The 144,179-nt window shown below is 43.0% G+C and overlaps 1 protein-coding gene and 1 long non-coding RNA gene across 7 annotated transcripts in view; both read left to right on the top strand.

The window, feature by feature from the left end:
• Nucleotides 1–7,112, top strand: part of znf503 (zinc finger protein 503) — a 10,485-nt gene extending 3,373 nt beyond the window's left edge. For 5 of the 6 annotated variants that reach the window (XM_078530807.1, XM_078530806.1, XM_078530805.1 and 2 more), the window contains exons 2-3: nucleotides 2,536–2,743; nucleotides 3,154–7,112. In XM_078530807.1, the coding sequence (XP_078386933.1) occupies nucleotides 2,663–2,743; nucleotides 3,154–4,617 (1,545 nt within the window). In that variant the 5' untranslated portion in view covers nucleotides 2,536–2,662 and the 3' untranslated portion in view covers nucleotides 4,618–7,112. The remainder of the gene's footprint in view (nucleotides 1–2,535; nucleotides 2,744–3,153) is intronic. The other variant, XM_078530804.1, reaches the window with a different exon arrangement.
• Nucleotides 7,113–42,385: 35,273 nt separating this feature from the next.
• On the top strand, nucleotides 42,386–120,814 carry LOC144668708 (uncharacterized). Its single transcript, XR_013573540.1, has 3 exons — nucleotides 42,386–42,449; nucleotides 115,937–116,053; nucleotides 120,522–120,814. It is a non-coding gene; the product is annotated as an uncharacterized LOC144668708 (long non-coding RNA).
• The last annotated feature ends 23,365 nt before the right edge of the window (nucleotides 120,815–144,179 follow it).

Genomic DNA, 144,179 nt, shown 5'->3' with positions numbered 1-144,179 from the left:
CTGCTTTTATACAGTATGATTTCTAATCGCGTCGTGAGGGTAAATTTTGCTCTTTAAATTACGTGAGGAGTACATCGTGTTGATTATGAAAAGAAAATTGTGATTGTTTTTATTTTAAAAATGATATAACTTCGACACAAAGATGGTGTCGCTCTGAAAAGAAATTTGAGATCCAAGCAAGGCTGTTCAGGCCACTTCCACTCCAAATTTACTTTTTGGGTTTTAGAAATGATAAGGTAGAACTGATACTTCATGGTATTTCATTATGTTATGTTAAATTTCAAGCATGGTGTTAATGGAACGTGTCTACCGTTGTATTTCTTATGTACAAATGATATGTTTTTGTTAGGTTTCAATTCGGTTCGTTTTCCCCTCGTCTTGTGTTTAAGCACGCACTAAAACACTATTTAAACTACGTAACTTCTTCAGTCTTCCTTCGCACTGTAGTGAACAAATCTCCAAGAAGTCTTCCCACAGTCGACTCCACCTAAAGCAATTAATCTTTTAGTATTTCTCACCGGGAGGCAGGACAAATACAACAAGAACAGATAGTCGTCTCTATGGTATAGTAAGGAAAACAGCTGTTCCAAGCAGTTAATGCAAATGAACACAAATGAAGGTACAGCGTTTCAATGTTTACTGCACTTCATCCATCAACCTGACGAGCCATTAAAAGGAAAGAACTGTTCTGCGCAGATCGAGTTTACTCCCACCACTTGGGAATCGTCAGTTCTCTCCCAACACCATTACACACCTGGACAAATTTGTGCTTCCTTTGCCACATAAGTAAAGCACTTAACAAGAACCTTCTTTGTACATAGAAGTGGTGTATTTTCCACTTCGATTAAAAAATCATGCAGTCTTCTTAATCTAGTTCACAAATGCGTTAATATGTTTAAAAATATTATAATTACTTAAAAGGAAATTACACTAATTACCATAATAAATTTGTAAAAGTTACTCTATCATTCGGGTAAGACCGTAGCCAAGTTTTTGTTGCATCGTCTATATGTAAAAGGGTTTCAAACCACAATGCTTTGATTATGCTTATATATGTTTCCGTTTTATTTGCTAAAATTGGACTTCTGCTTCGAATTCTCGGTTTGGAAATGTGCGGATCGTTTTTGTGTATCTTCGATATTGTTAAAGGGATATTATTTATTGAAAAGACGATCTGAGTGAAGTTCAGTCCGAATAGATAATCCACCTCATAAATTGCTAACGACCCCGCAGCACTTTCCGTGTTCTTCACTTGTCAAACGTGTTTTTATCTCCAAGTGACCTTTTGTTAATGTTGTAGATTGTGTGGGCCACCATGTCGAGGCCGGAAACAAAAGCAAAGATTGATTAGCACATACATTTGCCTGTGAAAAGAAGCTAACATCAAACAGAAGTCAAAATCTTAAAACTGTTTATCGCTTTTTAAATTAAAAACTTGCAAAATGTGCAAAAAGTTCCACATTTCGAAAGTCCCATAGTTTTATGGTAGATATTTTTGCTAACGTTGACTTGTTTTGCAAAAAGCAGTTTGTGTGAAAAACCACAATAGTTTATGCGTGTATTATGAACCTTTTTATTGTAGTGACTTTGATCAGACCGATCATTTGTTCTAGCTGTCAGGTTTAACATGTCAAGACTTTCAACATGTCAATCTTAATCGTTTTCAAACACCCCTACGTGTGACCATCTGATTGACTGATCGGTGATACGATCTCAATAACGTCGTTTTGTATGTAGCGCGCCTCTGCGGCCCGAAGTAAGATTTCTCAGTTTAAGATTTTTGAAAATGTTTTTTTTATAAGGAAGAAATATTCAACAGGAAAGTAAGCCATTAATGACAAGAAGTGAAGGTGTATAATTCGTTCAAGCGAATTGAAGTGCGGTCTAGTGCGTCCGCCTTTTGTTCGCATACAAATTGAGTTTACTCTGAGAACGATTTATTTCCCTAAATTGAATGCCTCTTTTCAAAAGCCGTTCTTTTTCAAGTCACACCAGGCTTGTAATCAGCAACAAAAGCTGACATAAATCAACCCAGATTGACAGGACTGACAAATAACTGATTGATTGCGGTTGGGAAAATTGACAGTTGGGGGTGGGGGTGTTGAATTGAAAGCATGTGACATTGAGATCCCTCTCCGGATTGGCCTAATATCGTCACATGCTGGAGTCTAAAATTTCGCCTTCACACAATAACCAACAGACACACACACAAAAAAAGTTAACATCACATCCCCTTGACCCTCCAATCACCTCGGGGTTCAGTGTTCATTGTGCGATTTGATTGGAAGGCGGCAAAGGCTTTAATCTTAAAGTAATTCGGTGTTTGAAGTGTTGACGGCCAGATTGTGTGTTGCATGTTGTGTTGTGTGTAGCTAAGCGGTCGTGCTGCCTGTCTGATGAGCGCCGTGCAGGATTTGGGCAGGGTCTCCAGTACCGTGAGTGAAAGCAACCACAGCGTCCTCGAACGGCACAGTCCCTCTTGGAGTGTTGGTTCAGTTAGGTCATGATTACATCGCCTTCCGTCTCTACCCACAGAATTACAGCGACTGAAATCAGCAATAACAGCAGCAGAGGAAATAGTAGTAGCAAACCTTTCTACCACACCGTACCTCCCTCAGACCCTTCAAGACAAGCTAATCGTCTTCCTATCAAGGTTTTGAAAATGCTTACGGCTCGCACCGGACACATTTTGCATCCTGAGTACCTACAGCCTTTACCATCTACGCCCGTAAGTCCCATCGAGGTACGTTACTTACGTTTCTGTAATTGTGTTTATACAGTACTGTAGTTTTATTATATAATGTGCATTATATAACGTACGCATGGAAACACGAAAGTTAACGATTTCCCACGTACGGTACCTTTCTTATCCGTCGATCCTTTTGTAAGAGACGATCGCTAGTAATACTCAATTTGGACACATCTGGGAAATATGTTAACCCACCAAGTTACTGACTACAATGATAGTTATTTTTCGAAGATTGTTTAGTGTACATAACTATAGCATTGTTTTTCGCATAATATGATCAACATTTGACAATTAAACTATGAATTTCCTATTACCGGAAGATGGATGGTTACGAAATAATACCTTATGTTAATGAGAAACGGAAACATTTAAAAAAAATTTTTTTTAATTTAATTTTCTTGAAGCTCGATGCGAAGAAGAGTCCTTTGGCACTTTTGGCTCAAACATGTTCTCAGATTGGGAAGCCGGATCCCCCTCCATCCTCAAAGCTAACATCTGTTACATCAAATGGTACAAGTGATAAAGACTCCGGAAAACCTGCTCCATTGAAACTTAGTGACATTGGTGTAGAAGACAAGTCGAGTTTTAAACCTTATTCCAAACACACAGAGAAGAAGGATTCCAGTTCCTCGGGCTCTTCCAGCGTTTCTGGGGAAAAGTCTGGTTTCCGTGTGCCTAGCGCCACCTGCCAACCATTCACACCAAGGACAGGCAGTCCAAATTCCAGCACTTCTTCACCGATGCCATCCGAGGGCAAAGGCAGCGACAGTCAGGAAAAGAAAGACATTGACACCGTAAAAAACAGCTCCACCGACAATTCCACGACCACCAGCGTCAGCCACAACCGGATTAGTGTCAGTTGTGCTGGGATAAACGTGGAGGTGAACCAGCACCAGGAGACTTCCGTTTCAAAACCCATTATTTCGGAAACTTCAGCTCTGAGTTCTGGACTTGTTGCCCCTGTTTCGCCGTATAAACCTGGACAGACTGTCTTTCCTTTGCCTCCAGCTAGCATGACCTATCCAGGAACTCTCGGGGCCTACGCCGGCTATCCACATCAGTTTGTACCACATGGCGTCAGCTTGGATCATGCCAAATCCAGTCTGGTCGGAGCGGCTCAGCTGGCTAGTTCTTTAGGTTGTGGCCTCTCCAGTAAATCTACTGGTTCCAGCCCATTAGCCGGTGCCTCTCCACCCTCAATGATGACGGCCAGTCTTTGCAGAGATCCATACTGTCTGAGTTATCACTGCGCTGCTCACCTTGCCGGGGCAGCCAACAATTCTTGCACCCATGATCCTACAGCTTTGAAGTCTGGATACCCTCTGGTTTATCCCTCGCACCCTCTACATGCCGTTCACACGTCCATGTCCAGCAATGCTGGAACGCCAACCCTGGCAGGACATCATTTGTACCCTTATGGCTTCATGCTACCTAACGATCCCCAGCCTCACGTCTGTAATTGGGTCTCGGCTAATGGACCATGCGACAAGCGATTTTGCACCTCAGAGGAACTGCTCAACCACTTGCGGACGCACACTGCTTTCTCCGGGACTGATAAGCTCATGGCCGGCTACCAAAATTCGTCTCTGGGCAGTGCGGCGGCGGCGGCAGCTGCAGCAGCCGTGGCGTGTCACATGCACCTCCCACCGACAGGGGCGCCTGGGAGCCCTGGTGGTCTTACACTAAGGAGCCCCCACGCTTTAGGACTCAGCAGCAGGTACCACCCGTACACCAAGAGCCCCCTGCCGACCCATGGAGCTCCAGGGCCGGTCACCACTCTACCAGTGCCGGCAACAGGACACTATTATTCTCCATACGCACTCTATGGCCAGAGGTTAACCACAGCTTCAGCACTGGGTTATCAGTGAGCACAGACATTCAAAGCTGCAATATGCATTGCGAATGAAGGCTTATGTGGGTCCAATTCAAAACCGTCAGGAAAAAGTTTTTTTTTAATGTTGACCTAATTTCCTTATGTTAAAATAATCTGATTTTTTAACGTCGTGAAACCAGGTATCTCAAAGGTGAACCGATTAATGTACACGTAAAGATTTCATCCCATTGAATTCTTTTGAAAGTTAAGAAATGTAAATAGGTTTTTTTCTTTGAAAGTTTTGAAATGCAATCCAGGTAGCCCTACACAAAGCAGATTGCAGTTTAATGGACCTTTGATGGTGTTCATCAATGGACGGGTTCCGTGAACGCTGTATTTATTTATGTTAGCTTCAAGCGGGGGAAAACATAACAAAGTGCATTACTTAACAAAAAAAAACTGATAGGTAACGTGGAACACAGTGTAGAAAAAATAGGGATTTTTCCGAAGTTTCTTTTAAATTGCTATGATTGTATTGTACGTTCTTATTTAATGTCTCTTGGAAAAGAATTTACATGCATGTTTGTTACTAAATTCCAACTTGTCATTATAATTTCAAATTGCAATTATTTTTAAGGTGTACCATGGAAAGAGAATTGGTATTTTTTGTATGTATTCTGGAAATAAGAAGCAGTGCTATTCAAAAATATGACCGTCTTATTTTGTTATTAAATGAATACTTGATTACAAATTGTAACTTCCGTTCGCATTATATAGGTTTTCATATGCGGTTTTGCTACTTGACGAGTTGTTTCCCATTTCTACGATTTTGCAGGGTTTTTTTTTAAAGGTTGCTGACCAAGGACACTTTTGAGGAGACAAATATAAGTTTCGAAGATTTCTTAAGTATTTTAAATTTTATCTTGTCATTTCTTTTATACAACTGTTAACCACATCGAATGCATGTTCCACATTTAGAATCTTAAAATTCAATTAACAATTTTTAATTGAAATATTTCTTTCTGGGAAATTGTGAACTCATCACATGCACACCCGAGGCAACAAAAGGCCGCACAAATTATTCGCCTACTCTATCCAAACTGATTATTGCTTAAGCCAGTGAAAAACAAATTGGTCTGTTTTTACAATTCCGTGTTTTTAAAAAGTTTATTGTAAATCTCTTCGGCATGATTTTTTAAAATATACCACCATATATTATCATTGTCTCTAAAATGTACCCTATATTTGGATGCAAACTAATACCGGGCAGTTGTCAACCAACGCAGTACTGCGAAAACCTATCACTTCACAATAGCAGTAAACATTTTTCCCTTTGTTGGTCACTTGATATCGAATCTGACTTCAGGTTTTAATAAATCTGGCGCAGGAGAGAGAAGATGCAAGTTATATACTTAGAATCACGTTAGACAGGAATTAACGGTTTCAAAATTGAGGAGTCGGCCCAGGTGACGGCAAAAAGCTCCCCTTAAGTCTTACTTATCTCTTTGAACGCACAGCTATTTCAGAAAGGTAGATATCCTGCTCTAAATGAGATTTCCTTTCTTCGAACTTATGGAATCCATAGCTGGGCAAACAGCGGAAAACTGAGTTTGCTAATGCTAAGAGTATTCCGCTTTTGCCAATTGACTAACGCTAAACGAACTTGCATTACACATTAAACTTGCACGTTAAATTAACTAAAATGTTAAATGATAATTTGTTACGACTTAATAAGGTCTGAAATGGATGCTTTGAAAAGATAGATGAAGCAGTTTTTCTAAGGAATGTACACAAAAGGTACAAATGACTTAACACACACTGCAAATCGAGGTATTAAACATTCTTACCGGATTAACAAAGGCCCAAACCTACTATGTTAAATCTTTCTAAAGAAGCGTCTGATTGGTGTTTAACGCTGTATGTACTTGGTAGCCTAGTAGGACTGCTTTCTTTTTTAAATTTTCTCAAAACAAGCACATGACACAAATAGCAGCTATTTACACCTGGGGTATTGGGCGTGTGTCCAAACATCCTATTCTGGGAACTGACATGAATCAAAGGAGCATTATTATGATGGATACACTGTAGCTCTATCCATTAAACGATACTAAACTTATTTTCATCACTTCAAACTGTTGCTATTTTTTCGCATAGCGCAGAAAGCAGGTGATACGGTATCATATAGATAAGGACATCTTTGATTTTTCAATATGTTATTTCGTCAAGGCTGGTAGGTTTTTCTTCCCTCCGGCTTTGTTTCCCGGTAAAATAGATGGTACAAACACTTCCGTTTATAAAAGCATCGTTAAATATAATCGTTGTTCAAAGTTGTTTTCCTGTGGGGGAAAATATGTTAATTGTGCAGAACTTGTGCAGTCTAATTAAACAAATTAACAGAAAAAGATGGTAATTTTTCTGACGAATGCCTATGCTCATTACTCAGCACGCTTAGATATCGCAAAGTCAGCAGCTTTCAGTCTCAATAACAATTTTTTGAAATGTGGTTATGTTTGTTTTTAATCCATTTGATTATTAAATGTGTCCGACATTCGCTTTGGCCTTCTCATTGAAATTGCCATTGGTGTTGGTTAGTCTGGTAGATTATTTATTTATGATTCTCAGATAACCTTTTTAAATTGTTTAACTTGATGCTGCGATCATCCACGTCTTGTTTGAAGAATCATTCGGTGCTTTGATCACGTTGTTCATTCAGCCCATAAAGTATTCCTGTGGTAGGGCCTTGCATACGCATCGGTTCATACAGAGATGGTGAGGTTATTCGGCATTGGCAAGTCTATATATTTTTGCCTTATTTTGGAGGTTGATGGTTATAGATAGCAAAAGGGAAGTGTTAATGGAGTGAGTGCGCGAGTTTTTCTGCGCTTCTTCCTCGATATGGTGCCGTCAGTGAGGATGCTTTCGCAAGCTGACAGCAGCCGCTGGTCGCCGTCAGCCGCACGGAATCGATCAGAGAGCAGATCCGCTTCAGAAAGACAACCAGCAGAAGGGCAAATCACATCAAAAGACAGGCTGCAAATTCACATCAGCATAGCCCAAAGATTCAACTCGGCAACCTCGAAATATTCACTTCAGCACATCCAACAGAATCAGTGCAACATGTACCAGAGACTACACTCGGCTAACGCCGCTGCAGGTCGGTGTAATATCGCCGAGAACTCACTCAATTCCTCAATACAAAGGTCGATAAGCGATACAAGCCAGCGCCTTCCATTTTTAATTGGCGAGCAGAAGGCATTTTACCCGGGGTTTTTTTTAATGCCCCACAAAATCCAAATTCGAAATTCCGCTTGTTAAAAATCAGTGTCTGCACATATACAAAACTAAAACTATTAAAATGAGGCGGTGCAATAAACAAGAATGTATCTGAAAATCTCAATTCTCACAGCTTCTGACAATTTCCTACTGAGTGCCTTCATGCTCAGTCCCTTTGGGGAGGAGGGTGAACAGACCCTGCGCACTGACCGCAGTCACGGGCAGCCGTTGGGACGTGGCCGCTCTGACCGGCCCGATAACAAACACCGTCTGATATCGCGCTCCCTGGGTCAGACCGGGGGGTGGGGGGAGGTTTCACAGGGAGAAACCTGCTCATCGCAATTAATCTACATTCTGTCCCCCCCCCCCCCCCCAATAACTCAAACATCTCATGTCATATACGGCGCGTCTGTTTCGACAAAGTGTTAATGAATTTACAAGGCAGCTTCACCAAGTCGTCCTTAAAACTTCCGGGCAACTCAGCAGCTTCGCAACACCTCACATCTTCCAGTGGGAAAGGTAAACAGTAATTAATCTCTACATTTTGGACGTTAACCTGGGCACAAGCAAACAAGGGTGCTGCAAAAAAAATCAGAGAATGGGTCGAAATCGGATAGACTGTTTTTCAACTTTAGCCGTAATCTGGAAACTAAAATCTGTCAAACTGTAGACTTTTTTTTATATAAAAAAAATAAAGGTTTGGTAAATATTATAAAAATCGGTTTTCAGTGAATACAACGCTGATTTTAACAAACGCATCCCCGCAATATCATCGAGGTTTTAGCATTTCCAGCAACACAACCAAAACGGTTTTGCACAATACGAGAATTTGAATCGAAACGTGTAAATTGGGTTCAGTAAATGAAGCCGCTTTCCCTTGCAAACCTGTTGTCAAGGATAAATTATATTTCGTAGGAAAGATTGCTTCTGATTGCTTTGGAGAACAGACAAGGCGGCAAATTATTTTTTTTCTCTCTTAGACACTATGCGCATTAGGTTTTTTTCAAATCTCTAATCTTTGACAGAGTCTTCCTCACCCCGGCCTCCTGCAACAGCATCAAGATGAAAAGAGACGCAAATCTAAGCCGTTAATTATATGAAACAACATTTCCACGAGACAGTTTCTTTTTTCTGGAACCATTAACCATCGCGTTTCAATATATCAACCCGACCACATATTGACACCAAAGACATTCCCCACATCAGGTAAAGTGCAGCAAACGCATCCTCTCAATTTGTTCCCAACGGCGAATACCCTGTGTTTATATTGGGAGGACCCTCTTATTTTTTTTAAACCGCAGTAAGACTTTGTACCTGGTTTTAGTCTCAACAATCGCAATGTTCCTCCATAGATGCCATTGCTGAATCAGTGTTCTGGGACACGACTTTTGTTAAAATTCAAGGACTTTCTTCAATTTGCCATTTTCAATAGCTCCGAAACACATCCATGTCAAACCCCAGGTGCAACTGTCTGACGCCTTATTTTAATTTACAGCGCCATATTCTTCGATGATCACGGGGCCACTTCTTCGCCCAATTTTGGCTTTCACTTGCTAATATATTTTTAGAATCTCTGCTGTACTATCCATTCCCAACTCCACAGGAATGGCAATGATCAACTGGCACAGCCGATAGTTAAACCCGTGACAACAGATAACCATTGCTAGAGACAGAATCTTCTCCAAACTACTGACGCGCGAGATCCGTTGGGCGCGGTTGAAAAAAAATGACGGTTAATGGCTCGAGGAGCCCGCACCAGGTGTAAAACCGGCGCATGAAGGGTCGTTAGGAGCACGTGGCCCTCGCTACACGTGTTAAACCAGCGCGCGGTTGGCAGTTAGGAGCACGTGGTGCTCGCTTCAGGTGTTAAACCGGCGCGCGGTTGGCGGTTAAGAGCACGTGGTGCTCACTTCAGGCGTTAAACCAGCGCGCGGTGAGCGTTAGGAGCACGTGGTGTCCGCTTCAGGCGTTAAACCAGCGCTCGATTGGCGGTTAGGAGCACGTGGCGCACACTTCAGGTGTTAAACCAGCGCGCGGTTAACGGTTAGGAGCACGGGGTGCACGCTTCAGGTGCGCAATGGACATTGCGTGAAAGCTAGCCCTGCTTCATCTACTGAAAATCACAAGTGCTCAATCTTTAAAAGTGGGTTTTAAAAAAACTAGGAGTTGGATGCACGGTTTACTTGCTCTGCTTTATTAAAACAAGTGATTACGAGCACATAGCATCTCCTCAGTAAAGCATGCATGGAACACAGCTTTGACAAAATTGTACTTGCTCCGAATGGTACTTTATTCCACAACGTGTGGCTATTTGTCTACAATAGAACAACATCAAAAACATGTATTTATACACTACTTTGAATATAGTAAGACGCCCCAAGGCACTGTAGATGAGATTATCAAAAGATTTGACACAAAGCCACATGAAAAGATATTAGGGAAGATGACCAAAGGTTTGGTTAAAGAGATAGATTTTAAGAAAAGTCTTAAAGGATGAAAGCAAAGTAGAGAGGCAGAGAGGTCTAGGGAGGTAATTCTGGAGCTTGGGGCCTAGGCAGCTGCAGTCATGGCTGCCAATAGTGGAGTGATGAACATGAGTACACCATTCAGCCCGTCGAGCCTGTTCTGCCATTCAATAAGGTCATGTGTTTCTTTTTGTGTTTCGATTTCCACGTTCCCATCTAATCCCGATAACCTTTGATTTCTTTGCCAACAAGAATCTATCTGCTTCTGCCTTAAAAAATATTCAATGACCCCATCTCCATCACCTGAGGCAGAGAATTCCAAAGTTGCACAACTCTCTGAGAGAAAAAAATTCTCCTCATCTCTGTCCTAAAAGGGTGTCCCCTGATTTTAAAACAGTGCCCCCTAGTTCTGGACTCACCCACAAGAGGATACATCCTTTCGACGTCCACCTTGTCAAGGCCATTCAGGATCTTGTATACTTCAACCAAATCACCCCTCACTCTTCTAAACTCCAGTGGAAACAAGCCCAGTCCGTCCAACCTTTCCTCATAAGACAACCCATTCATTCCAGGTATCAATCTAATAAACCTCCTTTGAGCCGCCTCCAATGCATTTACATCCTTCCTTAAATAAGGAGACCAAAACTGCACACAATATTCGAGGTGCAGTCTCACCAATGCCCTGTATAACTGAAGCATAACGTCCTTACTTTTATGTTCAATCTCTCATAATAAATGATTCCATTCATTAGCCTTCTTAATTACTTGCTGTACCTGCATACTAACATTTTGTGACTCATGTACTGGAACACCTAGATCCCGCTGCACCTCAGAATTATGCAGCTGTTCTCCATTTAAGTTATACTCTGCTTTTTTGTTCTTCTTGCCAAAGTAAACAACTTCACATTTTCCCACATTAAAGTCATTTGCCAGATCTTTGCCCACTCACTCAACCCATCTATATCCATCTGTAGCCTCCTCATGTCCTCTTCACAACATACTTTCCTACCTATCTTTGTGTCATCTGCAAATTTAGCTACCATGTCTTCACTCCCCACATCTAAATCATTGATGTAAATCATAAGAAGTTGAGGCCCCAGTACAGACCCGTGTGGGACTCCACTCGTTACATCCTGCCAATCAGAAAAAGACCCATTTATGCATACTCTCTGCTTTCTGCCAGCCAGCCAATCTTATACCCATGCTAATATTTACCCACTACACCATGCGCTTTTATTTTCCATAATAATCTTTGATGTGGCACCTTATCAAATGCCTTCTGGAAATCCAAGTACATTATGTCTACAGGCTCCCCTTTATCCACTGCGTATGTTACTCCTTTAAAAAACTCCAATAAATTAGTTAAACATGATTTTCCTTTCACAAAACCATGCTGAATCTTTCTGTTGTCTTAAGTTTTTCTAAGTTCCCAGCTATAACTTCCTTAATGATTGATTCTAATACCTTCCCCACAACAGACATCAAGCTAACTGGTCTATAGTTTCCTGTTTTCTGCCCCCCTCCCTTCTTGAATAGAGGGGTTATATTTTCTACTTTCCAATCTGATGGAACCTTTCCAGAATCTAGTGAAATTTGGAGAATTGACACCAGCGCATCAACTACCTCATTAGCCACCTCTTTTAAGACCTTAGGATGTAGCCCATCGGGACCCGGGGACTTGCCAACCTGCAGCTCCATTAATTTGCTCAGTACCGTTTCCCTAGTGATTTCGATTTCACCAAGTTCCTTTCTCCCGGTCACCTTTTTTGCAGCTATTACTGGAAGGTTTTTTGTATCCTCTGCAGTGAATACAGAAGCAAAATATTTGTTCATTTCTTCCACTATTTCCTTTTCATCTATTATTAACTCCACACTGTCACTCACCAGAGGACCAACACTCACTTTACTTACTCTTTTGCTTTTTGAATACCTGTAGAAACACTTGCTAACCGTTTTTACCTTTCTAGCTAGCTTCCTCTCATACTCTAATTTCTTTCTCCTGATTAACCTTTTAGTTATTTTCTGCTGTTCTTTATATTCTATCCAATCATTTGTCCTGCCACTCATCTTTGCGGAGTCCACTCATCTTTGCGGAGTTGTATGCTTTTTCCTTAAGTTTGATGCTTTCCTCAACATCTTTAGTTAACCACAGACGGTGGGTCCTCCCCTTAGAATTTTTCTTTATAGTAGGAATGTACTTATTCTGAATACTCTGAAATATCCCCTTAAATGTCTACCACTGCTTCTCTATTGATCTATCCTCTAGCCTAGTTTCTCAGCTCACTTCAGCTAGCTCAGCTTTCATCCCCACATAGTTGCCCTTATTTAAGTTTAAAATACTAGTCTTAGATCCACTCTTCTCCCTTTCAAACTGGATATAAAATTCAATCATATAGTGGTCACTCCTACCTAGAGGTGCCTTTACTCTGAGGTCATTAATTAATCGGGGTTGTTCAAGAGACCTGAATTAGAGGAGCGCAGAGATCTCACAGGTAGTGGGGCTGGAGGAGATTATTGAGATAGAGAGGGGTGAGACCATAGAGAGATTTGAAAATGAAGATGAGAATTTTAAAATCAAGGCGGTGCTTGGCCATGAGCCAATGTAGGTCAGCGAGCACAGGAGTGAAAGGGGAATGGGACTTGGTAAGAGTTAAGACACTGATAGCATAATTTTGAATGACTTTTAAGTTTGTGGAGGGTGGAAGTTGGGAGGCCAGCCAGGAGTGCATTGGAATAGTCAAGTCTATAGATAACAAAGGCATGAATGAGGGTTTAAGCGGCAGATGAATTGATAGGTGCGGAGTTTGGTAATGTTTCTGAGGTGGAAATAGGCGGTCTTAGTGATGGTGCAGATCTGTGTTCAGAAGCTCATCTTGGGGTTAAATACAACACCAAGTTGTGAACAGTCTGATTTAACCTCAAACAGTAATCACACAAGCATGTCACCCTAAGCACACAATTTTCAGTGTACCATAATGTATAGTGTAAATATACATCTGTGCCCTATTCACAATTCCCACAGCTGAGCACATATCAATCTCAAACCACAATATCCTCACTTCATTATATTGTGAGTAAAAAATTAAACAACCTAATTGTTGAAATGGAAACATAGGGCAGGATCTTCCCTTCGTCTGGTGGGCGCGGCAGCGTTAGGTCTGGACAAACACTATACCATGCAACAAATTGACCGATGCTGAATCAGTCACTACACCTGATTAAATCAGTGTAAATTAATATTGGTACCTAGGTAATGTGGATTGGTTTACAACATTTTGTTTGAATCTAATCCTCATTTTATTCATCAAGTAAACAGTCAAGAACAAGGGATGAGATGTTTTTCTCTGCCGGTCATACAGGATAACCATAAACTGAAAAAAAGAAAATATGTACCATACACTCAGAATTTAGGGTTGGTAGAGTAAGCTTTTTTTTAAATTGTATTGTTGTGTGAAACTATATTTACATAGACCAGGCCAATTCTTTTTCCCATTCAAGAATAAGTTGGAAACCATAAGGGAGTGGAACACAAAAGTAATCCCTTCTAATATTAGTGGAGGAAAAATACTTTTGTTCACTTTCTGCAGATTTGTTTTTACTAGAAAATCTCTACATCATTGATACCAAATTTCCACAGGTGTAAGGTTAGCAACTGAGGTTCCCAAAAGTAAGCACTGTCTTCATACGTCGGGATAAAATAACTTCGTTTTTATACAATGTATAGAATAACTTCACAGTTTTACTGTATTTAAATTACAAATTACTGTGATTTGTAAAGCAAGTAAAAGCAAATGAATGAACATGTCCCATATTCAGACTTCCCTTTGAGGAGTAGGTAATTTTTTTTATCTTGGACATATCATCTGAACGATTGAAGAGATCCATTGTTATACAGTTTACATGTGACATCCAATGTGTAAGTCAGTGATGCCATTTTTGGGCTGCACCAACCAGTTCTCCACTTCAAGGTCTTTTATAGGTGGGATTCAGAAAGAAAATATTAAGGAGGAAAGATTCCCAAAAAGGAACGTACTTGTTGATGGTGCCCCTATCCTATTGATATAAGTTAATGAAACATCATTAAGTTAATTTCTAGTAACAATATTTCCCTCAACTAAGATGTAAATTCATTAACATTTTAAATGTAATTTATTAGTTCATACATTTATAGAATATTTTTGAATGTTTGTTAAAACTACATGAAGAGTTTAATGAGTATTTGTATGATAGAATAGTACAACTTTAAACTTACATGAATATTAGCTTCAACTGCTGAAGGGGCTTCATGTCATTAATGATAGTGCTGCCAGATGTACCTATAATGGTCTCACCTTAAATGAGACAGTTAGGAAGATATATGCATTCCAGCTGGCCAATGACATAACACAATGTCATAAGAAACATCGGACCTTTGCTAAGTTATCAGAGAGAAGAACTAAAGACTAAGGAGGATCAACAGAGGCTACATATTGGAAGACGGCTAGATAATGGATAGATAAAGGTATGCCAAGGTCACCAGTCCAGGATATGATAAACAGCATGGCAGGACATAAAACAAGGCAGCAAAAGAAACAAAAAAAACAAATTGACTGCCTGTGTAACTCCTCCAAAACAAACAATGAGTTAGCATGCTAAAACATTTGACCGTTTTATTGTGGCACTCTTGAAAGATGTTGCGATTGCCCGGATTCCAATATCCCTCAACAATGTTTGGAAATTATTGCAGCTGAGTGACTGTGATTCCCACAACCATACTGAATGGAGGAGCAACTGTGGCAGTTCCAGATAAATTTCATACCCAGGCAACTGCAATACATAATGAATACTATGAACACCGATTCCAGGTGTTGAGTGTCTTGACAGCTGACCAACCATTTTCTTAATAAATAATTTGTAGGAGCCAAATGGCCTGTTTCTGTGCTGCATACTATAATACTATGTATGTACAGAATTCTATGAATGTTATTTGAGTTATTAAGTTATAATATCAAGGACTTGCCAAACAAAGATTATTGAACAATGATAATGGTTCTACTCAATTTATTTTAGAATTAATTATGTTACTGGCCAGACATATTTCTGATTGGGCTCATGAGAGAATTCAAATACTCCCTATTTCCGGCACAGCACCATGATTCATGATTAACCTATGCCCAGTCCCGCTGAGAAAGACAGCATGCAAACTTTGTGCTACCACTCATTTGAATGGTTTCAGTGTGCAGCCAAGTATGACCCATGGTGCTGACAGGCATCTTGCTGAAAAGGGGGCACAGCAGCATGTGTTTCAGCTAGCCTGCACGCCTTAAAAGGTGTCTGCCCCTTTTATTAAAGCAGCTGCACTCATTACAGAAGCTGTTACTAACTGTCTGTGGAAGAATTGGTTACAAGGAGAAGCATACAAAGGGCAGGATTTTCCAGCCCTGCCCACCACCAGGATGGTCCAGTCCCACCAAAAGTCAGTGGACTTTTGGCTGGGCTGCTGTATCCCCTGCCGCAGGTCCCACCGTAGTGGGGCTGGAAAATCCTGGCCTAGATGGAGCACTTGGAAATAGAGTGGGCTGCCATGTTTTCTGTCATTGTGCTGGAGGCATTAGTATAGGAGTTGCAAAGGAGTAAAGCTGCAATGTTTTCTGCAGGGGACCAGCAGGCCCTCACTGGTTACTCCAAGAAGGCAACGTGAGTGGCTGGCCAGGGAGGTCAATTACCAGGGTCTGGCTCTGAGGATCTGGTAGCAGCACCACAAGAAGTTCATTAACCTTACATGGGCAGTCAAGATCATGCATTTCTGTTACAATCAGGTGAGGAGGGTCGAATGGATCCCCTCTTTTCCCTCTCCTCATTTGACTGCAGCAGGTTTTTTTGAAAAGGACATACTTGCCAATTCAGTGAGTGTTTAACTGTTTACCCAATGTGATCATAAAAAGAACCAATTGGACAGGTTTTCTCAAGTTTAACAAAGGATGAAGTTTGCTTTATTACACTTAAACCAATCTTAGTAAAATAATAAAGTACATTCGATTTTCACCTGCACATATGCACACATCAATAGATTAGAGTGGGAAGGATAGATTAATCAAATTGGAGTCTAGAGAAATAAAAGGGATATATACAGTCTGTAGTTTGATGATTTGGCTGACTTCACACTGAATTCAGTGGTCCCGATGCTTCTGATTTAAAGATGTACACAGCTGATTTGGCAGGGACGTTCCTGGATGGTCACAGTTAGCAAACATCAAAGCTTGCAGGAAGAGAGAGGTAGGAAAGAGGGATCCCACTCGGGTATTTTCTTGTCAGTGTCTCAGCTACTTGTCCTGCTTATTGTAGAGAAAGCAGAAGTCTTTACACACAAAGGATGGGCCTGTCACATGACTGTCACCCAGTAATTCAAACATGGTCATGACTAATGTATTTCTCCTTGTAACTTAATAGGTCCATGTCTGGAAACCCTCTGTTGAATATCCCAGGTGATTGCCTTGATGCTTTACTAATGGAAGCAGGATATGTGGCTCACTTATATTCTCCCGAGGCCATTGTTCTTGATGGGTCTTTGCAGATGCGGTGTCTCCATCTCACTGGGCTCAAGTCACACTTTTAGTCTGTGTTTAAAAAGTCCTTGTTTTTAAAAGTTTAGTTTGGTTTTCCAGCCAGTGGATTAAAAATCATTATTTGGCATAAAGCATGCTTTTGTGACAATGTTCACAGGACATCTTCTACCCACCGCTCCATCAACCTCTCATGCTAGCCAATGCACCACACCGATATAATTCATGGAGCTAGAACAGCTTTCCAACAGATTACTAGAATTGCTAAGGCACCACCTCAAGGGAGTGACAAATCCTCTCTCAGGATGACATTTGTTCTCCCACCATTGCCATTCCACCCATGCCCTTGCTTGCCTCTCAGCCAGCCAACCTAGACTGTTGCCACCCATGCCAAAGTGCTGCAGTACAAAGCCAAACCCTCAAGGCCCAGAGATGCTCGAGGATAGCCCAAGAGGCAATCTGCAGTCTCCACCAGTGAAAGTCAGCAGCCTTCCACCAGCCATGCTACAGCCACTGGAGTAGCATTGTGTGGGAGCATTAGAATAGGCAAAGGCAACTACTGGTTAGCACCAAGGGGATACACAAAGATGAGTGTGAAAGTTGACCCAGCGTATAAGCTAACCCTATTTTTTCAGCCACAAAGTTATGTTTTTTCATTTAAGTTATGTACTTAGCATTTAAGTTGTCCCCCCATTTAAGCCATGACATGCTATACTCGCATTAGTAGTCAGCCTCAATTTTTCATCCAAAAAATAGATGTTTTACTTACTAGCAACTTATAATTGGGTGCAAGGCATAATGGGCTGTGTTGCAAAGATGCACAGGAGTTTAAGGCAGGCCCACACAGAGCAGACCCTGCATGGTAAACAACAAAAAGAGCAACCACCCACACCCATGCCAGCAGTTCACTTTTATATTTGGCATATAAATCAACCCCTGTTTTTGAAGGGATTTTTTGAGGTTTCAGAGGTCGACTTATACTCCAGTATCTATAGTAGTTCAGTTTTGTATGTATTATGTAATGTGTTGTTGGATAATGTTGTCATGGAAAGGTTTGATATTGGTAGCTTTTATTTCAAGATGCAGACCAAGAGGATGCTATGATGATTGAAAACGAGGAAATGTGGAGGAATGGTGATGCTGGAATGACATCTAAAGGGAACTTGAGTCTTAGTAGCTGCTCACAGAGAATATGTCCAGATGCTTCCTTCGTTTCTCCTCCTCGGCCTGACAAGGTAGCCTCCAAATGCCTGGTGGCAAGGGCTGCGTCCTCATGATAGTGAGTTTGTGAAGGATGCAACAAGCCACCATGAACCTGGACACCGATCTGGTGAGCTTCCCCCAAAGAATCCAAGCAGAGGAACCCTTGCTTCAGGACCACCTGCCCCTGTAACTACATGATTCTTGTAGGTGTGCTGTCCTCACGTAGCTAAATGCAGAGGCGAGCCATGCTCCTGGTTTATCCCTTTGTCACCAAGCAGCCAGCCTTTGGTTCACCCTTGTAGCCCAAAGATTGCAAGAGTGGATGACTGTTGCCAGGACAAATATAATGTTCTGTTCATGGTCCAACACCAACTGCAGGTTGATGGAGAGGTAGCCCTGGCAGGTCTAGGACATCTCCCCTTTCCCACATGTGTATTAGATGGCTCCCTGTATCATTGGAAATCCCACTATCGTGGCCCAGCCACATTCCCAGTCTCATCCAGCAACTACCACAAAGTCCCTTTAATTCTGCAAGAGCAAAAGTAAGCCAATAGGACCTCACCTGCAAGTTGGATGGCTGGCCCTTTAAATAACACTAATGAGAGGTCCTTCATGCAGTTGAATGCGTATTCAGCTGTGAGTAAATAAGAGAGAGCGTTAACTGGACCTGCAGAGTCCAAGTTGGCAGAATGTGTGTCAAATCAGCACGGTCATGCTTTCAGGAAAGGTGCGCACGCAGGTCAGGTTGGAGTTAGTTGAAAGCATTACGGATGCCATTATTTGTCTTCAGGGCTTCCATAGCACCAGCAGCAGTGCTGCTACAGATCCTAGTTTTGTAGTCTTTATGTCTAGGAATCTCCCATTTTCAGAAGGAGATATGCTCAAAAAGAATGCAGGGTGCAATGACAGTGTCGTGCCAATTCTCCCATCCATACTCTTTCAAAAAGCAGTTACATGCTGGGATTGTGGGATTGGTGAATTTACTCTCACATTGTTACGGACAGAGGAGAGATGTGGGATAATTCCCCCTTTTTCCCACTTCTCTACTGACTGCAACAAGATGTTTTTCAGAGAAAGTGTTTTAAGCCTCCCACTTTCAGTGCTGTGACTTTTAAGAACAGACACACACAGGTTTTCTTGTAAATTTAAAAACCAAAAGAAAGGATAAACATTTATTTATCAGAAAACCGGAAATGCGAAACAAAACAAACACTCACTCCCCAAACACGCATACATAAGAAAATATGATTTCTAGAAAATTAACATGCATGTTGATTACTAGAAGGTTAGAATAGAAACAAGTCACTTCTTTACAGTCCTTAAGGTGGTGGTTGAAACCATTGCAGGCCTGAAGGGTGGTTTCTTGAAGTTAAATGGAGGTTAGAAGTTTCTGGCTTTTTGTCTAAATTGTGGTTGAGCCCCTGTAGTGAAGAGATATTATAGCAGGTAAATTAGCCCCTTTTACTTCCTGAGGTGACTTCTAAACTAGGTTCTTTCTTTTTGCTGGACTGGGATCTCTTCCCTCGGGGTCTTCTTATTTTTTTCGATCAACTGACTTTTGGCTGTTCAAAACAAAAATGTCAGTTATAGAATGTTTCAAAAATGTCAGTTATAGAGTGTCAGTTATAAAGGATGGAATTTTGCATAAATGAGACTAAGTATGGTGGCGGGTGATTTTGGTAGCGCCCACCCCACTGTCCAGAATGGTGGGAACTCACGTCCGATTCTGCACTTGAAGCCTCATTAATTATGCAAAAGTGCATATCGGTCTGAATCACCTGGTGGGTTGAGAGTTGATTTGTGCAGCCATCGTCAGCTGGTGGGTTCGAAGGTCCGGGCACCATATTTAAAGGCCAGCCCAACACACAATCTCACTCTCCCCACCCCACCAGATGCCTGGCAGCCAGAAAAGGAAGACCGAGAGCCTGAAGAAGAAGGCAGCACCCCGCTTCATGCACCAGGCCTTTATCTGTGGGGGGGGTACAGGCACACAGGGAAGTGGCCTATCCCAGGGATGGCTGCAGGAAGTGCAGCAACCTCACCTCTCCAGCCTGGGAGGCCGTCGCGGAGCAGGTCATCGCAGCTGGCAACTGTGCCCGAAATGACACCCAGTGCAGGAAGAGGATAAATGATCTCATCCGCTCTGCCAGTGTAAGTCATCCTTCAACTCCCCCCAATATCAAACTCTCATCATGGCATCATGCACTCAAATGGCTACTCTCTTCAGGGATCTGACACAACCATTAGCCGAGGACACATATCAACATTCATTCTCTCACCGAGACTTTCATGTCACCACCAACCCATCTATCATGTTGCTCACACTCCATCCTAGGCCCTTCTGGGGAGGGCTCATCACACACAGGGGATATGCATCTCACCCAACCTCTGCTTCATCCCTTCTCATCACATGCCTTTCTTTCTTCTTCTTCATACAGGCCAAGCTGACATACAACAAGTGCGAGACATGGCAGACTGGGGGAGGGATAGCTGACATCATTGCCTTCATTAGGTTTGAGGAAGCTGCAGCTGAGCTGTCTTGGGAGGACAGGGATTGTTCCTGTGGGGAAGGGGAGATTGGCTTCTCCCACCACCTAGTACAGCTCACAGCTCCATCACTTCATCAAATCCTGACATTCACAGTAAGTCACGTGCAGTCTTATCTAGCTCATGCTAGATAAGAGTGTCACGGAGAGCAGATCTACCTGAGAAGGGCAGTGGCAGTGGGAGATAAAACCAGCAGCAGAGAGCGCTTTCAACCTGTTTCTATCTGTCAGGGCCAAAATGTGACATCACAGGAAAACAGGTTGGTGGGTATCTCTTCCATGTCTCTTTTTATTGGCCAAGTGGTTTAACTCGGGAGATGTTATTTACAGCTGAAGAATACAATTAAGAAATTCACTTTTAAAATATTTAACATCCAAATTAATTAATAAGTAGAATAGAGATGGCTGGGCAGGTGATGTGTTGCCGCTGTAATATGTGGGAGCTGGTGGACGCCGGTACGATCCACTGTGACCACATCTGCAGCAAGTGTTGGCTGCTCGAGGAACCTCGGCTCAGAGTTAATGAGCTGGAGTCCGAGCTGTGGACACTACAATACATCAGGGAGGGGGAGAGTTACCTGGACACTGTGTTCCAGGAGGCAGTCACACCCCTTAGATTAATTACATCAAATCTGGTCCATGGTCAGGGACAGGAGGGTGTGACTGCTAGTAAGGCAGGTATGGGGATCCTGAATTTAGCTTTGGAGGAGTCTCAGCCGGTGCCCTTGTCTAATAGGTACAAGGTTCTTGCTACTGGTGTGGATGAGGGCACAGACTGCAGGGGGGATGAGTGAACTGACCACAGCGCCATTCAAGTGGAGGGGAGAAAAGAGAAATGTAGTAGTAATAGGGGATAGCATAGTTAGGGGAATAGATACTCTTCTCTGCAGCAAAGACAGAGAGTCCCGAAGGCTGTGTTGCCTGCCTGGTGCCAAGGACACCTCTTATGCCCTGGAGAGGAACTTGGAGTGGGAGGGGAAGGATCCAGTTGTCATGGTCCAGGTAGGTACCAATGACATAGGTAGGACTAGGAAAGAGGTTTTGCTGAAGGACTACGAGCAGCTTGGGGCTAAATTAATAAGCAGAACCACAAAGGTAATAATCTCTGAATTACTACCTGAGCCACGTGCAAATTGGTGAAGGGTAAATAAGGGCAGAGAGATAAATGCATGGCTCAAAGATTGATGTGGGAGAATTGGGTTCCAATTCATGGGGCACTGGCACCAGTATTGGGGGAAGGAGAGAACTGTTCCATTGGGACGGGCTTCATTTGAACCATGCTGGGACCAGTGTCCTGGTGAATCATATAACTAGGGTTGTAGGTAAGACTTTAAACTAATTAGTTGGGGGGGGGGGGGGGGGTGGGATGCGGGGGGAGTTCAGTTGAAGGGAAGTTTAAAAAATCAAAAAGAACTGGGAGAGCAGAGGTGCAGGATAGTGAAAAGGCAAACGATAATCAAAGTCTGACAGGAAGGTACAGAAAATATAAGCAGGAGAGTGCAGCAGAAATTAGAACCAGAATGAGTAATAATGGTAAAAAGTCTAAGCTTAAGGCTCTTTATTTGAATGCACTGTGACCACATCTGCAGCAAGTGTTGGCTGCTCGAGGAACTTCGGCCCAGAGTTAATGAGCAGCATTTATAAAAAGATAGATGAGTTGACGGCACAAATTGAAATAAATGGATATGACTTGGTAGTTATTACAGAGACATGGTTACAGGGTGACCAAGACTGGGAACTCAATATTAAAGGGTATTTGATGTTCCGGAAAAATAGGCAAAAAGGAAAATTGGTGGGGTAGCTTTGTTAATAAAGGAAGACATCAGTGTTGTGGTGAATAATAATTTAAGTACAATAGATCATGATGTGGAATTATTTTGGGTGGAAATAAGGAATAGCAAGGAGAAGAAGCCAGGGGTGGGAGTCGTCTATAGACCCTGAAGAGTTGCCTCACTGTAGGACAAAGTATAAATCGCGAAATAGTGGAGGCATGTAAGAAGGGTGCTACAATTGTCATGGGTAATTTTAATCTGTTTATTGACTGGACAAATCAGATTGGCAGAGGTAACATGGAAGATGAATTTGTAGAGTGCATCAGAGATTGTTTCTTTGAGCAATATGTTGCAGAACCTATATGGGAACAGGCTATTTTAGATCTAGTAATGAGGTAGGACTAATAAGAGATCTCGTAGTTAAGGATCGTCTGGGAGGGTAACGATCACAACATGGTAGAATTTCAAATTCAGTTTGAGGGCGAGTAACTCGGGTCTCAAACCAGTGTCCTCAACTTAAATAAGGGCAATTACAGAAGTATGAAGACAGAGTTGTCTAAAGCAGGCTGGGAAAATAGACTAAAGGGAAAGTCAAGTGGATATGCAGTGGCGGACATTTAAGCATATATTTTATAACACTCAGCAAAAATTTATCCCGGTCAAAAAGAAGGACTTGATGAGAAGGATGAACCACCCATGGTTAACAAAGGTGGTCAAGGAGAGTATCCAATCAAAAACTAAGGCATACAAAGCAGAAAAAACAAGTGGTAGGCCAGAGGATTGGGAATATTTTAGGAACCAGCATCGGATGACTAAAAAGCTAATAAAGAGGGAGAAAATTGATTAGGAAAGTAAACTGGCAAGAAAAATAAAAGCAAACAGCAAGAGCTTCTACAGGTATATAAAAAGAAAGAGAGTAGCCAAAGTGAGCGTGGAACACTTGGCGGATGCAACTGGAGAATTGATAACGGGGAATAGGGAAACGACAGATAATTTAAACTAACATTTTGCATCGGTCTTCATGGTGGAGGACACTATAAATATTCAAAAAATATCAGATAAGCAAGGAGCTAATGGGAGGAAAGATCTTGTAACAGTCTCTATCATGAGGGACAAAGTATTTGACAAACTGATGGGACTAAAGGCAGACAAGTCGCCAGGACATGATGGCCTATATCTAAAGGTTTTAAAGGAAGTGGCTGCAGAGATAGTGGAGGCATTGTCGAAATATTCCAGAACTCACTGGATTCCAGGAGGGTCCCAGCAGATTGGAAAACCGCTAATGTGACGCCCCTGTTCGAGAAGGGAGGGAGACAAAAAGCAGGAAACTATAGGCCAGTCAGCGTAACATCTGTCATTGGGAAACTGCTAGAATCCATTATTAAGGAAGAAGTAGCAGGACATTTAGAAAAGTTTAATGCAATCAAACAGAGTCAACATGGTTTTGTGAAAGGGAGGTCATGTTTGACAAATTTGCTAGAGTTCTTTGAGGGTATAACCGGCAGAATTGATAAAGGGAAACCGGTAGATGTAGTGTATTTGGATTACCAGAAGGCATTCTATAAGGTACCACATAAAAGGTTATTGCACAAGGTAGGAGCTCACGGTATTGGGGTAATGTATTTGCATGGATTGAGGATTGGTTAACACACAGAAGACAGTGGGTCGGGATTAATGGGTCTTTTTCAGGTTGGAAAGACGTAACTAGTGGAGTGCCACAAGGATCAGTCCTAGGGCCTCAATTATTTACTATCTAAATTAATGACTTGGAGGAGGGGGCAGAGTGTAATGTATCCAAATTTGCTGATGATTCAAAAATAGATGGGAGGGCATGTTGTGATGAGGCCATAAAGAATCTGTAAGGGAATATAGACAAGTTGAGTGAGTGGGCAAAAACCTGGCAGATGGGAATGAATAGGACGGGAATAGAGAGATACGGACCCCAGAAGTGCAAAATGTTTTAGTTTGACAGGCAATATGATCGGCACAGGCTTGGAGAGTCGAAGGGCCTGTTCCTGTGCTGTACTTTGTTCTTTGTTCTCTGAGGTTAATGTAGGAAAGTGAGGTCATATGCTTTGGTAGGAAAAATCAAAAGGCAGACTGTTATTTAAATGGAGAGAGACACCAAAAAAGTGCAGCACAGAGGGATATTCTTGTGCATGAAACACAATAAGTTAACATGCAGGTGCAGCAAGTAATTAAGAAGGCAAATGGAATTTTGGCCTGTATTGCTAGGGGGTTGGAGTTTAAAAATAGAGAAACTCTTCTACGATAAACCCTAGGTCTGGTGAGTTACCCCGATTGGGTCTCTCCTCCTGACCCTCCTGTTCATGCTCTGGCTCCACTTGACCATGTCCCTCTTGCTGGAGCTGCGCACAGAGTTGGCTCTCCCTCCTTTGCCTCCTCCATTGCACTGGGACCCTGACAAAGGCAGCATTGAGCCCGGGATCCATATGTGCTTTTGCCTTCTCTCTGAAAGGAAATATTAAAGATATTAATGATTCAAGGAGCAAGAAAGTGAAGCTCAGAAGATGACACGTGTGGAAATTGTAAGGGTTCAGAGTGCTTCCTGCCCTACTTGCATTGTGGCTGATTCCGCCTTGACCCTGAGACACTTGCAAGCACATTGAGGTGACCAAGATGGCATCACAGATATGTAACATTTTGAGCCCTGCGTGGGCTGCTAAAGTTTCAGTGACATGTGTGGCCCACCCTAGCTCTGAGCTCCAATCTCTGATGTGGCATATTAATAACCAATCAGTTGCTCATGGTCAATGAGTGAATGCCCTTTGAGCCATTAGGAGTGTCAATTCTGGTGAACACGTGAAAGGCCTTCATTGATGGAATGCCATATATGATACAGCTGTGCCTCCTTCGCTATTGCCTGCATTCCCAAATTCTACATTCCTATGTGTTATTCTTGAGATGCAGCAACTGTGATGTGAAGCCACTGAGTTCTGAGTAGCTCATTAACAGTGCTAATGAAGCCAATGGCTTTCAGTGGCTTTCATCGCAAGGAGATCTTCCTCCTTTCTTTCTAAGCAGGCTCCTGTTCACTCCTGCAGCAACAGGAGATTAGAGGGTAGCCCCAGAAAGGCGCCCCTCATGTTCACCCTTCCCGCTCATTGAGATTCCACAGCCTTCCCTCCCCATTGCCCCCTTCATGTTCATCAACCCCACCCTCACCTCACAGCCCACCCCCTGTTGAAATGCTAGTTTCTGAAAGTGGAGGCCTGCATGAGTACAACAGCATAGTGGTGTTCCTTGGGACAATGTAGGCAAAGAGCAGGAGCAAACCAACCCTACAGCCCAGCAGAGTGGTGTTCATCGCAACAAGCCTGGTGCAGCTATAGCCGGTAGGTTCTGCATGTTCTATTCACCTCGAACTTACAAGTGAACTGAGGTCCGTCTTGTGCACGCCAACCCTTTTCAAATGGATTTGAGGCCGACGTAAATTCCCACTGGAAGGCCTGGCAAGATCCTGGCAAGCAGCTGTTTTAATGAGCATTCATGACATGTTAATGAATGGAAATGGTGTTAGGAATGAAACCAGATAAACCACCTGGCATCGACCTAGGCACTGGAAACGACAATGCCGATCGCAGTCCTGTCGACCCTGCAAAGTCCTCCTTACTAATATCTGGGAGCTAGTGCCAAAATTGGGAGAGCTATCTCACAGACTAGTCAAGCAACAGCCTGATATGGTCATCCTCACAGAATCGTACCTTACAGTTAATGTCCCAGACTCCACCATCACCATCCCTGGGTAGGTCCTGAACCACCGGCAGGACAGACCCAGCAGAGGTGGCGGCACAGTATTATACAGTCGAGAGGGAGTTGCCCTGAGGGTCCTCAACATTGACTCCGGTCCCCATAAAGTCTCATGGTATCAGGTCAAACATGGGCAAGGAAACCTCCTGCTGATTACCTTGTACCACCCTTCCTCAGCTGCTGACTCAGTACTCCTCCATGTTGAACATCACTTGGAGGAAGCACTGAGAGTGGTAAGGGACTTTACTGTCCACCACCAAAAGTGGCTTGGTAGCACCACAACTGACCAAGATGGCCGAGTCCTAAATTACATAGCTGCTAGACTGGGTCTGTAGCAGGTGGTGAGGGAACCAACAAGAGGGAAAAACATACTTGACCTCATCCTCACAAACCTGCCTGCCACAGATGCATCTATCCATGACAGTATCAGTAGGAGTGACCACCACTCATTGTGGAGACGAAGTCCCGCCTTCACATTGAGGATACCCTCCAACATGTTGTGTGGCACTACCACTGCGCTAAATGGGATAGATTTCGAACAGATCTAGCAATTCAAGACTGAGCATCCATGGGGGGTTGTGGGCCATCAGCAGCAGCAGAATTGTACTCGAACACAATCTGTAACTTCATGGCCCAGCATATCCCCCACTCTACCATTGCCATCAAACTAGGGGATCAACCCTGGTTCAATGAAGAGTGCAGGAGGGCATGCCAGCAGCAGCACCAGGCATACCTAAAAATGAGGTGTCAACCTGGTTAAGCTATAACACATGACTACTTGCATGCCAAACAGCATAAGCAGCAAGTGATAGACAGAGCTAAGCGATCCCACAACCAACGGATCAGCTCTAAGCTCTGCAGACCTACCATATCCAGTCATGAATGGTGGTGGACAATTAAACAACTTACCGGAGGAGGAGGCTCCATAAGTATCCCCAACCTCAATGATAGAAGAGCCCAGCACAGTAGTGCAAAAGATAAGGCTGAAGCATTCACAACAATCTTCAGTCAGAAGTGCCGAGTGGATGATCTTTCTGGGCCTCCTCCAGAGGTCCCCAGCATCACAGATGCCAGTCTTCAGCCAATTCGATTCACTCCACGTGATATCAAGGAACGGCTGAAGGCACTGGATACTGCAAAGGCTATGGGCCCTGACAATATTCCAGCAATAATATTGAAGACTTGTGCTTCAGAATTTGCCACACCCATAGCCAAGCTGTTCCAGTACGGCTACAACACTGGCATCTACCCGGCTATGTGGAAAATTGCCCAGGTATGTCCTGTACACAAAAAGCAAGAACAAACCAACCCGGCCAATTACCACCCCATCAGTCTACTCTCCAACATCAGTAAAGTGATGGAAGGGTTTATCAACAGTGCTATCAAGCGGCACGTGCTTAGCAATGCTCACTAATGCCCAGTTTGGGTTCTGCCAGCCCAATCAGCTCCTGACCTCATTACAGCTTTGGTTCAAACATGGACAAAAGAGCTGAATTCCCGAGGTGAACTGAGTGTGACTGCCCATGACATCAAGGCAGCATTTGAGCAAGTGTGGCATCAAGGAGCCCTAGCAAAACTGGAGTCAATGGAAATCAGGGGGAAAACTCTCTGCTGGTTGGAGTCATATCAAGGACGATGGTTGTGATTGTTGGAGGTCAGTCATCTCAGCTCCAAGACATCACTGCAGGAGTTCCTCAGGGTAGTGTCCTAGTCCCTAGGCCCAAGCATCTCCAGCTGCTTCATCAATGACCTTCCTTCCATCATAAGGTCAGAAGTGGGGATGTTCGCTGATGATTGCACAATGTTCAGCACCATTCACAACTCCTCAGATACTGAAGCAGTCCATGTCCAAATGCAGCAAGACCTGGACAATATCCAGGCTTGGGGTGATAAGTGGCAAGTAACATTCGCGCCACAGAAGTGTCAGGCAATGACCATCTCCAACAAGAGAAAATCCAACCATCGCCCTTGATGTTCAATGGCATTATCATCACTGAGTCCCCCACTACGCACACCCTGGGGGTTACCATTGACCAGAAACTGAACTGGACTAGCCATATAAATACTGTGGCTACAAGAGCAGGTCAGAGGCTAGGAATTGTGCGACAAGTAACTTACCTCCTGACTCCCCAAAGCCTGTCCACCATCTACAAGGCACAAGTCAGGAGTGTGATGGAATACTCCCCACTTGCCTGGATGAGTGCAGCTCCAACAACACCCAAGAAGCTGGACAGCCTGTCCAGGACAAAGCAGCCCTCTTGATTGGCACCACATCCACAAACATTCACTCCTTCCACCACTGATGCACAGTAGCAACAGTGTATACCATCTGCAAGATGCACTGCAGGAATTCACCAATGCTCCTTAGGCAGCACCTTCCAAACCCATGACCACTACCACCTAGAAGGACAAGGGCAGCAGATAGATGGGAACACCACCAACTGGAGGTTCCCCTCCAAGTAACTCACCATCCTGACTTGGAAATATATCACTGTTCCTTCACAGTTGCTGGGTCAAAATCCTGAAACTCCCCTTCCTAACAGCACTGTGGGTGTGCCTACACCACATGGACTGCAGTGTTCCAAGAAGGCAGCTCACCACCACCTTCTCAAGGACAACTAGGGATGGGCAATAAATGCTGGCCCAACCAGCGAAGCTCACATCCCATGAATGAATTTTTTAAAATGCCACTAGTTGGTGGGATAACTGACCCGCCATAAACACGCCATGGGGAGAATTGCAACCTATTTTTACGATGGCAGATTTGCGGCTTATTGCCTTCCGCTGGATTCTCTGCTCCCACCCGCCATGAAACCCATTGGAGATTGGAGAATTCGGCCCAATGTGTCTTTCATCATAATCTGTTTTCCAGCCATGTGACCATGGTGTCAGCTTTCCATTGTCCACACATCAACATTCCAGCCACGAGTAGCATATGATGCAATCGTAAGAGCATGACATAACAATAGCATTGTCTTGCATGGCATTTTCACATTGCCCTTTTTTATGCTCAAAACTACATTATGACAAAATAAGCCCCACCTGTTTATATCTATGTGTGATATAATAAAAATGTTGTGCATAGGGCTTGCTTTTTTATAAATGTAACATTTCCTGTGATATTTTCCAGACACTTTTTTATCACTTTTTCCATCACATCTTTCTATCTGTCACTTACCCGCCCTGCTTTCTACCCTTAATGTCACCATTAGCACACTCCTTAGCTAATATCACCACCGTCAACACCCCTTTGTCCTTTTTGCTATGACATCTTTGGCAATCTCTTCTTTGCCTCCACCTATCACTGGCCCTCTGTCCAGCTCTACCTGTCTCACCCCCCTCAACCAGTTTATATTTCACCTCTTTTCTATTTTTCCTTAGTTCTGAGGAAGAGTCATACGGACTCGAATTGTTAACCGTATTCCTCTCCACAGATGCTGTCAGACCTGCTGAGATGTTCCAGCTATTTTTGTTTTTGTTTCAGATTTCCAGCATCAGCAATATTTTGCTTTTATCTTTCTATCAGACTTGTGTGCAACAATTTGTCTTTTGTATCGAAGTGAAACACAGCGAATCAGAATTCATGGCAGGGAATGTATAAATTAAAAGTGAGGAAAGCAAAAAGACAACCACTAATGAGGAATTATGCAATCAATCAATCCTTAAAGACCAATCAGGAGAACCAACAAATAATTGAAGAAATGAAATTTATCCTTCATCCTTTAACATTTATAACCAGGCTGACTTCCTCCCTGAGTATGCAATCATACGTGTTGACCACCATCTGTATGTAGAAGTTATACCTGAGTGGTATATTCACCTTTTGTCTTCTAAAGATCATAAGACCAGAAGAGCAGAGGTAGGCCATTCAGCCCACCAAATCTGCTCCGCCATTCAATGAGACTATGGCTGATCAGATAATCCTCAACTCCACTTTCCAGCCTTTTCCCCATAACCTTTGATTCCCTTACTGATTAAAAATCTGTCTATCTCAGCCTTGAATATACTTAACAATCCAATTTCTAGAGCCCTCTGCACTAAAGAATTTCACAGATTCACTACCCTCTGAGAGAAGAAATTCCTCCTCATCTCGGTTTTAAATGAGTGCCCCTTACTCTCAGATTATGCCCTCTGGTCCTAGACCCTCCCACAAGGGGAAGCAACCTCTCAGCATCTACCCTGTCAAGCCCCCTAAGAATCTTATATGTTTCAATAAGGTCGCTCCTCATTCTTCTAAATTCCAATGAGTACAGGGCCAACCTACTCAACCTCTCCTCATAAGAAAATCGCTCCATGCCCGGGATTAACCTAGTGAACCTTCTCCAATGCCAACATATCTTTCCTTAGGTAAGGGGACCAAAATTGTTTACCGTATTCTAGGTGTGGTCTAACTAGTGCCTTATATAGTTTTAGCAAGACTTCCCTATTTTTATACTCCATTCCCTTTGAAATAAAGGCCAACATTCCATTTGCCTTCCCTATTACCTGTTGAACTTGAATGTTAGCTTTTTGGGATTCATGCCAAAAGTTTGATTCCAAGCCCCCTTGTCCTAGAACTTATGTTAATATTGAATTTCATGATCTTAATTAGCTCAATACAGTTTGTTTCAAGCTCTCTTTTTTACAATATAAATGTTACTTGTATCCATCACCTTCTCTGATTGCCCAGATGTCCTGTCCCATTTATCTGTTTAGTTGCTCTTCTTTGTGCCCACTCTAACGCCAGAATGGCCCCTCATGTGCAATACCCAGAACTGTACACAATGGCCTGTGTTTTGTGATGGTTTTTGATGGTTCACTGCCATTACCTCTCTGAAACTGACCACAAATTTCAGGGTTTAGCACATGGACAGATTAACACAGAAATCCTGAAATTGTGATCTGTCACTTACTTCTCTGCCGCAGGCTGTATGTAGACCCCCACAAAGTCAGCAGTCACTGAAAGTTTTTCACTCTTACATCACATTAGAAACCCCATGAAAAGCTATTCTTTGTTCAATCAGTTATAACTGGGTTTTTAATAGCAATCTGAGTGATTACTATTGCCGAACAACAGATCTGACCCTGAAAAAATATATATTTCTGGAGTGTTGCTAAATGTCTCCAAATTGATTAATTATTAGATTTTATAAAATTCATTTTAAAGAAATTGTAGTTTTTTCTTGATATTTCAGCTTTTATCTTTGCTCCATATATATATATATGTCCCAATCTTTATTTTGCTCTAAATAAAATTTTTAAAAAGTGATTTTATTTTAGTGATTTCCAATTCCTGGGCCAAAATTTTCCGTCTGGTGGGTGGGTGGAGCAGAAGTGGATGCGGGCGGGCGCAGACCTGATCGACACCCGCGATCAGGGCCACACTGCCATTTTGCGCAGGCGGGCCAATTAAGACCTGCCCAGCGCATTTCCAACTCCCATGGATAGCGGGAATGTGCAGGCTGCAGCAGGCATGCACAGACCGCCGGGTCCAATGGCGACCCGGCAGTCTGTTTAAAAGAAGGCCTGGCAGCCTCCTGTAGGCTGCTCGTAATGGTCACCTGGAGATCCAACCGCAGGGGGTCTGCTCAGCACAGCACTCTGGAGGGAAGGGCAGAGGAGCAGGGCAGGCTGCAGGGTCTGCCACAGGAGCAGGGCAGGCTGCAGGGTAGGCCAGTGGGGGGCCAATGCCCCTCACTTTTATGATGACTGCCTTGCTGCCCTCCTCGAGGAAGTGGCAGCACAGCGGGAAGTGCTGGTTCCCCAGGATAGGAGGAGGAGGCCCCCCCACATGACAAAACGTGCCTGGGAGGAGGTGGCGGAGGTGGTGAACTCCCAGGATGTGGTGCGGCGCACCTGGATTCAGTGCCGTAAACGCTTCAATGATTTGTTGCGCTCTGGAAGGGTGAGTGCCATGTTGGCGTTGGGTATTTAACCCAGCAGATAGCCTTAACCTTTGAGGGCTCCCCCCTCCAAGTTTTACTGTCGTCACTGCATTGAATCATGTTGGCCATTTATTGTACGCTGGGTGGGCAAGCAGATAGTGCCCATGCTTACATCAGCCTCAGTGGTTCATGAGGAGATGGGTTCTCCCCCACACCATGTGTTTCTCTTAGTTGCACATGACTAGTCTGGGGGCAACCTGCAGGAGATGCAGCTAGGCGCATACTCAGAACTCCAACATGTGTCCTATTCATGGTGATGAGATTGTGGAAGGGGAGCCTCAAGGTCTCATGGCCAAGAGCCATCTGTTGCCTTCGACCCCGCACCTAGTTGCGCCTCCTTGCTATGGGAGCTAAGACCATGTGTTTCCTAAAGTGATGGACGCAGAATGTGTCCAAGGTGGCCGTTGGGGGGTGGGGGTTGAGAGCAGATGTACTATCTTTTTGTGACTGATCAGCAGTAGCGTGGAGAGGAGGCACTGGAGGCCTGATATAGGCCACTGTGGTTGGGGTGCGGCATGCGCGTGTAGAGTCCATGTGCGATTAGTCGCAATGAATGGTCTTCTCTGTTTTTCAGGAGAAAAATGCTCACAATGCCTGTAAGCGTTTGCGGACTGGAGGCGGCAAGGCCCATCTGATGATTTTGAGCCGATTCGAGCAGGAGGCCCTGGAGCTTGAAAGGCACCATGCGCCCCGGTCCACAGGTGTCGGTGAGGCTTGGGTGGAACAGCCAGGTGTTTGAGGTCCACAGTGACATCCGCTCTGTCTTCTCACCATCCATAGCACTGATGATTGTTTGAATCATTATTGTTGCAACATTGCTCATTCACAGACTGATAGAGTCAGAGGTGTGGGTCATAGACAAAGGTCCCTTGGCCCTTCGAAGATGCGTGTGTCAACCATCTTCCAAAGTCACCTTATCCCATTTCCGAGCACTATCCCCATGGTCTTGTATGCCATGGCATTGCAACTGCACATCCAAATACTTATTACATGTTAGGAGGGTTTCTGCGTCCACCACCCTTTTAGGCAGTGTGTCCCACATTACTGTGTGCAAAAGTTCCTCATCACCTCACCTGTCAACCTCATGCCCTTTACCTTAAATCAATGCCACCAGGTTACTCATCCCTCCGCCAAGGGGAAAAGTTCCTTTCTGTCAACCCTATCTATGCCCCTCATAATGTTATAAAGCTCAATAATGTCACCCCTCAATCTCCTCTGCTCCAGGGGAAATATCCCCAGTCTATGCTATGTCTCCTCATAACTCCAACTCTCCAGCCCAGCATGCATCCTGGTCAGCGACCTCTGCACTCTCTCCACTCCAATCACATCCCTCCCGTGAAGCGCATATCACAGCTGCATGCAGAACTATAGCTGTGGCCTACACAGCATTTTCTGCACTTGCAACATGACCTCCCTGTTCCTATATTCTATTCCTCGGTTAATAAAGGGAAGTGTGACATTTACCTTCTTAAATGCCTTATGTACCTGTCCCGCTACCTTAACGGGCCCTTTGACATGCCCTCTGATCCTCCTTACTTTCCATAGTCCTACCATTCCTCGTGTATTCCCATACCTTGTTTCTCCTGTCCAAGTGCATCACCTCACACTTATCCACATAACATTCCATTTGGCATTCCTTAGGCCATCTGACCAGCCCGTCTGTATCCACCTGTAATGTTTGGATCTCCTCCTGACTAATTGCCACCCCACCAATATTCGTCTCCATAGGTTCTGGAAGGTTGAGCGCATAATGAGCCTGGGGGAAAGGGATGAAGTGTGTCACTGTGTGCATGCTAACTGATCCACTGTCCTTGTTGTTATTTTCAGCATCATCAGAACCTGTCGATCAGGAGCAATTGCAGATGCCCCCTCTCACACCTGAGGGCCCTCAAGTCACCTGCCTCACACCATTTCTGCAAGGCAGGCACTAGCGCAGATACTAGCACATGGGTGGGAATTGCAACATCGGCTAGTGTCCTGGGGCACAGTGGAGAGGGCACTTCACAATCGCTGGAGGAGCTGGCGGAGACAGAGGGTGCTGATGGCACCAGCAGCCAGAGGACTGCAGGGGACCAGGCACATGCTGAATCAGGGCATGATGATGTGCCTCTGGAGTTGTCCGCAATGCAGCAGCTGCAGGAAATGCAGTTGGGTGTGCGGGAGCATCTGGGAGTGTTGCATGAGATGATGCTTCGCTTGGTGTCCGTGGTGGAAGAGTCCACGGGGAGCATCAGTGATACAATGAGCCTCATGGCAGAGCATCATGCTTCCTCCATGGAGAGAGTGGTGACCCTCATGGAGAGGGGCTTCGAGGAGAACAAGCAGCTTCTCCTGGGGTTACGCTCGGACCTGCAAGCCCTCACAGTGCCAGTGGCAACAGCTGGTCATTGCCAACGTGGGAGATGGTGTGGGCTTCAAGCTTCCCAGCTCGTTGCCGATTCATCGATGGTGAGCAGGGAGGTCCGGGACGACGTCGGCAGAGCAGCTGTCTGTTGTATCTGCGGGCTCCTCTCATGGCACTCCGGACAAGGCCAACAGCTGCTCCACCCCTCTCCCAGTGACTGCTTCATCGGGTGAGGCTGTGACAACTGGGGATATGCCAGCTGTGGACCTGGCAGATCCCTCACAGGCGGGGCCAGCACAGGCTCCATGGGCCAGAGGATGGCTGCCAAGGTCATCGAGGCCAACAGGACAGCAGAGTCAGCAGGCTGTATCAGAAGCCACTCCAAGCAATGGGGCGGCACCAAGACGTAGCGCCTGTAAACATAAACATAAGGCACCTTAGGCACACCATGGGTTTCTCACTGGTTCTTTTGTGTTGGCCCTAGATTAGGGAATTATTATTTGTTTATGGTTGAAAAACGTTTTGCTTTCATTGTTTGTGAACTTATGATTGAGAAAATTAAAGCCAGATGTGTTACCATGGCTGAGGGTGGCTCTTTTGTGCTGCATTTGTATGTTTTACATACATGTCATGAGTGTTTGAGTGGACATTGAGGTTTATATCCAAAGCCCTTAGTTGCACTTAGGTGCCGACTATGGAAGCGCCAGGCAAGGCTGGCCCTCCTGATCCATCTGTGTGGAGCTAGCTGAAGGTTCATTGCATTAAAGTGTCCCGGGTGTCCCTGTCTCCTTGGTGTAGTCCCGGGTCAGTGTTTAGTCCCTCATCATTCCCCTGTGCCTCCTCATCCTCAGAATCATTGCTGGACTCATTGTGTGCAGCCGCATTCCACTGTGTCAACGTCTTCATCGTCCACTGCATCCCCCCTTTCCAGCGCAAGATTGTGGAGAGCACACATGCAACCACTATCACCGAGACACAATCTGGGGGGTACTGGAGTGCGCCCCCTGAGCGGTCCAGGCGTCGGAAGCACATCTTGAGAAGACCAATGGTTCTCTCCACCACATCCCTTGTGGAGGCTCCTATTGTCGCACTGCTCAACTTCTGTTCTTGGATGGCGGAGAGGCGCCATGAGCCACCTTCTGAGGGGATAGTCCTTGTCACCCAGCAGCCATCTATCAAGCCAAGCCGGAGCACTGAAGAGCCCCGGCACCTGGGATTGTCTAAGGATGTAGGCGTCGTTGGAGTTGCCTGGGTACCTTGGGCTTGTAAAATCAGCATCCTGCGATCACACACTATCTGCACATTCATGGAGTGGAAGCCCTTCCTGTTGACGAAGGCACCGGGCTCACCTGCTGGTGCCTTGATGGCCACATGGGTACAGTCTATTGCACCCTGGATGCAGGGGAAGCCAGCAATGGCTGCAAAGTCTCTGGCTCGCTGTGTCTGGCTTGCCTGGTCCCAGCGGAAGTGGATGAAGATCAATGCAGCCTGAACAGAGCGTCTGTGACCTGCTTGACACAAGTATGCACAGCTGATTGGGAGACACCACAATGATCACCAGAGGCATAGAAGTTGAGGGCAACTGTGACCTTCAGAGCTGCTGGCATGGGGTGTCCGTCCACACAGTTAGGAGAGATCTCGGGGCCAATCATCTGACAAATGTAGTTGACTGTCTCCCTTGACAGTCGGAGCCTCCTTCGGCACTGCACCTCAGTCATATTGAGGTAGCTGCTTCTCCACCTGTATACCCTGGCAGTAGGATAGTAGCATCTTCTGCGGCCCCTTCCACCTTGGACTCCCTCTTGGCCCTGTGCTTCTTGTGCTTGTGCCTGTACTCCCAAAGGTGGCTCCCCTGGTGGATGATTGTGCACTCCTGGCCTCCTCCTTATTCTAACCCTCCCTTCCTCCTCAGAAGAGTTGTCTCCAGTGGAGATGTCAGAAGCCATACCCAAGCTAAAGGGAGGCCTACGGAAAGCTGCAGGTCCAATAAAGATTCCTGAATGAATTGAAAGCTGCTGGAATTCATTCTGAACTACTACAGATTACACAGGCAAGTTTTAAAAACTTTCTGCAATAAATACTCACAGACCAGATTGATAACACCACTGAGCCCTCTTATCCCACCCATGGACGAGTTTTATTAAAAAGTCGCTTACCCGCCTGCCCGTTGCCCTGTGCGCCGAGCCAAAGATCGAATGGGCACCTGAAAATCAGCATCAATTGCCGATTTAAGGGCCTTAACTAGCTTGTTAATTAATGGCGGGCATGCGTCAAACTTCATTACTCGCCCGCCCAGCGAAATATCGTGATGGCGCGTGGTGACACTGGGACGCTCGCCAGACATCATCGTGTGTCATTTTACGCGCTGATGTGCAGGGCCCGCCCCCCGCATGTCAAGCAGAAAATTCTGGCCCTGGTTGTTGCCTGTGAGAATTCTTTGTTGTGATTGGTTGCTTGGACAGTTTGATGACATTACTGCAGCTCCATGCTGGGAATTCCCATGAAAGAATGCTGCGGTCCACTGCAAGGCAAAAGGAGATAAAGCTCTCGCCACAGGGAAGGCTAGATCTCTCAAGCGAGGTTTTCTTCCACATCAGCAGCAAGCACCCTTGTTTTACCGCCGACAGCAAAATTCAGGCTTGTATTCAGAGTGAAGGTGGATGATTCTTTGAACAAGCTAACTTCACTTTCTAGAACATACTCTGTCCCATAAGCCACAAATCCGAATACTTGCCTTTTTCAGCATGCCTGAAGATTGTGCCGACAACTTAAGGGTGTTTGCCTGTGGGACTACCTTCTTAGGATCTGGGTCAGCAATAAGGTAGATGCAACCTGTATTGAACATTGACTGCAATAATCAGTTTGGGACTGAAACTTGCTTGCACCTCCTTACAAGCATGCTACATTGCCATCGGGATGACACTATGGAGTGCACAAGGAGTGACTGTCCTTGCAAGTTATGCAGTACCACCTTGACTTCAATTGGCATCAAAAGGAGATTAGCTGCTGTCTGTTCTGTTGTCTTATGTCTGTGCTTAATGTTCCCTTTCACTTTATTTTGTTTGTAATCCCTTGCCCCTTCATGTTTTGCAAAAACTGCTAATGGATTCAGATGACTTTTGAAGGCATTTTTGCTTCATTATCATAATACGCCCCTTTAATTGACTACCATCCTTTAAATTTGACCTGAATACAATTTCCCTCTCTCACCACCTGTGGCCTTTCTAAACCCTTAGAATTTGTACCTGGTACTGCAAATAATTGAACTATTGAGCTTATACTGGAGAATTGAGTGCTATTTACACTTGAACTTTCAGGTGGGATTTCCACCAGTTCCTCACTACAAAGAACTGATTTAAACTTGAAGGGGAAACTATCGTTAATGTTCTTGATTTCATCCATCCTATCAAGAAGATGTGCAGACTGGATCCAATTAGTTCTCCCCAGCGAAGGAGAAGGAAATTAGGATGCGGGTCACCATAGTTTAATATCGACAGAGTATTGGTTATCGATGCCCAGCCAGAACTATCTTCTTGATCATGGGATGGTGTATTAACTGCAGTGGCAACAACATTGACTATCAGACAAAGGAGTTCTGGAATATCTTGCATACTGCCACAGGTTATGACTAATTGAGTTAGATGTTTAAAATTAAAATTGCAATTAGCAATAACCATGTAAATTAAGTATTGTTTGAAGGACCTAACATTCAACTTTAACTTAGTAGAGTATTAGCACTTTAGATGTTTTCACTATTATATGACATGAAATATGTTATTTTGAATCCTGGCAAAAAAAAACACAACTGAAAGGGATTGTTTATTCCCCCTAATACAGTTTAGCTTCTCAGTTTATTATATGTGAAGTCAAAGTGTCACATGTATGGGTTTAAAAACTACGTATGTTTCTTTTTTGTCATAAAGTTTACTGTACTGTAGTTTAAATAAATCACTGTGATAAATTAAGATGACATTTGCACTACAGAAAGCAGCTGCCATGTTTTTACAGGTCAGTATAAGTTACAATCAAATAGAGATTTCAAATAAATTTCCGAGATCTCTTGGCAAAGGATTGTGGTATTAAAAAGACATTTGATTTTTTTTGAATTACAGTCTTGGTAGGCCACAGAGAAGAAAACTCTCCAATTCATTGAAGGAGTTTATTGCTTCATTGTACAGTAGCTCTGATTTATTTATCTGAGTGTGTGTATCAAAATGTGAAAGAACAGCTTACACCACTGTACATTCTTTAATCCTGAGAAAAAAAAGTTGCTTGAAACATATATTCCATCAACACTAAACAAACAAATATTGTGACATATATTGCTCTTCATTTTGAGCAAAACTGTTCTGCTCAAATTAAGCTATAAAACTGCCAACTGTTAATTTAAGTCAAATTAGTAAATCTGGGACCAAAATGCCTGTTTCCCGTGGGTACACATCCTTTCTCAATGTGAAAATATTTGTGTTCTTGGCTCTTTTTGCAGAAGCATGCTTGATTGAGAATTTTTTAAAAATCCTTTTCATGGAATCATGTATTAAGTGCAGAGATAACAACATTAACTATCAGACAAAGCAATTTTTTTTAAAGGAGTAGAAATTCAATAAAGTCAATGGGCAGGTTGCACCAATGCAGTACCACCCAAGACAAATTTCTACCTTTACAAGTTTAAGATGATGTGATGAATTAATATTGAATAATTTTGATGCATTGTATGAATTGACACTAAAGTAACCAAACTGACTGATAATTGACAAAAGGTTTCAAATAATTATTGCTTAATTTTGGAGGCAAATTTCAGAACAATCATATTTACAGATGTTTATCTAAATTGCTTACCATATAGCATGGACATCAGCATGCCTTCACTTTCCTTTGAGACATCTAGGAATTCTAACCAAGGTGTCAAGTCCAAAAATCACTATAAGAGGCACCTGTTTAAAAGCACATTGGTCCAAATCTTCCAAAGAGTGGCAATCACCATCAGATTGCCGTTCCACTTCTACCTTTCTGCGCCAAGACTCTGTCCCTGATTTCTGGCCACATCTCCCAATCCCGGCTTCTTCAAAAAAACGGAGCGGTCTTCCATTGAACTGCTTCCTCACAGCGCTGGATTGTCAGGAGGAAGACAAGCCATGCCCTCTTTTTACGGTACTTGCTGCTGTATTCTGGTAAGTGCTCACTAACACACTGAAAACTTTTGGGACATTTAAACAGCTTTTCAGTGTCTTAGTGCATGAATGTACAAGTGAATGGGTGAGTGAGTGGGTGAATGTATAGGTATGTAAGTGTGTAGCATGAGTGAGGTAAGTGAGTAGGGTGGCAACTGGGTAGAATGGCAGGTAGGTAGGGTGGAAGCTGTGTAGGGTGGCAGCTGGGTAGGTTGGCAGCTGGGTAGGGTGGTAGGTGGGTACAGTGGCAGCTGGGTTGGGTGGCAGTTGAGTAAGGTGGCAGCTGGATAGGGTGGCAGGTGGGTAGGGTGGCAACTTGGTAGGTGGGCTGGGGGGTAGTTGGGTCAGGTCGGGAGGGAATCGAGGGCCCAGGGAGTTGGGTGGTGGAGGCTAGTCAGGTTGGTCAGGGGGTCAGGCATGGTGGGAGTCGGGTGGTGGGGGCTGGTCAGGTCGGGTGGAGGGGTGTTGGGTGGTCACAGGGGAGGAGCCAGGTGGCGGGGACTAGTCAGGTTGGGTCAGGGAGGAGTCTTGGGGGAGTCGGGAGTGGGGAGCTGGGTGGTGGAGGCTAGTCAGATCAGGTTGGGAGAGAATCTGGGATCGTGGGGGAAGAGTTGGGTGGTGGGGGCTAGTCAAGTCAGGGGAGTTGGGGGGTGGTTGGAGAGGAAGTCCGGCAGTGAGGGCTAGTCAGGTCAGGTCAGGGTGGGGTTTGGTCAGTGCTGTCAGTTGTATAGTTACCCAGGGTTAGACTAGGATTTTTCTGACTAACATTTCCTGGCTAACTACTCAGGTAAGTAAGTCTGAAGTTTCTGATTCTAACTGAGAGTCTGAGACTTTTTTGGAAACAGAAGAATTACCCATCGGAAGTTCAAACTTGCTAGGCAATTCCCACGGAGTCATAGCATTGGGTCTTCCGCAGGATTCCAAAGTTTACCTTGGGGGTACGTCCGGTCTCCAACAATCTGGAGACAGAAGATCTGGGCCAAAATGTCTATCTGATCAGTTTTATTATCTTACAAATGACTGGCACCATATTTTTTACTAATTCAGCAATTAAATTTGCAATTTCATGATCCATTACATACATAATTCTCTCAACATTTGGGACAAGCTTCTTTAGTCTTACAGTCTACCATCATGGGGTCACTTCTGATTACAAAAAATAAGTAGCAGACTCATTAAAGCTAGAATCAGAGCCAACTGGTAGGCATGAGGGGGAGTTAGAAAAAGTAGAAAGGAAGGAAATTAAAGGCTGCGGTGACTTTTACAGTTACTGGCAAAGCATGACCCTCTGGCCCAGCAGACAGCAGTTAATTTTTTATTCATACACATGACGTGGGTATTGCTGGCAAGGTCAGCATTTATTGCTCATCTCTAATTGTTCCCGAGAAGATGGTGGTAAGCCACCTTCTCAAATTGTTACGGTCGATCTAGTGAAGGTACTCCCACAGTGCTGTTATATATGGAATTCCAGGATTTTGACTCGACGATGATGATGGAATAATAGTATATTTCCAAGTCAGAATGATATGTGACTTGAAGGGGAACTTGCAGATGGTGCTGTTCCCATGCATCTACTATCTTAGGTGGCAGCAGTCAAGGGTATCGGAGGTGCTGTTGAACAAGCCTTGGTGAGATGCTGCAGTGCAACTTGTAAGTGGCACATACTGTTGCCACTGCACTGGATGGGGTGCCAATCATGCTGACTGCTTTGTTCTGGATGGTGTTGTGTTTTTTGAGTGTTGTGGGGCTGCACTCATCCAGACAAGTGTATTCCATTAGTATTCCGGACTTGTGCCTTGTAGACGGTGGGAAGACTTTGAGGAGTGAGGAAGTAAGCCATTCACAATAGAATATCCTGTTTCTGACCTGCTCTTGTAGCCACAGTATTTATGTAGCAGGTCTAATTAAGTTTCTGGTCAATGGTGGACCATAAATGTTGGTGGTGGGGGAATTTGATGGTGCTCACGATGTTGAATGTCAAGGATCTCTCTTGTTGGAGATAGTCATTTCTTTGCACTTGCATGGTGTGAATATTGTTGGGTCTGATATTTTTCAGGTCCATTCAGACACAGACTGCATCATTATCTGGGGAGTTGCGAATGGGAATGAGCACCATGTAATCATCAACAAAAAAATCCCACTTCTGTCCTTATTACAGACTGAAGGTCCTTGAGGAAACAGCTGATGATGATTTGGTCTAGGATGCTGCCTGTGATGCCCTGGGCTGATTTGATTGGCCTTCAACAACCACAACAATCTTCCTTTGTGTTAGATATAACTTCCCATGATTCCCATTGACTTCAATTTTTACTAGGGTTCCTTGATGCCACACTCAGTCAAATATTGCCTTGTTGTCAAGGGCAGGTACTCTCACCTCCCATTCGGCCCATCGAGTCTGCTCCGCCATTCAATCATGGCTGATAAGTTTCTCAACCCCATTCTCCCGCCTTCTCCCCGTAACCTTTGATCCCCTTACCAATCAAGAACCTATCTATCTCGGTCTTAAATACACTCAATGACCTGGCCTCCACAGCCTTCTGTGGCAATGAATTCCATAGATTCACCACTCTCTGGCTAAAGAAGTTTCTCCTCACCTCTGTTCTAAAAGGTCTTCCCTTTACTCTGAGGCTGTGCCCTCGGGTCCTAGTCTCTCCTACTAATGGAAACATCTTCCCCACATCCACTCTGTCCAGGCCTTTCAGTATACTGTAAGTTTCAATCAGATCCCCCCTCATCCTTCTAAACTCCATCGAGTATAGACCCAGAGTCCTCAAATGTTCACTGGAATTTAACTCTTTTGTCCAGATTTGACCATGAGGTGTGGAGCTGAGCAGCCCTGGCAGAACCCAAACTGAGCATTGGTGAGCAGGTTATTGGTGAGTACACTGTCACTAACCCCCATCTATCACTTTGCTGATGATCAAAAGTAGGCTAATGTGGCAATAATTGACCTAATTTGATTGTTCTGCTTTTTGTGCACAGAACATAGCTGGAACATTTTCCACTTTCTTGGCTTGGTGCCAGTGCTATAGCTGTATGGGAATAGCTTGGCTAAAGGCATGGCTAGTTCTGGAGCACAAGTCTTTAGCATTGCAGCAGGGGTGTTGTTGAGGCCCCAACACTTGTAACCAATGGGCTCAGCTATTTCTTGCTATCACGTGGAGTGAATTGAATTGGCTGAAGATTGGCGTCTGTGATGGTGAGGCCCTCAAGAGTAGGCCAAAATTGATTATCCACTCGGCACTCCCGGCTGAAGATGGTTGCAAACTCAATTGCTGAGCTCTACCATCATTGAGGATGGCAATGTTCATGGAATCTCCTCCATTAGTTGTTTAATTGTCCACCACCATTCACGACTATGTGTGGCAGGACTACAGAGTTTTGATCTGATATAGCTCTGTCTATAGAAAGCTGGTTCTGCTACTTAGCATGTATGTGGCTCTGTGTTATAGCTTCACTGGCTTGGCACCTCAGTTTTAGGTATACCTGGTGCTGCATCGTGCATGCTCTTCTACACCATACATTGAACTAGGGATGGTCCTTTTGCTTGATAGTAATTGTAGAGTGAATGATATGCTGGGTCATAAGATTACAGGTTGTGGTTGGAATACAAGTTTCCTGCTGCTAATGATCCATGGCACCTCATGGATGCCTAGTTTCAAGCTGCTAGGTCTGTTCTAAATTTACCACATTTAGCACAGTGGTAGTACCACAAAACATGGTGGAGGGTGGCCTCAGTGTGAAGGTGTAAACACAACGAAAATACTCACCCTCAAATACGTAGACACATACACACAAGAAAAGATGGGATTTAGAGACAAAGCATGCATTTAGGTTATTAACAGAATAACAAGGAGCAATATCACATGTTTAAATTAGTCCTTCACGATGCAAACATTGTGGGCCTGATGGGTTTTCTCTTCTGGTTTTTTGAAGGTAAAAATGGAGATTGGAAGTTTCTAGATTCCATGCAGAGTTGTGGCTGAGTTTCTGTCGAGACAAACTTTTGCAGGTGAAGACAAATTAGTCCTATTCTCACAGCCTGGGTTGGCTGGTTGTATTTGGCAGGGTCCCTTTCTTCTTGCTAAAGGATGATCCATCTTGTGCCCTGTTGGTCTCTGGACTAACCTGCCCCTGGCTGGTCCTTGGATTGATAAAATGTATTATCTGAAGTCAGTTTTGATCATGTGACCATATGATCAATATATCTATTGTCCACAGAAATGATTCAAAGTTAGAAGCCATTGCTACACAATGGTGGCCATTCACATCTGATTGTGATAAAATGGTTCCTTCATACCTCTCTTTGTTAAGTTTTGAGCTCGCAGGCACTGAGTCTGGGGGCCATTGTATTTGAGTTTCTGTACATACACAGACAATGGCTGGGGTTTTCTGTTCGGTGGCACGAGTGGACAATATGGCAAGAAGGCCCATTGTCCGCTCAGCCCGTTGATGGCGGGCCGTGTTCCCCACTATTGGACATCGAGAACCTCATTGTAATACGTCAGTATATCATTATAAGGCCAGCCTGCCGGACTCATCCCACTGCCACTGGATTTTCCACCCATGTCGGTGGGAAAACACGCTGACATGTTTCACAGCAGCATGTATGCACAAGAGCGTGATTGGCTGCACTTCACTCGGGACTTTAAGGTTTGTTTGACTACCTTGCTTCAGTCAGCACTCACAGTCATCAGCGTCCGTCTTCACAGACAGCACCACATCACTAAGAGGCAGGTGTCTACCTACCAGATCAGCCATATGTGGGTGGCTTTTCAACAGCTGCGGGGCTAGAGCTTGCTTGGGGAGGGGGGAGAAGTGGCCTCAGGCAAGGGAAGAGGCTGCAAGACGAGAACTGTACTGGGGAAGGAGGTTATCCCAGGGTGTGTGTGGGGGCACACGTTGATCTGTGCAAGTGGCCTCAAGATTGTGAGGGCTGAGGAGGCAGTCTCCAGAGGAGATGAGGCCAGATGGAATTGTGAGTCTGTGTGTGAGAATGGGTGGTGATGTCCCTTGAGCTGGCAGTGAGTGAGATGCCAGTGACTGTGTGATGGGCTTGAGTGTGTGAGTTTAGAGTGATGAGATGGTTGCCTTACCTTGGCTGCACAGATTAGATCATTCATCCTCTATCTGCATTGGATGGTCAACCTCTTCTGTGCAGCATTGGCACTGATCACCACTGCCATTGCCTACCAAGCTGGAGTGGTAATGTTGCTGCCCCTCCTGCAGCCAGAGCAGGGCTAGAGGGCATCACAGCGGGCCTCTACAGCATCCAAAAGGCGCTCGAGGGCTGCAGTCTTCTTGCCTTTTGGGGCCATGTCTTCTTTGCTGCAATCCTGGGCTGGAAGCACTGAGTGGGGCTGTACATTAAATGTGGTGCCTGGCGTGATGAAGCTGAGAGGTAACGGTGTGGCAGGCAAATTGGAGCCCGCCTGCCATTGAAATGGCATGTATCCCGGGAATGCATAATTAATGTGGCGGATTTGGGGCGATACTGCATGAAAAGCTGTCATTGCAGCTGACAGGAAAACATTGTTTTACCCACCTGCTACCACACAGTGCAAATCTGGTACAACTTTGCTCAATGGGCTGTAAATTCCACAAGTAGTCTCGCATTTTGAATGTCTTTTCAAGGGAGTGTCCTCCACCCATGCACATTTACACTTAACTGACTTTCCAAAAGTATATTCAGACATGAGTTAAACCTTGTCTGTCTAGAAACCACATACAGTAGTCACCTGCCTTTCTGGCAGCCACTTTGGGAGAGCACAATTTCCATTATTCCATGTTTCTTCATTTCCCTCTTTAAAAATACAGTTTCCACGTTGAATAGAGTTTGTTTCTTGAAAGTTGTGAATACAAGATGCCTTCACTGGACATGACAACAAGCATTGACATACATGTTGAGGCATAACACCTCAGGTATAGGTGCACCTGCCTTGTTACCTGCTCATAAACTCATCTTTCTCATCCAAACTGTGGAGTGCAATGGGAACCTCCCAGTGGAATTCCCATCCTTAGTTACTACAGCATATTAACTTGGAACTGCCAGCAAAAGTACTATAAGAAAACTATTGGCAAATAAAAGTCTTGCAATAGCAAAAAAAAAAGGCCCTCCACTGCAACAGAAAATAAAACAAAAATTAAATGGTCACCATGAAGCAGAAAATAATTCTAACCAACAATACAATTTGTTCCCCAGTTTTAAGACGACTGCTTCTGCAGACCAGGCAAAATAGTCATGCTCTTATTTTATTTATGAAAGGTGAAGAGCAGCAAGAAGAAAATAATAGGACCAATTATAGTTTATCTAGTTATATCACAATCTCATTGTGCCTGACCAGTTTCTTTGCCAGAAAATGTGGCACGCAGCAAATTAGGTACACGTGTCTGCATGCTCCTCAATTGTGAATTTAGGCACAAAAGAAATCAGGCTATAACGTACAAAAGTCCACATGCGGACTCGAAACATTAACTCTTTCTCTCCACAGATGCTGTCAGACCTGCTGAGATTTTCCAGCACTTTTTGTTTTTGTTTCAGATTTCCAGCATCCTCAGTATTTTGTTTTTATCCTACGCTATAAGGTACAGTTAACTTCAAATGAACCAGCCAAACAAATTTCCAAGCTTGGGCTGATGGCCTTTCATCTTCACAGAAACTTTAAAAAGTACCTGTGAAACAATTTACTAAACTGGATAATCTATTTTTAGTTGGATAAGACAACATTCATGCCTTTGAAGGCCGTTGGCATGGTTGGAAAAAAGATTGCAAACGTTTCCAAATCTTTCAATCATTTTTTTGTTAGCAACGTGAAACAAAATAGCAAGTTCTTTTTATCAGTCACTTTCAGTGACTTGTTTTGTTACATTCTGTCTGCTTTTAAAATGTTTAAAATTTACTGGTGTGAGTTGTTCAGATTATCATAGATTAATGCAACAAATGCAGCACTTTAACTTTTACAAACTACATTAAAAACATGTAAACATGTATTTATATTGACCTGGCTCATGTTCTACGGGCTTATATGGCAATGATAGTGTAAAAGAATGACTGAAAGTAACAATTCTGAGCAAAATGCAAAGATCAAAATCCCTTAATCCAGGACATGTGGGACCATATTTTATAATACCACAACATGATAAGTATCTAGACAGCACCAGAATATTGATGTGAGCAAAATCTGCTCATACCAAGAATATATATTAATATATCAATGAATATTACACAATATGTGGTACACAAAGCAATTTGGCACACAATATCATTCCTTAACAATATTTAATCTGAGTTGCATTAACGGATTTAGAAACCAGAAAATTTCTCTGTGATCAACATTGCCAGACATTGTATATACCCCTTAGGGCTTTGTCTGGATATTAACAGGAGAGGTTCACCACTGATAATGCAGAAACATTCCAATAACTTCAAAAAACAATCTGGTGACTCAGAAACTATTTAGAGTTATGTGTCATAAATTCAACTTATCTTACAGTCTTCAGTCAATCACATTGTATCTGTTGTCACTGCTGCCTCCAACATTTGGCTGTTGCAACGTAACAAAAAAAAGTTAGACTGTGACTGCAGCAACTCTGGGTATTTATCCTATGGGTATTCCTGACATTTCACAGCCCACAATGATGACAATTCCCACCAGTAAAAATAATACAGAATAGGTAACTTGCTATAAGTTATAAAGTTATAATTCAATCAAATGGTTCTGATAACACAAACCAAAAGAGCAACCGCTTTGATTTATAAGTTTCAGCAAATTCAGTGGTTGAATTATAGCATTAAAATTCAGCCAGCCGATTCTTGGTGTACACTGATGTTTTGTAAATGCAGTTCCATGAGAAGGTGTAGTGGCAGGAATGCTCCAGCATGGGTCAAACATGATTTCGGTATAATGCATTTGTCTAAGACTGATAGACCAATGTCAATGTTAAAATATTCTTAGTAGAGTTTATTTTTCTTGTGGAGGAGATCCGAAGAGTCGATGAATTAGGAGAGATTGGAAGTATCAGGTGTATCCGATCATGGAGGGTTCATGCAGCACGTAAGCTGGATGCAACAAGCATGTGGGAATGCACTTACCTCCTGGATCCAACTGTCCTAACCTCCCTTTAGCCAATGGATTTCCAAAGGCCCAGAAAATTGACCAGGTTAACACTTAAAATGGCATTTAAATATGAGGTACAAGCCACCTTATAATGGTTAAATTGCCAATCTGCTTTCTGAGAGTGGGTTGGATTCCTCTCCCTCTTACCCTTCAATTAAAACTCTAGGTTGGTGGGTTGGGGTTAGGATTCAGATTTTTAACATTTTAACATCCCACCAACCTGTTATTGAGAATTAAAGTTCCCAAGCTCGCAAGAACTTCATTCTAGTAAAAATTGCAATGTGCATTGTCTCAAGGTTTAACAAGTATAAGAGCCAGAAACAAGCCCAGATTTTAGTCAATGTAAATGTAGACTTCCTATAGGCGTTTGCCCTGCAACTTGCAGTTATTAGAGTAGTGATGGGCAACCTAGGCTAGTGAGTGGGCTGTTTCATCTCGGTGGGCCACAAAATTGAAATCGGGCATGTGCACTAACCATGACCCCATGAATAAGATTAAATACATTTGATACATGCCGAATATTTCATAACGAGTTATAGAAAATGCTTAATCATTCATATATTAATAGAACTGTTGTCAACTTCAGTTGGTAAAAACAAAATAAATACGCTCCCCTTACATCATACTCAGTGCAACTTCTGGTTGGATCTCCACAAGCGTTCTTAGATTAGGACTCAGGGATGTGCAGATGCTCCGCAATTCAGCACTGAGGTTTCCATCCGTTAGTCCATTATGATTTTTGTATTTAATGTGTCCTACAGCAGAAAAAGTCTGCTTGCATGTGTATGTTGATCCAAAGATTGACATCAGCTTTGCAATGCAATGCTGGAGAACTGGATCAGGGATATTCAACCAAATTTCTCGTATCCCTTTCCACTTTAGCTGGTTAATTTTGTCTTCATCCAGGGCATGAACATCAATTAATTCTTCCCCAAACTTTCTTTTATCAACTCCAAGCCTTTGACATACTATGCCACATTTGCTCAGATCAAATTCAAATAGATTCGAGAGCAACAAGAAGGCTTCAGATCACTCAGAGAAGAAAAGCGGTTCTCAAAACGCTCTGCCAGTGTCTGCAGCACTTGTATGTGAACTGACGGATCATATTCATTTCCTTGATCAGAGTGTTTCTCCAGCATTTCTTTCCAATTTGGGAAGTGAGTGTAGTCACATGAAGGTAACTGAGTGAACATTAACTGCAAGTGTAGCATGAATTTTCTGACAATAGCAGCTAGAGTGTGCAAGGGGTGATTTTTCCTCTGCAATGACTTGTTCTATGCATTCAGGTAACCAGTGATGTCGGCAAGAAAAGCCACATCCAAAATCCAATTTTCATCTTCTTTCTCTGGGTATATTTGAGATTTCTGCCAGGAGGTGGTCCAGTACTTTACCACGGCTTAGCTAGCACACTTCAGTGTGCATGACGAGGTCTCCATATTCTGTTTCAATTTGGTCCAGAAGTTCCACAAACTGATGGTGATGCAGGGGGCGAGCATGTATGAAGTTAATAATCTGTACCACTTTGTCCATTACAGCTTTCAGTCTGTCTCCCTCGTCATGTTTAGGGCAGAGCACTTCTTGGTGTATTATGCAATGCATACCAAATATGTCAGTACACAAGCTTTCAACAAAGCTACAAATCCACGGTGTGTTCCTGTCATAGCAGGGCACCCATCTGTTATAATTGAAACAATTTTTTCCAAAGATAACTCAGGCTCTTTGAAAGAATCAGCAAATGCCTCGAAAAATACTGAGCCCTGTGCTTGCCCATGTATTGCCAAGAGATCTAAAAATTCTTCTGTCACATTCAGATCACTGTCAATACAACAAACCCATATGCAGAGCTGAGCAAAGTCATTAAAATCTTTGCATTCATCCACTGATAGTCTGATATACTGATAGCCTCACTTCAATGTACAGTTCTGAAAAGCTGCTTTGCCAGATCGGCAGTTATATCTTGCACTCTGTGACTTACAGTACACCTGCTGAGTTGCAGATATTTAACAAATTTGATAATTTCCTCTTGGTTTTTAAACCCATCAAATAAATCTGAGGATTTGATGATGCATTGTTTCACTAATTTGCCACCGGAGAATGGCTTTCCATTTTTTGCAAATGATCAAGCAATACTAAAGCTAGCCAAAGTCACTGCATCACTCTCATTTAATGCTCCTCTAAGTACCTGCTTCTGTGTTTCCACTGCTTCCTTCAGATTTGGAAACGGTCAAACACGTTGGGCAGAACCTACCAGAAATTGTGCTATGTGAGAGGAAATCCGTGTTTCATAATGTCTTTTAATGTTGTATTTTTTTGAAACTGATATTACCTCATTGCAAATTAAGCAAAATGACCCCTTTCCGTTCAATTACAAAATAATCCAGCTTTTACCATTCTGCCCTTGTCACCAATTTTCCTCTTTTTGAATACTTCTTCCTCTATACTCTTTTATTTTGCACTTGATTCTCCTTCTTTATCACGCCACTTCAACACAATGCGATCCATTATATAATTAGGGGTAAATTAAATTACCAACAAAAGTAATGTAAAAAAGTGCAACCTCCCACATCCACCGGTGTCATAACCAAGATGGTCTCCTGGGATAGGATAACTTTTCTAACTGCGCTTGTGTACCTAGAATTTGTGGGGTGTGCCGATTGAACCATAGCAGCACTCTGATTGGACACAGAGGGAGCGCACGGCTCTCACAGTCAATGGTCAATGTTGTGTGCAATCAGCATGTACCTCACTTCATGTGCCCTTGCTTTGTGCGCTTATCACTTTAGTAATACCGGTGGAAAAAACTATGTGGATGGGAACCAGCGGAATCTGGTAACCATGTGCATGGGCAATGGTCAACAAAATGTCTTGTGGGCTGTACTCAGAACCCTGATGGGTTCACAAGCCACAGGTTGTCCACATCGGTATTCAAGAGTCAAAACAGAATGGTGCCCTCTGCAGGGCATCTGGGACCTATGTGAACAGTGCAAGCAATCGTATATCTTCTGAACCAATCATAGAGTCATAGAGGTCTACAGCACAGAAAAAGGCCCTTCGGGCCATTGAGTCTGCGCCGGTCAAACAAGTACCTAACTATTCTAATCCCATTTTCCAGCACTAGGCCGATAGCCTTGTCTGCCATGGCATCGCAAGTGCACATCCAAATACTTCTTAAATGCTGTGAGGGTTTCTGCCTTTACCAGCCTTTCAGGCAGTGAGTTCCAGATTCCCACCATCCTCTGGGTGGAAAAATTCTTCCTCACATTCCCTCTAAACCCCCTGCCCCTTACCTTAAATCTATACCCCCTGGTTATTGGTCCCTCCACTAAGGGGAAAAGTTCCTTCCTGTCCATCCTCTCTATGCCCCTCATAATTTTGTACACCTCAATCATGTCCTCCCTCAATCTCCTCTGCTCCAAGGAAAATAACCTCAGTCTATCCAATCTCTCCTCTTACCTAAAACTCTCCAGCCCAGGCAACATCCTGGTAAATCTCCTCTGCACTCTCTCTAGTGTAATCATATCCTTCCTATAATGCGGATTCCAGAGCTGCATGCAATACTCTAGCTGTGGCCTAACCAGCGTTTTATACAGTTCCAGCATAACCTCCCTGCTCTTATATTCTATGCCTCAGCTAATAAAGGCAAGTATCCCATATGCCTTCTTAACCATCTTACCTACCTGTCCCGCTACCTTAAGGGACAGGTGGACATGCACACCAAGGTCCCTCTGATCCTTGGTGCTTACCAGGGTCCAACCATTCATCGTGTATTCCCGTGCCTTGTTTGTCCTGCCCAAGTGCATCACTTCACACTTATTCGGATTTGCCACTGATCAGCCCATTGTCCAGCCCGTCTATATCCTCCTGCAATCTAAGGCTATCCTCCTCACTATTTACCACCCCACCAATTTTCGTGTCATCCGCGAACTTACTGATCAACCCTCCTACATTCAAGTCTAAATCGTTTATATATACAACAAACAGGAAGGGACCCAACACCGATACCTGTGGAACCCCACTGGACACAGGCATCTAATCACAAAAATATACCTCGACCATCGCTCTCTGCTTCCTGCCACTCAACCAATTCTGGATCCAATTTGTCAAATTGCCTTGGATCCCATGGGCTCTTACCTTCGTTATCAGTCTCCCATGTGGGACCTTATCAAAAGCCTTTCTGAAGTCCAAGTAGACTACATCAAATGCATTGCCCTCATCTACACAACTGGTCACCTCTTTGAGAAATTCAATCAAATTGGTCAGACATGACCTCCCCTTAACAAAACCACGCTGACTGTCCTTGATTAATCCCCGCCTCCCCAAGTGTAGATTAATTCTGTCCCTCAGAATTGCTTCCGATAGTTTCCCCATCACTGAGGTTGGACTGACTGGCCTGTAGTTCCCTGGTTTATGCCTTCCTCCCTTCTTGAATAATGGTACCATATTGGCTGTCCTGCAGTCCTCTGGCACCTCTCCTGTGGCGAGAGAGGTATTGAAAATTATTGCCAGCGCCCCTGCTATCTCTTCCCTTGCCTCAGTCAACAGCCTGGGATACACAATCAAATTGAATAATCCTTACTGAGGTTTGCTAGCACTGATATTAACTCTGAGGCACAATCGAAGCTAAGGGCAGGAGTCTGATATTGTGTGGGAAAATTAGAAGTAAGCTCAGAGCCTCTGCCATTGGGAAAATGTTGGAGTCTATTATAAAGGATGTAATGACTGAGCATTTAGAAATACATAATCTAATCAAGCAGAGTCAGCATGGCTTTAGGAAGGGGAAATCATGCCTAACAAATTTATTAGAATTCTTTGAGGAGGTAACAAGCAGGATAGATAAAGGGGAACCAGTAGATGTAATATATTTGGATTTCCAAAAGGTGTTTGATAAGGTACTGAACATAAGGCTACTTAATAAGATAAGAGCCCATGGTGTTGGAGCATGGTTAGAAGATTGGCTAACTAATAGAAGACAGAGAGTTGGGATAAGGGGGGCATTTTCGGGATGACAACCTGTAACTTGTGGAGTGCCATAGGGATTGGTGCTGGGGCCTCAATATTTTACAATATATATTAATGATTTAGATGAGGGAAATGAATGTACTATCCCCAAGTTTGTAGATGACACAAAAATAGGTGGGAAGGCAAGTGGTGAGGATAACACAAGGAGTCTACAGAGGGATATAGACAGGTTAAGTGAGTGGGCTAAAACTTGGCAGATGGAATATAGTATGGGAAAATGTGAGGTTATGCATTTCAGCAGGAAGAATAGGGGAGCTGAATATTATTCAAATGGAGAAATACTGCAGAAGGCTGCAGCAGAGAAGGATTTGGGTGTTCTTGTGCATGAATCCCAAAAAGTTAACATAAAAGTTCAACAGGTAATAGGGAAGGCAAATGAAGTGGCCTTTATTTCAAAGGGAATGGAGTGTAAAAATAGCGAAGTCTTGCTAAAACTATACAAGGCACTAGTTAGACCACACCTAGAATACTGTGAACAGTTTTGGTTCCCTTATCTAAGGAAAGATATACTGGCATTGGAGGCAGTCCAGCAAAGGTTCACTTGGTTGATCCCGGGTGTGGCGGGATTTTCTTATGAGGAAAGGTTGAGTAGGTTGGGCCTGTACTCATTGGAGTTTAGAGGAATAAGAGGCAACTTTATTGAAATATATAAGATTCTTAGGGGGCTTGACAGGATAGATGCTGAGAGGTTGTTTCCCTTTGTGGGAGGCTCTAGAACCAGAGGGCATAATCTCAGGGTACGGGGTTGCCCATTTAAAACAGAGATGAGGAAGAATTTCTTCTCTCAGAGGGTAGTCAATCTGTGGAATTCTTTCATGCAGATGGCTGGAGAGGCTGGGTCAGTAAGTATATTCAAGGCTGCTATAGATAGATTTTTAATCAGTAAGGGAATCAAGGGATATGGGGAAAAGGCAGGAAAGTGGAGTTGAGGATTATCAGATTAGCCATGATCTCATTGAATGGCAGAGCAGACTCGATAGGCTGAATGGCCTACTTCTGTTCCTGTGTCTTATTTTAATGCAGGCAGCACGTTATCATTTTGCCTCCGAGTTTGGCATCAATTGCATGGCAGTGGCGTGAAGAAGACTTGTGTGATTAAATTTCAACTTCCATATTTAAAGAGCAAATCCAAAAATGGATTTTGGAAGGTGTAGAGGTTTGAACAAAGAGTGGAGAGGTTTCATGATGGATTTAGGGCAGACTGCACCTCAATTTGACAATTAATATATTGCTGGGGATTGTGAGGAGTAGAGAAGAAATACTCTTCCCCTCAATGGGAGGAAGAAACCAATTGCTGCCACAAAGAAGGCATGGCTTTTTAAAAATTTCACTCATTGAATGTGGGTGGTGCTGGCAAGGGTACCATTTATTACCTGTTCCTATTTGCCCTTGAGAAGGTGGTGGTGAGCTGCCATCTTAAACCACTGAAGTCCATGTGGTGTCGCTACACCCACAGTGCTGTTAGGAAGGAAGTTCAGGATTTTGACCCAGCGACAATGAATGAATGTTGCTATAGTTCCAGGTCAGGATGGTGTATGACTTGAAGGGGAACATGTAGGCGGTGGTGTTCCCATGTGTCTGCTGCGTTGCTACAGTGCAACTTATATATGCTGCACTCCGGAGCCACTGTGTGCTAGTGATGGAGGGAGTGAATATTTAAGGTGGTGGATGGGGTGCTGATCAAGTGCTTTGACCCTGATGTTGTTGAGCTTCTTTAGTATTGTTGAAACTGCACTCAGCCAGGTAAATGGAGAGTATGCTACCAGATTCATGACTCTCTCTTATTGGAGATGCTCATTGTCTGAAGATGATCCAAGAAGTCAACAACAGAACCACTGTGTCATGCTCCTGGATTCAGTGCAGCAAGGACTTTAATAACCTAACCACCTTAGGAACAGTGATTACAGTTGCACATTCTGCAATGTGCATCACCCCTCCCCTTCACTCTGCATTCTCAAGAATACTCCATCACATCACTGCTCACACCCACTTACCTTGCAAGGGCACCCATCCTTCTCTTTCTGTGCACTTCTTCACATACCTATCTATCTATCCACCACTGCTACTCAGATTTACCCTTATACAATTTCTTGCCTCTCCCTGGTAGTCATCCTCAACAAATGCACTGCCTTAATTGGTTGTGCATATGCTATCATAGTCACTCATAGATTTATTATTTCCCGTGTTGATGGAGACATATGGGAGAGTGAGAGAACCGAAGGTGGTCCTCCACAGGTCTTACAGCCCATAATTACTCAAGCACTGGAGACCAATAGCATTTCATACTCTAGCTGTCAGAGGTGGGGAGATGGGGACCTTCCAGCTTCCTTGTAACACAGCTAAATATCAGCAAACCACATGTCATTCAATGTTCGCTCTGCAGAGGTTCAAGAAGGCAGCTCACCACCCACTTCCCAAGGGCAATTAGGGATGGGGAATAAATGCAGGCCTAGCCAGCAACGCCCACATCACATGAACAAATATAAAAAAGTCATATTAACTTGATTCTTACATAAAGTGAAATATGATCGACCTCATAATAAGTTGCAGCATTTGCACAATTCTTACATTGTCAGTCCTCATTCATACCTATTCTTTCTGCCACGGCCTTCATGAATGCAGCAGAAGTCCATGAACCTCACAGACTAAAAGTCCTCAGAGGAGTTCATGCAGAGGAGTGTGCACTGTCACAGGACTCATGCTTACTGCGCAGTAGCTCAGATTTTTGCAATTCAGTGGGACCAATATGACAGGTAATTGGGTTTCAACTACAGTATAACACTTCACAAGTAAAGCAAATGGTGGTCGCAGGCACAGCAATGGTCAGCCTGCAACAGAGACGCAGACTCTGCTCAGCTTGACACAGATGCTGTACGCCAGAGGCTGTTAATGAAAAGTCTTTGATGATCATTGAGGACTAGCAGAGAACTTGCGATGTACTGACAGGTCTTCCAAGCACACTGACCATGTTTGCAGAGAGAAAGAAGTCTGTTTCAAACATGAGTGAGTTCATATCATAGGAAATTGAGGTGATGCTTCTTTCATGAATGGAGTGGCCAATTCTGTAGAACATCAAATGCTGAGTTGAAATTAGTCCATACACTTATTAACCATTGCCATGCACACTGTGGATGCCAACAAGCCTGCTGCCTTAGATAGGATGACAATATATTAGCCTTGCCCTTAGAGTGCAGTAATGATCTGCAATAAAGTATTGTCTGGCAGAGCGGTAGCAGTGAAGTGTGGCTGACGAATGAGAAAGATGATGGTGAAAGGGGGCATGGAAGTGGGAACTCCACTCAAAATACTTTCACTTCTCAATAACTCCCATCAACCCTGAGTCAGTACCAAAATATGCCTCGATTCCCAAGGGCTGAATCTGCCCCTGCATAGGTGCAGGTAGAGCATTCGATGGTAAGGTCCTCAAGGGCTCCAAAACCCAGAGGACTTCAGTCAAGAGCATTTCAGCAGGAATCAAGTAGGCTGTCTGTACCACTGCTGAAGCTATGGTTTGCACGACATAGGAGCAGTAGGAAAAGAAAATCATTTTATTACACAGGGTGTGTGGGGTTTGTGATCATACACATGGATGTATGGAAAAATGTTACTTTGTGAAGTTTCCGTTCTTTAGTAGGATCACATAAATTTTATTGTCTTTCACTACTTTCCCGTCTTGCCCATCCTTGGTCAATGGGTGGCAAGCTGCCTTTTTACTTGGTTGATGATGAACACAAAGACATGAATTGACGGGAACCAGTGGAAGTGATATGGAAAGTGTGGTTGGTTCTTTGCAGGATTGCTTTGTGTCAGTGGCATTGGCATGGATTGGTGATAAGGGACAGGTAAGCAGGAAACTGGCTGTTGCTTCTGCTTCCAACACTAGTCCACTGATGCAAACTAAATGCATCCTGCAATAATCGGGCATCCCTGACATTCCAGGCAGCAATCTGAGCACCTGGTATGGCATTGCCCTCATTATCTTCCTCCTCTTCTTCAAACATCTGTACAGGATCTGCGCTCTGTACTTTGTTCCTCCTGCAGGTCCAAATCTCACTGCTGTGCAATGTTGTGCAGAACAAAGCACACCACAACCATTCTTGGCAACTTGGCTGGTGCATACTGAAGGGCACCTCCAGATCTGTGCAGGTACCTGTAGTGCATCTTCAGCACGCCAATGGTTTGTTCAATCACACATCTGGTAGTCATATAGCATTCATTCATATGGCACTCTTGGGTGTCATTGGTAGGATTTCTGACAGGTGTCATCACCCAAATTTGAAGTTGGTATCCTTTGTCTCCTAGAAGCCATCTTTTAAGTGTGCTTGCAGGTCCAAAGCTATCAGGGAGTTTAGACTACCACAAGTCAAAAGCATCACAGCAGCTCCTCAGGAATTTTTAGAGGCCTGGAACAATTATATAAGAGGTATGGGCTTTGCCTATATTCAACTCCCTGTTTTGGCTGCTTGTTTTCACACTGAATAGATAAAAGGCTTGATGATGCAAATTTTTCATGGAACATTTAATTGGAGATGAAATTGTTAGAATGAACTTTTAAAGATCACCACCCTACTGAATTGAACCATTTTATGTAATAAGTCAGGTATTGTATTTTGTATTTCCTGCTATGTGTTTCTGCTCTGGTATAATCAACCTGTTTGTAAACAAATTTGATTAATACATAGAAATTAGAACATGAAAATAGGCTGATCAGTCCAATCAGTATTGCTGTTTATTCTCCACTTGAGAAATAGTCTTATTCCTTTTATTCCCTCATTCCTTCAACCATCTACCTAACCTGTGCTTACATTTTGGCATTTAAAGTTGACTGGCTTGGTGTAGATGGTGGACAGGTTGGTGTCCTCAAAGAGTCCCACCAGGTAAGCCTCATTGACCTCCTGGAGGGTCACAACAGGTGAACTCTGGAAATGCAAGCCTGTCTTGAAGTCCTGAGCAATCTCTCACACCTGGCGCTGGAAGGGCAGTTTGTGGATGAGGAGCTCAGTGCATCTCCCTTAGAGCCACAGTGCTGGGTTTGTAGTATTGAGGTTTCTTTATTCCTCCCATGGTTCGAGCCCTCTTCTGGGCTGTTCTGTCAGGGACCACCCCAAGCAGTAATTGGCTGGAGCTGGCAAGTTTAAACTGAATTCTGACAATGAAATGAATTGTGGGAAACTACTGACTGCAATTGGCTAAATTTAATTATTCATCAATTTCAAAAAGCCCGCCAATTTCAGTTCAGGAAACAACAGTTTCAACAAAATAAAGTTTACTTCTATTCTGCATACTAACATGATCAATTGCTAGAAATATTTGCTCTTTCTGCAACCCCAATTGGGGTCATGACACACAGTTTGAGGAATTGTTGCAATGGAAGAACCTGGAAGCCACTGCCCAGCCTACTATCATGGCTGCCAAACTTTGTGTTTTGGGGTGAAGCTTTGCTGCTAATAAAAGATTGCAAAATGCCCGCTGGCATCCTAGTACAAATTCTCCAGATATTTTCTACAGCAAAAACCAGCATTAAGATCATGAGACATTTACACTTCAGCTGCTTCATCAATGACCTTCCTTCCATCATAAGGTCAGAAGTGGGGATGTTTGCTGATGGTTGCACAATGTTCAGCACTATTCGCAACTCCTCAGATACTGAAGCAGCCCATGTCCAAATGCAGCAAGACCTGGACAATATCCAGGCTTGGGCTGACAAGTGGCAAGTAATATTTCCGCCACACAAGTGTCAGGCAATGACCATCTCCAACAAAAGAGAATCCAACCATCGCCCCTTGATGTTCAATGGCATTACCATCACTGAATCCCCCACTATCAACATCCAGGAGGTTACCATTGACCAGAAACTGAACTGGACTAGGCTTATAAATACTGTGGCTACAAGAGCAGGTCAGAGTCTAGGAATCATGCGATGAGTAACTCACCTCCTGACTGCTCAAAGCTTGTCCATCATCTACAAGGCACAAGTCAGGAGTATGATGGAATACTCCCCACTTGCCTGGATGAGTGCAGTTCCTACAACACTGAAAAAGCTGGACACCGTCCAGGACAAAGCAGTCCACTTGATTGGCACCACATCCACAAACATTCACTCCCTCCAACACCGATACACAGTAGCAGCAGTGTGTACCATCTACAAGATGCACTGCATGAATTCACCAAGGCTCCTTAGACAGCACCTTCCAAACCCACGACCGTTACCATCTAGAAGGATAAGGGCAGCAGATAAATGGGAATACCAACCTGGAAGTTCTCCTTCAAGTCACTCACCATCCTGACTTGGAAATATATCACCGTTCCTTCACTGTCGCTGGGTCAAAATCCTGCGACTCCCTTCATAACAGCACTGTGAGTGTACCTACAGCACATGGACTACAGCGGTTCAAGAAGGCAGCTCACCACCACCTTCTCAAGAGGCATTTAGGGATGGGCAATAAATGCTGGCCCAGCCAGCGAAGCCCACATCCCGTGAATGAACAAAAAAAAATACTTCTTATGCTTATGGATGGTTTCAAAACTATAAAAAAGCAAATTATTCTCAACATGAAATAACCTATGTCATAAGCATTGAATAAGTTACTGAGTATATGAATTAATTCAGAAAAAGATTACTCTCTGTGAATTTGATGAAGTTAATTTGTTTACAATGAGGATTAAAAAATTAGCTTTCCAAAAAAAGGTTATCTGAGGATTATTCCCTCAGTCACAGCTAACACTGATAAATCTATTGTAAGGCTGAAATGAGTTTTAATTAAAAAAAAAAATTCTCATCCTGGTCTTGAAACAATAGAATATGTTTACAGTTTTGGAAGTGGTTTATACATTTGACAAGAATCTGAATAATTTTCTGATCAGAACACTCAGTGCTTGGATCTGGGAGCTGCAATGAAAATAATGACGTCTGTCTGACAGTATTTCTAATTTTTGGTCCTGGTGATATAGGCCAGAAATTTCCCCCCGTCGGGGGGGTTTTGCGGGGGTGGGCGCGAACCCGAACCGCGCCCCTGATCGGGGACGCGCCACCATTTTACGTGAGTGCAGAGATCTCCCCAAGGCACAGAGGTGCTTCAGGGAGATTTGTTTCAGTGCTAAAGTTTTAAATAAAGGTTTTTAACACTTTTAAAACATGTCCCCTCATGTGACACTATCACATGAACTGGGACATGTCAAAGAATAAAAGTCTAAATTTTTAGATTTTAAAACACTTCATGAAACCTCATTCTGCCTGTGGATGAGGTTTCATGAAAAACGCGAAGGCCGCCTGAGCTCTTCGCCTGCCCGACAACCTTAAGGTTAGACGGGTAGCTCATTAAATTGAATGAATTAGCTTTTAAATGGCCTTAATAGGCCTTTGACAGTTCGTTTGGGTGCGCAGCCGATTCAGCTGCGCGCCCGCCGAACTGAAAATTTAAATGATGCGCGGTGACATTGGGATGCCCGCCCGATGTCACTGCGCGTCATTTTATGCATGGACCTGTGGGGCCTGCCCCCCCACACGTCAAACTGAAAATTCTGCCCATGGAACCAAAAACAGATGGCAATGCTAGCCAAAAGCACAGCGATCTGATTTTTCACAACTTTTCATTATCACTTGTCATGAGCTCCCCACTCATCTTTGGCCTTTACACAAGAATGGTCTGGAAAAGAAGCATTGCTTTTTTAGAACTTATTAAAAGGCTGAAAATAGATTTGAACCTTTTTGCAGCCTTTGACAAGGTTGCAAGGGTGTGTGATGCAGGGAAGGGAAAAGTGTCCGACAAAAATGAAGTGAAAAGAAAACCTAATATGGAGCTGGGAGCAGAATCTGATGCCAAATGATGGAGTGGCGCAAAGTCCTATTGCATGATGGGTAAGTGACTATGGAGCTGCAAGGAGCCATTTGGCACTCCAGGAACCGCATCTGAGTACAGCAGAGCATCATGTCTTGCTTAAAATGGTGGCTAATCTAAACAATGTGTAGAGCTCTCACAGAAATTTGGAATATATGAGACAGCATACTTTAAGGATTATGGTGAGCTAAGGCTATTAAATGTTCATTAAAGACTATTAAATATCATTTACCAGTGTGATGTCCCAAATATGTGTGCCATAAAGTTCTGTCTGTTGACGTGGTTCACATTTTGTACTTAGCTGTGCCAAGGCATCACATGACTTGCAGCACTTCCACTCTTTTTCAACAGATCATACATTCACAATATAACATATGGAAAACCTTGCCACATTGCATCTTTCAAGGTCTTCATAATTTTAATCTTTCTAATACAAGTATAATGTTTGGTCTTTAGTAATACCTATGGGAACCTTCAAGCAGCATAGATCTACAATTACCTCTCTGTTAACTAGTAGTCTGATTCAGTTGCCCTTGGTCATTGAGAAGTACCGATGCAACAATGATGGAATTATTTTTAAGGACAGGTATTAGTTACAGATAGGTGGAAATAAAAATTAGAGCACCAAAAAAATTGCACAAAAATACTTACTTTTATCTTCCCAATATATTAAAAAACTAAAATTATACAATAAAGAAATTGCTGATGCTTCCCTTAAACTCATTCATTATAGACTTATATTGCTTAAATACCAACAAGAGAGAATCTAACCATTGCCCCTTGATGTTCAATGGTATTACCATCACTGAATACCCCCCTATCAACACCCTGGGGGTTACCATTGACCAGAAACTGAACTGGACTAGCCATATAAATACTGTGGCTACAAGAGCAAGTCAGAGGCTAGGAATTGTGCAACGAGTAACTCACCTCCTGGCACCACATCCACAAACATTCACTCCCTCCACCACCGACGCAGCAGTGTGTACCATCTACAAGATGCACTGCAGGAATTCACCAAGGCTCCTTCGACAGCACCTTCCAAACCCATGACCACTACCACCTAGAAGGACAAAGGCAGCAGATATATGGGAACACCACCACCCGGAAGTTCCCCTTCAAGTCACTCATCATTGTGACTCGGAAACATACCGCAGTTCCTTCACTGTCGCTGGGCCAAAATCCTGGAACTCCCTTCCTAACAGCATTGTAGGTGTACTTACGCCACATGGACTGCAGCGGTTCAAGAAGGCAGCTCACCACCACCTTCTCAAGGGCAACTTTGGATGGGCAATAAATGCTGGCCCAGCCAGCGAAGCCCACACCCCATGAATGAATAAAAGAAAAAGCTTACAGCCTGATCCCAGCCAAACAGCCAAGAAATTATGCTTCAGAGCAATTTATAATTTTTAAAATAAATTTAGATAGGTAAAGGAGCTCTTGTTCAACTTGCGCAAGTCATTTTACAACAAATAAACCATGACTTGATTGTTTCAGGTACATTAGGCCTTACTTGTCTGAGTTTCTAATGCCCTGCTCAACGTGTTTCCAGGTGCTGCCTGCAAGTCTGTGGGGATTATCCACTCTTACATACTGGGCACTGTCAGCATACTGGGAATATAATTTTGCATGGCAAAAGAGGCTCTTTATTGATCAGAAGTGAAACGATTATTTAGAAAAAATATCTAAACTGCAGTTCCAAACTGATCATAGAATAAATAGATTTTCATACCAATTCAGAACATTCTTCCTTTATTTTTCATTCCTGAAAGAGATCTTCAAAACTCACTCACCCCTGTAGTATCTATGGATTATCAGTGTTGTGAAAGAGCACTGGTGACCAATTAGGAAATAATCTCTCCTACATTTATTTTTATTCTAGTAATAGCAGGAAAGTAAATGAACAATAGTATGTAATTAAACAGTTATTAATAAAAGCCATGAACAGTAAAAATAATCCAAATGTTACACACTACTTGTATCTCCACCTGTAGTATATCTTTTCACACATGAAAATAAAATTGTGTTCAGTGCATTTTCGAGTTCACTCCAATTATTTAGAAGTACTGATCCAAGCATAATTGAGAGCTTTATTTAGCATTTGTTAGCAAATTTGTTGTGAATACGTTAGACTTCAAATGTATTATCAAAGAGAAGTTGTAGACATGTATAACCTGCAAAACACAAATGATTCCAATCATTATATGCTATATTATCAACCATAAAATAGATGAATAAAATAGATTCTCCTTATATATCTTATTTCATCCCAATTGGTGCAATTACTGGGGAAATACATAATTAAAATTCTACCAGGATATTGCACATAATAAATACAGCTGACCACTTATTTTACATTTAATTTGGATATGTGCATGAGAGAAATGATATCAACACATGCTGATGATACTGATGGCAATCTGTGAGGAGAAATTCAGCAGGAAATAGATTAGCACAGTGTCAAAATAGGTGGTGTGTGCAGATCAATTCAGAGAAATATGAAGTAGAACATATTGGGAAAAATAAGTGTAAGGAGGTGCGCTTTAAATAAAACCTTCATATTAGTGGGGAAACGGTGAGATCGAGAGGTTCAGGAATATTGAGTGTAGATGTAGAACAACATATGTAGGTTACTGAGTTTGAAGCACAGGGCCAATGAACGTGAAAGTAAGGGAAGACTTATGAATTTGTACAATACATTGTTTAAGCCAGAGTTAGAACATTGTATGTAGTTCTGGGTATTCCATTATAGGAAGTATATTAGAGCTGTAAAGGGGCAAAGTCAATATTCACTAGCTTGATAGCAGTAATGAGAGGTTATTGTTATGGAAAAATGTTTTAAAAAACTGGAGCTTTTCTCATTAGAACAACAAAGTTTGAGAGATATCTATCAAAGATTTTCAAAATGCTGAAAGGCTTTGAGAGTATATAATGTAAGAATGGTTTCCATTAGTTGGCAAATTGGTGACAAGGAAACATAAACTCAGGAATATCACTAAAAGGTTAAAGGAGAAAGTTATAAGAACATTTTCAGAGGATTATTAGAATACTGAGAGCTTTACCATAAATGGCTCTTCAAGCGTAAACTTGAACGAACATTCATGATTTTTATGAATCTGTGAAATGCATCCAGATACCTGGCCAACTGTTATTCTTCTCTTGAGTTTGGAATATAAACATCCTCACTGCATACTAACCAACTTTAGAATGTCCATAGATACTTCATTTATAAACACATCAAAGTCTTGTCTTTGGTTATCAGAACCAGACTGCTGTTGCTAGGATACTGATGGAATCAAAGGACACCTTCTTTAATTAACATTCATGGGGGTTTGATAGAATTTTTCTATATTGCCCATCAAACACATGCACTTTCCCACATGAGTCCCTACGTAATAATCAGAAACAGGAGCTAAATGTTTTTTTCCATTCTATGTCCAGGGTATTAAAGGTAATTGTAATGTCTCTGTCATTGCTCCATATGAGATTATTTACCTCAGTACAGAAAATAAATCAAATCTAATTTCCCACATTGCAACAGTGACCACCACTTCAAAAATATTCCATTGGTAGCTAAGAGCTTTGGGACATCTAGTGGTCATGAAAAGTGCTATATAAATGCAGGTCTTTTTTTTTCTCTAATACCTTTCCAGTCTCTACTTCTCAATACCACATGGCTCAATGGGATTACCCAATAAGCCATGTAGAATTCAGATGCATGCTAAAAGCTGTTACAATTTTAACTTAGCTTTACAATTCAAGGTTTGAATTTCTTTTTGGAAGATTCCTAATCTAATTGATTCCGAAACATTCCCAAAGTCGAATCAATTCATCACTAACAAAACATGAATGGGAATTGATTGAGTAGACAGAGAATTGATGGAAACTACGAGAAATATTAGAAGGATTGTGAAGAAGCTTAGAAATTTTTTTTAAAACAGAGACGTGGATCTTGCTTGCAAAAAAATATTTTCTGATTTTAAAGATCATAGTATAATCCTGGTTTACTATATTATAAGTTTCCATTTCAACAAACATCTTTCAAAGAATTATGTTCTACATTCAGATTTTACTTTCACAAAAAAAAATTATTTTCTTTTAGTAAATCTAAAAAGAATCTTTGGAACCCTATTTCTTGATTGCTCAAATAGCGACTCAGTAGAATTATTGAGTTATCACTCATACTACAAATCATCAGTGTGAAAGGCAACACATATAATGCCTTTTTGCAAAAAATGTCTAAACCAGCTATTTTTATTTTACCAATTATCTCATAATAACAGATTGCGTATACATCATAGTGCAGGATTATTGAAGACTACTATTAAGGTACTACTAGTGGAGATTATGTTTTCTAAATTAATGCTTAATAAATATTTTTGTTGAGAAGTATGTGCCATATATAAAGTGTAACACAGTTCTTAAGCATGCAGCAATCTTAAACAATGATTTATTGTGACATAAGATGTGAGACATTTCCACAGCTTTTGTGATTGCAGTAATGAAGCTGTAAACCAAATAGCATGAAATGAAGCAAGGTCTTACAATTTAATCAGCTCGTAAACAGATCTACTACATCAACCAAATGACATTATTACCCATCTGAACTAAATCATGCTAATCTCAAGAGATAAAATCAACATCATTAATAGTCACATGTCATATTCATCAACACAAAAACATCCCTTTTGACAGATTAATCCTAACTATAACTCCTGGGATGTATGGTAATAAAGCTAGTACATAGCAGATAATTCAGCAAGAGATGACAGCCAAAACCTAAATTCTGCAGTTTGAAACATTAGTTTTCCAGAAAAAGGATCATATTAACAAAGTTTATAATTATGCTTATAATCAAGGAATATGATCAAGGAGGGAGCAAAACATTTGACTGGCTGTTGCTCTCTAAACATTTAGAGTTTGTATAATGTTAGGTCTATTCAACAACTATTGCATAGTATTTCAAAAACAGCTTTGCATTTTATACAATAAAAATGTACCGCAACCGATCTCTCCAGGTCATCAAAAAGCTCGCAACTTGTAAGTGGGCATGGAATTTCATTGTTAGTCTTTGTTAAGTGCTTCTTCCTTTCTGCAGATGCTGGTACCACACAAATTGATGCTTTAGTCATTTACTTTCTTATCTACCCCCATCTGTAGTGTCTTTCTCTTGCAGTCATGGATAAATTAGGTATTATGCAATGATTCACAGAGACGATTAGCCAGTGTGGAAGGATGGCTCAATTGAAGTCTTGAACACAAGGCAGTAGATTTTAACTATTATGCAGCTGAGTGGCAGAGAACAGTGGTGAGCCTTTAGTGCCACTGTCAGGCCCAATCCATTTTGATTGATCCACCTTGTTACCATGTATGTGAGAGTTGCTGGTACCCAATGGGCTCCCCACTGCAGCTCACCAACTCTGGGATGAAGCAATATCGATAATATTCTTGGTCTCATTGTGCTAACAGAGTATTTACAGAGTCTGCACAAGTAAGGAAAGCACTAAATTTATTGGAACATCTCTTAACAGTGACTACATCTAAACCACGAGATTGTACAAGAGAGAGTAAGATCATGAGACATTGCATCACTTCCTGTGATGATGTATACCGTGTCTCATTAGCACATCTCACAGTTAGAATTAACCTGTTATTATATATCTCCCCCAAGTCTCTGATTCTCCACATTATAATACATCTCCCCCAAGTCTCTGACTTTAATTTTTTATAGGGAAAACCGCTGTGGCATTTTCAAAAGTCTACCCAAATGGGTCCTCAGCTCCTTTGGGGGAGATTGGGGATTTGACTCTTGCAGGTGATCTCTCAAACTCTGCTGAGCAGAATGAGAATTTGGAGATGATTCAGATTCACCAGTCTAGTTGTCATCTGGATCTCTCAATGAACACAGCATCTCTGCTTTGTTCATTGGGTAGATGACTGCTTTGACTGTGTAGGAGGTTGCTTCTGTGTGGCAACTAGTGTAAGTCTGTTCCATCTCACTGTACCATTTTTGTTTGAACGATTTAGGACAGTGAATGTGGTGTCTGTACATCCTTTTGTCCATAATAAGCTTGGTCTTGGATCCAAATGGGTTCTCCTGGTTGGAAATCTGGCAGGTTGCATGCTTAATGACATTTGTCATAGTTCCATAGAACTAATGTATGGAATGAAATTCATCCTCTTTCTCCAAGTCATCAGTTTGTACATATGGCATGAGTGTATATGGGAGAGTAGGGAATTGAGTTCCCAGTCTTCTTCCGATGAGGAGTTCACATGGTGCTAAACCATTTTGGAATGGAGTTGAATGACAGCTCAGAAGTGCAAGTTGGATGTCATCGTTCTTCTTCAGCAATGCTTTCATTGTACACACTCCTCTTTCAGATTCAGCATTGGCTTGAGTGTATCTTGGTGAACTGGTAGTAAGGACAAATCCATTTGATGGCATAAACTCTTTAAAGTATTCATTGGCAAACTATGGTCCATTGTCTGAGATTACAAGATCTGGGATTCCATGTGTTGCAAATATCGCCTTCAGCGATGTAATCACTGCTTCAGAAGTGTGCTCGTCTTCTATCAATCGGGAGTAGTGGTCCACTATGATCGAGAACATCTTACCTCTGTGTTCAAAGGAGGTCCATCCCAAGATGTTCCCATGGTCTTGACGGAAAGGAAAATGACATCAACAGTTCTCTTGCCTCCTGACAATGAGCAGCACAAGTAATACAGATTGATATAATCTCTTCCAGAGACTTTGACAGAATACCTTGTTCAGGCTCAACATTTTGTGATGTCCAAATGTCCTTGCTGGAATTGTTGCAGTATATCAAACCTCAGAACTCATTGACCACTCTCTTGTCATAGATGAGTAAATCGTCAACTACACTGAGATGTCTTCTCTGTTCATAGTACTGTCTGAGAATGGGATTGTGTGGCATGAATGCTGGCCATCCTTTGACGCAGTACTCTCTGACTTGAGCACATTCTTCATCATATATCTGTGCATCTCTGCTTTCATTCAGTTGCTGAGTTGTTGCTGGTAGAGTTGTGGTTGTTGTTAATGCAAAGGTTTCTACCTCTTCAACAAGAGCTATATCACGTTGTTCAGGCCTTGCTACTAAGGTACGGGACAAAGCGCCTGCTGTGGTCTGCTGTTTTCCCAGAACATACTCTGTCTTTGCATCAAACCTCTTCATCCTCAGTCTGAATCATTTGCATTTTTCCTAATTCCTTAGAATTTAAGACTGTCACTAAGGGTTTGTGGTCTGTCTTTAACTTGAAGAGGAGACCAAGGAGATAATCTGCAAACTTTTCACAAGCCCATGTAGCAGCTAATGCTCCTTTCTCAATCATTGCATATCTCTGTGAAGTCTCTGTCAGTGAACGGTATGCATAGTAAACTGGTCTACGCTTTCTATCCATCTGTATCTGAAAGAGTAGAGCTCTCAATCCTGTAGAAGATGCATCTGCAACAATGATAGTGGGTAGTTCTGGATCACAGTGAGCTACAATATCAGGTGATATCAGCATCTTTTTAATTTTCTCAAAAGGCCTTTGTTGTGCTTCCTCTCATCACTATGTATTGTCTTGGCATAACCTGACATAGTGGCTCATTGCAACAGTCAGGTTGGGCAAGAACTTTCCAACTTGGTTTACAATACCCATGAATCTTTGGAGCTCAGTCACATTGTTAGGAGCCGGGAACTCCTTGATTATTCGTCTTCTGTGGATCAACTCTGACACCGGATCCATCCACAATATGCCCAAGGAACTTGACAGTCGGCTGCAAGAACTCATATTTGTTGTTGAATGTAAGTGCTGCTTGCAGTAGGCATTGCAGCACAGCTCATGCTCCAATGTCATGTTCTGTCTGAGTGAATCCATGGATCAGGATATCACCAATGTGACATACGACTCCATCCAGTCTTTCTAGGATACTTGACATTGTCCGCTGGAAGATTGCTGGTACTAATGTGATGCCTAATGGTAATCTGTTAAAACAAAACCTCCCAAATGGCATAATGAATGTTGTGAGTAACTTAGGCTCTACATCGAGTGGTAGTTGTCAAAAATCACTATTTGTATCCAGATTTTTGAAGATTGAACTCTCCCAATTTTGCTAAACTCTTGTCCACAGATGACACAGGATAAATTTCATGTTCAATTGTTTTGTTCAGCTGTGTAAGATTTATGCAAATTCTGATAGATCGTTGGGTTTTGGTACTGGGACCATCCCCAAGCACCAGCTTGTTGGTTCTCTCACAGGCGAAATAACCCCTTGGTTTAACATGGAATCAATTTCCTTCTTTACCTTTGGCAAGAGAGGATGAGGAACTTTTCTGGGTGTAAACAGACACACTGGCTTTGTTTCAGGATGTAGAGTGGTGTGGTATGCTGGCTTTCCTAGTCCTGTGGACAGCTGTGGAAATTCAGCTCTGACGTTTTTAGGCCGATTTTCTCGCTTTTACAGTTCCACTACTCTGCAAATCAGATGTAAGTTGGTATAGGCTTTCCTGTTTAAGAGTGAACAGCTCTAATTCAGGGTCAGGTGTAAGTTTTCAGTGATTTTCCCCCTCTAACTTGAAGGGTTGCATTCAGTTGTCCTATGACCTTGAGTTCTATACCTCCTGGCCCATGTAGTTTTTTGCATATGATGGCTGAAGAGAACTTTTCTCCAACCACAGTTCGGCCTCAGAAAGAACTGAAACTACTGCACCTGTGTCTAACTTAAAGCATGTCTTCTTTCCCTGTACTAGGATATCAGCACTGCAGTAGCTTCCACTTGGTCCCTGGACCTTTCTAAGGCAAGGCACCTCAATAGAATTGACATCTTCTATTTAATGGATCTTGTCACTTTTTGAAGGCTTCTCTTTTTGCTTATTCTTGTTGCAGCACACAGCTTGGAAGTGACCATTCTTTCTGCAAAAATAGCATTCAGCCTCTTTGATGGGACAATTTTCACACCTGCATTTTTTCCCACCACACCAATTACAGTTAGCTAAAGCAGTTGATGGACGCTCTCCCTGCCTCTCCTGCTTTTTCATGCCAACCATTCTGCTTTAAATTTAACATGCTCCACTGAGTCATTGTTTTTGGGATATGGTTCTCCCTGTCACTCCAAATCACCGATCAATTTTGCTTCCTGACCTCCACTTGTCTGCCCAGTTGAATTGCATTTGGTCAGGTTAAATCATCTCTCAACTGTGAGTGGTCAGATAATGTTTCATCCAAGACTCTCACAGTAATTCTGTCCTAATTAGTTTATCTATTAAGCTGTCATATTCACAGTTCTCTGCAAGCCTATACAGACTGTTGATAAATGTATCAATACTTTTTCCTTGTTGTTGGATAGGATTGTTAAATTTAGCCTGCATGACAATGGTATTCTTTCACAGATTGACGTAGGCATCAGATGCTTTTATTACTTCATTGTAGCTTTTCAACGTAGCTTTTTCTTTGCCAATCCCTTACCTGAATAGGATATTGTCTGTACAGCTACCCATCACATATAACAGCTTAATAGCCTGCTCGCTGCTTGGATTCACCATGAGGCCCGATGTCGTGCAATACCTGGTAAATCTTCAGCACCTGTTCAGCCACACTTTTGCTTGTTTGAAACTTGCAACTTGCTGAAAGCTTTCTGGTAATGGCAGAGACTTTTCCATACTTATTTGTTCACTTGATGCCACCACATAATATTTTTGGGCTCCTTGGGCTAACACAGAATACTTAGAATCTGCTCAGGTAAGGAAAATACAAAATTTATTGGAACATCTCTAATGATATCTACATCTTAAGTATGAGGTTGTCCAAGAGAGAGCAAGATTATGTAACATTGCATAACTTGCTGTGATGATATATATTGTGTTTCATCAGGATATCACACAATTAGAATTAACCCCTTCTACTATAACATCAAGTAAATCTGACTGGCAGCAAGGTGTGATTGCAAGGGAATCTTGGGTAGCATTACCACCCTGTTTCTTCCAGTGGAGCCAGTGAAAATCACCTCATGGGTTTTTCTATATATTACTTTAAATCTATAGCAAATGCTTCATGAAGTGCAGATCAAGAAGGGATTATTTCACTTGCATACATTATTTTATATAAATTAACTATTATTTCCCAAAATTATGTTGACTCAATAAACACACCTTATAGTCTGTGTTCCATTATTTAGGTGGAATAAGTGCTCATCCAATATTACAGCTCATTATGCCTTTTCCAAGCTAGAATTATAAAGTATGATACATATGCAGTTTATCAGTGGCAAAACCTCTCTGAACAATGACTGTTTATTTAGAGTACTTCAGAAATTCCAGATTTCTGTCTTTGCTAGTTGTGGCGCAGGGAAGGATGTGATCCAGCAGTGGGATGCAGTATCCTTTCCCTCTAACTATTAAGCTTAGCTGTTCATAAATGTTTCATCCTTTCATTTTTCCTCCCCATTTTTAATTTCATTTTCTTATTACTTTCCTATTCAATTACTTTTCTGTAATGTTCTGTGTCCCTCTTACAGGTATGTGATATGAGAACTATGCAAAAATGCTGCAATCTCAGCCCTGTTGGTGCTGGTTATACAATATTGCTAATGGTTGATTAGGGTAATCTGGCTACTGTATCATTCTTCTTGCTATTTATTTGAAAACAATTTCTCTATTACAACACAAAAATATGATCAACATTTTTGGAAAAGAAACATTTTCTTACATGTGTTTCAGCCTTGATTGCAGCCTTTTTTGATTGTGCCTAATTTTTAAAGGCTCTGGAAATTCTGCCATTTGGAACTCACATGTAAATACAACTAAAATAAAGACTTGTATTTCTATAGCACCTTTCACAATCACCAGATGTTTCAAAGCACTTTAACAGCCAATGGGGTACTTATGGTTGTAATGTAGGAAACCTGGCAGTCAATTTGCATGCAGCAACTCACAAAGAGCAATGAGGTAATGACCAGATAATCTGTTTTTGTGATGTTGATTGAGGGATAAACATTGGCCAGAACACCAGGGAAACTCCCCTGCTCTTCTTCAAAACAGCACCATGATCCTTTACATCCACCAGAAAGGACAGATGGGGCCTTTGTTTAACATCTCATTGCATGGCACCTTTAGCAGTGTAGCACTCCCTCAGCCAGCCTAGATTTTTGTGCTCAAGCCCTGGAATGGGACTTGAACTTGGAATCTTCTGACTCAGATTCAAGAGTGCTACCACCTGAGCCACAGTTGACACAAAAAAAATCATACTATTACTGGCCTGAATAACATTTAGTGACATGCAAGATTTAAAGACAATCATAAAAAAACAGAATTTCACAATAGATATAAAAAGTAGCTTGCAATTATAATGTAATCAGGTGTGCCATAGAAAGTAAATTAATTTGAAGCAGTTAGAACATAATTATCTTACCAATAGAAAATGAGCTATTACAGCATCATTTTAACAGTGGGGGATAACTCATTATGCCTCAGAGATTGAAATGAATATAAGTAAAGTAGCAGAAGCTTACTGCTATCTATTATTTTACTTTACTTTTGCCAAGTTTGTCTGCTCCGTGTAACTATTTATCTGTTCACTGTTGCTAATGTCTACCTCACCAGACCTCCTCAAGTCCATTGGTTACCAGATCCTGTTGAAAGCTGTTTGTTCTCAAGGGCACAGAATCACAGAATTGTTACAGTGCAGAAGGAGGCCATTTGGCCCATTGTGTCTGCACCAGTTCTCCAAATGAGCAACTCACTTAGTGCCATTCTCCCGCCTTCTCCCCATAACCCTGCACATTCTTCCTTTTTGGATAACAGTCTAATTCATTTTTGAATGCTTCAGTTGAAGCTGCCTCCACCACACTCTCAGGCAGTGCATTCCAGGCCTTAACAACTTGCAGCATGAAAAAGTTTTTCTTCATGTCCCTTTTGTTTCTTTTACCAATTAATTTAAATTTGTGTCCTCTTGTTCTCGATCCATTCATGATGGAAACGGTTTTTCCATACCTACTCTGTCCAAACCCCTTGTTACTTTGAATAGAGTATCTCTATCAAATCTTCTCACGACCTTCTTTTCTCCAAGGAAAACAGTCTTAATTTCTCTAAATTATCTTCATAACTGAAACAATGTGTAACTTATTTTCCTCTGAATCTACTATTGAGAACTAGCAGGCAATTCATATCTAAAGTTGCAGAACAGCTTCCTAGAGGTAACTGGAACAACATAAACCTCAGAGAAAACAGATTGGTCTCTAATAATTTTTGAAAAACAAGTATCTTGAGATCTCATTCCTGGTAGGGTTAATGTATTATTTTTTTAAATGATAAATATATACTAATTGATTAACCCTGATGTTGCTCACCATCAGCTGGATTATATGCTGAGGGTGGGCTTCTCGCATCCTGGCATAAATGTTGGAGGCAAGCCTGCCTCCGCTTGGCCAGTTGGCCACACTTTAATTTTTTGGGCAACAGCCTTTTAATTAGAATTAGGTGGGACTTCCATCCTCCTCCAGGAGGAAGTTCTGCCTCTTGGAGCTGCCGGCCAAATGGAGGTCAGTAACTTCGTGCCACACCAGGATTGGCCACCACTGCTGTTTTTGTAGGAGGCTCGGAAGAACCAGCATAGATGCCCTGGAACTCAGGTAAGTCCATGATCTTGCCAGGGTCAGGCCCTGGTGAGGGGAGGGGGGGGGGGGTGGGGGGGTGCAGGGCATGCTGGACAGGGCATGGGGCAGAGTGGATGCATGAAGGTAAAACTTTGGGGAGACGGGAAGGAAGCACTCCCCTATTTCACTGACCAGCAGCTATCAGGCCTAAACCTGCCGGACTACACGTCGATTGCAGGCCTCTCCTGCCACCAGTTAAAATTGCGCAGCAGCAAAATGATGCCCTTGATTGGGTATTAACTGCCCAGAAGGGCCGTGGTGGGTGGCTTCCCCTGCTGTCCATAAATTCATGGCAGGGCAGGGGCAGGCAGACAGGCAGCAGGTAAGTCACCGATGGCATGATGACACCCTAATTTATGGGTCTACCTGCTTGTTTCCCCACCCGCGGATGGCCCATAATATTCACCCCCATATGTCAGCTGATACTCTGATTTATAATAACAGGTGCTTACACAAAATATATTATTCCGATGTTGAAATGGAAGTGTTTAGCTGTCCCATTTAGGTTACAAAGTGTTATTGTTGCAAGTAAACACATCCTGAGGTCAGTCAGAATGTAATTGCCGTTGAGTGAGGGAATGTTGCAAATTAGAAGGTGCTTGTAAATTTATGGCTCCAGATTTTTTTAAAAAATCAGAATTAAATAACTGTCTTATTTCTTTTTTATGTACTTTCCGCACCTTAGGTGTGACATCAAAAGTTTGATGGATGCTCTCAAAATTTTGAGGTGAATGACTCATCTCAATATCTTCACTGAAGAGATTGGAAAAATGCCCAGGACCTGGGCAAGAAATTGGGCTGATTATCACCTCTTTTTTGTGCACAAGTTCCCTTAGAGCTCCAAAATGGTGTCTATGGTGCAAGTGTGTATGCTTTTTGGGTGAATCGTGTGGGTTGCCATATTGATGCAGATATTAAAAGCATGGTGAACATCCACTGGAAGGATGCAGAACAGGCAGATCATGATTCAGAGACATTTTGGAGTTCAATGTTTCAGCTAATGCCCTCTCTTAACATTGCGCAGCCAAACACACATTTAACAGTAGAAAAGACCTCCCCGCCAGTGCTATTTAAAGGGATCATCAACCACTTACATGTCAGTCACTTCTGGCTGTTGCTACAATTCTACAAGTGTATGATACTTCTAACAGTTGCATCAAGTTACAGAAATCTATGGGGGGTGGTGTGTCAAATGTTGAAGGACTTTTTGCTAATTTCAAAGCCTTTTCACAAACTAGTTTCTCCCAGACATAGGTGCACTAATAGGCCTTCCCCTTGGAATACAGCTTGATTTGGAGAATGAGTTGAGGGGTTTGCAGAGCAGAAGATGCTGGAAGAAGGAGAAGAGAGCAAAGAAGGAGGAGGAGGTTCTCAGCAGGAGGCCATATCCAGTCAGGATGTTCAGTGAGCTGTCTCCTGTCTCAAGAACATTTGTCCAGACCTCTGGGTTACTAGTCCAATACCATTACAACTTTACCACCTTCCCCCATCCTCTCTGAGACTCTGAGTTCCTCCATCCCTGGCCTCCTGAATTCCCTTGACTCCACCATGGGTAGCCATGTCTTCAGTTATCCAGGCCCTAGACTCTGTAATTACCTCCCTAAATCGCTCAGCCTCTTCAGATGTCTGTTCTCCTTCAAGACCCTCCTTAAATCCGAACTCTGAGCAAGATTTTAGTAACCCCTCCTAATATCTCCTTCTTTGACTTGGTGTCAATTTTTGTCTAATTACATTTCTGTGTTGTGTCTGGATCAGTATTCTCTGAAAAAGATGCTATATAAATGCAAGTTAATGTTGTTATAAAAATGGACCAAACTGATAGGTATAAGGAAATGCTATTTGGAATGTTTAATATAATTAACATAACATTCCAAAGAAAAGCAATTTATGGGGAGGCAGTGGTGTAGTGGTAACGTCATTGGACTAGTAATCCAGATGCCCAGGCTAATGCTCTGAAGACACGGGTTCAAATCACATCACGGTACCTGGTGGAATTCAAGTTCAATTAATAAATCTGGGATATAAAGCTAATCTTAGTAAAGGTAACCATGAAGCTACCATTGATTTTTTTTAAAAACCCATCTGGTTCATTAATGTTCTTTAGGGAAGCAAATCTGCTATGCTTACGTGATCTGGCCAGAGCAATGTGGTTGACTCTTAACTGCCCTCTGCAATGGCCTAGCAAGCCACTCAGTTTGAGGACAAGTAGTAATGGGCAACAAATGCTGGCCCTGCCAATGATGCCCACACCCCATGAAAGGATAAATAAAGAAAAGTGTTAGATCTCCAGTTTAGCTAACCCATATTACTTCTTATTTATATATAAAAGCAAAATACTGCAGATGCTGGAAATCTGAAATAAAAACAGAAAATGCTGGAAAAACTTAGCTGCTCTGGCAGCACCTGTGGAGAGAGAAACAGAATTATCGTTTTGAGTCCGTATGACTCTTCGTCAGAGCTAAAGAGAAGTAAAAATGTGATGGATTTTATACTGTTTAAGCGGGGATGGAGCAGGTGGAACAAAATAGGTCAGGGGTAGGTGGGAGCTCTGGAGAAATTTGACAGAGATGTCATGGACACAGAATAGAGGGAGTGTTAATAGTAATGTTAAAGACTAAAGAAGGTGCTGATAGTGGCATAAAGGTAAGATAGCAGAATGTGTTAATAGCAGAACAAGGGTCAGCGATCTGTGAAAGCAAAACATAAGAACAAAGTGATAAAAGCAAAATACTGTAGATGCTGGAGATCTGAAATAAAAACAGAAAATGCTGGAAAAACTTGGCAGGTCTGGCAGCATCTGTTACTTCCTATTTAGCTGACCTGAAAGACACACATTTAAAATGTTAAAATATACAGAATGAACATAACATGTAAGTAATAATTATAGCAAAGGGAATTTTGTATTTACTTTAATCTTGCTGTGCTACTTAAATATCAACTGACAGTGAACATCGTTTTTAACTTCTAATCGAAAAGCAGAAAACTGCAGATGTTAGGAATTTGAAATAAAATCAGAATATGCTGGAAATACTCAGTAGGTCAGGCAGCATCTGAGGAGAGAAAAACAGAATTATGTTTCAGGTTGATGTCCCTTTCACCACCTGCCCTTGCTCAAAATCTATTACATTTCTAACTATTCCCAGTTCTGATGAAAGGTCATTGACCTGAAATGTTAACTGTTTCTCTTTCTACAGGTTCCTGGCCTGCTGAATATTTCCAGCATTTTCTGTTTATGTTATTGTTTTAACTTACTGTTAGTTCTGATATTTTTGGAACAGTGCTGTTTAATTAGATTTTCCCTCTTTAGGCTAATCTTACGATTGTTATCAGAAATTAATTGACAGCTACATTTAAGACTGGCTTTGTGACTGATTACATGCTACACTGCCAATCAATGACTGGATGGATGCAAAACTTATCTAAGTTTAGCAAAGATGATAAACTCTTGATTTACGAACATTACATTTTTTCAACAAACAATTCAACTGCAGCAGTTAGTGGTGTCATATCTTCCAAAGAAATGTAATTTATTACAAGCTTGATATTCAATTGAAGAAGTGTTTAATATAGCATTTGAAAAGGTCACAAAATAAATTTCACCAATACAATAAATAGCAACTATAAATTCTATTCTATAGCTGTGTCATTAGATGTTATAGACCCAACAGAAGGTAACCTATAAAATTATGATCGTCTCAAACACCCAAACAGTGCATTTAACCTATTATTTCTTCAATTTTTAGATGGAATATAATAAAACATGGCACATTTTTGTTTTGATGATGCTATGCAACACAACACATCATTTACTACCACACTAAACAGATTAAGGAAATAAATATATCTGTACCATATAATTCTGCTAATGTATTGCTCAGAACATTTGCAATAAAGCATGCAAGACTAGACAAATAGAAACCAGCAGTTTAATGTAAAATTGCATGAATAATTTAGGAATGGGTGAAAACTTTACTGCAATCCAAATATGCTTGCTCTTCAAATGAATAGCTTTGGAAACGAGTGTCAGAACGAGCATGAAATAGATCAATGTCATAGTATGATTCAGAAACCATCAATGCTGCTGAAATTAAATCTGTTAGAAGGCTTTCGTGGAGTGCATTGCCAATCCCATTTAATTCCATAGATGATACTTGTGTGCCCTGGTGACACATGTATATGCACACTGCACAGAATTATGTGTGTACTTCAACATTAGTGCATACTGTTACTATGTTTATACAATGCTGCATAATAATAATATGAGGAGCTGAACTTGCTGCCATCTTTGCTAAATGCCATTTTTGGCATACCTGTGTTTTACATTTTCCTATTCTCAAACAGAGGTATTTTTCTTTTTTGCTGTATAATTGCTTAAGCTTCATTGTAATCTACATGTTAGATTGTTTTAAATTGCTGCTTTCAAGCCATAACAATGTAATGTGACATAATGATGTATGACACCAGCTAGACACCTTGAACTACAAGAGAAGCACGATGCCAAAACCTTGGGGAATTAAACAATCACAGGAACAAAACTGTACTAAGTGGATCATTCTTAATTACTTGCAATCAATTTCTCCTGACAGCTTATTGAAGTATTTAATTAGGAATAGAGAATGCAATATCTTTAAAATACTTTTTTTTAAGTTCACAAGTGTTTTGGTTCTGATCAATATTATGATTTTAGTTTCTTAAGCCTAACACTGTGTAGTTTATTAAGTAAAGTAAAAAGTATAAACACAAACTATCAAACAGTAACATATGGTAATTATTGATCATGCATTATAACACACACATCAATTAATTTTTGGTTTATCATTAATCTTACTATTCACAATTAGTGGAAACCCCAGTGTTCAAAGAACATATTTATTAAATCGTTGAATAGATTAACATTTTTAATAGTATGTAACAATACCTGATTAAGTCGGGATCATCAATTTGTTTAAACATGAAAAATGTTACATGTCAGTGAAGTGCCAATAATGGACACTGCCGTATTCACAAAAATAGATGACGTTATTGGGGAATTGCTTCTGGCATTAGAAGGATTTAAGGTGAAAGTGAATGGTTTCTAGTGAGATGTTGCCAATACCCAAGGGACAAAACAACAGAGTAATGTGAAAACATACACATAATAATACATTTGTAAAATAAAAACAGAAAATACTAGAAATATTCAGCAGGTCTGGCAGCATCTGTGAAGAAGGAACCAGTTAATGTTTCAGCTGGATGACCTTTCACCAGAACCCTGTATTTCCAGTATTTTCTGTTTTTGTTTCAGATTTCCAGTATCAACAGTACTTTGTTTTTGTATTATTGACCATACCAAGGAGCCCTAGCAAAACTGGAATCAATAGGAATCAGGGGGAAAACTGTCCACTGTTGGAGTCATACCTTGCACAAAGGAAGATGGTTGAGGTTGTTGGAGGTCAGTCATCTCAACTCCAGGACATCACTGCAGGAGTTCCTCAGGGTAGTGTCTTAGGTCCAACCATCTTCAGCTGCTTCATCAATGACCTCCCTTCCATCATAAGGTCAGAAGTGGGGATGTTCACTGATGATTGCACAATGTTCAGCACCATTTGCGACTCCTCAGATACTGAAGCAGTCCATGTCCTAATGCAGCAAGACCTGGACAATATCCAGGCTTGGGCTGACAAGTGGCAAGTAACATTCGTGCCTCACAAGTGGCAGACAATCACCATCTCCAACCGGAGAGAATCCAACCATTGCCCCTTGGTGTTCAATGGCATTACCATCACTGAATCCCCCACTATCAACATCCTGGGGGTTACCAATGACCAGAAAATTAACTGGACTAGCCATATAACTACGGTGGCTACAAGAGCAGGTCACAGGCTAGGAATAGTGCGATGAGTAACTCACCTCCTGACACCCCAAAGCTTGTCAACTATCTACAAGGCACAAGTCAGGAGTGCGATGGAATACTCCCTACTTGCCTGGATGAGTGCAGCTCCCACAACACTCAAGAAGCTTGACATCATCCAGGAAAAAGCAGCCTGCTTGATTGGCACTACATCCACAAACATTCACTCCCTCCACCACCAACGCACAGTAGCAGCAGTGTGTACCATCTACAAGATGCACTGCAGGAAAACGCCAAATCTCCTTCGACAGCACCTTCCAAATCCACAACCACCACCATCTAGAAGGACAAGGGCAGCAGATTGATGGGAACACCACCACCTGCAAGTTTCCCTCCAAGCCACTCACCATCCTGACTTGGAAATATATCACCTTTCCTTCACTGTTGCTGGGTCAAAATCCTGGGACACCCTTCCTAATAGCACTGTGTACCTACACCACATGGACTGCAGCAGTTCAAGAAGGCAGCTCACCACCACCTTCTCAAGGGCAACTAGGGACAGGCAATAACTGCTGGCCCAGCCAGTGAAGCCCACATCTGTGAATGAATTTTTTAAAAAGCAGTTGGAATATGGTGGAGTGTTATGTTCAGCACACTTGTGTAAAATTCTCATGCATTCTACTTTAACAATTCATTAATCCATTTATTTTAACAGGTTAGAAATATTCTTGATCTGTTATGATATAGAGAGGACAGTGATGGTGATGGAGGAATTTCCTTCAGTGTACCCCAGATTAAGAAAGAATGAGAATTTTCATTCCTGTTCGTTTTCTAATGACCCCTGCCAGAATGTGGATGTCAGATGAGGACAGGATCAGGCTTGGCTTTATTCTCATGATTGAATAGTTTGTCAATAATAACTTCAGGCTGAAATATGAAGAATAACCTTTTCGACAAGGTATCAACAGGGTGTTAGTAACCATCGAACTGTATCCTTAGAAAAAGAAGGAAATGAGTTGATATATTTTTCAGGTATAATGGAAGTAATATAGGAGAAAAATTGCTCTTTGAGCTACATGTAAAGAAATGGTCAAACTGTTCTTTATAGTATACCATTTATGTATACATAGCACTCAGAGGAATTCTTCCTCCATTGACCTCTAATTAGCAGGGAGGCATTTAATTGGACAGGAGAGTGATGGGTGCCTTCCTATCTCTACCTTGGCTAAGTCTGGGGTGGGAAAGCTCGTGGGCAACCTTCCAATCCCACCGCCAATTGAGACCATTAAGTGAGCAATTATGCTCACTTAAAGGCCTCATCACACTAGCGGTAGGCAGGGATGGGGTGGGGTGGCTGGGTGGGTCACCACACAAACAGTCCAAAAAGCAAACCCTGTCAAGGTTGCTTGGGAGCTGCCATGGGGTGTCCCTTATTCAAGGGCACTCAGTGCCTGATTGAGAGATCCAGCATCAGGAATGTGAGGTGCACTGAGAGCCACCCTCTGCCCTTGCTGCTGACACCCCTTCCCCCTCCCATGATCCCACTCCACAATGCCTATCTCGCCCTCACTCACCCTTAGGCTGGGATCCATCACTGATCCTGGGCCCCTAGTGAGTGTATTGCCAGCTGCTGCCACAGCTCCCGCTGGCATTGCCTGCAATGCACAACTGCCAGCCTCTGATTGGCTGGCAGAACCCCAGGGATGGTATTGCCACCCATGAAGTCTGTGATTCTGGGGAAGGCCTGCCACTGTCCACTTAAGTACCTGATGGGCACTTAATTTGATGTGCCTTCCCAAAAGGAGGCAACACAGAGCTCTCGTAGGTGGGTGAGTCCCCTGTCGCCTGCATTAAATGCCTCCCAAAATGCTCTTGTGAGGTTGAGAATCAGTGACCCCATGCTGTAAGTTAGTTAAACATTTTAGCAGACACTTAGAAGACTACCCATGTCAAGAGACACATGAGGCAGACAAAGCTTGCTTTTCCTGGAACTGCTCAATAGCTCGAGCCTATAGCTTGAGTGCCACCATTTTGCATCAAATGTGGCTAACCAGGAGTCTCGCCTGCTCTTATTGCTTGCCATAAGCATGTTGGAAGAATTTGCAGATTAACCTGCAGGTTAACCTGTTTGGCTGCGTCACGAACATGCCTTCTGTAGCCATTAAGTCCTAGAGTGGGACACAAACCTGGAGTTTCTGACTCAGAGGCAAGGGCACCACACATTGCACCACAGGAGCTTTACTCTAATGTTTTAACATGATTAAAGCCTTTTACCACCATCAGGACTGAAAGTCTAAACACATGTGCCTGAAGTTGTATAACACATTGGGTTTTGATTAGTAATTGATGAGGAATGAAGAAAATATTTTGCTATGATCCTCAAATCAAACAACTGTCACATTATACATAATAATAGACTTACATTGGGATGGTGTTGTAGGTTGGTCATCAGCTTTAAAAAAAAGTGTCAGTGTTAAATCTGCATGATGACTTTATTTCAGAAAACTGTTACATTCTGATGAGATTTAATCATGCAAGTCAGGGAAATGACCTCAAAATGGGACTATTTATCTTCAAGATTATTACAATAATAATTGATTTGAAGCTCCTGATCAATTGATTACAAATTTCAGGGCTCCTATAACTCTAAATCAGGGGTAAATCAAACTTGGGTTTGACACTGATGTCCTTAATAGAAGTTGACACTGTGTACGTTATTGTCATTAATTTTTCATTTTTCTGCAGAAAAAATGTTTATTGTTGATTTGTTATGCTTTCATAAAAACTTGACATGGATCAGGCAAAAACATGGCTAATGCAGGAAAGTAAGTGCACTACAATGTGGTCATTTTGACTGTTGACACAACACATGTTCACTTGTCACTCTGTAAATTATAAACTGGTAGAGCTCTATGAAGTAGCGTACAAAAGACAATTTAAAAATTATCTATATATTTGTTCTTTCAATATGAGCAATGTTGGCAAGTCCATTGGTGGAACTTTCCGCTCTCACTAGCGGCAGGAATTGTAGTGGGCAGAGGTACAAAATTTGGAGTCGTGGGGAATGTCAGTTTTCCGCTGTCAGGAAATCAGTTTGGAATTTTTTTCTCCTGACTTTGATGGCGGTTAAAGGTAGCATGACGTTCCTGCTGATCTATGTCGGGAACCACATTTGCATTAATTTGCATCTTATGAATGCACATTAAAAGCCCAACTTGCTGAAATCACATTCCCCCTCCAAATTAAGTGCCCCCGCCAGCAGATAATCAGAACAGTCTGTTTCACGACTGTACATGACTGGCGTGCACCTGGCATGTTTCACTTCATCAATGGTCTCGAGGTACGTAGACACTCCTTACACCTATCTTTAAGAAGGTCGCAATTCAGGTTCATCTATCACAGACAGCTGCAAGGCTGGACATGGGATGTAGGCTTACGGGAGAATGTGGGGAACATGGGTGTCCAGGGAAAGTGGAAGGTGGGTGTCCAGGGAAGGTTGAGAGTGTGTTCAAGGTTGGGGTCAGCGAAGTCGACAGTGAGGTCCTGGGGGCATACCCAGGGTACTGCTGGTAGGAGGGAACAGTGACAGTGACACTCAGAGGGGTAAGTGTGATGTGGTAGAATGGCAGGTTCAGCATGTGTGTCTGGCAGGTGAAAGAATCATCGGGTGGGTCATGGAGTGGGACAAGAAAGGTGACATGGATAACAGGAGGTGGCAGGGTCAGGGTGGGTATGGGGATGGTGATGGACATGGCCTCTGAGGGGAGGAAAGCCATATGGAGGTGGATGGTAATAGGGTCCAGGGTAACAGGGGGAAGTTCAAGGGTGACAGAAGGGAGAGTAAAGGTGACATTGGTGAGTCAATGGTAATGGGTGGAAGTTGGTGGGTGACATGGGGAGGGTAGAAGATGGTGGAACGTGCCTGGAAAGTAACGTGGACCATCTTTCCAGTTACAGCGATACAGTGTATACACTGTAAAACTTCGATAGCTCAAAGTGGGAGGCATGTCTTTTTCAAGTGGGTGGACATCAAGGGTAGCGCAACTGGCCAACTAAAAGGATACCCTAATAATCATGAGGAAACTGTATGAGAGCAATGCTCAGTTGTGATCCTCACTCAATGGTGAAGCCCACAGAGCAGCAGGTTTGTTTCTGAATCATGGGTCTCATAACCTCAAGATCCCAGCAAGGTCTGGAGCTACCATTCATTCTGTGTGATTTTCCATCGGCTGCAGTCAGAGACAGGGATGAAGGGAGAGAAGGGGGTGGATACCTCCAAGGGGCACAGCTGGCGGGGCAGCCAATTTGTGACTCTAAACTCCATCCTCCTGGTCATGACCGACAAGGGATCATATGGTAGCTCTTCTATGCTGCCAAGGCAATGGTTTCTCAATAGAGTTCTGAGGGCAGTGGAGACAAACAGAAAAATATCTGCATGAGGCATTCTGCACATGGCTGTCATCAACCTGATCAAAGAGCATTGTTTCCCTCGCATTCATGTAGGGATGGGAGGAACATCCATCTCTGGTCCTCCAGGATGTACTCCACCTGGAAGGGGTGGGATGGGGATGCCATGTGTGGACAGAGACCAGATGAAGTGCTTAGCACTTGCCTGCTGGCTTGGAGATGCTGGCTTGGAGGGAAAACTGTAAAAATCACGCACAATAAATTGAAGACTTCAGTTCATTCACACATCCACCGAGGCATCGATGATGCAGGCTGCAGACAACCCTGCCTTAGTAATGTCTCTCATCCAGATGAGGAGATGGAGGGCCTGTCACCAGTTGGGACAGGGCCTTGAGGAGCAAGGGCCTGAGCAGCAAGACGCAGTGGGGTCTTTATAAGATCAACAGGTTAGTGCACGTGGACCGCTGCAATGGTGAGCACTGGCCTGACCATGGGTGTGTCGCTGGCTATGCTCTTGTCTGGAGATGAGCAAAGGGGAATGCTGGAGGTACCCTCATATGTCCTGGGATGTGGTTGCTCAATTCTGCGTGCTTCTCCGATATGAAGTGCAGCCAAAAGGACATTGGAGGTGTAATGTGGAGCTCCTGATCTGCAATGAGTAAATGTGCGTACGGGTGCCCTTTAAAAATGGTACCAGCACCTTCAACCCCATGGGGTAACAGTGGGGAGGGTGACTTCCTGCCCATCCCACCAAAAAGTTTGCTGAGCTCCTCATGCACACATAATTAATGATCTGAAAAGTGCATGTTCACCCACCCAGTGGGAATCAAGGTGACTTTCCCTCCCACCACCGCACTTAGTCTTGAGAACGGAAAATTCTGACCCACATTTATTGTTCATCTTTAGTCCTGAGAAGGTTGTAGATCATCTTCTTCTTGAACTGCTCTATCTTTACAGAGATGGTACATCAATGATGGTGATAAGCAGAGAATTTTTATTATTTAATTATTGTTTGTGGCAATTGTTTTTAAGTGGCCTTCTAAGCCAGAGGGGTGAAGAATAGGCAGAGGTGGCAAGTTCTCTTCCTGGAAGATATTACTAAACCAGCTAGGTGGTTAAGACAGTTTGGAAACTTTCATCGTTATGTTCTCTGAGACTGCAAAGAATGCACACATGCATATGTACATACACACAAAGTGCATATGTTGTTTTATATATACACATACAAGACATACATGCACACACACATCCCAACCTCGCAACCTCTATTGCCTAGAAGAATAAAGGCAGCAAGCACATGGGAACACCACCACCTGAAAGTTTCCCTGCAAGTTAAGCAGCATCCTGATGGAAATATATTGCATGCCTTCATCATCATTGGTCAAAATCCTGAAACTCCCTCCCTAACAGAGAGTAACTACACCACATAGACAGCAGTGGTTTAAGAAGGTGGCTCATCACCTCCTTCTCAAGGAAAATTAGGGATAGACAATAAGTGTTTGCCTTGCCAGTGATGCCCACATCCCATAAATGAATAAAAAAACACAATTAAACACAGAGACATATGCACACACACACACACACACACGTACATAAACATACATAAGCAAACGCTTCTGGTATTCAGTTCCTGTAAACGTCACATTTATTTCAGCCATGCCTTGTTGAAACTACCCCGTTATTAAAAAAAGTATCATGTGACTCACCAGCAGCAGTGCCATTGGAGATCTAACTAATATATATTTCGAATGGGAAAAGTGAAATTAAATGCAATGAATGGTAGAAATTACATATTATTTAGAAAATACATACAGATATAAAACAAACTATAAAAGCACCACAACAAACAAAAGCTGCCAGCAGACCAAGAGTATGCACAAGAATCAGAGCACAGAAACAAAGATTAACCCTATCGCAAAATCAATCGTTACAAATTGAAACCAGAAACAGAACAAGCCCACAATAAATAGAACACAGTGAAAAGAACGGAGAACAAAGGGTCAAAGGAAATAAAAGATCATGTTATCCTAGACAAAGACAAGCCATCAACAGACGGATTTCCACCTGCCAATCCAGAATTAACTTAGAAATTCAATTGTTCAACAACAAGCAAGCATTTCATATTCTTTTTACCCAGCCCACTGTGATCTTTCTACTGTAATACTGTAACTAATGAAGATCTAAGACAATGAACTGGAACATTGCTAAGTAATCATATTTCAACAGTAGAAACATTGATATTACATATTATACAAATATTGACTGCTTTAGCACTCAACTATTGAAAGTCACATAATAAACTAAGCTAACTCTACGAAAGTCGGCGACCCTCAAAATGGCAGATGCAGTGCTTCTGGCCACTTCTGGTGCAGATCACACAGTGCCTCATGCTTGTAAGGGCACAAGCACAGGCTTCAGGGTAGAAGGATCGTAATGTCAAACAGCCTCTCAGGCTGATTTGACACATGATCTGCAAACTTGGACCATGCAAGTCTTGTCAACGCCCTTTCTTAATCACTCACAGCTGAACATACATTCAGCTATACGAGGGATCGCTCACTAGCGTTGTTTAAAGGGACAGCTATCCAAATTACTTTTACTCTTGCGAACTTTGTGGAAGTGCTGTGATGTGTTCTTGAAAGAGTTTTGGTGACTTGCTAGCTTTGGAAGACAATGTTGCTGCATCTTGACAGAGGACGAGAAGTTTTGTGGCCTGTCCACAAAAAAAAGGCTGCTACATTTATGAAGGCTGAAGATGCAGTCACTCATTCTCCACTACATGACAGGGAGATGGAGCTAAAGCTGAAGTAAGAAAAAGTTACACATAAAGGGAGAAGGAAGAGGGTTCACCACAGAAGGCCCTACATACATAAGGTCCTCAGGGAATACTTCTCCTATCTTCATATCAGCCAGGAACTATCCCTAAGGTGCCTGCGATTCATTAAGGAGATGGTGGTAATGATTTGTGTTGCTTCCTTCAACAGGACCTGCAGTTTCACAGCAGGCTAAGGATGGTGCTGCTAGTGACCATCAAGATTATCATCGCTCTCAACTTCTGCACAACCAGGTCCTCTCAGGTGGGAGTAGGTGACATTGCTAACATTTCCCAGTTCATAATTCATCATTGCATCTGAACAGTGATGGAGGTCCTGATATGCCAGGAGAGGAGACTCCACCATCTTCTCTCTACAGGGAGAGCAGTAGTAGGAGTAGGCACATGGTTTTTCCAGGTAGTAAGAATCCAATTGTGCAAGGAGCCATCGACTGCACCAACGTGGTCTCATGGGTTCCAGGGAGAACCACAAGAATGGCAAAGCGTTCCACACCATTAACATGCAGTTGTTGTGCGATCATGTCCAGGCCATCTTATTGGTGAATATCTGCTATCCTGAAATCAACCACAAGGCCTTCACCCGGAGGCAGTCTGTTTTTCCTGCCATCTGCAGGTTGCCATGAAGAACCAGAGGCTGGCTGCTTGGAAACAAGGGATAACCCCTGATCACATGGCTTCTGACCAATGTTCCCTGTGAGCTGCATGGTCATGCGTGTGCACAGAAACCTGAAAGTTCCTGTGCAGGCTGTACACAAGCTGGCCTGCAGGTGTGCCTGGCCCCTTCTGGTTCTGTCTGCAGCCTTCAATTATATGCCACCTCATCTTGCAAGAGAGGAGGAAGAATGTCAGTGTGTGTCTTATGTTGTGATGTGCCTGCCATAGCAGAATAAGTGGAAATATGTGGAAACTACAAGAGATGGATGCGAGGTTGGCATCATCGGTGGGTGTGCGAAGGTGACATACAACATCCGATTGTTTAGTCACCAGCTCCCATTCCCTTCAGAGGATATCCCTTGAGGGCCTCCTGGCACCACTCCGCCCCATCGAAACGTGGCCTGTTGGCCTCCTGGACTAAGGCCTCCAGCACCACATCTGAGAACCTGGGAGCCCTCTTTCTTGTCTGTTGCTCAAGTTGTGTCCTTCTCCTAATAGACACTTTCACCATATGGAGTCAGCAGAAACCTTTGTGTAATGAGTACATCTCCCCTTTAAGGGGGCAAGTTGACTGTAAGAGGTGGAGGTTAGCTGAACTATGTGCTAGCCATGCATGCTGCTGGGCCCCCTGTTGAGTGCTCTGCCAACCTGTGCTCAGCTGAATGCGATAATCATTCAAATGGAGAGGCAACATGAAGTATGTGTGTCGTCTGCTCCAATGAGATGGGCATGACCCCCATGCCCAAAAATAGGGGCTATCAATTTTTTAGCCATAAGAGTCTGCAGAAGACCACTTTTGTAAAACAAGAGGTAATGTTTCACCTTATATCCAAAAGCCTTCAGTAAATATTTGTTTAACTGAAGTGCTGAACTTAAAATTATTCTGAAAGATAAAGCAGAGAACAAAAACTGACAGGAAATAATGCAGATTCTGCATATCTTGGCTCTGGCAGAAATCAATGGAGCATTGTGCTCCAGAATTTAAGTACCAAATATTTTTCTATTTTTTTTAGAGCTGCTTGTTCTCAATGTGTAGTGAAATGTAATTCTAAGATACCGCAAGAAACCATTTTACCCATTTTGTGCTGTCTACAGTCTATATTGTGTGACATCAGCAATACTTGAGCAGTTAATTTCCTCTTCATACTATAGCTAACGCAAATGCTGATTATACACAAAGGTACAGTCATTTTGTGCAAAAGCATTAAGAGGGCAGTCACTATGTTTTATCCATACGCCTAAAATTATTGCTGGGTGTAAACAGATGTTAATATACAGAACCATTTTAAAGATTTTTTAACTTATTAATAAACAATTAATGGAGAACATATACATTTATACATTTTGCGCATGGAGCTATTTCCTACAATTAACATTGGCACCAAAGCACCAGAAGAAATCATAAGGTCTGAAACTGAGCAAGGCAGGAGATTTCTTACAGAAGCAGTCAGAGAAGAGTTTTTCAATGGTCACAGCAGTATGTTTTAGCATCAAATTTATTTTTGCTGAACACTGCAAAGCCGAAACAGGACCAGCAGAAGATAACTGGCAGAAAGATTTGAGGGCATTGGAAGTATTACCCAATAATGCCCATCACCCAAATACTAATTAATTAAAGTTTTATTGACAAAAGCTGGACCTCACCAGGAATGCAATCAATAGCCTGTGTCTGCTCCTCAAACTAGACTTGCAGCTAACATCCAGATGGCACTGTCAGTGGATATGAAAATGACCACTGCATAAAGCTTCTCAATCATTGAGGCCTTCCAGGCATCAACAGGAGACATCAGTTGGGTCAGTTCCGTGTTTTGTTCACAGTAGTAACAAATGCCATCTTTCACAAGGATTTCCACACACATAGCTCAACCATGAATTGAGCAAATTTCAAAACCAGATCCAATTTTTCAGATTACTAAAACAAAAGCAAAATACTGCAGATGCTGGACATCTGAAATAAAAACAGAAAATGCTGGAAATACTCAGCAGGTCTGGCAGCATCTGTGGAAAGAGAAACTGAGTTAACATTTCAGGTCAAGGACCTTTCTTCAGAACAGTTTCTCTCTCCACAGATGATGCCATACCTGCTGAGTATTTACAACTTTTTCTGTTTTTATTTCCAATTTTTAAGATGTATAGCACTCTCAGGCCCTGTGGTATCACTAATTTTACACAGTGCCATTATTACAATATTTACATACATTACAGCAGTGAATATATTTCACAAGCACTTCATTGGCTGTCATGTGCTTTGGAAGATCCAGAGGTATTCAAAGGTGTTATATAAATGTAAGTAGTTTCTTTCTTGCAGGCATGTGGTTTCTCTTGCCAACATGATTGGTAACTGTTCTGTTAACATAGATGGTATTCAAGAACTAACAACAAATAGATAGCATTCAACAACTTGCAACAAATTATGCAAGTTAATATTCAATCTCCAGAGGGTGTACATTTTTAAATTCATTCAAGGATGTGGATGTCACTAGCAAAGCCAGCATTTATTGCCCATTCCCAATTGCCCTTGAGAAGGTGATGCTGAGCTACCTCCTTGAGTTACTGCAGGCCATCATATCAATCATTGATACAATTGAATGGTTTGCTGGGTCATTTCAGTGTGCAGTTAAGAGTCAACCAAATTGCTGTGGGTCGACCTGGAATCACATATAGACCAGGCCAAGTAAGAAAGACAGATTTCCCTTCATAAAGGGCATTAGTGAACCAGATGGAATATTACAACTGCTATAGTCTGTGTGCTGAAAGTATCCCCACAGTGGGGAGTTAGGAAGGGAGTCCCAGGATTTTGAACAAGCAACATTGAAGGAAGGGCAATATATTTCTAAGTGAGGGTAATGTGTGACTTGGAGAGAAAATTGGAGGCAATGGCGTTCCCAAGCATCTGCTGCCCTTGTCCTTCTAAGTAGTAGAGTCGTTGATTTGGGAGGTGCTGTCAAAGACCCCTTGGAGAGTTGCTGCAATGCCCCTTGTAGATGGCATGCACGGCAGTCGCAGTATGCAGTGGTGGTAGGAATGTTTAAGGTGATGGATGAGTGCTAATCAAGCAGGCTGCACTGAAGAAGAGTCATACGGGGCAGAGTTTTCCCCCCGTTGAGGGGGATGTTTAGGAGCAAGCACGTGGAGGTGCGCCTCCGATCGGTGCCCCCAATCGGGGGCATGCCGCCATCTTACGTGGGCAGCCCAATTAAGGCTATGCGCTCCCTGTGCGGGCCGGGGGGATTCCCTGAGCTAAGAGTGCGCTCTTTCACGCATTTGCACGAAAGAGCGCACTCATCTCCCTGAGGCTGCCTCAGGGAGATTGGCTCTACACTAAAAGATCTTAAAAATAGAGGAAAAAAAATTTCCCTGACATGTCCCCTCATGTGACATTGTCACATGAGTTGGGACATGTCCATCACTTTCAAAGACACATATTACATTTAAAACCTACATGAAACCTCATCCCGCCGTGTAGGAGATTTCATGCTTTTTCTAATGCCCGCCAGGGCTCCTAGCCTGCCCGCCAACCTAATTACTTTAATGAGTTTGTCGATGCCCTCAATTGGCCATTGACAGGTTGGCGGGCGCACAGCTGGTTCTGCTGAGCCCCCGCCTACCTGAAAATTGAAATGGGGCGAGGTGACCTCGGGAGTCCCGCTCCCAGCTCACCAACCGGGAAATCCTGGCCACGGACTCAAAACGTTAACTTTGTTTTTCTCTCCACAGATGCCGTTAGATCTGCTGAGTTTTTCCAGCATTTTTTGTTTTTGTTTCATATTTCCAGCATCCGCAGTATTTTGCTTTTATATTTTTGCTTTGTTTTGGATGTTGTTGAGCTGCTTGAATATTGTTAGAGTTGCACTCATCCAGGCAAGAGGGAAGTATTCCATTACACTACTGACTTGTGCATTGTAGATGGAGAGTCAAGAGGTGAGCTACTCGCTGCAGAATACTCAGCTCTGACGTGCTATTGTATCTATTATATTTCTCCCTACTTCTAACTATGCTTCAGTTCTGCCGAAGGGCCATGAAGGCTCGAAACATTAACTGATTTCTTCTCCGCCGATGCTGCCAGACCTGCTGAGTTTTTCCAGGTAATTCTGTTTTTGTTTTGTGCTATTGTACTTGCAGGACTTAAGTGGCTTGCCCAGTTAAGTTTCTGGTCAATAGTAACCTCCAGGATGTTGATGGTGGGGAAAAGGGGGGAATTTGATGATGGCAATGCTGTTATTTGTCAAGGGGAGATGGTTATACCCTTTCTTATTGGAGGTAGTCATTACCTGACACTTGTGTCATGTGAATGTTGCTTGCCACTTATCAGCCCTAGCCTGAATATTGTCCAGGTGTTGCTGCATTCAAGCATTGACTGTTTTATTATCTGAGCAGTTGCGACTGAAACAGAACAATGTGCAAAATCAGTGAACATCTCCATTTCTGACTTTATGGGCCGAATTTTCCTGTGCCCCCATAGAAGGTTTTATGGCGGGCGGGGGGAGGAACAATGCGGCAGGAGCTGAAAAATCAGTTTCCCACCAGCATAAAATTACACCGGGATCTTCTGCTCTCGGCCGCCATGGTGGGTTGCAATTCCCGCCAGAAACGGGCATGAAACCGACTTTCATCCTACTAATGGAATGCAGATGAAGGCCAGATCAGAATTGTCATCCCCCATGCCCGATCCAGCCCGGTGTAGCTTGGAGATGAGAAGACACCGGCCCTGGAACACCACATGCAGCATTGAGTAGGTGGAGCATCAACTGTGCAGCAGCATCCAGGAGGTGGTGGTTTTTGGCTCAGCCACTTCTCCCTGGCCTGGATCTTCAACCAGAAACCTCTCCCAGGGCTCGAATGTTCCGGCAGCCACTTCTTCCAGGGTCTGGATCATCGAACTACAGGCGGGAGGCTGCAGGAAGTACTGCTGGGAGGCTAGAAAAGAGGGACAGGAGAGGAATCACAGAATCACAGAATTTTAACAGTATAGGAGGAGGCCATTAGGCCCATCATGTCTGCACCGGATCTCCAAATGAGCACTATGACCTAGTGTCATTGCTGTGCCTTTTCCCCATACCTTTGCACATTGTTTCTATTCAAATGATTATCTAATGCCCTCTTGAATGGGATGAAGAGATGAGGTGGGTGTGCAAGCTTAGAGGGGGGGCAGAGGAGGTTGAGGATGCTAGGGGAAAGAGAGAGATTCAGTGGGAGTGTTGCAATGGGTAAGTTGGTATGGAGCAGAAGGGTGCAAAGGGCCATGTTGGTTTGCAGGTGGTGGGGTGGTGCTTGTGCAAAGGTGTGGATAGGCATTGGGGGGGGCTACCGAGGGAAAAGGGATTCAGAGGGAGAGGTCAGTGGGGTCAATGGAGGACTCCTGGGTGGAGGGAAAACTGAGGGAACCGATGGTAGGAGGAATGGAGACCTCGATGCATGCACAGGTCAGCACCACTTCATCAGCCAGCAGGTGGATTAACTCCTCTGCCTCGCGTGCCACCTTGTTGAGGGCCTCCGCCATCTCTGCCTCATGTTTCCCCATCTCTTGCTGCATCTCCATCATCACTTGGAAGGCCCATCATTGGACTCTAACCTTGCAGATGCCTCTTCCCCAGCACTCCTCCAAGTGCCAGTGAGCTCAGCTGACCCTGCCTCCTCCTGCTGCAGACATGTGTCCTAGCAACGACCACCAGAATGTGATATCCTCCCTAAACTAGAACTACTACCCACCGAGGTGTGTGTGTCTCAGGGATAGTGGAGGGTGCAGGGGTCTGCTGTGATGGCTATACAGGTGCACTTTGGTCATCAGCAGTGTCCTCACTCCTCTCCGGGCTTGTGGTCGAGCTGGACAGGGCTTCCTGAGTCTCAGGCCTTGCCCTCTTCCTAGTGGCACCTGTAAGTAAGAGTGGAGAGAGCGAGTAACTGCTTGAACTGCCTCCAACGCGGAGGCACCTTTGACCCTGAGTTTTCCATGACATGCATGGATCCTTACTGGATAGAGGTCACAAGCCAATCTCTCCATCTCCGAGGGCCCACTCCACCCCTGCCAGCTTGGTTGCCCACTCCTCGATATCGGCAAGTTCTTTCAACTGTTTGTAACCACCACCTGTCTTCTCCCTCTTTCTACAATTATAGCTTTATTTCTCCTGCACAAAGAGAGGAGATGGGGTTGAGAGCAATTGTATTTCGCATTTAATTGTTTTTAGCATTTAACTGTATATAGCAATTTTATGCATCCTTCTCATGTTTCCAGTCTCAGGAATAGCCCGCTAGATTGTGTAGCATGTGATTGATGCACTGCAGGTTGTTCAGAAAGGTTCTGGGCCAACACCCTCCAAAGCGGGTGAGCCCATGCAGATATAAGGATAAGGATTTGAGAGGCATGTCATTTGCAGTGCTTGCTGGTGCCCTGAATGCCTGAGCCCCTTCCCCTCCCCTCTTCCAGACAGCATGTGATTGCTCTGTATGGAAGGGTGAGGAAACCACAGTGGCCTCTCCACTTGCAGAGTAGGTGGATTGCAGTGGGGCTACGAGTCATGACCTTATCACAGTGGCACTGAGGCCCATGTCCTCTGTACCATTCATTGAGGTGGGTATGAGCAGCTGAGGGTTCACTTACCCTGGTGACGATGATGTGATCATTCATCCTCTCACGGCCTTGGAGGGCAGTCCTCTGCTGGATGTCCTGGGCATTGACTGTCCTGGAGACTTGCTTCTATATAGAGTTCTCCCTGCTCGGCCTCCACCTCCCATCCACTGGAAAGAGAACATCCCTCCTGGCCTCCACTTGGTTGAGGAGGACACCCAGTGAGGCATCACTGAACTTGGGTGCCGGAGCTGAAGTTCCCCTTCAGGCCATCTCCTCCTTGAATGGTGGATAAATTGCTATCCAAGTGCCTTTTAAATATGGGGCTCAGATATGATGACAGGAGCAAGCCATCCAGCCCACCCCACCACAAAAAACGTTGGGAAACCCCCGGCTGCATAATTGATGAGGCTGGGGTCACGCGAATTCCCGGCAGTCTCTGCGGCGGGGAGCATTCCCCGATTCATCAGCTGAGGGAGCTCAGTTGGTATTAATCAACAGAAGGTTTCCTCCTCCATGTTCAACCTGATGCCATGAGACATCGTGGTTTAGGGTGCAGACCTAACGTTGAGGATTTCCAGGGCCACTCCCTCCATCTATATAATACTATGCTGCCAATAGAATAGAATATACCTAGGAATGGTGTGACAACCAGATGAGAAGGGGTGAACTGGCTCCCCTCTATGCAACCTCCTCAGTTGGTCACAACAAATGTTTAAGTTTGTTTTTCATGAGGGTATGCCTTTTCCAGATCAGAATGTATTTAACTATTTAAGCTGTGAACAATAAGGAGCCAATTAAACAAAGTTTTCTTGAGTTAAAGAAAGAGCAAATTTATTAACCACTAAACCCAAGAAAAATAATAAAAATGTAATGTCAAGCGTTTGGCCCTCAGACAGTCATTTGGGCACACACAGGTATCAGAAATAAGGGAAGTTTGAGTTCAGTTAAAAAAAGGTTAAAGAATATACAGTCAGTGTCCTTTGATTGCCCTTGACACATAGGCCAGAATTTTCGGCTCAGCGAGCGGGGGTGAAGTCCGCTCGCCGAGGCGTAAAATGACGCGGGGTGACGTCGGACATGCGTCCTGATGTCACCATGCGTCATTTAGATTTTCAATTCGGCAGGCGTGCAGCTGAGTCAGCTGTGTGCCCGCTGAATTGTCAAAGGCCTATTAAGGCCATTTAAAAACTAATTAAACCAATAAACTGAGATGCCCGTCCAACCTTAAGGTTGGTGGGCAGGCAAAGGGCCCAAGCGGCCTTTGCATTTTCCATGGACCCTCATCCACGGGCGGGATGAGGTTTCATGAAGTGTTCATAAATTGAATAAAATTTTTTATAAAAATTCATTGACATGTCCCAGCTCATGTGACACTGACACATGAGGGGACATGTCTTAAAAATTTTTCTTTTCTTTATTTAGCTTTTTAAAACTAAAACTAATCTCCCTGAGACACCTTCGTGCCTCAGGGAGATTTCTGTGCTCTTTCGCACGCATGCGTGAAAGAGCGCAGGCCCCAATTCGGGAACACCCCCCACTCCCCCACCACACATACAGGGAGCGCTCAGCGCTTCCGGGCGTATGTCACGCTGGACAGGCCTTAATTGGCCCACTCATGTAAAATGGCAGCATGGACCCGATTGAGGGCGTCGATCAGGTCCGCGCCCACCCCCACCCAACCCCCACAATGGGGGGGAAAATTCTCCCCATAGATTTTAAATGCTGCAGCCAATCTGGGTTAGCTGGTTTCTTGGATGCAGTCAGATAAAGAAGATGTTGCAATTATTATGAGATCTCAGTTCGCTGTTAGGTTTCTGGTAGAGTTGGCTTTTCGAACCCGGTGGCACACTTATTCCAAAAGAGATAGAGGGAGAGAGAGCAGTCTTCAGTCTGTTTCCTCTGTTGAAGCCATTCTTGACACTGGCTGCATCACTTGCAATCGCTCTCTCGTAGCTGGGCAGCCTTGCCTTGAAATACTTCACCCATTGTGTACTTCCAAGAGATTTTGGGTGTGTCTGTCTGTGGCAGCCATTGTTTCAATTTCCAGTACTTTGTATTTTTAATGTCTCTTCCTTAGGCAATTATGAGTTTCAATGGGTGTATAGATTATAGGAAATGTCTCTCTCTTCACACTCCCCCGAGGGTGATTTGTTTGTTTCTCCCCTTCATTTTGGAATGTGGCTTTGCATTTTTAAGTAGTTTGCTCTGTTTCAGTTCAAATTGCAAAATTTCCAGTCAATTGAAAGTTGAAAAATTATATTTTCAAAAATAAAGGGGCATATCCTTGTGACAATGGTGGTGTTAAAGCCTCCACCAATTGAACGTAAGTGGCTATTAAGTAGGTGAATTGGCTACCTGCTGCTTGTGGGCGGGTTGCTCTGCCATACCACTCTTCCCCATCCCACCTCTGCAAAAATGGACTGGGGGCAGGATGGAATCAGGGAACTGACACATAGGCCAACAACACAAAGCCCTGTGCCTGCCCACTTCCACTCCCACCCCAAGCAGGGAGTAAAAATCCTACCCAATATGTTAATTGCTCATTTACAGTGATATTACATGGATTTCGCAATTCTCTTCTCTGACTGCTGAGATAGCCTTTTTTGAGTTAGAACTGAAATTTAACTTGGCCTATATGATATTTTCAGAATTATGTCTCTCTGGTGATGGATGTCCAAAGTATTAAAGTGTTCCATTGACCAAAATACCCCACACATCTCCCTCTTCTTAGCAAATGGAAAATATGCGAAAGGTGATTAGGATTCAATTGTTACTTTTCAATTTTCCTTCAGCAGTTACCCCCAATCTTCATCCTTAGATTATTATTCTCCATATGGTATAATTTATGGAATTTCAAATTGTATTCTGTTTGATAATAGGTGCAATGGAACTAGACTGCAGTTTTCCTCCCAGTAATGAGAAATTTGTGATGGGGTTTTGGGGCATATGGTCACATAGGGCAGGATTTCCACCCCCCCCACTCCCCGTCAGGGGCAAAGTTGAATGACGGGCGCGCATAGGTGCGCTTCCGATTGGCGCCCCCAATTGGAGGCATGGCGCCATTTTACGTGGGCGGGCCAATTAAGGCCCGCCCAGTGCGTCATCCGCACAGATGCACTATGCGCTCCCTGTGCAGGCGGGGGGAAAATCCCTAAATTGAGAGTGCGCTTTTTTGCGCATACACACGAAAGAGCGCACTCATCTCCCTGAGGCTAAGTGCTGCCTCAGGGAGATCGGCTCTACTCTCAAAGATATTAAAAATAGAAATTTTTTAAATTCCCTGACATGTCCCCTCATGTGGCACTGTCACATGAGTTGGGACATGTCCATAATTTTTACAAAAACTTTAATAAAATTTCTTAAACCTACATGAAACCTCATCCCACTGGTGGATGAGGTTTCATGTTTTTTCTAATTCCTGCCGGGGCTCTTGGCCTGCCCGCCAACCTTAAGGTTGGATGGGCAAGTCCATTAATTAGCTAAATGACTCTGTCAATGGCCTCAATTGGCCATTGGCAGGTCGGCGGGCGCACAGCTGATTTTGCTGCGCCCCCGCCTACCAGAAAATTTAAATGGGGCGTGGTGACATAGGGACCCCAACGTCACCGCATGTCATTTTATGCATCGGCGATTGGGCCCCACCCCCCGCTCGCTGACGGGAAAATCTTGCCTATAGACTAGAGACATGTCATGCTCTTTTTTCCTAACATTAATCTCCTCCATGATTCATTTATTCAAGGCACTGTTCAATATAGAACTGAGCCATGCAAAGCAAAAATCTTCAAGATTTTATCTCCTCTCAATGCTGAATGAGCTGATCTTAGTGAGGATCTTTCACCTTTGAGAGCCTGCCTGTGATCTTTAATTGGATGGCAAACCAGCTCTCTGTTCATTAATTCGTCAATTCTGGAAAAATTATTTGATTCCCATAGCGTGGCTTCTGACTCCCATTTGAGCCTTCCAACGGGGTTCTGAAAACTACAGGAAGATCCTGCCTATTGAAATTAACAACCAGCCTCTTCTGTGGGGGTTGTTCACGTGCAATCTTACACATTGCAGTCAAATGGAAATTGAAGGATTAGAGCCAACGTCTTGACATGCTGTCAATTTTGCTTTCAAACCTCTAGCTGCTCCAAAACCCACATGCTCCTGCAAGTTAAAATTCTGCCCAAAGTGTTTTAATCAGAACCACAATGAGCACCCCATACAGCAACAGTTTGAATTTTTTAAGTTCCCACATCAGCCATCTTTGTGGTTTCTCTGAGCAGGATTGCAAATATGTACTAAATTGTGGAAAGTTTTCTTCTGTGGGTCTGTACCCATGAGCAACTGAATTGATCCTGCTCAAACTTGTTTCACATAGTTTCCTTACAGCTGGCATAGAGAAAAAGAATATTCCCATCTGCCTGGCTTAGTTTCAAACCTAGATCCAAGAGACAAAAGGATAGTGTTTAACTTGATGTAGCATTCTACAGTTTTAACCCTCTTTTTGACTTTTTTTAAAGCAATTCAGTAATGTTATCAACACTGGATTCCAATAAATAAAATTCATAGAGGTTAATTCAAAACACCTGGATGAACATCTATCAATTTAACTTTTTCCAGAGTTTGCAAATTATTGTTTTCTCAAAAATAATAGATTATGCATTTTCAGATGTGACTTATATCAGCTCCTTGTACACCTTGCTGAGTGAATGTGGAGTAAGTTGTATTCATATAGAAACAGCATGAAATTTATACAGCGAATTCATTGGTATTTGATTCAGTCGAAACAAAGGGCAGAATTTAATGCCCCACAAGGCAGATTTGGAGGTGGGGGGGCATTTAATTAGGCGGGAGAGTGCAGGATGAGGATCCCATCTCCTCATGGATGGCCTTCCCACCCAGATGCTAATTGAGGCCCTTAAGTGAGGCCTTATCCGTCACCACTGGTATTCACCTATGGCAGGTGGGGGAAGTTACCGTGTTGGGAGCCTGAGTAGCTTTGTGGTGGGGTGGGGGGTTGGCGGATGCATGTTCCCTTGTTCAATGATTGATTGAGAGACCCAACATCAGGAACGGGGTGCCCACTGAAAGCCACTCCTGCCCCTTCTTCTGACCTCCTCCCCTCCAGCCAGCAACCCCTCCCCACAAGCCCCATCCTGCCCTCGATCACTTGTGGCCTGAGCCCCTTGTTGATCCTAGGCCTCTGATGCATACATTACCGGTAGCAGCCACCATTCCTTTGATTGGCCGTAGCACTCAGCATGCAGGATTCCCCCACCCACCCCCAACCCCTTCCTGGGGATCTAAATGTTGGGGAAGACCCAACATTGGCCAAAGTGCCTGATGGGCACATAATTCAATTGGGCCTCCGCCAGACGCGATGCAGAGTTCCTGTTGGTTCTCCAGCTGGTGAGCAAGATCCCCATGGCCAATATTAAATTCTGCCCATAGCTTCTTTTAAAAAAAAGGAATGGAATTAAGCTCAGTGATTGAAATTCAAATCCATGAGTTTAACCCTTATGTTTTCAATAACTAAGTTAAACAAAGGAGAATCAGATGTTCCGTACTTAATATTGTCTATGGTGAAGGAATTGTATCTTGCAAGGGGTTAAATTAGTGGATGGAAAATGAATGGCTGTGTTGCCATGACCCCACAATTTCCAGACCAACTCTCCCCATTCCTCACCTGGAGCACCTGATCTGGGAATCACCCCTAAAGACTCACATAGTAAACGGCATAAACATCTATGACAAAGCAAGAGTTTAGGAGTTTCTATAGAGAGAAATTAGATGATTAATGACTTAAAAATATGCTTTTTCAATATTATTGGCACTGTTGTAGTTGATACTATTCCCTGGGTAAAATCCATTCTGAATGATGGTATGATACTAAGCCCTTTACACTAGCAAGATCCTAGTTTCAATTCCTGATCTATTTTGGGTTTGCCAGTCCCAGCTACTATGGTGTTATCTAAGTGTTCTCTTCCCACAAGGGTGAAAAGAACAGGGTTCGCACACTTGATCACTATCCAGACAATCCCTGTTGGAAGCATATCTATGTGGAAGTCAGGTGAGGATCAGTCTCGGCTGTTATAGGTTTCCACTGTGGAGTAACTCACTGATCTTCCTGATCAGTGGTCCTCTAATCACAAACTGATGTCATGCTCGGTCACTCAGTTCGACAAAAGAGCAACTGATCTTTGAAATTATCAATGAGAACAGTAGCTCATAGCACACATCCCAGGTGGTTAAAGTCTATAAATGTATTCATTTCAATAATGTCAATAGTGATGGACGATTTGATGTACCAATCCACTCCTAGTAAAAAGTGCATCATCTTTGGTTTCTTTAGGTTCATAATAAGCTTGTAATCTTCCTCAATCAGTTGTAGATCCACCTGGGCATGTACTTCAAGTGGACCATCCTCAGAAAACATGAGTTCATGAATGAGCTCCTCACAAACATTGATCGAAGCACACATTCTGTTTCAGTCAAAGGTCTTGTCAGAAAAATGATATGCATGCCTGCATTCAGATTTTATGTGATATCAATCATTCCTACAAAGAAGAGACAGAAGAGACTTGGTACAAGAACACAGCCCTGTTTAATTCCTTGGGGATATTAAATGGTTCAGAAAGGATACCATCCATGAACTTTCTGCTCATGTAGTTGGTCAACTATCTCAAAGTATTTTCTCTGCATATCCAAGTTAGGACAATAGTTTCCACAACCCAGATTATTAACTTTGACAAACACTGTCAAGATTCATATTCTGTTTTCTCTGTTATTCCTGCATTTGATATGCAACAAAAATCACAGCAATTGTGCTTCATTGTCTTCTGGATATATTCTGTATTTCTGAAGTATACTTTGTACAGTGGAAATGAGAATACTGGTAATTATTACAGATGGGAGAGAGATGATGGGATAACTTTTCCTTCACCTCTCAGTTGTTTGCAACAAGAATTTTTTTAGAGGGAGTGTTTTAAATCCCTTGAGTGCTGTGAATTTTAATAGTAGATGCAAAATAGGCTTTCTGGTAAGTTGAAATCAGAAGAAAAGATAAATGTTTATTCAGACAATACCGCAAAATATAAACACACACACACACACGTAAAGATGAATTCTAAAGATGAATCATACACTTAGGTTATTGACAGAATAACAAGAAGCAAAAAATCATGTGTTTGAATCAATCCTTTTTAAAATGCAGCATTGCAGGCTTGGATGAGTTCTCTCTCATGGTTCTTTGGAGATGAATGGAAGTTGAAAATCAGAAGTCTCCGGGTTTCCAGATGAAGTTGTGGCCAACTTTCTGTACAGACAAATCTTTGCAAGTGCAGACAAATTGGCCCTCTCTCACTGCCTGTGTTGATTGGTTTATTAGGTAGGTTTCCTTTCTTCTTGTTGAAGATGATCCCTCCTATGTCTTGTTGGTCTCCAGGCTAACTTGTCTCTGGCTGGTTTTTGGAGTAATAAGATTGGCTATCAGAAGTCAGTTTAGATTGTGTGATCATGTGATGAATACTTCTATTGTCCACACAAATGATTTGAAGTTAGAACTCATTGCTACACATTGATGGTTGAATGGTGGCTGTTCACACCTGCTTGTGACAAATTGGTTTCTCCACATCTCTCTTTGTTAAGTTTTAAGCTTGTAGTCTTGGGGGAGACCATTGAATTTGACTTTCGGTAAATACCCAGGCAATAGGAGGTGTAAATTCACAAGTGGTCTCACATTTTGAACCTGCAAAAGAGGACAGCCACCCAGTGCCATGAGAGGATGAATGATCTCCTCTATTCCACCAGGGTAAGTCACTCTTCTCATCACTCTCAACGCACACACTCACAAACCCATCACACATCCACAGGGTCCTCACTCACTGCTGGTTCAAGGGATATCACCATTCACTCTCTCACACACACCTTCATTGTCCTCATCCCATCCATGGGACCACTCGCCACCCACACATTCCAGGCATACTTATCATCTGGCCTAGCAAGTGTCCTGCTTACATTCTCTCCATCTGTATGCATGCAGGACAGCCTGGCACACAACAAGGAGAGGCTGCAGATTGGTGGAGGAAAGCCTGAAATCAAGGTCCTCACAAACTTTGAAAGCAGAGCCATCCAACTGGCCGGTGAGGATCTGGACCATTCATGTGCTGACAGTGAGGTCAGCGGTGCTCTACCAAGTGAGGATCCAGCAGTGCAACATCCATTAGACAACCATGCTGTGGGTGACATGCCCTGTTTCACAGGCCACTGTCATGCACTAATTACCTCTCCTTGCTTCCGCAGGCACATCTGGGAAACTATCAAGGGAGTCCATGACCCAGGGCCTCCAATCAAACCCCAAGGGACGCTCAGAAGAGGACTCCACTGAATCCCTCCCTGAAGACCCATTACAGAACTCACCCACACCCTCCACCAGTGCAGAGACACACACCTTGGTGGGACCTAGCTTTACAGTAGCCTCGGGATCACAATCTGGCGAGCACAATGCACTGTCTGATCCACAGCAGGCAGTGGCAGGGACATCCCAGGTATCCGGCACTCGGAGGACTGCTGGAGGCCAGAACGTCGGAGTCAGATGACATATCTCTGGACTCGTTCATGTCTCAGTTAATGGAGCTGCAAAGGCAAGCTCAGGAACATCAGGAAGGGATGTCTGCTGCATTGCTCAGATTGCAAAGCATGATGGAGGAGTCCGCCGCCCTCAGGCTGAGGTAACAGCGCTGGCATGCCAATGCACCAAGGGCAACACTGGTAGGATGGTGACCACCATAGAGACCTTGGTCCAGGACGTCACTCTTACACTGCTGTGCGAGTTTAACTCCATCGCTGATGCCATAGTTGGCCTCCAACAGTGTGTATGTGAGAGGGATGCGGGGCAGCCCAACCTCGCTCTAGCTATCCCTTCACATCAAGGAGTCAGCCAGGGATCCTCGGGCACCTATTGGGAGGAGAATCAGCAGGTGTACCCTCCAGGGCCATCCATCCAGTTGATTCCAGGAGTCTTCAGTCCATCCGAATCCCCTCTTCCTGTGACCTCAGCAGCTCCAGCTCCACAGGCTGAGGAGGGTGACACTGCCACACAGCAGGACCCCAAAAGCACACCGGGGCCCTCCAGGTCTCAGCCCTCCAGAGGACGCCCACCAAGGTCATCACAGACAGGGCATAGCAGTCATCGCCTCCGCTGTGGATGTGCAGGGAGCACCAAAATGTAGCAGCAGGGTTAGGAAGGTTAAGAAGATGTAGTTGCACAGGCTGGGCATGGGCGCACATAATATTCACCATTGTCAATAAACTCCCAAGAGTGTCTCCCTGCCCATGGCTCCTTGTTCTGATGAGCAGTATTCATGTCACTCAAATGTAAAACCTTTCTGCACAAGACAAAGGCAGGTGGCTCAGTCCAGGGCCTCTTCCCTGTGCTTAGTGCAACCTTTAGACCAAAGTGATGGTCTGGCCTCATACTCCCTGGACACATTACTGATGCATATAACTCAGCAGTGCTTGTCATTGCTGCCAAATGTCCTGGGCAGGCATCACAGAGTTCCGTCATTCTCTCTGTGTGTTCTCAGCACCTGGGCTGGCCCACATCTCTTCAGCATTTGTGATCAGTGATGCTGTGCTCCTGAAGAGCTCAGGTGCTGAAGATGGACAAAGGATCAGATGCTTTTAATGTTTCACGGCTGCGTCTTTATGAGATGACCCTGATCACAGAACGTAAGCTCTTGCATCCTGGCTCTCTTGGTCCCGGGTGAAATGCACAAAGTTGTGTGCCCTCGCGAAGGTGGCATCAGTGACCTCATGGATGCATTGGTGGGTGGAGGCTTGTGGTATCCCACAGAGGTCATCTGTAGAGCCCTGATAGGAGCCAGTGGTGTAGAAATTGAGTGCTGCTGACACTTTCATGGCAATGGTAGCGGATGCTCTCCATGTCCCCTTGGCGGCAAATCCTACAGCAGGTGGCAGATGTGACTGAACAGCTCCATAGACATGCGGAGTCTTCAGCAACACTGGTTCTCAGTCATCTGCAGGATGAAAGGCGGCATCCATAGACCCTGGGTCTAGCTAGGCGCCGGCCTGTGATGGCTCATTGTGGCTCTTTGGCAGGGTGTGCGGGAGCCCCAGCTGCCCCTTCTTCCAGATGGTGCTGCTCCTCCTTCTGCACAGCCAGCAGTCTCAGTCACTCTCTCCTCCACCGTCTTCGCTCTCGGTAAGCCATGAGGCATACAGCTCGGTCACCAGGCTCCATGATCCTGATGTACTCATCCTGCAAGAAGAAAGAGAAATGTGTGGGTTAGCATGAGCATGGATGGCCAGAGATTAGTGCGCTGCATGGCTGCCTGAAACCCCACCTCCCTCCGCCCCACTCCAGCTGAACAATTGGTGGCAGCTTTGTCCATTGGACTGCATGCTGTGCTCTCAGCTTAGGCATTCTCCTAACCTGCACTGCAAGGCTGCACTGTTAGCTTGAACCATGGGGGATACAGGTCTAAACCAGGATGATGACATTGCAAGGGGCTGTGAGTGCCTCCACAGTGACTGCCCCATGGCCAGCTTTAACAATGAAATTGTACAACATGTCCAGCCATCCAACTGTTCCACAGTCCACTAAAACGCTCATTAGTTTGCAGTCTGTGCCCAAGGGATAAAAGTCTCTGGAGTACTTGGTGGCACTTTGATGCCTCTGCTTTGCTTGAACGGGCAAATAAGCTAGAGGCCCAACTCCAATCACATCAATGTGGCTGCGCCTGAACTGTCTCAGCTGCAGAGGAATGGTCACTTTATATAAGGTGTCCATACTATGTAGCTGCTTCCCTCGTCCACCGCCGCAACCCCCACCCCACCCCCCCACCCCCAACCCCCCCCAACTCCGCACGTGCTTGTGCCCTACCTTCAACTGCAGAGCAACCTTTGCCACCTCCCCAAAAGCCACCTCAACTGCAGGGCAGCCTTCGCCCACCACCCCCCACAATACGCCTCAGCCCTCAGCCTTGAAGTCCAACAGGCATCCCTTGCGAGCACTCCGCAACATTACTGTGCACTCACATCTGATTTCCCCTCAAAGTGCAGCCCGTCAAGTGCACGCCTTTTTTATGCTGTTGTGAAACACGTCAGCATGCCAATGTGGGCGGATGATCCAGCAGGGGGAGGATGAGGCCGGCAAGCTGGCCTTATAATGATATGCTGATGTATTACAATGAGCCTCCCAACGTCCGATGGTGGGAAACATGGCCTGCCATCGATGGGCTGAGCAGACAATCGAAAACTGGTTTCACGGCGTCGTGAAACCAATTTTTGGCCTCATCACCAAATTGCCCGCTCACGCCACTGAATACGCCCAATGCCAGTGGGCGCAGAAAATTCCGCCCCATGATAAAATGTACACATTTTTCTCTTGTTAGACTTAATCGTACAAAATAGTTTTATAACGTCATTGTCCAATTACTTCAGGTTAGCAGATACCCATTTTCAAAATAACTTGTACTGTCTAAACTTTTTCAATCCTTGCTTGCCAGTTGTTGCTGTTACTGCTGTTTAGAGTATTATTTCTATCGTTTAGTTCTGCACAGTAACAGCTCTCATCTTTAAGACATCACCTGGAAGCATTGGTGCAAATAGTTCAAATGTGAATTTGAATCCTGGAAGATCAAATTAAAATTATGGAGAATCTTCAATGGGAATGATGCAACATTGGCTCAGATGTACAATGATCTTAGTGCATTTTCCTTTTCCAAGAATAGCTTCAAGTTTCTACAACCTATTTCCATGAACTATTTTCTCCTAAAACATTGTCTCTTTTGCATATGAGTTCTGATATTTCTGAGACACTATGTATCTCCTCAATTTCTCTGTCGATACTTTACCAGGTAGAATAGATTTATAACATGACAAATATTTAAAGCACAACAGGCCTAGAGGTCAAGAAATTAGTTTGTACTTGAAAATGGGCACATAAGGAGGGGGCATGCATGTTTATGTGCATGCAAGAACAATATGAAATTCAAGTAGGGAGCTCGTTATTATGAGCCACGCTTGCATATTCAGATTTTCTTTCTCCATCTCCTGCTCAGGTCATTCATTCAGGTTGTGGACAATAATGCTATTAAAATAAATACTCTATAGATAACCATAGTCCCTGCAACATATTGGTCTCTGAATCAGAAATGACACCAATGCGTTGATGGCTTATGCAGCACAGTGCTTGGAGGAACTGTCATTTCTGTCCCTCCTTCCTGTATTTTGTGATTTCTTAATGTTAAGTAATGCACCAAACAGGGCAAAATAAATGTCTTAATCTTCACCCTTCAATGACACAATATACCAAAGAAACATTACATTTGTGGACAAACATGCAGCTGGAAAGGTGAGAATTGCAACTTGGTCAACTAAGGATTCAAAGACAAATGATCAGAGTGACTGTAACAAACAGAAAACTTTGAAGCATTGAATGCACAAATGTAAGCAGTTGCCTTTCTTTGGTGATGAAGTCCCAGTGACTACTATCATAGCTCATATAACTTGTTGGACATTCTATGAATGGACAAATGAGGTGATCATAATAAATTTAGCGGAGGGAGGAGAAAATTATCTGGAGAACTCTGGAGGCCCATTTGCAGCAGGCTTTGCTCGTCCCGTGGTTCCCAAATTGTATAATTTTCAACTATAATGGACCAAATTTCAGGGTTGCACAGCACGTTAGCATCGTGCTCAATTTCTCTACCCGGTCTCCTATAGGCTCCTGTTGTGCCCACAATGCTGAGGGAAAGTCCTGAATGAGGGACAGGTGCTCTCTCATGAGTGGGATGCAGGGATAGAAGTTAAAAATCATAGATTCTTTGCTAGTCTGTAGTGCACTTTCCAGAAGCTAGCTGAAGAATTGCACTAAATATCTGGGAGCAAATTGATGTCTACCCTCTCAGCTACAAGAAATATTTGGTTAGACAGGGCATGCATGAGGAAAGAAGGTGAAAAAATAGAATTTAATGAAAAATAAGCCACTCAATATTTAGTATTTTTCCCATTTGACACTTCTTTATAGAAGCTTTTCTAATCTTCCACTCAATCTCCCAATAATTCATAACATAAATATAAACCTTTAGCATTTCACCCTATCTTGCAGCACTCTGACTTAATTATCTCCCCTCTCATTTCTGATTTAAATAGCTTTGAATTTCTGAGATAACAATAGTCAAATCACATTAAGTTATCAAATTTGGTGCCCTTGTTTCTTTCAGTACTTTGATTAATGTTGTCTGTGGAATGGCTTTTTTATGGGCTTAGACAATTACAGTGGATATTGTTATTTAGATTTAGTGTTTGCATATTATAACAGCAGTTGGCTAGAAACAAAGAATCTCAGACTTAATATTATGGACATATCATTTTGCTGTGGGATTGTCAAATTTGAAGTTGTTTTTATAATTTTTGACAGGAAGGATTTGGAAATGAGCTACATTTGAGTGGTATGTTTTAAATTAAAGTGGATTCACATAAGTCTAGAATTTTCCTTCTGGCTATAGGCTGCAGCTAGTAAGACAATGAGAAATTTAGATGGTAGTGAGCCAGATATTGAACATGTGTTTTCAGAAGGACTGGGGCCAGTAGTTAATTTGATATCTTGTCCCAGACTTTCTGTGAACATCTGTTATCATTGGGATGACTGATTCATTTAAGTCCAATTTCGATGTCTGCCGATAATCCACTGATGTGGAGGGGATATAGCAGGTCTAATTGACAGGTCTATTGGCAACTCGGTGAACAGAACATACAGAGATAGTCCATCCACATCCTATGGTCAGAAGTAGCAAGAAGGAGAGAAAAATCCATGTCCACAGTTGGTTGGTTGGATTCATCTGCTGTGAGAAAGACAAGGCCTAAACATTTTATTGCAAGGTTCTGACCAAGCCTGTGTAAATTGGTCTGCTTAAATGCTGGACTGACAAAAACAAGTAATACTCAACTGGCTAACCAAAGGCAAACTGCCCTAATGTTTCCTCCTTTCCAAGGAAGTATTTGAAGTTCAGTGAAGTAAATTATAGCTGACACTATGTACATTTATTTACTGTCTGTACAAATAAAGCAGTTGAATGAATTGTATCTGGTCTCATCTCACTGGTGTTTTCAGTTTGCCAACTAAAAGATTGGAGAAGCACATTTGAAGGCAAGGAAGAAAGAACTTGTGTTTGTACAGCACCTTTGGCGATCTTGGGATGCCTGAAATTACTTCACATCATTCATTTTTGAAGTATAGTCATCATTGTAATATAGAGAACTGTTTGAAAGTAACAACATCCAGTTTAGATCACAAGGAGGAAATATTCTTATGCCTCCAAGTTATGCTTTCATATGATTAGCTATTGGACAATATTCGTGCATTCCTGAATGCAAGATATGTGGGCCATTTATAAGAGTGACGAGCACCACTGAGCCCAGGAAAGTATTTAAAGCACACCTGAAAATATAACAAAAACAGAAAATGCTGGAAAATCTCAGCAGGTTCAGCAGCATCTGTGGAGAGAGAAACAGAGTTAACGTTTCGAGCCTATATGACCCTTCTACAGAGCAGTCATACTGTTCTGAAATTCAGCAGTCATAAGCGTCATACGGACTCGAAACATTAACTCGGTTTCTCTCTCCACAGATGCTGCCAGACCTGCTGAGTTTTTCCAGCATTTTCTGTTTTTGTTTCAGATTTCCAGCATCCGCAGTATTTTGCTTTTACCCGAAAATATAACCATGATATGAACATATAAATGCTTAAGACTTTCATCTGAAATTCCTCTTCCTGCTATTCTAGCAGAGGCAATTATCCATTTTTTTAACCAGACTAGCAATTCTGCTAAAATAGCAATGAGGGAAAACTCAGATGAACGTGTTAAGCATTTATACAACAGCAACACACTGCATAATAGGACTTAGATGATTCCACTTGAAGCTCAGAAACTATAAAATAATCAGATGTCCCTTCCTGGCTGTACACACAATGTAACCACCTCACACTTTAAAAAATGAATATTAGGTCAACAGGGTAAGAAGAATTCCATAATCTCATAAAGGGCAATAACACAACCCCACAACATCATCAATCCACTTGTGCTGGACCTTTAACTTCATCTGATTCAACCACTAAACAGCATGGTAACTTCAACATGTGCAAAACTATAAAAACAGCCTGATATATATTGTTCCATAAGTGCCATATGTTCAGTGACTTCACAATGTACTTCACAGTGTACTTTTATTAAAAATAAAATAACTTTACCATTCATCTCAATTGCTGCAGAGTGATAAGATAAAAGTCTGGTTTCTTGTTAGGTGCAGATGTGAGCTGAGTCAGACCTGTCTCAATCCAGTTGTCAGCATGGATGCATTGTACATAAGTGCCCTTTCTCTTGATCCTGTCTCACCAAGAGAAGCTACAGTTTGTCTGGAATAATAAATGGCAAGCAATTGTACTGCTATACAGAGGGCGGCCATCCCATGTTAGAGATGAGATATGTTGTAATACAAAGTAGAGGGAGCATTACTGCACATCCAACCATGCTATGCTCCTAACTGTGCTGTACTTGAACTCAGACTGCTAGATCCTAACAATGGATTTCCCAAGTGCAAGTATTTTATTCCCCAGAACTAATGACTAGCACAAAATCTGCAACTGTTAAAAAATAAAAATATGACTTTTATCCAGTTTAATTATATTGTTACAATCTCCATAAAGACTTAACTTTTAAAAAGAAATCTGAATTCCAAGCTATTAATTGAGAAGGCCATAAACAAGATTTCACATTTTAAACAAAACAATTTTACTATTTAAAAGAGTCAAACAAAGCAAACAGTACTAACTAAAAGCTATGTTAGGTTATCAATTATACTTTGCAATCAAAAAGCACAAGGAACACAATCACCTATACTTTAAAACTGAAATCCTCAAGTGAACATATTCCTTTCCACTTTGACATCCCCCAGAAAGTCTTTGGCTACTTATCAGGCTCTTAAAGGTTCCATCGCTTACTTGGGACTAACTCCAAACTTTTTCACAGCTGCCTTGTAAAGTCTGGGAATTTTCAGCTCAAGCCTGAACTTCACTTGCAATTCCTATGCAGTGACTTAAACAGAAAATTAGAAACATCCCCGGTTTCTAATAGCTCTATTCTCCTGATCCACAGCTCTTGGCAAATTCTTTTCCACTGCCTTCTCCAAGACGAACTGCTTTTCACTGTGAAGGTTACCGTAGATGTCTTCTTCTAGCTCCAAGCTAGGTAAATCATGTAGCCTCTTTTTCCCTCACAGAATCTATCTCCAAACTGAGCGTGAGCTCCCACCTGCATTCCACGTGGTGAGCAATAAAGTTAGTATTTTCTCTACTTAAGGTGTAGGCCTGGCTAACACTTACCTCTTTTGCTCCCTCGAATCTCAGGGCAGAATTTTCTATGCCTGCTGACGTCGGGCATCATGGCGGGCATGAACAGACATATAGTTGGAAGGCCAAAAATCAGTTTCACGACATCATCCATTCCGCCCATCAATGATGAGCCGTGTTTCCCGCTGCTATACATCGGGAACTTTATCGTAATATATCTGCATATCATTACAAGCCCAGCTCACTGGAATCATCCCCCAATGTCAAACGTACTGCCAATGTCAGTGGGAAAACACACCGGTGCAGAATGCATCTTGACAAGTGTGACATGCAGAAGTCAGGGCTTACCATCACTGCCTTGCTTACATCACGGGCATCCAAGGAGAAAAAGATGCTGGAGCCCGACAGTAACGGGATCCTGGAGGAATGTGCATCACATGCTGGGTGGATTCTCGTGGACATGGTCTACAACAAAGCAGCTCACGGAAGGTGGAAGGTCAGCATTGAGGATCTGCTTCACGATTTCAGTGTCTTAGCCATGATCTGCAATGGATGATCGTCAAGGGGGTGGAGAGGAAGGTTTAGGTTTGACTCGGAGAGGAAGGTGTACCAGTGCTGGTGGGAGAAGAAGGTCTAGGTCTGACTGGGAGAGGAACGAGTGTCAGGGGGTGATGTTGTGAAGGGGGAGGAATACGTGGGGGAGGAGGGTGTAACAGGGAGAACACGGCAACTGGGGAGGTAGTTGTAAGGGGGCAGGAAGGTGTAAGGGAAGCAGTCTGGGGCAGGAAGGAGTAGAAAGGGTAGAGGAAAGAGTAGGAAGGGTAGAGGAAGGAGTAAGAAGGGTGGAGGAAGGAGTAAGAAAGGTGGAGGAAGGAGTAAGAGTGTTGGAGGAAGGAGTAAAGGGGGTGGAGGAAGGAGTAAGGGTGGGGAAAGGAATCCGGAGGGGGGAGGAAGGAGTTTTGGGGGGTGGGGTGGTGGGGGCACGGGGGAAGGAGTAATGGGAGGGGAAGTAGTGAACGTGCAATAGATGGGTCTGCGGAGTCGAAACTGCCTCCTGAGGAGCGAAATGAGGGTTGGTGTGGTAGGAGGGAATCGTGAGAATGAAAGAGGCAGATTGAGCCAGTAGGGAGCGAGGGCGAGGATGCGACGGTATCAGTAGAAGGAATGGCAAGGGTGGTTGGTGGGAACCCGGAGGCAGATGTGGACCTTAGGGATGGGAAGGAGGAGGCCAGGGAAGTTAATGTGGATGGGGGTGGGATTTTCGGGAAGTTAGGGAACGTGTACTTTCACCTGGACATCCCTGAAAAAAAAGGGTTCTGGTTGTTAGGTGATGGTGGGGAGGTGGAAGGTATGCCAGGTGGTCAGCAGTGAAGGGGGTAAAGATATGGGTGACAGGGAGAGAAAAGGACAAGGGAGCTAAAGACAAATGTTGCACGCACCATGCTTTTAAAACCAAAAGTGAAAGGAGACTCGTGTTGGGCGGGAACAGGTGCCACATGGGAGTGTGCTCAGTGGGTGGGCGGAGGTGCAGGTCAGCTCAGATGGACAACTGGAAGAGAAGACCAGCAGGTAGCATTGAAAATGCTCAGCACATTGAAATGAGTGTGATGGAGGAAGGATCCGTGTGTGTGGGAGAGTGCTTGCATGAGGCTCCGAAAGGCCTTGCCACACACACTTCTCCCTCCAGAATCACTTGTGGGCCAACTGTTGCTAGTCGGGGGAGGATGCAGTGGGAGGACTCGCGAAGCTCCTCAGTGAAGCTGAGAGACACGATTACAGATTATTCGGTGAAAGAGAATGTATTTTCAGATTATAAAGTGACATAATATTTTCACCCGTGCAACCAACTGTGATCAGAACTTCTTAACTTTTCTAGGCCTAACACTTCTAGGTGCTGCCCTGACATCCGCAGCAGGGGTGGAGACTGTATAATGGTTGGCCCTGTTGCCTCTGATGACTTGGGCGAAGGCCCTCTCGAGAACCGCGACCTTGGGGCCCCCAGCTTGCTTTGGCTGTCCTCCTGTGGATGACCTGCTCCATCTGCGGTGACAGAGGACGAGGTTGAGTGGGTCACAGGCAAAGGGGACTCAGAGGGAGAGGACAGCCTCAGATTCCTGAGTGGATGACTCAGCGGTCCCCAGCTGCAGCTCCTCCTCCCTTCGGGTGCCCGAGGACCCTGGCCTGACTCTTTGAGGGGAAGGAGCACCTTGAGGGACATCAAGGTGCCCCGTTTCCCTCTTGCGCTGCCATTGCAGGAACTCACCTATGGCTATGGCGTTGGAGTGCAGGTCTGCTTGCATCTCCGCGTCCTGCTGGACCAGGGTCTCCATGGCATCTGCCAGCCTTCCCATGGATACCTACCTGCGCGCACAATTTCATCAGACAGCAGGTGGGCACACTCCTCCACGATGAGTTGGAAGGTCGAATCCAGAAGCTTGTCATCTGACTCAGACCTCACAGATGCCTCTTTCCCAGCAGTCCTCCAAATGTCGAGGAGCTCGGCTGAACCTGCCTCCTCCTGCTGAGGACATGTGTCCATGCGGTGACCACCAGAATCTGAGCCCCAGCTCTAGATCTAGGTCCCACTGAGGCGTGTGACTCTGTGTTGATGGAGGGCGTGGCTAAGTGCTGTGATGAGCCTTCCAGGCAGCTTATTTTCAGCTCTTCCATGGAGGAGGTGTCCTCATGTCTGGAAGTGAGGACCTGGATGGAGCTGAGGGACTGGCTGGCTGAGGGTGTTTGTCGCTTGGCAGAGCTCCCTGTGAACTAAGGTACAGATAATTAGTGCATGGCAGCAGAGTCAAAAGCAGGAGAGAGAGCACTCACATTTACATTGAGAGAGGAATGATGTGGTGCAGATTTCTCACGTGGGTGTTCAACACCGACCTCACCATCATGGCACGCATCATGCCACAGGCATGGTCCACATCTTCACCAGTCAGTGCGATGGCACGTTTTTCAAAGTGAGTGAGGGGCTTAATGCGGGCCACTCCACCCCTAGTCTGGGACCTACCCCTGCTGTTGTGAGCCAACTTCTCCTGCATGAAAACAGATGGAGAGAGTGTGAGCTAGACACATGGCACTGTGTGGAATGTTTGTGTGGTGAGTGGAGCCATGGATGGCTTGAGGACGCGAGCTCAAGAGGATATGAGCCTGATGGAAATGTGAGGGTGTGTCAGAGAGTTAGTGGTGTTGTGCCTTAAGGTGTGAGATCCCTGTGGATGTGTGATGGGTTTGTGAGTGTGAAAGTTGAGAGTGATAAGAACAGTGAATTACCTGGAGGAACAGCTGATATCATTCATCATCTTTCGGCTCTAGGTGACTCTCTTTCGCAGGGCATTGGTGCTAACCACCACTGCCACCACCTCCCATGCTGGATTTGTCAGCTTGCCTGCTGGCCTTCGCCTGGGGGTTGGGTAGAGGACATCACGGTGGGTCTCCAAGGTGTCCAAAATGTGTTTCTGGTAGGTATCACTGAATCAGGGAGCTGCAGTTTTCTTGCTTTTTGGGGCTATGTCTTTTCTGCAGCGATCCTGGGCTAGAAGTACTGAGGAGTGTGAGCACGGCTGCACTTTAAATATGGCGCCCGGCATGAGGAAGCGGCAAGGTGACAGCATGGCGGGTAAATCAGAGGCTACCCTCCAGCAAAACGGCATGTTTCCCGGGAATGCATGACTAATGAGGTGGATTTGGGATGATACGGAGTGAAAAGCTGCCTTTGCGGCCAGCAGGTAAAACGTTCTTTCTTCTGCCACCTATTGCACTTTGTAGAAATGTGGGATGATTCCACCCTTAGACTGTTCCCAAGCTGAACTGTTTGTTTTTGTGAGCCCCACTGAAAAGGGCAATTCCCTGCAACCTATCTCCATGGCAATGTGGCATATTTGGATGTTCCAAACTGAAATTTAAACTAATTATCTTTTATCTTCAAAACAAGCTTTCGATTCTGTGACCCACATGATTAATTTATATCTTTAATGGACTCAACGGTCCTTTTTCTGGACTTGTTGGTTCAATCAAGAAACCCTTTGCTTAGGTTTTCTCACTTCCAACCCTGCCCTTATTAACTAAACACAGGTAACCTTTGAACTACCATTACTTGAAGTTGTCTGGAAATTTTAACTACCTTACCTGTACAACTTTCATCTCCCAAAACTAAAAGTTACCTCTGAAATATTAATATAAACCATGAAACTAGATGACTATGACAATACACATATCTAACAATGACCTACCTTCAATACAAGATGCCTAGCCATTCCTTCACAGATACCTTTTTCTCTCAAATAAGCTTTCAGTGTCCAGTAACTTCTGCAAGTCTAGAGAAGGTGCATATTGCTACAAGTGTAGTCAAAATGCTAATTTCAGTCTCAGTCATTTCACCACTAAAATTACACATCTTAACATTGCTGAAATCAACACTAATGGCATAAGGTGGGAAATCATCCTTTGTATCATTCCAACAGTTGTGAAAAATGTGGAACAAAAAATTGAAAACATAAATTCTGTAAAAGGGGAATAGTTATTGAAACATAGGGGACAAAAAAGGATACTGAAGGCACCAAGAAAGAGTTAAGTAAAAACATAAAATGCCAGGAAGACTGCATTTAAGCAGCATTTGTGGAGAGAGAAACAGAGATAACGCCTGGACTTTTGCCATATCAGGCCAAATTGGGTGCCCTTTAAAATGGTGGATGGAACCCAATTCTTGGATTTCCATCCCATTTCCATTTCTGGCAATTTTCACTGGCGCTGGTTAAGGGTACAGGTAGAGAGCCCACAAGCAGCACTTCCCTGACCTTGCTGGCTCCATTGTATGTTGGGGCAGTTCAAACCCTTCCACAATTTTAGTGGAGTCAGGCCCCTTTTGTAAGTAGCTGTGGTTCATGGCCTCTCAGACAAGTCGTGAACCATGGAAGAACCATAGTCTTAAGTCACCAAAAAATAATAAACAACCATTCAATGTTCCCATTGAAATACATTGGCCCTCAAATTTGTCAATTACAGTCATTCATATTATCAAGGTTGGAAAATTTTATCCACTTCAGACCTCTTAATCTTGTGTAAATAAACACACAGGCAGTGAAAAGAACTCTTCAAAGAAACAGCAGGCTATTATAAGGTAATAAAGGTGTCAAACAATGCTTTCCCTCCCCTCTGCCGTTGTATTAATATTGCTTGCTGAGATTGAAGTGCATTAACCATTCTTGGAACTCAGCCAAGCATTCATAAGGAGGCCATCTCCTAAGCCTACTTTTGTTGATACAGTTGCCAGATGGCTTCAGGGGCAGGGGTAACAGAATTCGGATTTGGAGCATGGGTCAGGAGCAGGGCCAGGAATGCCAGTGGTCAGGTGATCAGTTCGGGAATCTGGAAATTTCAGTGGCAGCAATGGTCAGTTCCTTCAATTCGCAGTTTGGAGGAGCACTCCTGGCCCTCCCAACTCCACATTCAGGTAAATTACTTACCTTCCACGTTGCAGACGATTGGTGCGGTTGGTTTCTCCAAATACAGCCAGTGATGATGCTGGCTTCCTCAGAGCAAACCAATCTTATGAAGGGGATCTCAAGCAGGTGTCAGGCCCTTATTTGTATATGCAAAGGGCCAACGGCCTACATCTGGGGTAGGTAAAGGATGCCTTGTTGTTTTCCCTTATCCAATGCGGCAGGCAGCACACTTCCAACCTGAAATATGTACATGCTTGTGCTCATCAGGTTGCTGCCTCAGTAGTCCAAGTCATGCCTAAGAGAACCATATCTATCACCCTGCAGGGTGCTGCCAGTGTAGTCCAAGTCATGCTCGAAAGACCCACATCTATTACCCTTGTGGTTCACAAATGTCAGAAAGCAGTTGTGGTGAAAAAAACAAACTGGCATAAATAAATGGCTGCTTTCCAAGTCATAAAAGTTTGAAAAGTATTTCTTGTTCCAAAGGGCTAAAAGCCATGCATATGTCAAAAACCACTACAACAATTCATCAGAAATATTTCAGTAGATCTGACATTGCAGAACTGGAACCATTTGGTAAATATTCGGTAATACTGTACTATGCAACATGTGTTATTCATTTACAGTATTATATCTAATAGAATGGAACTTCAGCATTGAGGAACCAACTGAATGGTCTACATATGCTCCTATGCCTCTTGAAAGACTTGACAGGATGTTTGGAAGAAACTGCATGACTTAAAGAGGAGAAAAATAAGGTATGATTATGACTGCAAATCAGAGGTTTTCTAACTTTTTTGTGTGGGGAATCTACTGCAAATAGTGATATACTCAATGGATCCTCTGTCCCAATTTCAAAAAGATTATAATAGCTAGCACAAAAAATAGCACAATATCATTGCAGAAAAACCTTTTTGTTATTGCAAAGTAGTGTGTAAGTACGCCAACAAATGGAGAAACATGGGCCTGGATTTTCCCAACTGAGGAGGGAAAAAGAAGTCAGGGCAATTTCCCGATCCCAAACTCACCCTTAGGGGAATCAATTACTCATTGCGATTTTGACAGAGGTGCCCCCTTAATTGACATCCAGACAGGTTTCCTGTCCAATTGTGGGTGAGCTCTTGAAGCTGGAGGGACAGAGGCCTTCTAGTTTAAGAGGAGCAGCAGCCTGCAATTGATAGCAAGTTACTGAGAGGACACTTCAGCATGGGGGTGCCCTCTCACCAACTTTTGTAAAAGTTTAATTATAAAATGGCTCCTGCAGCCAGACTACCACAGCTGGGTGGGGAGCCCCATTACAAGGTGACATGTGGCTGCTCCTGCACCAAGACAGGCAGGGAGAACCTCAAGGCTGCTGGATCATCAGCTAATCGGCCTCCCGCTGGGTGCCCAGCTCCAGAAAGTTAAGCAAACCCCTTCCTGTGCAAGAAAGTGAAGCCCAACTAAAACATTCTTGCCTCAGCAAAATTGTCTGCTGCTGAGAACAAGATCAGGAAACCAGCATGCTGACCAGTATTTAGAGGCCCCATCCTCTTCTTGTTGTATGTCTGTTCAGTAGGTCTCACAAAGAGGTTCTGGGTCTTATATGGTTGAACATTAAGTGTTTATTGATAACACATAAGTACGTACATTTATAGAGGGTGTAGCCCAACTAACTCCATGCTTGCTCCTACACAGATCTCTGTCGAGTCCACAATTGACTCTAGTCTTAAGTCATATGTCTCTTTACATCACACTGTGGAGGATACCATTTCCCAGTCCCACATTCACCCTTGCTATGCTTAACCCTTAAAACACACCTCCCAAGTCTTTGCCCAATGTATTTACATTACAATCGTGCTAGCCTTTCTCCTGCCGTCAGGTCTCTGACTTTATAAATTCAGATGGTCTGCAGGCTTGACAATTCTTCCAGATCTCATACTGGTTGCATTCGGAGGAGCGGTAGGCTCTGTTGATGTGAGCAACCTTTGTTGATTCAGAGTTTGAGCCACAGTCTGAGTTTCTGGCATTTTCTGGACTCCTTCTGATATACTTTTTCCGCTCCTTGGAGTTGAACTTCTCTGTCAACTCCTCATCTGCTCGGGGACCACCGGTTTGTCTGCTTCTTTCCGGAGAGTGTGTTCACTCCGTTTATTCATGCTATGAACCCGTTTTTTTCTTTTTCTATATGGTGTGGTCTGCTGTGATCTTTGTGGGAGTTGAAGGTGTCTCTCTCTCTGTCACTGGATGTTCCTCATCAGTGAGCTCACCCTGCGGTTTGGCTTTTATCGTGACACTGTGCTCTTCCGTGTGTCTCCACACCTCACCGAGGTGTGCTCTGGCGAGTTCATGGTCACGACTTCTTTGCTCCAGCATTGTCTTTCAGCTTTGCTTGCAGTTCAGTATAATTGGTGATAGGTTGTCTTGACATTTTCTGCTGTTTTATGAGAGCTAAGGGCAACACAGGCATCTCCGACAAAAGGGAAAAAGATTGGTTTCAGATGATGTATGTGACTTTGAATATCTGCTTGTCAGCATACCTTAGTGGTTCTAGGATCAGAAGCCAGGTTCCTCCAGGCCCATAGAGTGGTGTGTCTGACATTCATAGCCAGACGTGTCTCAGCCCTGGTTCCTCGTCCAAGAGGACTGTAACACTGGTTCCTGTGTCCAATTTGAAGCTGGTGAGGTGACCGTTTCCTGAGGTGCCCGCATTCCAAAGAGAATGCTGGATCCTTGAACTCACCCAAGAAGCAGGTTGGGTCTCTTCATAGTGTGGTACCTCAATTTCATGGATTGTCGTGGGATCCTCTGGCCATCTGGGTGTCTTAGTTTTGCATAACTTTCCAAAGTGTCCCAGGTGGTTACAGTTGAAACACTACACTGAGATTGCTGGGCATTGCTTTCGTCAGTGAGGTCATTTGGCTCCAAAGAGCTGACATGGTCGCCTACTCTCGTGGTCAGTTTGGGTATTGCCTTCCCTGGCCTGGTGTCTCTCTTCCCCTTTGATGCTTTACTAGCTGGACAGTTGCGGTTGCTCTGTACCATGGCTTGCTTTTGCCATGTAAAATGGACTGGTGCTGTTGGCGGATTTTGGACTGCCTGACTATTTTGATGGCCTTTTCTACAGTCAGATCTTCCTTGGACTGTAGTTTCTCTGAAAGAGCATTGTCAACCAGACAGACAACAATTCTGCCCCTTATAAGTTCTGACTTAAGGTCACCATAGTCACAGCTTTCAGTAAATTTGTACAATTCGTTTATAAAAGAGTCGACCAGTTCTCCAAGCTGTTGGACACATTTGTTGAATTTTGCTCTCTCTAAAACTTTGTTGCTTCTTAGATTAAAATATGTATCAAATGATTTTAGATTTTCATCAGATTTATCTGAGGATTCATTTATTCCTTGTCTCGCATATATCATTGGCTATCAGACCTACTCAGTAAAGTAGTGCATTCACTTGTTCAGCTTCTGTGCTTTTATCTATTCCCGACGATAGCATGTATCTTAAGAATCTTTTCCACCAAAGTCCCCAATTTTGTGTTTGGTCTGGTCCTTGGATTAGTCCAAATTGGTTTAGTAAAGTTGATTTTTGTCCACGGTTGCTTTAAAATTCAGGTGGGCACAGCTCTACATGTTGTGCGTGTTTTAAAGATGGTGCTGCAGTAACTGTTTTTTTCAAAGAGTCCCCGCGCTTGTCACATATTGGCAGGCTCCTGTGGTGATAGCGGTCCCAAGCTCTTTGTCTTTAGTTTTGTGCAGCAATTTATTCAATAAGCTATTCTGGGCGTTCCCTGCAGTATCAGAGGATTTTCAGATGTTTTACAATGGATTCACAATGGATTACAATGTAGGCTTTGGCTGAAGTTTTTAAACCTTCCAGTTGTTTCTTACAACGAGCTCAACTGCCATGTGGTATGGCACCGATTCTGAACCCGGGCCAGCCGTGGTCCTTTCAGAAACGGGCTGCTCTGACCTTTTTACGACACTGGAGCTGGTTAAACCAGTCCTGGCTTAGAACTGAATTTTTTGCTCACCCCTGCTAGGTCTTTTGAATTTGCACTCTGTGGGCATTAACAATGGGCCTCCACTAGATCTTGTGGAGTCCTCAGCTACACAGTAGAACTTCTTCTTCTGCTATTCCATTTCCAATTCTTCATTGGAGCTTCTTTTAGGCGATCTCCCACTGTGTCTTCACTTCAGGTGCTTTGAGTCAGGTCAGAATGCTGCTGCTTTAGCTTTCCAGCATTTGAACTTCTGCTCCAGCTTCTCTGAGGTTCTGGGTTTTTCCATTAGCTGCCACCATATTGCATGTTTAGTCGGGCTCACGAAGTTCTGAGTCCTATATAGTTGAACATTAAGTGTCTATTGATAACACATAACTATGTACATAAACACAGGGTTTAGCCCAAGCTATGCGCTGACTCCCTGCTTGCTTCTACACAGGTCTCTGTCCAGTCCACAACTGACCCTAGTCTCAGGTCATGTGTCTCTTTACATCACACTTAGTGTGGTATTGTTTCCCAGTCCCACATTAACCCTTGCTATGCCAGGTACCTTTATACTACACTTCTGTACCTGCACCCAGCATGGCCTGTAAATCCTGCCCCTGAGGTCAGGTAAACTAAACTCTAGTAGCCATTATAGTTCTCAGTCTGAAAAACTAAGCTGTAAAGAGGAGCACAGGATATATATGCGCTAGAAGAAAATTTACATTTGTTAAAGATATAGCTGAAAAGAAACTGTACGAACAGAGAAATATTAGGAAGAATATAGTAAGGTATTAAATGTGAAAATAGCAAGTAGCATGAAACTAGAGTCAGAGTCATTAGGGCACAGAAAGAGGCCATTCAGCCCATCGAGTCAATGCTGGCTCCCTGCAGAGCAATCCAGTCAGTCCCATTTGTAGGAAATATGTACCTTTTTGTACTTTTTATACCTTGTGCTATGAATTATTTTTATATGTATTTTGTACGAAGGGTTAATTCTAAATGTGTGCTTAGGATATGTAGTCAAATTGAAGTCACACTGCAGCAGGAACTGATGGTGTAGTGTGAATAGCAAAAGGCAAGAAGGACAGATGGCCAAAATTATGTTACCAGTTGTGACCTAAGAATTTGCTTTGAAATGTATAGATTGATGGACTTTAAAGCTATAACTAAATGGCTGTAATTGTTATTAAGTTTGGCAAATAGTTGTGCAGGAAAAAGTTAACAATGGACTGTTTAGATTTTGAGGATATCCTGTTCAGGTTATGACCACAGGATATTTGTCCATAACCAATGAAATAACAAGATCAAAGCACAATGGCAACATTAGCACACAGCAAAACACTTGGCTACAGAGGATAAAAGAACTCATTTGATGATATTTGACACATGGATTTCAAAAGAAGATGCAGGGAAAGAAGAAAGAAGAGGCATCGCAAGCTTTTCATACCCCGAGAACGGTGGGAAGCAAGAACCATCTAAACTAGGATATCAACTATCTTTGTTTGTTAAGTATAAATTTGTTGCTTAATAAATTTGTCCTGATACCTCTGAATTAAGTGTCTCCTCATCTGAAATGTATTGCCTGGTCTTGAAACCTCTTACACACTCCCCTGCTCTATCCCTATAGCCCTGCAAATTTATTTCCCTCAAGTATCTATCCAATTTCCTTTTGAAATTGTTGATTGTCTCTCCTTCCACCACACTTGTAGGTAGAAAGTTCCTGGTCATTACCACTTGCTGCACAAAAGAATTCTTCCTCACATCCTTCCTGTATCTCTTGCCCAAAACCTAAACCAGTGCCTCCTAGTCCTGTGCCACCGCTAATAGGAACAGCTTTTCTTTATCTCTTGACCTTTTGACTATCCCAGATTGTTTCTTGGTCTTATAAGTATCCCTGACTTTAATTGCGCCACCGTTGGTGGCCATGCCTTCAGTAGTCTACACTCCAAGCTCTGGAATACTCTCCCTACACCTCTCCAAATCTCTACCTTGCTCTCCTCCTATAAAATACTTCCTCAAGCCTGCCTTTTTGACCAAGCTAATATCCCCTTTTGTGGCTCAGTGTCATGCTTTGTTTTATAATGCTATTGTGGAGTGCCTTGGGATGTTTCATTGCTTTAAGGGTCCTCTGTAAATATAAAGTAGGAGGTGGGGGAGGTGGAGGTATGGGAGCGAGGGGATTATGGGGGTATGAGAGTGAGTGAGGGGAGGGTTAGGGAGTGAGGATCAGGACACCCACACTCATCTCCAGAACTGGGTCAATGTCTCAGCAAACGGTGAATGGAGGTGAGCCTTTTCACCTGGCTGCCCTGGCATTGCCCTGCCTCCATCTCTAACTTGGGCCTGCTGCAGGCGGCAGTGGCGTTAGCTCCATCCCATCCCTACCACCCCGCCATGATGATAGCATGAGTGGACACTGCTGGTCAGGAAACAGGATCGCGATGTTGGGAAATCCCCCAAATCTAGATTCCCACCTTCAAGATGAAAATCTGACCTAAAATTTCTACTTATGAAGCACAAGGTTCCATATACTTTGCTAGCTACTCTCTCAATATGTCCTGCCACCTTCAAAAATCTGTCATACGAACCTCAGATCCCCCCCTATCCCTGCACACTCTTCAGAACTGTTCCATTAAATATTTATTGCCTCTCCCTAACCTTCTGTTAAAATGTATCACCTCACACTTCTCTGCATTAAATTCCATCTGCCACTTGTCTGCCTATTCTGTTGGCTTATCTGCGTCTTGCTGCAGTTGATTGGTATTCTCACTGTTTGCCGCACCTCCAAGTTTGGTATCATCGGCAAATTTTGAAATTTTTCTCTGTATTCCAATATCCAAATCATTTATATACACGTGTCAAAAAAGCAGTTGTCCTAACACAGACCCTTGGGGATCACCACTGTCCACAATCCTTCAGTTCTGAAAAACAACAGTTTAACACAAATCACTGTTTTCCACCCTTAAGCCAATTTTTTCCATGCTGACATTGACCCTCCTAATCCATGAGCCTCAGTTTTATTAACCAGCCTTTTTGTGGTACTCAAATGCTTTCTTAAAATCCTTATAGACAATATCCACTGCATTCCTATCATCAACATTCTCTGTTACATCAGGAAAAAATTCAATTAGATTAGTCAAATATGATCCTTTACAAATCTGTGTTGGTTTTCCTTAAACCCAAACCTTGCTAAGTGCCTGTTAAATTTTTTTCCCTAATTCTTTATTCTTTCATGGGACATGGGCATCACTGCCAAGGCCAGCATTTGTTGCCCATCCCAATTGCCCTTGAACTGAGTGGCTTGCTAGTCCATTTCAGAGGGCAGCTAAGAGTCAACCACATTGCTGTGGGTCTGGAGTCACATGTAAGCCAGACCCGGTAAGGATGGCAGATTTCTTAAAGGACATTAGTGAACCAGATGGGATTTTGCAATTTTCAAAGTGACAGCCACTAATTGGTCCAGAGCCAAAGTCAGCACCCAATTAGGAACATCAGGAGCAAGCAGGAGGCAGGATAATTTAAAGGGTAAATAGCAGCCATTTCTGGGCTATTGCATTTGGAAATGGATGAGCAGAGGGCCAGTGGTGGTTTGGACAGCTGTCTCCAGGCAGCCCCACATTTTTCTGATGCTTCCCTTGTAGCCCTGTTTGAGACTGTGGTAGACAAGAGATCTGTACTCTTTGCACCATCTGGAAGAAAGAGCACCAGCAAGCCAGACCAAGCAGCCATGGACAGAGGTGGCTATGGATGCCAACAGCCTCACATTCCCCTCAAGAGCCCAAACATTCTCGTCACAAAATTCAGCCTCTCAGCTCTAGCAATGGCAACTCTGCGCCGCTGAATAAGCAGCTGAATTTAAATCTCCTCTTTTATGCAACCTTTTCACATGCAGTCAAACATACAGTCTACTGAAAATAGCTAACTTTTGCTCCCCAGACTCCTAACAATCTCTACAAAGAGCTCAACAAGCAATTCATTTGATGTGTGCAGGTTGCTGGCTCCCCACCCCCACCCTCCTTCAGAAAATCTCATTGCATCACTGAGGGGTCAGGAACCAGTGACCCTTCAGAGTGCACAATTATCCAGGCCTGCCCACAGCCAAAATCATCTGCATGGAAAATTGAAAATTCAGGCCTGCCGTGACTGGACTGGAACCCATTGTCTAGGTGGATACTTCAGTGTAGTGCTGAAGTGTTGCCTAATTGTTGGACATATTGTGTGTCACGAACAAGTAATTATGATATTACAGGTTTTAAAGGACAATTGTTTTAAAGGTACATTTCTGTTGTCAAACCTTTAAATTGAGTTTAAAAGCCTTTTTCAAAATGGCAGTATGGACAGACAACCTGGCACCTTTCTGCATTTATTGAAATCTTGTCAGAGTCAAATCTCTACAGCTGGCTATGAAGAGTCATTAAAATGCAAATACTCCTCCAGGGATGTCCACTGAATCTTCTAAAAGGTATAAAAGCCCTTTGGCTTCTAAGGGAACAGGAGACAGGAAGAGACTTCCTGTAATTAACTTCCTTGCTTTTTTGAATCAATGATTTATTGAAAATGAACATAGCAGCCATTTTATGTTTTTGAGCTGTATAAAGGAGGCTGTAAGAAGCCATTTTTTGTATAGAGAACCCAGGAGAACTCAGGAAGTCAGTTCCAGCCCTCAGCTCTCAGCTAAACTAACTATGAACAGCATGCGAGAGCTGCGTTTCTCTCTGCCACTGGGAGTTACAGAGTAAGGCACCCAGAAAATCATTCCCGGTCTGCTGAGGAGAAACTAAGTAAACTTCAAATGTTGGTTCTTGCAGTTTTCAGTAAAGAAAGGATCCTATACTCTCTCCCAGCATTGGCTCTACCTGGAGAGTCCACCTATGAAGGAAAAGTCCGACTCTTTAACTTCACAAGCCATCATAGCTGCTAAACCGATCCTCAAGTTTTAACCCCTTTCATTCGGAAAGAAGGAATTCAAGCAAAGGGCCCACAATGATATCTCACAGAGACTGATTTGAAATCTCATCTTTAAGTACCTTTTTCTCTTTATCTGCATTTTAATCTTTGTATCTGTATTTTAACTATAATAACTATAATGTAATAACTATATTACTTTTACTTAAGTAATGTACAGCAGTGTTTTGTAATAAATTAACTTTTATCTTGTTTAAACTTAGCTGCTCATTTTTTAATCTAATCACTCGCAAATTAAAAAACACACATACAAAAAAGACACACAAACACACACAAATGCTTAGCTCACAGACCACTTCAAGGAAACACCTTTTACATGCTTATGATGTGCGCTTTGGATCATGTTTAAACAGAAGCTTTATTTGCCTGTGGCCCAGGCATTTGTTTAAGGTTCCTCTGCACTATTTGTATGGGGAATATTCTCAATATTCTAACCAATATTTCTCCTCAACCAATAATGGAGTCACATTTGCTTATACAATGACTAATACTGCAATTCCAAGTTATCGTATCTGCGGTAACTTGCCAGAAACATCCCAGAGATTGCTATGAGATGAATGGCCAGCTACTCTACGTTCAGATGCTATTAGTTGTGGGAGTAATGTTGGCCAATGTTCAATGTCTATCTGAATAGAGACAACACCTCAGTTGAATGTTTCATCTGGAAAATATCACCTGCATCATTGGAAGGTCAAATTAAATTATATGCTCCACCCTGGTATGAGGTTCAAGCCCTGAACCTTCTGACTCAAAGGCAATAATGCTGAGAGGTGATCAACTTAAATTTGGTTGGATAATGGATATATGTAGACATTATGCAGGGATTCTGAAACCACATAGATGTTCAGTGAGTTATTCTCAGATCAGTTGGTAATATGGGAAGATGACCTATATAAATAGCATTCATCAAGTGATTCAGGTACAGTAAGTTAACATCCATGTTTATGCATCATGTAGCCCTGTCCAAATGACAGCCAATGCAGAGAATTCATTTGAAATAGCACTTATTACAAAATTGGTCCCGTACTTTACCCGATTTATTGGCCATTTATGATCAGTAAAGCATGTGTCAAATATGTCCAATATTCCAATATGTATCAGGCAGGTGAAGCTCTATACCATGAGTACAAAGTTGGATAGTTATCCTTAGAATTCAGCTTCAAAAGTATTTTTCCTCATCTCCTTCCAATGCAAAAGCCTATTTCTGTTGTATGTGAGCTGTTTGGCAAAGATTTAGCTTTAGGCTGATTGGCATTATATCAACTGACTAAGAATTCCTATGGTCATTAAATGTAGTGACACCATAAAAGGGTTTGTGAAGATTTCCTCTGGTATTTGCAGCATTACACACTGCAATCAAAGGAATTCAAACACCATGATGCAAATCAATTCATCTGGAATCAAGAACCATGTTTCACCTCCTCTCACACCTCCCAAAATGAGGGTCTGGCATATATATTCATATTGTGTTAGCTTCAGCATAACACCTGCAGCTGACACAATTTGAATGAATATGTAATTTATGAAGTATTGGAGTACTATACAAAAGCACATCTGCTCTTAAGCTAAGCTTTTACAGAAACTCTTGGAATTTCCAGCTAACGTGTCACACCACAGAAAGGCAGATGTGAACATAATACAGACCCCATATAACATACATCCCACCATACGTTTGCTATTAAATATGTTTTCACAGCTTTTTGCAGTAGAAAAATGAACTTTTCCACCCAAAAATAAAATAGGGAAGAGAGAGTAATGAGAAACGAATTAATGCAAGCCAAATCTAAGCTGATCCAAAATGGCTGATAACAATCTAAACAAGCTTATTTCAGATCATTCTAGACTTCCAATTCAATTTGTACCTAGTCCCCACAGAACTTTGAATCAATATGCTCCTACTTAAGAGATATGTGCTGATATTTTCCTCCATGAGCCACTTTAATGGATAGTTTGTTTAGAAACCCATTGAAACTAATGAATATAGAGGGGAAAAAGAGGGAATGGTCTTATGTGTGTGATCCTGTACAACTTTATTTTGTCATCTGCAAAACCGATTAATATCAACTAAAAGAAAATTATTCTGTGCCAAGTTCAATTCCATCTCTGTAATGAGTTAGTTGCCTTCAGCTGGAGGAGAATGGGAGGCACTACAAGCAACACTGTCTTAAGGTTGAGCAGCAGAAAAGTTAATCCAGAGTTCCTACACCTCACAAATGCCCCAGATCTCCCAGCCGAGATGTGGAATTCAATGAGAAAAACCTTGGATCCAAGCCTGTGCCCAACTACCGCAAGCAATGCATTGGTATGTACAAATGCATGTGTGCCATCTATGTACTCCACCCAGATATTTTTAAGCTTTGCATGGTATTATCTGTTATGATTAAGTTTGGCACAATTTGTGTAAAAAGTTAGACACACCATTTGATAAATTATCAGGCTAAAAGCTGCCACAAAAATCAATGCATACTTGGCGCTTTATTCAGAAATAGAGTAATTGAAAAACTCTTAAGCATTACGTAATTGCTAACAATCTTAAACAGATTTATTGAAAATCAGATACAAGGTTAAATCCTTAAATGGATGGTTATAGAGAACCTCTAAATTTCCTGTCTAGTTTTATAGGATATGTGAAATAATTATGCTGGACGTGACAGTATATTAGTGGTTATAAACCTGTCCTGTACATATATAACCTAATCATCAGTCTCAGTGGTACATAAATCCATGTAGTAATTTGTCTTCAGTGATCTGCATCCAAATATAAACCTATGGTAATGATCATGCAACCAACTCACATAAGTGTTTACAAAGTTGCAAGAAAAATAGATTACTTTCTGCACACTCTTTCAACTGTGAAATGTAAATGTAATCATCCAGAGAAATACATTGGTTTATTTATATTTTATCAGGGATTTACATTTGCAAACATCAAGCAAATTAATCATTACTTCATCAGCTCATTCCAATGACATGCTATATTAACCTTTGCTAAGTGATATGTTAAATTTGTGTGCGTTGCCACTTCAAAGCAATCAGGAAATGTATCCGCTTGCCTGGATTTGGCCAACAGACTACAGCCAGCATCTACTTTTTAACCAGATTGTGATGTTATCATAACCTTCAAGTCAGCTGCAAAATCTGCCCATCCAAAAACCAGGATCAAACAAGCCATAATAGAGGCAGAGAAAAAGGAAAAAGAGATTGGTTTAGTGAAGTTGGTAAGTTATTGATAAATGTTTGTTTAACTAGAAACACAGAAATTTGCCTTGTACCAAACCCATCTCTTACAGTATAATCAACTGAAACAAAATTCAGTACAAGGGCATTCTATTAATTTTTGCTTTAAAAAAGTTTTAGAAAACCTATAGAAAAACTTGTTTTTTTAATATATAGCCATATCGAAACTTTAATCTTTTGACATTGTAACTGTGGCACATTGAAGAATTATTAACAGAAAATCAGATACTGTAACATGACCATTGGTTGACCTTAAGTTTGAACTACATGCTGGATAAGAGCTGGTGGAAAAATGATGGTATTTAGAAAATATTCCACCTGTTAAGTTTTTTTTTAATATCTCCTCTCCCTTGTTAATTAATAAAACTGCTTCAATCATTTTACCATGGCCGGACTTTTATGGGGATATAATGGTCCCGCCAAAGTCAATGGACTTTTGAATGGGGTGCCGCATTTTACAACCCCACCCCTGCCACAATGGGGCCGTAAGAAATTCTGCCCAATGTTTCCCTTCAGACAAGTGCAAAAGTGAGTATGAAGTATAGTAATGCTCCTGTTGAATGATTTGTTAAGTACATTTAGCAAGGATATGTACTTTGGAGGGATCCATATAAAAAAGAGCAATGTACTATAAATTATCGATTGGCAGGCTAAACAATGGGCTAACCTCAAAAAATAATTGGTTCGGGGACATTCAAGCTATATTCCATTGAAAGGGAAAGGTAAGGCAAACAAGTCCAGAGCTCCCTGGATGAAAAATGAGATTGAAATTAAGATAAAGAAGAAAAAGTGCACTTATGACAGGTGTCAGGTAGAAAATACAGTTGAGAACCAAGAGGTATACAGAAGGTTCAGAGGGGAGGTGAAAAAGCATATTAGAGAAGCGAAGTGGGATTATAAGAAAAGACTGGTAGCCAACATAAAGGGGAATCCCAAAGTCTTCTATAGGCATATAAATAGTAAAAAGGTGGTGAAAGGAGGAGTAGGGCCGATTAGGGACCTAAAAGGGAATTTACACATGGACGAAGGGGCCATGGTTGAGGTATTAAATGAATACTTTGCATCCGTCTTTACCAAGGAGGTAGATGCTACCCAGGCCACGGTGACAGACGAGGAAACTATGTCATCGGAAGGGTTCAAAATCGATAAGGAGGAAGTGTTGAATAGACTGCCGGTACTTAAAGTTGACAAGGCACCAGGACTGGATGAGATGCATTCAAGAACATTGAAGGAAGTGAGAGCAGAAATTGCAGGGTCACTGGCCATAATCTTTCAGTCTTCCCTAGACTCAGGAGTGGTACTAGAGGACTGGAGAATTGCAAACATTACACCCTTGTTCAAAAAAGGTTGTAAGGATAAGCCCAGCAATGACAGACCTGTCAGTTTAACTTCAATGGCGGGCAAGATTCTAGAAACAATTATTCGGGACAGAACTAGTAGTCACATGGAAAAATATGGGTTGATAAGGTAGAGCCAGCATGGATTTCTAAAGGGGAAATTGTGTTTAACTAACTTGCTAGAGTTTTTTGAAGAGATAACAGAAAAGGTTGATGCGGGTAATGCTGTTGATGTGGTGTACATGGACTTTCAAAAGGCATTTGACACAATGCCACACAACCGACTTCTGAGAAAAATTATTGCTCGTGGAATAAAAGGGACAGTGCAACTGATACAAAATTGGCTGAAAAATAGGAAGCAGAGAGTAATGGTCAATGGATGTTTTTCAGGCTGGAGGAAGGGTTGTAATGGAGTCCCCCAGGGGTTGGTATTGGGACCCTTGCTTTTCCTGATATGTATTAATGATCTAGGTCTTGGTGTGCAGGGGACAATATCAAAGTTTGCAGATGATACGAAGCTTTGGAGTGTTGTGAACTATGAGGAGGATGGTGTGGAACTTCAACGTAAGAAATTTCCTGTCGGCAAGCGGGGGGGCGGGGCCCGCTCGCCAACGTGTAAAATAACACGCAATGATGTTGGGTGGAACTCCCAATGTCATCCTGTGTCATTTGCATTTTCAGGTAGGCAGGGACGTAGCTGAGTCAGCTGTGTGCCCGCCGACCTGTCAACGGCCTATTGAGGCCAAAAATCAATTAAGTTCATTAGTGGACCTGCCCGTCCAACCAACAGATTGGCGGGCAGGTCGGGAGCACTGGTGGCCACCTGAAGAAGCATGAAACCTCATTCATGGGTGGGATGAGGTTTCATTCCTGAATCAAAAAATTAACAGACACTTTTAATTAATGTTATGTCCATGTCCCAACTCATGTGACATTGTCGGGGGCGCCGATCGGAGGGCCGCCCGCCCATGCCCATCTCCGCACTTCCCCACCCTGATGGGGGAAAAATTTTGTCCCAAGAGGACATAGACAAGTTGGTGGAGTGGGCAGATAGGCGGCAGATGAAATTCAATGCGGAGAAGTGTGAGGTGATGCATTTTGGTAGGAAGAACATGGACAGACAATATAAAATAAGGGGTGGAATTTTGAAGGGGATGCAGGAGCAGAAAGACTTGGATGTATATGTGCATAGATTATTGACGGTGGCAGGACAGTTGGAGAGAGCAGTTACTAAAGCATATAGTAGCCTGGGCTTTATCAATAGGGGCATAGAATACAAGAACAGGGAGGTTATGCTGAATTTACATAAGATCCTCATTAGACCTCAGCTGAAGTATTGTGTACAGTTCTGGGCATCATATTAAAGAAAGGATGTGAATACATTGGTGAGAGTGCAGAAGAGGTTAACAAGAATGGTCCCAGGGATGAGAAACTTCAGCTATGAGGATAGATTGGAGAAGTTGGGATTGTTTTCCTTGGAGAGGAGAAGGCTGAGAGGAGACTTGATAGAAGTTTTAAAAATCATGAAGGGGCTGGACTGAGTAGATAGGGAGAAGCTGTTCCCACTCGTAAAAGGATCAAGAAAGAGAGGGCACAGATTTAAAGTGATTTGGAAAAGAAGCAAATGTGACATGAGAAAAAGCTTTTTCACACGAGTGATTCGGCTCTGGAATGCACTGCCTGGAAATGTGGTGGAGGCAGGTTCAATCGAGGCATTCAAGAGGATATTAGATGATTATTTGAATAGAAACAATGTGCAGGGGTACGGGGAATAGGCAGGGCAATGGCACTAGGTCATAATGCTCATTTGGAGAGCTGGTGCAGATACGATGGGCTGAATGGCCTCCTTCTGTGCCGTTAAGACTCTGTGATTCTATGAAAATGCAATTTAGTCTGAAAATAGTGCTTTTACTTACAATCGCACAACAATTTAAGAGTTCTTAAACAAGGCGATATATTATATTTACACTGGCTAATAAGCAGATGAATAATTAGCAGAACAGCGCTTGAAATTATAACAATGTGATTCTGTAGAGAAACTAAACATCAGAAATGGATATCTATTATTGTATACCCTACAGAACACTCTGAAGAGAAAAGAAAGCACCTTTCATGACCACAGGACGTTCCATAGGACTTTACAGTCAATGAAGTACTTTTGATGTGTAGTCACTGATGCAAAGTAGGAAATGCGGCAGACAATTTGCACACAGCGAGCTCCCTCAAACAGCAATGTGTTAATGAACAGATAATCTGTTTGATGATTGAAAAATAAACATTGGCTAGGTTGTTGGGGATAACTGACTGTTCTTCGAAATAGTGCCATGAAATCTTTTAAATCCACCTGAATGGGCAGAGAAGGCCTCAATACACTATCTCATATGAAAGACAGCACCTCTGACAGTGCATCACCCCCTCAGTATTCTACTGGAGTGCCGCCCTTGACTCTTGTGCTTAAAGCTCTGGAGTGTAACATGAACCTATGACCAACGTAAGGCTGCTATCATTGAGCCACAGCTGACAGTCTGCTATAGGAATAAATAAAGGAGAAATGTGTTCACTCTAATTATACAATTACCTACACTGAACATTAAACAAAGGTGAGTTGTGATAGAGTTTGTTCTTCAATATTATTAAATTATTATTATTTAACATTAATATAGGCTTTGCGGGGAATTTCTGAAGGCAAACAGCATAAATGCACTATGTTCACATTATAGTGTTAATATTTATAGTTAAATTCCTAATATTGGGCAAGGTAAAGTACTGTGGATACAGAATACCTGAAATAAAAACAATGTTGGAAATACTCAGCAGGTCTGGCAGCATCTGTGGAGAGAGAAACAGAGTTAACATTTCAGATGAATGACCTTCTGTTAAAAGGTCATCAACCTGAAACATTAACTCTGTTGCTCTCTCCATAGCCTGACCTGCTGAGAATTTCTAAATTTTCTGTTTTTATTCCTAATATTAGGACTTTGATTTGCCATGATGAATCTGTTTCTCCTTATCACATTTTAAACAATTTTCCTCACCCTCTTTTAGTACCATACTGACATGCCATTTCTTAGCATGATGGTGATTGGTGTCCTGCTCCAGGCCATTGTCAATACTGCCTTATAAGCTACTAGAAATGCACAATTGTGATCTGACTTCTATTATTCTATCCTTCCATCACTGCAGGAGAAAACCCCACATCCATTACACAGATTTCCCAATTGCTCTACTCTTTAGTAAATCATGAGAGTAAACCAGTATCCAGCTATGGGGGAATGATTACACAATTCCTTTTACAGACATTTTTAAAATAAAAAACTCTGTTGCGAATCCCCCATTCTTCAACATTAAAATTTTCAACTGTTGATGAAGACCAGAATGAATTTATATTCAAAATTGCCAAATTTGTAGGTTCGCAGTGATGGGAATATTTTGGGGTTTACAATAACAGGAGTAATGAAAATTATGTATTTTGCCCCCATATTTTTGTAAACTGATACATTCATTACAATATAGAACAGGTGAACAAGGCATTCCGTAGAATGCATAACACGCCGTGTTAACTCAACATCATTGCAATTCCTTGAGGCTTTTCCCTGCCAGGCTGATGCTCTATAACTACAAAGCTGAAAGAAGAAATGTTTTTATTAAGAGTTTCTATCTCACCGAGGAGGCTTCAGGCCAATCCACATCCAAAAATCTGCTCTGAAAACTCTGCTCACATTTTAACAACTGTGACACATTCCACCACAGCAACTGAGACAATCCAAAACATTCTAAATCAAGCAACCCACAATGTTCTAAAAAACTTGCCTTATCTCCAATTTTAATGGATGCTTTAAATATTTCCAGGATCCAGATTTGCATCTTTGCCAAAAATTAATCAGTTCTTCGTTGGGCCATACCATATATGTGCAACAAGTTTCATTGAAATCTGTCCATTTGTTTTTGAGGTATATTGTTTACAGACTTACAAACATGGGTGAAAACATTAACGCTGCTCTCTTTCAGTGGCGGAGGTAAAAAAGTCTATTTGCCGTATCTCCCAATGTTAACGAATCCTTTAAAAAGTTTCAGGATCCGGATCTGCATCTGTGCCAAAAACTTGTCAGTTCTCCCTTGGGTCATACGCTACCCATGTACCAAGTTTCACTGAAATTTGTACATTCATTTTTGAGATATATTATTGAGGCAAACAGATCAACAAACATGGGCAAAAACATTATCTACACCCATCTTCAATGGCAGAGGTAAAAATAAATAGAGAACTTTGCCCAATCTCTCTGTTAAAACAAATATTTTAGTACAGAGTCTGTAGCATTACTGAACATTTTGCAAAAAAAAAATCTGTATTTTTATATTTCTGTATTTGGTGCTTAAACACAGGGCTAGCATAGTACAAGTGGCCTCCCGCCTGAAGTAGGTGGGCTATCCGACCATCCTTCTCAGGAGATGGTAGCAAATTGAACACCAGCATAAATGAGCGGTAAATGACCTGATGCCATTTTCAGGCCATTACTGCCCCATTTACTCCAGGGGTTGGAAATTAAAAATTTACCCCATTGTGTTGTGGTCTTATAGGACATAGAATTACACACTTGATTATCACATATAACAATCTCATTTGCAGATGTATTATCTAAGAAGGTGTTAAGCAGAGGTGTTGAGCTACCCAGAAACTCCTCAAGAGTAATACTAAAAGTTCACTGAAGTCTCAGAGGAACATAAAGAGCAGGAGAGACCTAAATGAGGTCATGGCATGGAAAGCAACCATTGTGCTTAAAAATCTTTGAAGCAAATCACTAAGAAATCCACACAGGTAGAATTCTTGTTTGCTCAACATGGAATGCAGACGCTCCACGTCCTATTTATTCACATCCAGACAGCTTAAACGCAGCTTGGGATGCCCAAGTATGCATAGAGGTACTGCAAGTATTTAAAAATACCACACAATCTATTAGTACATAACACTCATAAGCTTCCTGCTCCCTGCCAGTCAGACGCAACCTGCCCATGCAGAATTATCTGGAGTCGAGTGACTAGAATTCCAGCGTCCAATGTGAGGCCTGACCCTTCAGATTTAATTAGCAAACCTGGCTTTCAGTCATGAATGATGGGTATATTCCTTTAAGGTCATGAAAAGACCAGCACAATGTTGTAAGTGATGTGTCAGTTGTTTGGTGTTTTGGAAGTCGAATATTGGGTATCAAACTTACTCATCATCAAAGCCTTTGGTAAAGAAATGTTGCTTGCCATGAGCCTAAAATTTCAAAAATGGGGAAAGAGTTAGTGGGGAAATGCACCATACCAAATCAGGAAGGCCTCCCGTTTAATTTCCGATCTGATCCAGCTAACTGATCACAGCCAATTACAGCAGTGGGTGCTACATTTGGTCTCAGATGTGGTGTTTCTGTTAAAACTCATAGATGAAGAATGTCCACTTAGGGTGAGGTATCAGAGTCAACACCTATGGAACTATACCTCAGCATGAATCAGCAACTTTAGGGGAAGAAGAAAAACTTAGAACAAAGATGGGAAAAACTTTAGCTCAAGTATTATCCACAAATTTATAAAATGAGAATATATTTATATTTAACTATTAGCAAGGGTTTGATGTTTGCTGGCACTATTATGATCACAGCCAGTGTTAATTGCTGCGCAAACCAAATCCCAGAGGGAAACTTGGCTTACAGGCCATAGCTTTTTCCTTTTGTATTCTGAAAATGGGAAGATGATGTTCTGATCTTAGCAGTAAGAGGTCCAGTAACATTTCTGGGATCTTAAAAATTAAAAGTAAAAGTTTTATTAACAAGTATAAAAGAAAACTTAAGCACACACAGTTACAGTTACACAATTAAAGTTAGTTGTACAAAATATTTCCCCAAAAACTCTCTACATCACCAAACCTACAAATAAACACCTCCAAGCAACAGTCCCTTATAGATAACAGAAACAAAAATTGCTGGAAAAACTCAGCAGGTCTGACAGCATCTGTGGAGAGGAAGACAGAGTTAACGTTTCGAGTCTGTATGACTCTTCATCAGAACTAAAGAGGAAATTATAGATGTTAACTGTAAAAGAAATCCAGTAATATTACACAAGGCAAACTGCTGTAGCTTCAATAAAGCCACACCACATGAACTCTATCCTCTTCCGCTTTGGGATGGAATCCATTTCAGAATAAAAACTGCTTCTGGCAACCTAAGACCTTTCTGGCTTGACTAGATGGCTGGTTCACACTGCACCTCCTCCCAGCCCAGATCTAGCAGCTCCCAGCTCAGCTCCAGCTATCTCCATAGCTCCAGTTCAACAGCCACTCCAGCTATTGACAGTAACTCTAAAATACCTCTTTTCCCTTTCATCCCCGGTTCCATTGTTCTCGCACCTCTTTGAAACTCAAATCCTTCCCAATATGAAACTTTTTATGACTCTATCTTGTCTTTGCTTTCAGGTCAATAAAATTCAATATCCCCACTACTATTTGCCTATGGAACTCATGCAAGATACAAGCATATTTCTTGTTACCTCTGACACATCTTTGATATTCAAACAAACTTTCAACTTATCTAAAAATGCAAACGTTAGGTCCAACCCTATTTATTTGTACGTCAAACTTAACACCTCTATCCTTTTCATGTTTCAAACCTCCCAGGCAACCTGACTCCTATTAATCTCTTCCCAGTTTAATTAAATTCAATCACACACATGCGCGCACACGCGGCAGAATTTTGCCCTTGGCGTGCTGGATTGACAGGAATGGTCAGGAAACCGACCAACGCCTGCGATCGACAGCGCACCACAATTTCATGCTGGCCGGCCAATTAAGGCCCGCCCAGCATGATACGTGAGCGGCAGTGCTGAGCGCTGCCTGTGCGAGCGAGCGGTGGAGGGTGAGCAGGCCTAGTGCGAACTTCATGCATGCACGCATGGAGCTGCCTCAGGAAGATGAAGAGATATTTTTTAAAATAGTAAAGAGCAGAAAACTGTAATAAAACATGTCCCCTCATGAGTCTCTGTCACATGAGCAGGGACATGTTTTTAATTTAAAAATAAAGTTTTTATTTTATTTGTATTCGCTTTTAGAAACCTCATCCCACCCATAGATGAGGTTTCCAAAATAATGCAAAGGCTGCTTGGCCTTTTCGCCTGCCTGCCAACTGTTAGGTTGAATGAACAGTGAAAATTAACGTCAATTGATAACTTAATGGCTTTATTAGGCCTTTTAATTGTCGTCCGGCATGCTGCCAACTCTGATGCGCGCCTGCTGACTGAACTATTGCGCGGCTGCACGCTGACATCGGAACGCTCAACCAACATCATCGTATGACATTTCACGCTTGGTCAGGTCGCTTGCCCGCCAAGTTAAAAATTCGGGTCCTGCACACACATGCACATACACACATGTACATGCACGCATACGGCCACACACCCAGCCTCCTTTACAGAGTAACACAATAATCCTCAAAAATATTTAAAAAGACACCCATTCTCACAGCATCTAATGTTAATGTAATACCACCGCTGGATGAAGGGATAGCAATTTTAGTTTGAATAACTAAATGTGTTTAACAACACTACAGCAAATATCGATATTTAGGAAAACCTAAAAATAGAATTTTAATTCATTTTTGACTTATTGATACTAGTACAACATGTGGGGTCGTAACTTCCTTGGAATGGCAATCAGCGTCAGACTTAAACTCCATGCCCATTTACTTATGCCAAATTTCTTCCATGCCTGTCTCGCCCGACCTTCCAACTCAGGACAGTCGAGATCCAGGCAGCACAGCTGCCTCTGAAGTCCAGCACCATCGAACTGAAGGAGGACACACCCCTTTTTTATGGCATCAGCTGCTGTAAAGCAGGTAAGTTTAAAGGTCCAATTGAAATTGACAGGCCAGGGAGAAGGCCTAAGGTAAGTGAAAAGGATTTGGGAGGTCGGGGTGCTCAGAAGTTGGGTGGGATTGGGAGGGGGTGCAGCGGGCATTGGGAGGGCGTGCGGCGGGTTGGATATTCGTGGGTGTTGGGGGGCTGAAGGTTTGGACATTGGGACAGGGTGGGGGTATCGGAGATTCAGGGGGCTGGGAGGATTGGAATTTGGGGGGGTGTGGGTTGTACATCGGGGGGCAGGGGTTTCGGGGGGCAAGAGTCAGGCCTATGAGGGAGTGCAGGGTTGTTGGGGGAGGAGTCCTGTATAGGTGGAGGGAAAGCCCCATGGGGGCACTCAGCAGGTGGGGAATATTTTGGGGAGGTGGTTAGTCAGGGGTGGGGGAGGCCCCTTTGGGAGGGTCAGGACTGTGGTGGGGGGGGGGGGGGGGGGGGGGGCGCGGGGGGGTTAATCCCGCGGAGGGGGGAAATTGGTCTGGGTCTTTACAATAGTTACCCAGAAGTTAGAAGAAATTTTAATTCTTCTAATATTTTCTGGGTAACTATTGGTATAACTCCATCTGAAGTTTGTGATTTAAACCGCATTTTCGGATGGTTCCCAGTGCAGTGCAATTGTCCAGAGGAAGTTTGCCACTTCTGGGCAATTGCTGCACAAACCCTTACCTGGAACTTCCCAGAGGGATTCCCCAGCGCATCTTTGGGGTACCCCCCAAATCCGACACTGTGGAGATTGGAGGTTACGGCCCGTGGTACTAACACTTAGATTGCTAGATGTTGTGAATTTCCATGATCCATTGGCTTTACATTGATGTTGAAATAAATGCTATCACTGTAAAATTAACATGACTCAAGTATCATGAATAGATTTGTTGCCATCCAGAAATGGTTGGAAAATCAAGGGCAAAGTGTGCACAATTTTCTAAAAGACACTGCTGGTTAAACACCTCATTGACAGTGCAGCTCATAAAATCAGTCCTAAAAAATAACCATTATCTGAGCTCTGTCAGACTATAGCTTTCAAATTGCTTTAGGATATTCTTTATTTTTATCATTTGGATCTATTATTTTTTCTAAAATAAGCTAACAGATAAAATTAGCAACAGTGTATTCAGTGCCATTAATGCATGACAATGTTATATAATCACAGTAGATTTCCTAAATGATAAAAAACAAATTAACAATAGTATATGATATTATAAATGACTAGCATGTTACACAGAATATTACCACACATTTATCAACTAGTTCTGCATTGACAGAAATCTTTCTGATGAATTGTTATAATGGTTTTTGACATGTATATGGCTTTTATCCCTTTGGAACAAGAAATATTTTTCCAACTTATTTTACTTGGAAAGGAGCCATTTATTTATGATGGTTTGAATTTCAGCCATGTCTATTTTCTGACATTTGTGCACCACCAGGGTAAGAGACAAAGTGTCACACTGCTGCTGACTGTTGAAGCACTCACTGATGATAGAGAGAAGCAGTCATAATATAGTCCCAATTATCATTTATAAGAAACAAATGAATAACATCAGCACTCCTATCAGTCTGCTTTGTACCAACACTCTCTACCTCTCGCTCCCCCCTTCTGCAATCTGGAACAATTCTTTAAGGGCCTGCAGCTGTGCTTTGTACACTGTTTGAACAATCTATTCTTGCACTTCCCAAAAAGCCAGCAGTCTATCTTTTCAGCATATGATCCAAACAAATTTGAGTGCAGAAAAAAATAAGCCACCAGTGAGTTAGAGTGCCCTTGAGGCTCACGAGTTATGTTCCCAACATTACTCTGTGATTTACTTTTCTAGAAATGATTAAATCCTTATTACATCCATATTTAACTATATGGTAACATTACAGGTCTATTGGCACTTCCTTGCACCCCAACCCCCCACCCATTTCTTATAGTCACAACATTGAAGCTGTTGTAATTGAGGATTTAGGATAAACATCATAGACAATAACAGGTTCAAAGATTATTCACTGAATTTTCCCCTCGGAGGCGGGGATCAGGAGGTGGGTTCAACTCCAGGTTGCAAACCCACCTCCGTCGCTAGCCTGCTGCAATAAATATGTTGTTTAAATCATTTATGAAGATGTTCTGATTGATATATTGCTTGTATTGTTTAAGGAAAAGTTCTAAATTGCAATGGTGTTTGAATAGCTCCCTCGCAGCTGCAAACAGTATAAAAACAGTTAAAAATTTTAAAAAGCGCGCTTTCCATAGAGAGCTGCTGTCTGCTGGTTTGGCGCCAAAAGTGGACCTTGCGGTCACTGGTCAGCAAATGGGGTGAAAATGGAGCCAGCGAGTCTGGTATGAGATGGCCAGGTAGCCAAGTCACACACAGGCAGGAGCTGACATACAGAACTGCACATACACGCCCCTGGGAGCGTATAAAAGTAGGGATCTTGAGGCACACAGACACACAATATCGCAGGAAAAGGAGCCTGAAAAGAGAAGACATCAAAGAAAACCAAAGACAACATCACTTGTGTCGAGGCAGCTTCAAGGGGCAAGGATAGAAAGCAGCTTGTCTACTATTACCTCTTGTTAAGTATTTTTGTTTAATCATTTACTTAATAAATTCTGTTAACTTGTTGCATCAAAATCATTGTTTGTGCCTTTTGTCTTGTTGCTAGAACCCAGTCAAGGTCAGGGGACCTTTGCTGAGAAGTGGGATTTTCTGGGGTCTGGTGCCTTATTTGGCCTGGAAGCAGGCCTGCCATCCAATGACCCAAGGCAGGAATGGATGCAGGCTGACTCTGGAGGGGGTAGGTTAAAAGGCCCCCCCCCTCCATTCCATGGAGAATCCAGCCCGACTGTTTTATAATAGACATTGCATCCAACATAATCACAAGTGAAGCAACTTTAAAAAATGCAAACTTCATTCATACCTTCCTTAGAGATGTGCTGTGTCATGATGACTGCTGATTGTGTGTGTGTGTGCTTGAGTATTAGATACTACTCTGCTAAGATACTGGACTACATATGGGATCACCTGACCTGGGGGTGGTGGTTGACGGTCAGGTAGCACATGTTAGGGAGTTAGCCAACATGGTGAATTAAATGATGTTGTTCTTGCAGTTAAATCTGTGACTTTGAGTGTTGTTCCTTCAGCCAGGGATGTGATATTGATGATGAGGATAAATATAGAGATATTTAGGATTGTGTCATGGCATTTGCTGGAGCTGATATATCTGCAATCCGGGGAATTGAGCGGTTTGATCTGATGGGTAATGCTTGTACCATTATCATGAAACGGAAAGTGTGGCCGGAGGGGCTCGAAGCCTATGCTGACAGTCGCAGTCTGTTTATAGACGGGGCGACGGTGATGCAGAAAGCACAGCGATGGGCCTTATTGTTTTCAATGGGTGCTTTGGGGAGGGAGACTATCAAGGCATTACCTTACACGGGAAAACAAGCAGATTCAAAATGTGCAGTGAAAACTTTGAAGGACCATTATGTGGTGATGCCAAATGCCACATTCCAAAGACATGTTTTCTGTCAAATGAGCCAGAAAGAGGGGAAAAGCAGTAGCCCAATTTGTGGGCCGTTTGAGGCAGGTATCGGTCAGATGGGTGCAATTATGTTGCAACGGATCTGAATAAACAGATAATGAATCAAATGGTCCAACATTGCAAGTCGAATAAATTGAGGCGTACGCTGTTGAAAAGAGGAGGTGACTTAGTGCAGAATATTGCCGTCGGCGTGCGGGGGTGGGCCCGACACACTGACGTGTAAAATGGCGCGCGATGATATCGGGCGTGCGTCCTGACATCATCGCGCATCATTTCCATATTGTGTTCGGTGGGCGACCGCCGGAGGTGGCTGCGTGCCCAACGAATTGTCAAAGGCCTATTAAAACCATTTAAAAAATAATTGACATTGTTAACAGTGCTGCCTGTCCAACCTTAAGGTTGGCGGCAGGCGAAGATCCCAAGTGGCCTTTGCGTTTTTCAGGAAACTTCATCCACAGGTGGGATGAGGTTTCCTGAAGGTTTAATAAAATAGTTTTTAAAAGTTTGCAAAATGCACAAACATGTCCCAGCTCATGTGACACTGTCACATGAGGGGACATGTTTAAATAATTTTTTAGTTCACTTACTCAAAAGTTTCATTATCAACTTAATCTCCCTGAGGCAGCTCCGTGCCTCAGGGAGATTGCTGCACTCTTTCGTGCGATTGGCTCTGCGCCCGCCCCCGCCTGCTCCCGCCCAGCCTGCCCGACATAGGTAAGATTCAGCCCTTAATGTTGGATGGCACTTTGAAATTAGCAGCTGCATTGAATGCAGTAGTTGAACAATTTCACAGCATGAAACTTGGTCCCACCTCTGCCATTGGCAAAAGTTAATGTGAACTGAGTGGTACAATGGAATCCAGGTATGTGTAAATGCAAACAGCAAAAGCCTGAGAGAGAGTGTTTCAGATGTGGCAGCTTGGGACACCATCGAAAAGATGCCTGCTGCCCTGCCAAAGGAAAGGTGATCAGAAAATGTGGGGGCAAAGACCATTTTGCCAAAAAGTGCAGAAGCAATGCTGAACAGAGAGAAAAGGCTGGCAAACCACATAAAAGAAAGAGAGTGAAAGTAGTACAACTGTGAGACAAATTGAAGTTACAGGGAGTGAAGACACGAATAGCAATCATGGAGCAACCACAAGAAGGTTCCAGTGATTGTTGGCGGTGTTGAAGTGAGCATTATCGCAGATTCAAGCAGTGACACTAATGTCATTGACAGAGCACAGTTCTCTGGGGGGGGAACTGAAGACAAAGAGTCAAGTGAACATCTCGAAAATGTATCAAAATGTTTGATCCTTACACATCTAAAACCACATTTCAAACTATTGGATGCTTCATTGTAGGTGTGGGAGTTGAGGATCGGAATGTAGAGGCAGAATTTGTAGTGATTGAAGAAGATGGTGAGCCTCTTTTGATCAGAGAAACTGCCCAAGTCTTGGGAGGACTACACATTGGATTGAATGTGAATTTTGTGAAATACTATGTGAAGCTTAGAGAGGAGTTTAGACCAGTGTTTCAAGAAATTGGAAAATTACACAACCACCAAGTGAGATTAACCATTGACAAGAAAGTAAAGCCTTTAGCTCAGCCTGTACGCAGAACATTTGGTCTGTGAGGGAAAGTTGAGGCAAAGACTAAGGAACAGATCAACCAAGACATCATAAAGCAAGTTGAAGGACCAACACCATGGGTGAGCCCTGTTGTGGTTGTGCCTAAACCAATAATGACATCAGACTCTGTTAATATGCAACAGATGAATGAAGCGGTAGTAAGAGAACATCACGCAATTCCTACTGTGGATAAAGCCCTTTAAAAGTTGTCAACAAGCAAGGCATTTCCCAAATTATGCTTAAAGTGGGGACCACTAGTTGGAGCTTCAACCTAATTCAAGGAAGGTGACAATTTTTGTCACTCATTGTGGACTTTACCAATACCAGAGATTGCTATTTGACATCAATGTGACACCAGAGATTTACCAACACAAAATCCATAAAATGACACAAGGGATCCCAGGAACAGCCAATATCTCAGATGACATCATTATTCATGGAGCCAATAGAAAGGAACATAATGAGAGGCTAAGATTAGTATTGGCTAGATTGCAGTCAGCAGGATTTAGGGTAAATGCAGACAAGTGCTTGCTGGACATGACGGGGCTAATGTTCAGGTGCATAAACTCACGAGCAATGGAATTAATCCAGCCAAAGATAAGATAGAAGCAATAGCAGAGGCACATGAACCACAAAGTACCAGTGAAGTAGGACATTTTCTGGGACTTGTGAACTATAGTGTGAGGTATATCACAAACTTCACTACCCTGGCTGATTCATTGAGGAAGCTGATCACAAAGAATCAACAGTTCAGGCTTGATAAAGAACAGAAATCTGCCTTCAAAGCTTTGAAAGACAACTTGACAAGTGATCGAACGCTGGGATGCATCAACAAAAATCATAGCAGATGCTAGTCCAGTAGGATAAGGAGCAGAGCTGGTGCAACGCATGCTGAAGGCCCGAGAATCATTGTCTATGCGAGCATGTCTCTAACAGATGTGGAGAGGAGATATTCTTAGACAGAGAAAGAGGCCCTAGGATTGCTGTGGGCATGTGAAAGATTCCATGCATACTTATTTGGCATGGAGTTTGAATTAGCGACGAATCACAAGCCATTAGAAATTTATTTATTCTCCCAGATCCAAACCGTGTACTAAAATTGAAAGATGGGTTTTGAGACTCCAACAATACAAGTATAAGGTGATTCATATTGATGGAAAGATGAACATTGCTAAATCGCTGTCATGACTACTGAGGGAGGAATCAACTACATAGTTCCTCACCAGAGAAGGAAGCTGAATTGTTCATGCGGTTTGTGGAGTTCATGCTACACCCAGAGCAATGACAACTAGAGAGCTTGAGAGAGAGTCAGACAAAGATCCAGAATTGGATGACATCAGAAAATCCAAGCTGGAAACTGGAAAAATTGTCCATTCACGATGTACACTGCTATATGGGATGGACTTTGCACACTTGGAAAGTGTGTTCTCAGGGGCAGCAGACTTGTAAAACCACGAAAACTTAGGCCTAGACTGGCAATGCTAGCTTATGAGGGTCACTTGGGAATGGTTGGTACAAAGCAAAACTTACAAACCAAAGTTTAGTGGCCAGGGATGGAGAAAGATATGGAGCAGTTTGTCAAAACGTCATGGATGTCAACTTGTCAGCAGGCCCAATCCAATCCAGTATGCAGCACACTGTTACCGGCTGGACAACGATAGGATGTAGCAGTTGATTTTTAGGCCCACTTCCATCAAGGGAGTCCATACTAGTGGTGCTTAACCATTACAGCCGTTACTGTGAGTATGTTGTGATGAAGTCTACAACAGCAGAGAAATCAGTGTCTGCAGAGACTGAAATATTTGCAAGGCACGGTCTTCCAGTCACTCTGTATTCAGTCAATGCGCCACAATTTATTTCACAGACCTTTGCAGATTACATGCAAGTCACAGGTATTCACCATCACAGAGTGACACCTAAGTGGCCACAGGCAAATGGGGAAGTGGAATAACACAACCAATCCTTAAAAAACGGATGATGATTGCTCGGGTTGAGGGCAAGGATTGGAAGGAGGTGTTGCTGTCATATGTGGCCATGTATAGAGCAACTTTGCACACTGCGATGGGAAAGAGCCCAGCTGAGCTGCACAATACGCACCAAGGTGCCAGAGCTGAGAGACATTAGTGTTGATCAGAAGGTTCGAGATCATGAAGCAGAGAAAAATGGTGCTGCAAAGTTTTATGCAGACCACAAGCTAGACAGTCTGATGCGATGCCAGGTGATAAAGTAGTGCTGAGATGGTAGAATCTGAGTAAGATGGATATAACATTGTTTTCCAAGCCATACACCATCATTGCCAAGATGGGAAACAGTGGGCAGAATTTTCCATTCGCAGGCGGGCATGGCAGGCTAGCCCAGGAGGA

Source organism: Cetorhinus maximus, chromosome 27 (assembly GCF_964194155.1).
Source record: "Cetorhinus maximus chromosome 27, sCetMax3.hap1.1, whole genome shotgun sequence".
NCBI lineage: Eukaryota > Metazoa > Chordata > Chondrichthyes > Lamniformes > Cetorhinidae > Cetorhinus > Cetorhinus maximus.
The sequence above is the reverse complement of the archived record's forward strand: the minus strand, read 5'-3'. Positions and strand labels throughout refer to the sequence as shown.